At 51.4% G+C, this 142224-nt stretch overlaps 3 protein-coding genes across 3 annotated transcripts; all 3 read right to left on the bottom strand.

Annotated features, from left to right (window-relative positions):
* Positions 1–3093: 3093 nt before the first annotated feature.
* Positions 3094–63129, bottom strand: LOC130027164 (RNA polymerase II-associated protein 3-like). The gene is made up of 17 exons (XM_056117801.1): positions 63063–63129; positions 57861–58042; positions 55802–55942; positions 47692–47814; positions 46798–46925; positions 43069–43190; positions 41297–41367; positions 38421–38543; positions 33896–34023; positions 30576–30697; positions 28068–28138; positions 27861–27962; positions 19968–20206; positions 17083–17269; positions 7926–8023; positions 7161–7261; positions 3094–3430 (listed from the first exon to the last, which is right to left on the bottom strand). The coding sequence occupies exons 2-17, from the start codon at positions 58011–58013 to the stop codon at positions 3345–3347; spliced, it is 1995 nt and encodes a 664-aa protein (XP_055973776.1). The 5' UTR covers positions 58014–58042; positions 63063–63129; the 3' UTR covers positions 3094–3344.
* Positions 63130–74424: 11295 nt separating this feature from the next.
* On the bottom strand, positions 74425–93233 carry ENDOU (endonuclease, poly(U) specific). Its single transcript, XM_056117901.1, has 10 exons — positions 93179–93233; positions 87305–87427; positions 84509–84574; positions 83913–84047; positions 83099–83270; positions 82196–82395; positions 78975–79088; positions 78279–78385; positions 76543–76685; positions 74425–74569 (listed from the first exon to the last, which is right to left on the bottom strand). Exons 1-10 carry the CDS (start codon positions 93231–93233, stop codon positions 74449–74451), a joined length of 1236 nt encoding a protein of 411 aa, XP_055973876.1. The 3' UTR covers positions 74425–74448.
* Positions 93234–105488: 12255 nt separating this feature from the next.
* RAPGEF3 (Rap guanine nucleotide exchange factor 3) lies at positions 105489–127414 on the bottom strand. The gene is made up of 27 exons (XM_056117748.1): positions 127216–127414; positions 120624–120677; positions 120411–120517; positions 120163–120284; positions 119873–120041; positions 119097–119181; positions 118683–118743; positions 118502–118578; positions 118262–118408; positions 117438–117550; positions 117100–117188; positions 116830–116908; positions 116511–116661; positions 116325–116410; positions 115128–115167; positions 114685–114766; positions 114322–114468; positions 110892–110989; positions 110209–110334; positions 109954–110135; positions 109706–109796; positions 109558–109608; positions 107943–108030; positions 107646–107710; positions 107098–107152; positions 106934–107005; positions 105489–105774 (listed from the first exon to the last, which is right to left on the bottom strand). The coding sequence occupies exons 1-27, from the start codon at positions 127306–127308 to the stop codon at positions 105656–105658; spliced, it is 2649 nt and encodes an 882-aa protein (XP_055973723.1). The 5' UTR covers positions 127309–127414; the 3' UTR covers positions 105489–105655.
* Positions 127415–142224: the final 14810 nt, after the last annotated feature.

Consider the following 142224-nt stretch of genomic DNA (forward strand, 5'->3'; position numbering starts at 1 on the left):
AATCACCACAGGGTCAGACACTTTGTCCCCTTCACGCATAGGTGCAGTGGAAAGCACAGGACTTGTGACTCGCCAATCCTTCAGATTGAAACCACAGATCAACTTCTTTCTCAGCACTTTTACTGAGTCACGACGATGAACGATGTTGCTGCCAACCTGAATGCAAAAGTCCCTTGAATGGTGCTAGACTGAGAATCTGCTGGGTTGGTCTCCCCAGTCAGCAACTTCACAACACTCAGTCCCTTGCAGACCAACTCACCGTGGGTGAAGAGTTCATGAACTTCACAAGCTCTGGGAAGAACTGAGGGACCGGCGATATGCTGCTGTGGGAAGTGCTCGGGGTCCTGCATGGCCACAAGGCAGAATCCCTTCTGCTCGAGACACTTCATGTTCTATGCTGTGCTCCCTTGGGCTTGATGCAACGAAGGTGCGCTCTGCCTTGGCTCTGGTCTGAGGAGCTGGGGACGGGGAACATAGAAGTCCCCAGGTGAGGCAGGCGTAGGCTCTTACTCTCGTTTTAACTGAAGTAGAAATGGAGAGTCTAGGTTTCTGTGTTTGTTCTGTGGCCACGCCTAGGGGTGCTTACTCCCGGTACTGCACTCACAATCACTCGGGGCAGGGCTCGGGGGTCCGTCAGGGTTGCTGGAGACTGAACCTGGGTGAGCTGTGTGCAACACAAACGCCCGGCCTGCTGTACTAAGTCTCTCCCGTCTCCCAAACTGAGGTTTAAAGAGTTTACCTTGCGCAGTATTAGCATACGCCTCAGAGTCCTGGGCCCCCCGAAAACAGGACGAGAACGCTCTTCGGGTCTCCCAGTGAGGAATTGAAAGAGCTATGCTAGGAGTATCACACTTCACTCAAATGAGAGAAAGAATCCGGAGGTTTTTTTTTGCTTTTTGGGTCACACCTGGCGATGCACAGGGGTTACTCCTGGCGGTGCTCAGGGGACCATATGGGATGCAGGAAATCGAACCCAGGTCAGCCACATGCAAGGCAAACGCCCTACCCGCTGTGCTATCTCTCCAGCCCTAAATCCTGAGTTTTGACCTCCGTTGATGGTCAAGAATCAGGGACGCTCTCTTGTTTGCCAAGGCATCGAAAATCAGACGGGCTGGACACATAATGAGATTTGGAGATGACCGCTGGACTAGAGCCATTACCGACTGGATTCCATGGGACGTCAAAAGACCGCGTGGCCGCCCACCTACCAGATGGTCAGACTTCTTCGTCAAGACCCTGAACGATCGGTTTGAGGCTCTTCGTGTTCCTAGAACGAACAGAAGCCACTGGGCTACACTAGCACGTGACAGGGACAAATGGAGACGTTACTGGCGCCCGCTCGAGCAAATCGACGATTAACAGGAAGTCAAGTGATCAAGTGACCTTGCACAGTGAGTCAAAGGCATACACTTTTGGTCATGCAAACGAAAACTCAAAACAACTGTAAAATAAGATAACTACATCAGTGCTTCTTTGCAGTAAAGCAACAAATCATACTTTCTAAAGACTATACTTTATTTCAACTACTTTCAGAAAAATCACTGTAATAATAGTTTGCTATGTGCTTACTATGTGTCTAGTCCTGTTCCAAACACAAAATGTGCTTATTTCCTTTAATTCTGCAAACATGTACTGAGGTTGAAATGATCAAGTGACAAGGGAACTCAAAACACTGGTGACCCAAAGAGACATGCCGGATCCAGTCCCAGAAGCCAAACGGAAGATGAAGCCAGAATCCAGACCTGAGAGTCAGTGTCCAGAGCCTTTTGCCTTAACTACACCATGAAAGCGTTTCTGAAGGAAAAACAAGTTCACATAAATTTTTTCAGTTTTTTTTTAATTAATGCAAATTCTAAAAGGTAAAGGCCCTCCCGTTGATCATCGATTTGCTCGAGCGGGCCCAGTAACGTCTCAATTGGAGACTTTGTTGTTACTGTGTCTGGCATATCGAATACTCTCGGTAGCTTGCCGGGCTCTCCGAGAGGGGCGGAGGAATCGAACTCGGGTCGGACATGTTGGCCGCTTGTAAGGCGAACGCCCTACCCGCTGTGCTATCGCTCCAGCCAAAATTATGGGACTTCTACATCTTTGGTCCCTGATCCCTATGCTGGTAACACATATTAATATACAGTTTGGAGCAATTCAAGCAGCTACACACGAAGAGTTAGAAGACAGGGGCAGGAGAGACAGTCCTGCGGGCAGAGGGCATTTGCCTTACAAGCAGCCAGCCCCGGTCTGATCTCCTGCACTATATATGGTCTCCCAAGCCCTGCCAGGAACAAGCACTGAGTACAGCAGGGTGTGGCCCAAAATGAAAAACAAAACGAAGCAGAGAGAGAGAGAGAGAGAGAGAGAGAGAGAGAGAGGGGACAGCAATTTCTGAACCTTCTCTATACTTTCAAAGCTCTGTAATCCTAAGAAGATCACTTATTGCAGTTTTATATTAGAAATGGCAATAACTCTAACCTACCTTATACATATATCAAAAACATTAATAACCAAGATACCGTGTATTAAAGACTTGAAAAACTCTTCAAATCGTTCAAAAGTCAACACACAACCACTTGAATGCCAATTCTTCCTCAGGTTAACCAACGGTAGGAAACAAAGTCAGATATAAAACATTTGTAGACTAGTATGTTTACAGCAGCATCAGCTCACTGCTTGTGCCTATGTTGCCGATGGGTGTGGACTGTAAACTACTGAAAGCAAAAGTACTGGAGTTGAACGAAGACATCACTGGACTTTTTCAAACGAGCTGAAGTCAGTCTTCTTTCAACTTAATACTGAAAGCAAATACCCTGCAGCTAACAGATTTTACGTTAGTGAAGTGGTACAATATTAAAAAGTTTTATAAACGACCTGGTTACCTATTTAATTGCCTCTCAGTTCATACGCTAATAAACAGCTCTGCCCCATGGCTATAAAACTCATTAAAGTGCAGAAATAATGGAACATTTTGAGATACAGAAGAGTGTACCTAGATCTAGACTTAAAAAATTTATTTTTTTACAGTGCTAGGAATCAGATTCAGGCTTCACATAGGCAAGGCAAATGCTGTACCACTAGTAGCTCTATCTCCAGTCACAGATTTAAGATTTTTAAATGATACAAACTACTATCTTTACAAATACATTTTATTATTGAGTTTTGTTTCAGAATAAGACTTTTAAATATTTCACTTAAGTTCACTTCAATTTTCAATTACAATTCACTTTATAGTTCATTATATCCAGTCCTTTTCTGTATGATACCATTTCCTTAAAAAGCCACACATACTATTTTCAGTAGAGAAAATTTTACTTATTAAGATCAAAGGTAACTAATTTCAGTAAAAATGGAAGTCAACCACCATATCTTTTCTTGAGTTCTTCAAGAGACGTATTCTTCAATCCTGATTTATCTATGTGATTGAACAATACACGTGCAACTGGAAAAGGGAAAAAAATTCTCCATGTTAAATCACCATTTTATAAATCTAACTGGAACAAAAATTAAAAGGGATACTCTGAAATGTAAAACAAAAACTTTTTACATTTTAAAGCAATAATCATTAATAGTATTATAACTCTAATTCAAATATTTTAAAAAGGCAACCCAAGAATAAGAAATCATACAGCACTCCAATGAAATTCTTTTTTGCTAGAATAGTTCACTTTTTGTCTACATCTTTAATGACATAAATTAACTCAATGTAGAAATTTTTAAAAGTGTGCCTCATCTGAGTAACAAGAACACTTTTATATACTACTATGTCAATGAATTATTTTTCAAACTTATAATCATTATTTTACAATTTTTATACTACTATAACACAGCAGGTAGGGCGTTTGCCTTGCACGCAGCCAACCTGGCCAACCCGGGTTCAAGTCCTCCACTCCCCTCGGAGAGCCCGGCAAGCTACCTGTGACATATTCCCTATGCCAAACACAGTAACAAGTGTCACAATGGAGATGTTACGGGGCCTGCTTGAGCAAACTGATGAATAACGGGAGGACAGTGACAGTGACAGTGATACTCCTATAAATTGAGCATCAGCAGTGATCGCTATCAATCATGTTTGATGAGCTATTTACTTAAACAAGGCAAGTACCCCGCCGTTGTGGTAACTCTCCTGCACCTCACACTCAACACTTTAGAATAAACATGGTTATGCTTCAAGTTTTTCAGTTACTTATTGTCTTTCCATTATCTTTTAATGACAGTATTAATAGAGCGATAGCACAGTGGATAGGGCGTTTGCTTTGCACGCAGTCAACATGGCCGACCCGAGTTCGATTCCTCCGCCCCTCTCAGAGAGCCCGGCAAGCTACCGAGAGTATCTCGCCCACACGGCAGAGCCTGGCAAGCTCCCCGTGGCGTATTCGATATGCCAGACACAGTAACAACAAAGTCTCCAATGGAGACGTTACTGGGCCCGCTCGAGCAAATCGATGATCAACGGGAGGGCCTTTACTTTACTTTACTTTTAATAAAAGATAATAACCAAGAGAAATTGGATTCTTCGTTACATGCAAGGAACCACTGTAAGGGACCAAAATTGAATTTAGCTGACAGCAGTAACCCAAGCAAGACAGGGCAGGCCACTCTGAAAAGCACATCACATTCTTTGGGTACACCTGAACTTATACAAGTGGTCAGACTCTAGTATGTCCAACAAATGCATGCTGAGAGGCTGTTATAGACTAAGCACTGTTCTCTATTCCGAGGCCCAGAAAACAAGAAAGGCTCCTGCTCTGAGGGAGTTTCATTCTATTATGGGGAGATAATCACTGTCACGGTCACTGTCGTCCCGTTGTTCATCAATTTGCTTGAGCGGGCCCAGTAACGTCTCCATTTTGAGACTTGCTGTTACTGAGTTTGGCATATCGAATACGTCATGGGTAGCTTGCCAGGCTTTGCTGTGCGGGTGAGAGACTCTTGGTAGCTTGCCGGGCTCTCTGAGAGGGGCGGAAGAATCAAACCCAGCTCGGCCTAAGGCAAACGCCCTACCGCTGTGCTATCGCTCCAGCCCGGGGAGATAATAAATATACAAAATTCAGTATATTAGAATAAATACATTATCTGCATATACATTATAAGAAAATAATACAAATACATTATAAGAAAATAATAATTCTGTAAAAGGTATTTTGTATACTATAATAAATATACAACAATCTGTGTATTTATTATCCATTTACATACTAGGAAGAAAAATGAAACAGTAATAAGTAGTGATGAGGGAGAGGAAGTGGCAGTTCCTCCAAGTAGGCCTCTGAGGGGGTGATTGTGAGAGGGAAACTGAATGCGATGAGGAAGACAACAAGATGAAGAATGAGAGAAGATACTGCAAACTGGGGGAGAGGCAAACGCAAGGAATCTAAAATAAGTTTAGCAATTTTGTATATTGAAAGATGGCGTGGTTGGGCACCAGGACTGAACGGAAGCAGACCCGGTCAGAGGAGTGTTTAAAAAAAGGAATGGTTCTTAATGAAATTTTTAGGGGCTGTTCGCAATCTGAAAAACAGAAACTGCGATGTTTTAAGACCTTCTCTTTAAAACCTCTCTAAAGGGAGGGGAGATAGTTCAGAGGCTGGCACGCGTGTCTGCCAAAAAGGCCCCCAAGTCTGATTCCCAGCACCTGCACCCCCCACCCCAAGCACTGCTCATGAGGCACCAACCCCCAAATCTCTACAGTGCTCACACATCCACTTTCCCAAGTACAATCTAAAGCTTTATACTGTTATTTCTTGTTTGGTTTGGCGCCGTATCTAGTGGTGCTCAGGGCATTCCCAGAGGCCCAGGCGACCGTAGGTGGTGCTGGGCTCTGCGCAGGCGCCAACAGCAGGCAAGGCCAAGTGCCCTGCCCTGGCCTCTCTCTCTGGCCCCTGAAAAATATTTTTCCTAGTGACTCAGACTCACTCCACTTCACAGCTAGGAACTTAGCTTCTCAAGCTAAAAGTACCTGAATATAGTACAGTGAGTTTTTGTCATTTTAAAAAATAAAAGAATGCTAATCATTTTTCTCAAACCAAAGTATAAACCAAAATTCTCGGTAATAATCTTTCTGCATAGTTTGATTAAACTTGGTTTTCCAAAGCGACACTTTATGCTGCAAACAGATTTCAGGGATCTAATTATTTAGATGCTTATTTAGCGAATAAGGAATCAATTATTGAGGTTCCTCATCTGCCACTCATTGTGCCTCTACAATGGATTGTTTTCAATATTCTGAATTCAGTTTTTTCTTTCCTGCTGCAGTTCCTCTGTTCTATATCTTCCATCCAAGACTCTCCCTCACTCCTTTCCCCTGACTCTTGTACTTCTTTAGGGGTTGAGCTGACATCAAAGCTCTCATGCAATGGCTTATATTCCAGTGCACCCCCCCTCCTGCGCCTGCAGCCATCAGGAACTCTATACAGGTTCCCAACAATAAAAATGAAACCGTTACACCATCACTGCATTTTCAAATAGAGAGACCAGATTACAGAGACAGGTGGCCTATGTTTAAATCCAGGGTCCAGAGTCCTACCTATGGGACCTTGGTCAAATTCCTCGTCACATTCCTCCCTATGGCCTGGTTTCCCACTTTGCAACTGAAGAATCATAATCAATCCTACACGTCATAATAACGTTGTTGACAGGACTAAAAACCTTAAGTTTGGGGCCAGAGAGATGGGACTGTGGGTAGCATACTCCTTCCAAGCAGCTTCGGTCCCTGGCATTCCACATGGTCCCCCTAGTCCGCCAGAACGATCTCTGAGTGCAGAGCGGGGACTAAGCCCTGAGAACCTCAGGAGCTGGCCCTCCAAAACCAAAAAAAAAATGTTTTTAGGGGCCAGAGCGATAGCACAGCAGGTAGGGCGTTTGCCTTGGACGTGGCTGACCTGGGTTCAATCCCCAGCATCCCATATGGTCCCCCAAGCATCGCCAGGTGTAATTCCTGAGTGCAGAGCCAGGAGTAAACCCTGAGCATCGCTGGGTGTGACCCAAAAAGCAAAATAAATAAATAAATAGGTCTTGACTCTACTTAAAGTAACTGATTTGATTATAATTAAATTTGATTGTATGTACCTTGCACACAGTAAATACTAAATATTCACAGTCATTTGTTGAATAAAGAGACATGTACAAATATAAAAACAAAGAAAATATAAAGATTTCTTCAAAGAACTTACTTTTTTTCTCAGGTTCTGACATAAACATCACGGCCATATCAAATCGTCGTAATTCAGACAGCCTTTGCAAAATTTCAAAAATGAGTGATGGTTTTTCTTTCCTGAAATAAGCCAAATATAAAAAGCAATAAGCAACTTAAAGTAATTCACTGAATTCTGTTTACTAACACAATCTTTCCAGTAAATATATATGAAGTCTTCCCCTGTCTTTTTAAAAACAAAACAAAACAAAACTGGAGACTCTCTGTATTTTAAATGCCCAAACAGAAAGACTTACCAAGTCAACTGAAGAAAATTATAATATTCTTGTTTTTGGCCCACCTTGTCACCTTACTCCTGACTCTGGCCAGGGGTTATTCCTGACAGAGCATGGGAAACAGTGTGTGGTGCTAGGGACTGAATCTGGGTTGGCCCTGTGCAAGGCAGAGAAACGCCTTACTCCCGCTGGTACTATTGCTCAGGCCTAAGAAATAGTATTAATCTTAAATAGGAGGCTTGACACAGATATTCTGCTATACCTTGCCACTTCTATCACATTATTAGCCTTCCCATTAAAATAACTTTCAAGATCACTTTTCCCCAAAACAAATAATTTCCCTTTTTATGGCTAAAACACACCATCTCTTTACAATTCTGCAACAGTAAAACTAAATGGAGAGTTAGTTTGGCTATATAAGCAGTACTGTGATAGTAGAATTAATGTTCCAAATAACCAGAAAAAATATACATTACAATAGGAAGTTAACTTAAAAAAATCCTACTTACTCAATGTAAAAGTCATGCAGAATTTTAATGATCTGGTTGAATACATCTGGATCTAGATTTTTCTGGAACAACTTAGGATATAAGGATGGTTCAATTTGCTTGGGGAAAAAAATACAAAGGTAAAATTAATCAGCGTGCCACCGTGTCCCGCAGGTGGGTTGGAGGAGCTCCCACCGGTCCCCAGCAACCCCCCGCACACCACCCCCCCACCGCTTCGGAATCCCCTCTTCCCAGGAACCAGCAAGAGGCCTTCTCCTGCGGGCAGGTTGGCCTCCGAGCCAGGGGGCGTGGCCTCTGAGCTAGGGGCGTGGCTAGGAGCAGGGCCTCCTCTGAGGGCACCAGCCACTCTTATTTTCCCCTTCCTAGCTCTTTGGACTCAGGTCATTTGGGGGAGAATACCCTGGCCATCTCAAACACATTACGCCAATAATCCACTAGCTTACCCCAACTGCACCATAATACCCTTAGACACAAGAACCTGTACAAGTTCAATGTAAAAGAGTACATCCCCCGAAATGTCACTAGAGGTCTCACATAAGCCACAGAGAGCACATGAGAGGAAGCTGAAGGGGAAAAAGGCGACCCCCATAGACCGAGCTCACCTAGAATCCCGAATCGCACCAAGAGGGAAAACTGATAGTGAAGATAGAAAACTGATAGACTGGAAGATCCCACCTCCATACTACCACAAGAACATGAAGAAACAGCACAAATCCCCACCATGAGGGGAAGATGAAGAAAAAAGTCCAGAAGCCCCAAGAGAGGCCACTCACAAATATGGTCTCTCCCATAAGAAATGCAGAGTTGAAATGTTGAAGATGTTCAATGAACTCAAAGAAACAGTGGAAAAGACATCCAGGAAATTAAAAGAGGACTTGAATGAAACAGTGGAATGGGCAGTCAACAGAATCAGGAAGAAATGAGAGTAGAAATAGGAAAGCTACAAACAGAAATCATGAATAAAGGATTCAAGAGATGAAATAAAAAACAGTGGGTGCCCTCAACAGTAGAATGGCTACAGCCGAATCAGTGAGCTTGAAGATGAGCAGCAGAAAGTTGACAGACAACAAGAAACCACGGGAAAAGACCTCAAAATAGCGAATCGGGGATGAATCCAAGAGGAACAACAGGAGAATCATCAGAGTACCAGAAGGACAGGGAGGCAACTGCAATGAAAAAGTCACAGTTAAGATATCACTGCAGAAAAGTTCCCAGAGCTGGAGAATGCAGGCAACCAGATCCAAGGAGCCCAAAGGGTACCAACTAAAAGAGACCCTAAGAGAAACACTCCAAGACACATCATAGTCAGAATGATGGATGATACGGATAGAGACGCAATACTATAAGCAGCAAGGTCAAAGAAGGGAATCACATACAAAGAAGCGCTCCTATCAGAGGAAACCCTCCAAGCCCAAAGACAATGGGGGGATATAGTGAAAAAACGAAATGAAACGAATGCCTCATTAAGAATATTCTATCCAGAAGAGAAGGACCACATGGAGGGTGCGGGAACCACAGATCCCGGAGGGAAAAAAAAGGTTTCAAAAAGAGCCGAGATCACCGGCAAGTTCCAGATGGAGTAGGTGCCGCATCCCGCCTCCCCCAGATGGAACCCCGGTAACCAGAACCCTCTACAAACACAGCTCGAGTATGCGGGAACGAGGACTTTTTCTCAAAACCGCGCGGCCGCATAAGCCATCTATATATATACATCTCTCTATATACAAAGTGATCAATGAGAAGTAAACCACCCAATCTTTCTCCCTGAAAATCAGAGTTAAGTTTGGAGCACGGCCACAGCCCCAGAAACACAAGGACTTAATGCAGAACCCAGCAGCTTAGAGCAGAAAAGTGAACAGACGATGCGTTAACCCAGGCCATCATTTCTACCCAGAGAGGAAAGGGTGTTGCCCCATTCGCCCTCTCTTCTCTGGAAAGAAGGATGGCGGCCGCATGGGAGCCTTGTGGACAGCAGGTATGAGCCGGGGGTGTGGGGGCGACTAAAACCTCATGGGAAGGGGGGCGTTCCGGTCCGTCCTTCACGCCCTACCGAGGTCACCAGTTGCCCCCCACGAGCGGCTCTCCAGCACGGCCACAGCCCCAGAAGCACAAGGACTTAATGCAGAACCCAGCATCTTGGAGCAGAAAAGTGAAAGGACTATGGGTTAATCCAGGCAATCATTTCTGCCCAGAGGGGAAAGGGTGTTGCTCCCTTCCGCCCTCCTCCCTCTGGAAAGAAAGATGGCGGCCACATGGGAGCCTTGTGGACAGCAGGTATGAGCCGGGGGAGTGGGGGCGACTAAAACCTCATGGGTCGGGGGGCGTTCCGGTCCGTCCTTCACGCCCTACCGAGGTCACCAGTCGCCCCCCACGAGCGGCTCTCCAGCACGGCCATGGCCCCAGAAGCACAAGGACTTAATGCAGAACCCAGCAGCTTGGAGCAGAAAAGTGAACGGACTATGCGTTGATCCAGGTCATCAAGTCTGCCGGAGGGGAAAGGGTGTTGCCCCATTCGCCCTCTCCTCTCTGGAAAGAAAGATGGCGGCCACATGGGAGCCTTGTGGACAGCAGGTATGAGCCGGGAGTGTGGGGGCGACTAAAACCTCATGGGAAGGGGGGCGTTTCGCTCCGCCCTTCACGCCCTACCGAGGCCACCGGTTGCCCCCCGCGAGCGGCTCTCCAGCACGGCCACGACTCCAGAACACAGAAACCAATTTCTTAACTATCTGACTTTCAGTAGAAATACTTTCAGGGTCAATAGGTAAAATAGCAGAAATTCAAAACCAACATTTAATTCTTGAACCCAGCTGTAGAAAGCAAATCACTTCACAATGCTTTTTCAGCATGTCTGATTTGGGGGGGGGGGGGGAACTCTAAATAATAGTGGTGAATCTTTTACTGAAACAATGAATCTAATCAAAGCAGATAGAGTGTTAACTAGAATTCATCTGCCTCACAGGGACCGGGAGGGGTGGGGGGTGGGGTTTTATTGGGGTTCTTCATGGTAAAAAATAAGTATTGGTAAAGGGAAATGTGTTTGATATTTGCATGACTGAGACATAAACCTGAAAGCTTTGTAACCTTTCCCACAGTGATTCAATAAAAAAAAAAAAAAAATTAAAAAAAAAAAAAAGAATATTCTATCCAGCAAAACTCTCACTAAAACTCGAGGAACCATACACTATTTCACGGTGAAACAGCTCAGGAACTTCATAGGCTCAAAACTTAAAAGAAGGACTAGGGGGGCTTCCGTAAGAGAAGAAAACCCCCTACAAGCACAACAAACCCTTACAGAAAGATGGCACAAAACCCTGTGACAATAATCTCTCCCAACGACAATGGTCTAAATGCACCAATCAAGAGACACAGAGTGGTAAAATGGATCCAGAAACTGAAACCAACATTCTGCTGCCTGCAAGAAACTCATCTCAACAGTCAGCGCAAACACAGACTCAAAGTGAAAGGGTGGAAGACAATCCTGCAAACAAACAACTCCCTCAAAAAAGCTGGGGTGGCCAAACTAGTATCCGACAACATAGATTTCAGGTTAAAAAAGATTAGAAGGGACAGGGAAGGCCATTTTCTATTTATCAAGGGATATGTACAACAGCAAGAAATCACACTCTTAAATGTGTATGCACCTCACGAGGGACCAGCTAAATGCTTACAACAACTGCTAACAGATTTTAAGGAGGACACTGCTACCAATACAATAGTAGTCGGAGACTTCAACATCTCCTTATCACCTCTGAATAGATCAACAAGAACAAAACTCAGCAAGGAAACACTGGTTTTGAAGGAAGAAATAGAAGAGAGAAGGCTAACAGACCTACACAGGGCTTCACACCCCCAAAAGAAAGAATACACATTCTTTTCCAGTTGACACGGAACATTCTCCAGAACAGACCATGTGCTGGATCACAAAACATACCTCACCAGAATCAGGAAAACAGAAACTGTATCAACTATCTTCTCAGACAACAATGTGCTGGAAACAGAAGTTAACCATGCGAAAACGTGGAGAAGCAAACCCAACAAATTAAACAACTCAATGTTGAACAACGAGTGGGTCGGGAAGGAAATCAAGGAAGAAATCAAAAGATACCTGGAAACAAATGAGAATGAAGACACGACTTACCAAAAGCTATGGGACGCAGCTAAAAGCAGTATTAAGGGGAAAATTTATAGCCCCGCAAGCATTCCTCAGGAAAGAAGAGCCCACAGAGATAACTTGACTTCACAGCTCAAGATCTCAGAAAAGGACCAGCAAAAGGAGACCAAACCAGGAAGAAAGAAAGAAATAATAAAACGTAGAGCAGAAATTAACGACATGGAAACCCAAAAAACAATACAAAAGGTCAATGAAACCAAGAGCTGGTTCTTCGAGAAAATAAACAAAATTGATAAACCACTAGTGAGACTCACAAAGAAAGACAGAGAGAGAACTCTAATTAACTGAATCAGAAATGAAAAGGGGGACATCACAAGAGAAACCAAAGAAATTCAGAAGATCATCAGAGACTACTTTGAAAGTCTGTATGCCACGAAACAAGAGAACCTAGAAGAAATGGATAAATTCCTGGATTCCTATAATATCCCAAAGTTGAACCGAGAAAATCTGGAATACCTGAGTAGACCTAAAATATCAAGGAAATTGAAACTGCAATCAAAAGTCTTCCCAAAAACAAAAGCCCAGGTCCTGATGGATTCACTAGCAAATTCTTCCAAACATTCAAAGACTTACCAAAAGCTATTTCCAATTCTCCTCAAGCTTTCCCAAGAAATCAAAGACCAAGAAACCCTCCCAAACAGTTTCTATGAGGCACATATCTCCCTACTACCAAAAGCAAACAAAGATGCCACAAAAAAAAGAAAACTATAGGCCGATATCCCTGATGAACACAGATGCAAAGATCCTCAACAAAATATTAGCAAACGGAATCCAACAACTCATCAAAAAGATCATACACCACGACCAAGTGGAATTCATCCCAGGGATGCAAGGATGGTTTAACATTCGGAAATCAATCAACATAATCATCATATCAACAAAAGAGAAGATAAAAACCATATGATCATATCAATAGATGCAGAGAAAGCATTTGAAAAGATCCAGTACCCGTTTATGATGAAAACTCTCACCAAAATGGGTATAAAAGGGACGTTCCTCAAAATAGTCAAAGCCATCTATGACAAACCTATGGCAAGCATTATCCTCAGTGGGGAAAAACTAAGGGCCTTCCCTCTAAGATCAGGGACAAGACAAGGATGCCCACTCTCTCTACTTCTGTTTAATACAGTACTGGAAGTACTTGCAACAGCGGTTGGGCAAGAAAAAGACATTAGGGCATTCAGATAGGAAAGGAAGAAATCAAGCTCTCATTATTCACAGATGACATGATATTATACTTAGAGAACCCTAAAACCTCTACCAAGAAACTCCTAGAAACAATAGACTTGTATACTAAAGTTGCAGGCCGGAGTGATAGCATAGCGGGTAGGGCATTTGCCTTGCACTCAGCTAACCCAGGTTCTATTCCTCTGCCCTTCTCGGACAGCCCGGCAAGCTAATGAGAGTATTCCACCTGCATAGCAAAGCCTGGTATGCCAAAAAACAGTAATAAGTCTCATAATGGAGACATTACTGGTGCCCCCTTGAGTAAATCAATGAACAAAGGGGGGCAGTGCTACAGTGTTATAGTAAAGTTGCAGGCTATAAAATCAATACCCAAAAGTCCATGGCTTTCCTAGATGCAAATAATGTGAGGGAAGAAAATGACATGAAAAAAGCAATCCCGTTCACAATCGTGCCTCAGAAAATCAAGTACCCTGGAATCAGCTTAACTAAGGAGGTAAAAGACCTGTACAAAGAAAACTACAAAATGCTACTTCAGGAAATAAAAGAAGACACAAGGAAATGGAAAGATATCTCCTGCTCATGGATTGGGAGAATTAACATGGTCAAAATGGCAATACTCCCCAAAGCATTGTACAAATTCAATGCAATCCCTATAAGGATGCCCATGACATGCTTCAAAGAAATGGAGCAAACATTCCTGAAATTTATATGGAACAGTAAGCCCCCACGAGTAGCTAAAACAATTCTTGGGAAAAAGAAAATGGGAGGAATCAACCTCCCCAACCTCAAACTCTACTACAAAGCGGTAATAATTAAAACAGCATGGTACTGGAACAAAGGAAGAGCCACAGACCAATGGAACATGGTTGAATATACTGACACCCCTCCTCGCCCCAAATATATGACCATCTAATCTTTGATAAGGGAGCAAGAAATGTGAAGTGAAGCAAGGAAAGCCTCTTTAATAAATTCTGCTGGCAAAACGAGACAGCTACATGCAAAAAAATGGGCTCGGATCTCTACCTAACACCATGTACAAAAGTAAGATCAAAAAAGATGAAAGACCTCAACATCAGACCAGAATCCATAAGGTACACTGAAGACAAGGTTGGCAAAACCTTCCACGACATTGAAGCTATCGGTATCTTCAAACATGACATGCCACTGGTCAAGCAAGTGAAAACAGAGATAAACAAATGGGACTATATTAAACCAAGTTCTGCACCTCAAAAGAAACAGTGATCAAAATATAAAGACAGTCTACAGGATGAGAAAAGATATTCACCCAATACCCATCTGATAAGGGGTTGATATCAAGAATTTACAAAGCACTGGTTGAACTCCACAACAAGAAAACTTCCAACCTCATCAAAAAATGGGGTAATGAAATGGAACAGAAACTTTCTCAAAGAAGATATCTGAATGGCTAAAAGGCACATGAGAAAATGCTCTATATCACTAATCATCAGGGAGATGCAGCTCAAAACAACAGTGAGATATCGTCTCACACCACAGAGACTGGCCCACATCCAAAAGAACAAAAGCAACCAGTGTTGGTGCAGGATGTGGGGAGAAAGGGACCCTCCTTCACTGCTGGTGGGAATGCCGACTGGTTCAGCCCTTTTGGAAAACACTATGGACGATTCTCAAAAAATTAGAAATTGAGCTCCCATTTGACCCAGCAATACCACTCCTGGGAATATATCCCGGAGAGGCAAAAAAGTACAGTCGAAATGACATCTGCACTTTTATGTTCATTGCTGCACCGTTACAATAGCCAAAATCTGGAAAAAAACCAAGTGCCCGAGAACAGATGACGGGTTAAAGAAATTTTGGTACATCTACAGAAGGGAATATATGCAGCTGTTAGAAAAGATAAGTCATGAAATTTGCATACAAGTGGTTCCATGGAAAGTATCATGCTAAGTGAAATGAGTCAGAAAGAGAGGGACTGACATAGAAAGACTGCACTCATCTGGGGAATTATGAGGTAACAGAAAGGGAGACGAACACCCAAGAATAAGGACCAGGAGGTCTGCTTCACGGCTTGGAAGCCGGCAGCACATGCTGGGGGAAAAGACAGCTCAGACAGAGAAGGGAACACCAAATAAAGGGTCTTTGGAAGATTCGCTCGGGATAGAAGATGCATGCTGAGAGTAGACTATGGACCGAACAAGAGGGCAACTCAATACCTCTACTGCAAACCACAACACCCTAAAGGAAAGAGAGCAAATGGGAATGCCCTGCCACAGAGGCGGGACAGGGTGGGGGGATGGGGAGGGGGAGGGGGATGGGAGGGCTACCAGGATCACTGGTGGTGGAGAGTGGGCACTGGTGGAGGGATGGGGACTCCATCATTATATAACTGAAACCCAAGCACAAAAGTTTGTGAGTCTACTGCTGTACCTCATGGTGTTTCACTAATAAAAATCAAATTAAAAAAAGATAAAATTAAATTATGAAAACATTCAGGGACCACAAATTATATAACTGATTAGATGATAAGCAAATATAGCAAAGAATAACTACCATAAGCGCTATAAGCAAAAGCACTGAATGAATAATAAGGTTGACACTGAACGTAATTATGACAGAATAAAAGTAACTAAAGATACTTGGATCTCTGTTTAAGCCAGTTAAAAATTTCATAAACAGGGACTAGAGAGAGAGCATACCAAGTAGGGTACTCGCCATGCATGACATTGACCTAGATTCAATCCCATATGGTCCCCCAAGCCCACCAGGAGTAATTCCTGAGTGCAGAATCAGGAGTAACCCTTGAACACTGCCGGGTGTGATCAAAAAGAAAAAAATTCATTAGCAGAGAGACAGATATACTACCCTGAGACAGGAAATCTGAAAGTTCAAGAAGCAATAAAATAATTTAAGATATTAAAAAATAAAATTACATGAGAATATAGATTGGGAAGCAATGGCATACTTCGTAATTTCAAGAAATAATCTGAAATTATTTTCCTGAAAAATCCATTATTTAGCAAATTTCTTATGATTTATTTTTCTAGAAGCAACCAGAAGCTTGCTTTTAGGCCAAATATTGCAAGCATTGCTTAAAACATAGACGGTACACAATGTATTTTAGCATTTTTCCCCAGTTAAAAAGGTAATTTATAATACCAAAATTTATATTATTTTCCTGGAATTTCTATAGACTCTATTTCCAAAGATTTTCCTGGGTGCAAGTATTTACAATGGTCCTGTTAGGATAATATATCCTATCAGGCAACGGGTAAGAATGGTTTCTATATAAATATACAGAAAAAAAAAAACCCTACTACTACATCCGGCTGCACAGGGTGATGCAGCGTTTTATTTTGAGGAGGACGAAGAGAGCTGTGGAGAAGCATTTAACGAAGAAGTATGGAACATGTGCTGAAGTGCCACCTCTCCGGCCGACAGAAAGCTCCCTGTGAGGACGTCATCCTGCAGCCTGGGTGAGTCGGCCTGCTCCCGCTCCCTGCACCTGCCTTCCTTCCTTTTGTTTTTTAACCCTTTTTTGGGAGCGAGAGCACAGTGGGGAGGGCGTTTGCCTTGCACACAGCAGACTGGGGTTTGACTCCTCCGCCCCTCTCGGAGAGCCCGGCAAGCTACCGAGAGTGCCTGCCCGCGTGGCAAAGCCTGGCAAGATACCCCTGACCTATTCCATATGCCCCAAACAGGAACAAGTTTCACAACGGAGGCTTACTCTAGCAAACAGATGAACAACAACGGGAGGACACTTTGGTAACAAAAGGGGTCCCTGAACGTCTAGCTACAATGCAACTAAGAGCTGCTCCTTACCTTCAAATACTGATACAACATATCTGGAGAACTTTTCAACTGTCTGAAATCAGATTCAAGCTGGAATGAGTTTGCCGGAAGAGGCGGAAGAACAGCTGTGATAAACGGAGTCAAGCCTTTGTCTGCCTCTGTAGAAATCTTCTCACTGAATGCCGGACACACATTCGGTCTCAAACTAATTGGAGGTCTGAAATATTGCAGAAGCACCAGTCAACAATCACAAGAGAACCATATTAAAAGTTACGAGTTTACATAAGGAATGGATCATTTTAATTTCTACGACTATTAGTATTGTATATATTGTGTTGTTCTGGGACCACACCCAGTCACGTTCAGGGGTTACTACTAGCTCTGTGCTCAGGATCACTCCTGGTAGGTTCGGGGAACCATGTAGGATTCCAGGAGCCGAAACACAGAGGGCCACATGCAAGGCAAGAGCCCTACCTGCTGTACTATTTCTCTGACCCCAATATCGTATTCTTAAAAATGACTGGATTACTCTAGCTGAAGCATGCATATTTTTAGCAAGACAGATTAAGCCTCTGAAAATTCCCACATGCAGAGTAAATAATCTATTCTTGTATGTTCGGCCTTATTAAGCTGGAAGCCATTTAAACACATCATTTTTATACCCCTCATTACTACATTACATATACATAAAACTCAGCCCTTCAGAATCCTGAAGAGTTTTAGGAAAGATAATCCAAGAGGGAAAGAATGTTCTTCCTTCTTAAAAACAGAACAAAAACTATGTAAATGTTAACCCACAATCCATCAACTCATATGTATCGCTATAAACCAAAGAATGACTCTGTGGGGTGTTTGCCTTGCGTGAGGCTACCTGGGTTCAATCTCCAGCATCCCATATGGTTCCCGGGGCCCCTGCCAGGAGTGATCCATGAGACCAGAGCCAGGAGTAAGCCCTGAGCACCACCTGGTGTGGCTCAAAGCCCAAAACATAAAAAATAAATAGAAGTAGTATTAAAATTCAAAGTGAAAAAGAAACATCTAAGAGGATTGGGTAGGGCTGGAGTGACAGCACAGTGGTTAAGGCATTTGCTTTGCACATGGCAAACCTGGGTTTGATTCTTCCCTCCATCCCTCTCAGAAGAGTCCGGCAAGCTACCGAGCGTATCCCGCCCACACGGCAGAGCCTGGCAAGCTCCCCACGGCGTATTCGATATGCCAAAAACAGTAACAACAAGTCTCACAATGAAGACGTTACTGGTGCCCGCTCGAGCAAATCGATGACAATGAGAGGACAGTGTTACAGTGCTAAGAGGATTACCAAATGTCAATTCAAATATATTTAAAATGTCACTACACCAAACAAACAATCTGTATATTTTATATTCTTACCATCAAAAAAATACATGCATCTTTTAGAGTAGAACATTTGAAAGGAAACCCTGGGGCCACAGATGCAGGTCAGTGGTCTGCGCTGGCTGAAGGAAGCTCAGTTTCCTCGGCACCAGGGAGGATCCCCCAAGCACAGGGCAGATGCGAGTCCCTGAGCTCTGCTGGGTGTGGCCCCCAAACCAAACATTGTTCTTCAATTAGAAAAAATATGGTAATAAAAAGGCCTAGCAGAGAAAGTGAGGCAGTCTTTTTAAAAATTACATTGACAGGGGCCGGAGCGATAGCACAGCGGGTGGGGTGTTTGTCCTGCACGCGGCCGACCCGGGTTCAATCCCCGGCATCCCATAGGGTCCCCCTAGCACCACCAGGAGTGATTCCTGAGTGCAGAGCCAGGAGGAACCCGTGAGCGTTGTTGGGTGTGACTCCCCCCCACCCAAAAAAAAGCAAAAAAAAAAAAAAATTACATTTAGAAGACTGGAGCAATAGTATGGGGGTTAGGGCACTTCTGGCTACTAAATCAAATGTGACGACCTTGCACATGGCAGACCCGGGTTCGATCCCCAGAGCCCCATATGACCCCTGAGCTTCTTCAGGAGTGATTCCTGAGCACTGAACTAGGATTAAGCCCTGAACACTGCAAAGTGTACCCTCCTCCACCCCCCCCCCCCCCCCGCTAAACATAATTTACATTGACAAGGGCTGGAAAGATAGTACAGCAAGTAGGGCATTTGCCTTATATTACGTAAGGTCCCCAAGTCTGCCAAAAGTCAGAGCTGAACAGAGTCAGCTATGACCCAAACCCCCTCACCCAGAAAAAAAAAAACCTGAAAACAAATTACGCTGACAAACACAAATCTGACGTCTCATCAGGGCAAATAAACAGCCCAGTCCCACTTCTGGTCTTGGAGAGAGGCTGCAGCTGAGCTGGGCCAGGCAGGCCCAGTTTCCAGCCCAGATCTCTGGAGCCTTCTTCAGGTGGGGGGACCGAGTCCTCACCCTGTGGGAACACCCAAGCGCTCCATCCACACCCAACCTCCACCAGCATAAAAACAGCCCAGCTGAGACGCCACACTGCTCCTCAAAGCACATGGCAGTGTACACCTCCAAACTCCACAATACCAACAGCCCAGGAGGAGCACAGGAACTAGATGGGAAAGTTGCCCACTAAGCTCAGCAAGTGAAATCTGTAACACAGAAACCTCAACTAGCATCACCCAGCTCAGGAAATACTCAATGACTTCAGTAACACCATCACGAGACGTATGTTATGACGAGCAATATAAAGTAAGTATTTTACGCATGCTCAGGGGCAGGCGGGGGCAGGGGCACTGGAGCACTGGGGGTGGGAAGATCACACTGGCGGTGGGATTGGTGGTGGACCACTGCACACCTCAAGCAACTTTGTAAATCAGGATGTTAAAATAAAATTTCAGACGTTAAAAAAAAAGGAAGTCTCATCAGTAACATCAGTTTTCTAATGGAATTATTACCATATGCGTGACTATAAAAAAGAGATTTCTACTCACTGAACGGCTGAAGTCCCACTGATTTCTTCTATTTTTAATACTTTTGCTTTTGGAACATCGCTTGTGGGCAAAAGATCCTCTTGGCTTGAATTCTTCTTATTTGCAGTGCCTGTGGTTGCTATGACATTTGCTAGATTAATAGGATTACTCTCTGGACGAGGAGCAGCAGCGCTATCTGGCTCATCCACAGTCTGTATCAAATTACCAGTTTCTTCTATAATAATCTTCCTGAGTGGTTTCTAGAACAATTAAAATAATTTTTAAAATCAACATATAAAGGTTTTCTATTTATGGGTTAGAAACGAAAAGGCTCTAGTGTTCTGAAAGCCAGTATTTCAGTTCTAGCTATATTACATCCGATGGCTAGACAACTTAGATATCACACTCTAAGGACACAAAGACTATGGGCCAGGGGTAGAGTGAAGTAGCAGAGCACTGGCCTTGCATGCGTGAGGCCCTTAGTTTGGTCCCCAGCACTGGAAAGAAAAACAAAAAACACACCAAGAATCCAAAGATGCACAGCACTACCATATGTATGATGAAAGGAAGGTGTCTATAAAAAATACACACACGTATTCACCTTCCTTTAGTAGACTTCCTTTGTTGTATGCATTTGAGTGTACATACTTGTAAAGACAAATATATATATATATGTTATAGAATAAAAGACAATGTCTTTTACTATACTATAAACTACTACTATAGAAGAGAAAGCCCTAACACTAGCAAACGTGAAAAGGAATCAGCACGGGCATGAGCTGAGCCTCACAGGTGGGCAATGCAGCGGGTCCTACAGGTCATAAAAGGTGAGAAGGCCCATGCAGAGAAGTAACAAGCAAAGCCTACATGCCTTAAAACAGACTGCAAAGGCTCTTATGTGTCAGGTCACATTTGGACTTCTCCAAAGGGAACAAACTCATACACACCCAATCACTTAAGGACTGTTTGGCAGCATATAGCAGACCAGGTAAAACCAGTGGACTGTATTGCATACTTTTTTTTTCTTGTTGGGTCACAACTGGCAATGCATAGGGGTTACTCCGGGCTCTGCACTCAGGAATTACTCCTGGCGGTGCTCGGGGGACCATATGGGATGCTGGGAATCGAACCCAGGCTGGCAACGTGCAAGGCAAACGCCCTCCCCGCTGTGCTAGCGCTCCAGCCCCTGTATTGTATGAAATTAATACTAAAACTGAAGCACAGTCTCTAAATACGTAGCAGCTAAATAAAAACAAGTCAGGTTTTTAAAGCTGGCAAGACTTAGACATGGTGTGTTTTATTTTAATAACTAGCATTCACTCTTTCAATCATGAGGGGAATAAATATCTTCAGTTTCTTAATTCTACAGGATACTCTTTCACATTTAATAAATACTCATTTGGGGCCCAGAGAGACACCAAGGGGCTCAAGCCATCTTCTTGGCATCAGCTGACGCTGGTTGGACCCCAGGCACAGCATATGACTCCTGCGTGTCGGAGTATAGCTCTAAACATACGAGGCTGTTCATCTGTAGGCTCTTCTCTGTGCTCTCCCCAACCAGCTAATCACCTTTCTCCCTAATCAGATTCTGTTAACTTGTAGGATCAGATCCTTCTAGGACATTGAACTTGTATTGTAAGTGAAACGTTGCTTTTCTCCGTCTCTTGCATAGTTTACTTTAAAGCAATGTCCTTTTTGTATGGACACAGCAAGACAGTTAATATTATGCTTCTGTAACTTGGGAGTTAACTGACTCCGAATGATATTTACTCTTGGGCATCTGCCTTCTCAACTCAGTTGCCCTTAGTTCCTAGCCCCCCAAGAGTAGGGTCCCGACAAGGGACGAAAGGGACCCAGGGCAAGCTCTGAGCTACCCTGGCAACGAAATGGGCCAGGCCAAGTGCCATGATACTTAACCATAAGTTAAGAGCACAGTCAAGGACAAACTCTGTCATAACCCAAGAAGAAGTACCTGACTAAGGACCCTGCTGGGGTTAAGAAAGCCGAACCTGGCCTGAGGACTCTGGTCTGGAGGATACAATGAGATGTCCTCAGGAAGAACCAAACTTTAAGTTGATACATCTCTTACTGGGCTCATACAGAAGATATTGCTAGAAATAGGAGAAGCAGATTTACTACAACTATTCAAGTGGATTACTAGCTGAGGAAAGAAGAAAGCACACACCCTGGATGGGATCCCGCCCTTCAGCAATCTCCTAGTAATCCGGAGTCATCTCCTTGGATGAGATTTGTCCTTGAGTCGATCTCCTGGAGGAGTGGTCTTACCCCTCTCTGTTGACCTGTTAATGCTCAACCCACCTTTGTATCACCTCCCTGTGTGATTGCTTATAAACTAAGACTGTAAGATCAGAAGGGGGCGAGTGAGAATGAAGAGGGAGTGAGAAGCAGGGGGATCCAGAGAGAGAACCAGAGGAGAATGGAGAGGAGATGGGAATGAACCGCACTTGATCCCGACCAGCCTGACCCGCGTCCTTCCTTCGCCTGCCCAACGCCATTGACCTCCCTGGGGTCAGGGAAACCACGCAAGACCACCGAACACAAGCGGCAGGAGAGACAAGAGCGCTGCGGCCCTTCAGGAAATACACACTCGAGCACCACCAGGAATGGCCCCTGAGCACGGAGCTGGGAGTAAGCCCAGCGCAATGCCAGGTATAGACCAAAAACAAAACAAAAAATTCTCTTCCTTTGGACTCAAAAAGAAAAAATACTTTTTAAAAGGTAAGTTATTTTGGGAACTGAAGGAAGGGAAAGAACATTTCAGGGTCAGGAGAGAAGGTGAATTCCCAGGACAGAGAATATGCCCAGCACACATCTCAGGCGGACAGGGGCCACAGTCCCGGAAAGGGGAAACATACCCTGAAGTGCCGCGTGATATCTTATCATCTTGTTCTTACTCTGGAGAACCTGGCAGGCTACCAAAAGTACCCTGCCCACACGGCAGAGTCTGGCAAACTTCCCGTGGCGTATTCACCAGGCCCAAAACCAGTAACAATGACGGGTCTCATTCTCCTGACCCTGAAAGAGCCTTGAATGTGGCACTTCCTAAAATCTCAGGGCTAGGGCGAAGGAAACGTTACAATTGATGAACAACAGGATGACAGTGATACAGTGATACATGGAAGGAACGGAAGGCACTCCAAGTGTTCGTTCCGACCACACAGCTGGACTCGGTGGAAATGGAGGAGAACACGGCGCCTCCTGAGGAGAATGGGGTGCCATGTCTGGCAGTTCGTGGGTGGCAAAGCCATGTCAGGGGCTGCCCCCAGGGTGCTGTCCATGCCAGGCCCGTGCTCCAGCCCCTTTAGCTCTCTCCCCGGGACTAGACTGCCGAATTCAAATCAAGAGCTTAAGTAAACTAAGTTTTGACACATGTATTACTTCCATGCTAAAACCACTCTATCCCGTAACTAAGGCCTAATGGTAAGGACTGTTACTAGATAAACGCACAAAAATGCAAAAGATGATAGCAAATTTTCTGACAGAATCCTGTTAGCAGTCCTCTTTTAATCATGAATAATTGAGGTCTCTATTGAGAAATATCAGTAGCAGTAATTTTCTATCAAGACAGGTAGGACACTTTTCTCGCACACATAAGACCCAGGTCTGATCCCGGGCACCCCATGTGGTCCCCTTAGCACTGCCAGGAGTGAGCCCTGACCACCGAGCCAAGAGGAAGCCCTGAACGCTGCCGGGTATGGCCCAAACACAAGAACAAAAAGGACTGACCAAGAATGGATGTATGTTGCCATTTAAAGAAGAAAAACTAAAAAGCCTCATTTCTAACAGGCAATATTTATTTAAACCAAGGCAGTCTTGTTTAAAACTAATCCTTTCATTAACGACAGTTTCGTAAGCATATTTCTAACTTTCTAATAGATGGTCTCTAGTAAGTGGGTGCTGATGGCTAAGGGGACTGAGAGGAAGTCCAGATGCTGAAAGTAGTAATAATAAAACTCAAAAAATCCCACTATCGGGTCACAGAGCTTGTAGAGGCTTCAAGGTCAATCCCAGCATCACCTGATCCCTCTGAATATCACAGGGTGCAGCCCTTGAGATCCCCAAACACCACCAGGGTGGCCCAGGGAATGCCTAGCACTTAAAGAACCAAGTAACAGAGTACCCTCAGGCCCCTCACTCAACTCCTGGGGGCCGCAGGCCTCTTAACATGGCTTGGGAATACCCCCACCTCCAGCCCTCCTGAAAAAAAAAAGAAAAAAAGGAAACACGAAAGGCTTACTTCATCCCTTTTAATAAAATTTAGTGGCATACTTAAGCACGGAGCATTTCCAGTAACAATTCCTTAGTGCAGAGCCCGGAGTAACTACTGAGTCTCGCCAGGATCAAAAACAAAACAATAAAATAAATCAATAAAGCATTTTAGAAGCTGGAGAGATAATACAGCGGGTTGATACCTGAGCACTGATGGGCGTGGTCCCAAACCAAGAAACAGATACAGAACAGAGATCAAGGAAACGTCCATGTATCAGGGAACCCTCGGGCCCAGCGGGCCAACCTCACCGCTCTCCTTCCTTCTCGCGACAGACTTGCCAGATGCATTATGAGCTGCCAACCGCCGCAGCACACATCGCCCTGGCCTCGCCCCTCACTCCAGTCAAGTCCTTTCATAGGTCTCCACTCCCCGCCCCCAGCCCCCGAGGTTCTTTCCTTACCACTTTCCCCAGCAACAAGACGGTTTCCAAACTGCGTGACAGAAGCAGAAGTGAACACTCATTTCACCTCAACTGCCTCAACATCAATGGACAAAATTCCCTGCCATTTCAACTAACCTGTGAATCACTCTCAACTAATGCAGAAAAAGTAATTTGGAATTAGGCAACTAATTCAAGATTGGAAAGTTTATAAAGTGTGGCTCATTAAATCTCAAACTGCATCTCCTGCTTTTCAAAATGAGGTCCAGATTTTGACTACAGAGAACTGTTACCGGAGAGCTAGTACAGGGCTTACAAAGCTCACCTCCACCCAGCCAAACCCAGTTCAACCCCTGGGCACCACCAGGAGTCATCCCCGCGCTCACAGGCCGAAGTCAAGTGTGGCTCAAAACCGAAATAAATAAGTAAATAAGTAAATAAATATTTTCTTCCTTCCCAATGATTGTGTTGGATAATATGCAGAACAGTTCTCATTTCATAGAAATGTCTCATTTTGATAACCTGCCAGATTTAAATTTGTCATTTTCACAACAATTAACATAAACTGGCTTTTACAGTAGAGGAATAGAGGACCAGATCTATAACAGCTGCTGAAGGCACACTGGTAACAGAGCATTACATGCACAGGTATTTGCCAAACGGCAATGTCTTGGTAACTACGGACAGAAAAATCTAACAATTTGTTAGATTCCACAAAATGAAATGTTGTGAAGAAACACTTTAGAAATGTAAGTTTAAATCGGACTTAATATACAATCATCTTTAATTTTATAAAACACAAAGGAATCTACATAAAAACGAGTATCACTTGATCACGTGACTTCCCGTTAATCATTGATTTGCTCGAGCGAGCGCCAGTAACGTCTCCATTTGCCCCTGTCCCGAGCTAGTGTAGCCCAATGGCGTCTGTTTATTCTAGGAACACGAAGAGCCTCAAGCCGATCCTTCAGGGTCTTGATGAGTATAACTTATGATAAAAAACCAAATATTATCCTTTTTAAAAAGCCAAGAATTGGTGACCAGAAAGACAGTACAGTGGATAAGATGCTTGTCTTGAACGCAGCCAACCCACGTTCAATTTCTAGCATCTCATATGGTCCCCCACGTCTGCCAGAGCCATAAGCTCTGCTTGGGTGTAGCCCAAAAAAACACTGTAGCACGTCAGCACTGTTGTCCCGTTGTTCATCAATTTGCTCAAGCGGGCACCAGTAACGTCTCTATTGTGAGACTTGTTGTTACTGTGTTTGGCATTTCGAACACGCCATGGGTAGTCAGGCTCTATCGTGCAGGTGGGAGGCTCTCCACAGCTTGCTGGGCTCTCCAAGAGGGACAGAGAAACCGAACCCAGGTCGGTCACATGCAAGGCAAATGACCTACGCTGTGCTATTGCTCCTGGGTAGCCAAAAAAACAAACACACAAAAATTCAAGAATGAACAACAAAACCACTGAAAAGTGGTTGGAGTGAATAGTACAATGGGTAAGGTGTGACAATGGGCAAGCCACCTTACATGCGGCTGCCCTGGGTTAGATCCCCAGCATCCCATCTGGTCCCTCACGCACCGCCAGGAGTGATTCCTGAGTGCAGACCCAGGAATAAGCCCTGAGCACCACAGGGTGTGACCCCCTCACCCCCAGACCCAAAACAAGGGACACCGAAAGGTATCAAATTAAGGAAACTTCTACAATTATACTTTGTGAAAACACCTTCTTCCTTTGTAAGAGTTTGATGAGTCCATCTGCTCTGACTCTCTTCTAAAATTGAAATTCGTTAATCACCATCAATGCTTAAAACCTATCAGACCCCTCTGGGGCAGGACAGGATAGTAAGTTGTGAGGGGCACACAGATCTGACACGGTCATGGGTTGTGCAGGACACACACGTCTGGAGAGCTAACGCCATAAAAGTTTGGCCTGGATTAGTGATTTTTTAAATAATGGCTTCACAATTACTTGATTTGTTAGCTGTTGTTTTTCCCATGTGCTTTATAGTTCAAAATTCACATACGATACATAAAAGTTAGAAGTTAACAGTCACATACATATGTGCTTCGAATTACTACAACTTTAAAGTTCAGAACAAAACAAACCACTAAATTCATGCCCGCTCCTCTTTGCAGTTAAGCACCAAAAGAGAAAACAAAACAAAAAACACCAATTAATAAACAAACCTGCCTCTATTTATGCCATAAACAATAACCTATACTGCGTGTTTGTTTTTTGGGACACACCTGCCTGTACTCAGGGACGATTCCAGTTGCTGGGCTCAGGGAATCACCTGTGCCAGGGACTTAATCCAGAATACTTGCAAGTAAGGCATAAGCCTTAAGCCATCTCTCTCATCCCAGGCAAGGTAGAATTTCAAGAATAATTATGCCTACACTAGGTTTTTGCCTGCAGCACTAATTTAGATATAACCCTACACATGATAAATGGCTATAACACTAATTTCAAATAGTCACAAAATAAAAAACAATTATAGAAAGTACAATAACTTCAAATTCCTTTAAAATTAGAAAATCAGAAAATCACTGTCACTGTCACCCCATTGTTCATCGATTTGCTCGAGCGGGCCCAATAACATTGTGAGGCTTGTTACTGTGTTTGGCATATCGAATATGTCACGGGGAGCTTGCCAGGCTTTGCCATGCGGGCGAGATACTCTCGGTAGCTTGCCGGGCTCTCCGAGAGGGGCGGAGGAATCGAACCCGGGTCGGCTGGGTTGGCCACGTGCAAGGCAAACGCCCTACCCACTGTGCTATCTCTCCAGCCCAAAATTAGAAAATATGTATCAATATTTAAATTTAGTGCTAAAAGTCACTTAAGGCCCTCTATTATAACAATGGTGGCTGGACTGGTGTTGGAGTGTTGAATGCCTTAACAAATCACCACGAACAACTTTGTGAACCAGAGTTTAAATAAAGTGAAAAAGAAATGGAAAAAGGAAAACACACACACACACACACACACACACACACACGATGTTCTTCTGACCAGAATTTTTTTTGTTCTTAATGAGTTAAATTCTCAAAAAAACCCCAAAAAACCCTCTATTATAAACTTAATTTTCTTCCATTATCCTAAAATAATCAATAATCCTAAAAATTCTGAAGATTCTAAAAACGGTCCTAGAGCTTGCAACATTACGTTTAAGAGTTTGTTCATTCAGCAGTTTCCAACTTGAAATGAAAGCAAAATGAAACGAAAGAAAAGTTCTTTACTTACAGCCGATCCAAGATGAGATGGATTACCAATTGGCTTTATCACATTCTGCCTTTGTGTTGAATCAAGAAAGACATTGTCCCAGTGTCCTTTCTCAATTAATTCCTTAGAGAAAAATTTGCAGTCATGACTACCCATAATATGCAAGTCAATTATGTAAACAATAAGTGTGTTTCAGAAAATAAAACCAATCTGGGGGGAGTACCATACCTTTTTAATTTTGGAAAGTTCAGTTACAGCTTGCTTATTTCCAGGTTCCAAAAGTAAAACAGTTTCAAAATCTAAAGTAAATTTTTAAATATAATAATTAGAGAAGATATTTTCTGGAGAACATCATGTAAACTCCATGTTCACAGTCACACGTAACTTAAGCAGGAGGCTGTCCTGTGAAGTGCCTCACAGGGTGATTCTGGCATTGTGTGACCACAGATGCTGTCACTGTACCATCATTAGTGTCATCAACATAATTACGCAAACTAAATACAGTTTAAGACTATGTGACACAGCTTAAGAGCCACCGTTCCCTCGTCACTAAGATGCCATTAGGCAATACATGACACTATTTAATTAGTCACACCATGTTTATCTCGTAAAATATTCAGAATGCTCAGTATCAAAAATTAACATTTACTGAGTGCTAGTCCAGTGGCTATAGAGGGATTATGATGTGACCCTAATTCTAATTACACTTTACAGGTTAGCTAATTGAGGCATAGAGGTTATGACTTTATAAAACTCCCACAAATTACAAAGTAACTCACCAAGCGTAAGATAGAATCTATGAAAATTCTATATAATAGAATATTACTCAGTCTTAAAAAAAATTAAGTTCTGATCTATGGTTATATGAACGAACACTGAAGACACTATGCTTAGTACAGAAGCCAGGCAGGCACAAAAGAACAAATGTTGTATAATTTGCTCTCTCTCTCTCTCTCTCCATATACATATGATACCAAGAGCAGTCAAATTCCTAGAGACAGAAAACAGAATGATTTTCAGGGCTGAAAGGAGAAAAGAGAGAAGAATTACTGCTTACATTGGGTTTTATTTTTTTTAACTTTTTCCACTTGTGAACCCTTACCATCTGAGAAGTTTCTACATGACCACAGGTATATAAATCAAAAATTTACTGATAATAAAGCACAAGAAATTTGCTTTAAAATTTCGTTTTAAAAACTGCTTGCAACTCCTACAAGGGGTCACAACCAACAGTTTAAGAAGCGAGGGCTTAGATACAGGAATAGTCTTCAGACGGTGTGATGAAAACATTCTGGGTGTGGAGAGTTGTTACAGCTTCTCAATAATTAATCGCAATCACTGTCACTGTCACCCCATTGTTCATCGAGTTACTCGAGCAGGCGCCAGTAACGTCTCTATTGTTCCCAGCCCTGAGATTTTAGCCGCCTCTCCTTACTCGTCTTTCCCAACGTGCCATACTGGAGGAACTTTCAGGGTCAGGGCAATGAGACCCGTTATTGTTACTGTTTTTGGCATATCGAAGACGCCAGGGGTAGCTTGCCAGGCTCTGCCATGTGGGCGGGATTCTCTCGGTAGCTTGCTGGGCTGAGAGGGAAAAACTGCCTCAACAATCAATAATCTTTTTTTAGGGGGGGTCACACCCAGCAATGCACAGGGGTTACTCCTGGCTCTGCACTCCAATTACTCCTGGCGGTGCTCAGGGGACCATATGGGATGCTGGGAATTGAACCCGGGTTGGCTGCGTGCAAGGCAAATGCCCTACCCGCTGTGCTATCCCTCCAGCCCCGACAATCAATAATCTTAAAAATTTGCTCAATAGTGTAAATATACCTAATACCACTGAACTGTACACTTAGAAATGGCAAAAATGGTCTATTTTGTGTTAAGTAAAATTAACCACAATAAAAATACATGGGTCCCAACTGAATCCAGGCCTGGAGAGGACATGCCACATTTACTGGTGTACATCAGAAAAAAAGGCTAAAATTCACATATTTAGGTATTTATGTCAAGAACTTAGAAAGACAGCAAGTTCAACCTGAAGACAGATGAAACGAAGGAGCAGAAATAAAAAAGAAAACATAATTGACAAAAGCAAACTGAGTCTGACAGATATGGACAATCTGATTTCTTTCTTTCTTTCTTTCTTCTTTCTTTCTTTCTTTTTTTTTTTTTTTTTTTTTTTTTGGCTTTTGAGTCACACCCGGCGATGCACAGGGCTTACTCCTGGCTTTGCACTCAGGAATTACTCTTGGTGGTACTCAGGGGACCATATGAGATGCTAGGAATCGAACCCAGGTCCACCGCGTGCGAGGCAAACACCCTACCCGCTGTACTATTGCTCCATCCCCGACAATCTGATTTCTAAAAGTGGATCCTAACTATCTCTAACAATAAAAAAGAAACATTATTACTGATTCACATTATTTTCCATCTCTCACTACTATTTTTGTTCTTTTCATTCCTACCATTTACTTGATTTCTTTCTCTCCTAAAATCAGATTTTTTCACTAATTTTCATTTATATTAGTCAGACTCAACTGCATATTACTAGCTTCTTATGAAAGCTGTATTTTTTTAAATCTACAAACATAATCGTGTCCTAAGCTGAAAGAAAGGGCACTTTTCCAGGTTCAAGTTCTTCACCTTTGAACTGTGGAAAAGCTCTGTAAATGCCTTTTTTCCGTAACTTGGGGGCTCCCTGAGGATGAGTGACAATTGTTACAAAAGTCATACCTTCCTTGGCTTCAATTAACTTGCCCAAAAATGTCCTTGCAGTTCCTCTTCTGGCAAAAGCTTTAGAGTATGAGCCATCTAAAGAAATCGCTTGCGTGCAATCTTTCTCGGCTTCTTCATACCTATTAAAAATAACCAGCAGGGGAAACTGCTCATCAAATAAACACACCAACTGCAGCAAAGTAATAGAAAACATTTTCATGTGAAAATCATGCATATCATTTCAATGACCAAATTCCGAATCTGTGAATGAAGGAAAGACTACTTTTTAATCCTTTCGGGGTGGGGAGGGTGGGGAGTTGGACCACACAGGCCGATTTTAGTTTGACTCCAGGCCGACTGATGCTGCTGCTCAAGGGAACATTGATGGTGCCTGGGATCCAGCTGGGGTGCAGAGAAAGCAGCACCCTAACCCCTGTACCAAGATCTCCCTTCTCCAGCCCACGCTGTTCTCATTTTTCACTCGCCCAATCTTGAAAGGACACGGCCAGGGAAGAGGATGATGATGAAACGGGAAGGACAGAAGAATACCAAAGCCAGCAGTCTACTTACTGCCTTCCAATACTCAATGCAACATTTACGTACTGCACCTGCAATGGCTAATTGGCAACTGTTTTTTAATAAAACAGCTATTCACTTCTAGAATGCAACACCTAAGCAAAAGCAGTCTGTAAAACTTTTGAATTTGGGGTCAGAGATATTGTATAGTGGGTAAGGCGCTCGCCTTACACGTGGCCGACCCAGGTTCTATCCCTGGGATCCACAGGGTCCCTGAGAGGCACCTGGAGAATTCCCAAACGCAGAGCCAGAACTAAACCCTGAGCTTCACCGGGTGTGACACCCCCTCCAAATAAAAAACCCCACTCAGCAGTGTTCAGGGACTCCCAGTTCAGTGCTCAAGGGGCACTCCTGGTAGGGAACATCGTGCCGCCAGAGAGGTAGAGCGTGTTTCGCCCTCTGAGCCACCTCCCAGCCTCTTTCTTTCTTTCCTTTTTTCCCTTTCTTTTGGTTTCCAGGCCACACTCGGCAACACTTAGGGATTATCTGTGGCTCTGCACTCCGGAATTACTCCGGGCAGTGAGGACCAAACCCAGGTAAGCCGTCCCCAAGGCAAGGGTCCTCCCCGCTGTGCCATCGCTCTGGCCCCTCAACTCTTTATTCCTTACCCTTTCCTGAAACTCATAAATGAAAACAATTTCTTATCTAAGATATTATTCTTAGTATTAGTCAAAATTAAGATCTGAAAATTTCAAACCAATGCACGGTTCTTAAATAGCAAGTCAATATTTTCAGAAACTAGGATAGGAAGACATGCAATGATCTCTACCCTAATCAAAATAATGTCTATGGTTAAATATACAACCAAATTTACTTTTAGGACAGGCTAAGGATTCCCAACCTGACAGGTCATTTGAGAGATCTGAAAACTTGGGTGGGAAAAACTACAGCCTTAATTTTCACTAACCTTCACACAAACTTTGTTTCAATTGCAAATATAGACAACACCATAGTAGTAAATTAGGACTGTCCCTAATTAAAAAAATATTTTTAGACTACTTTACAATTGTGAAAGGTGACCGAGAATATTATTTCTGTACATCACCATTTCAGAATTCCCAAAGTCACTGAACCTGCTGTTGTATCTGACTGCAGAGTTCCCGCCTGGAGACACTCAGCCACACAGCTGGCCGACCCCGAGCAGCTCTGACCCGAGCAGACTCAGGTCCAAGAATGAGGTCAGAGCTTGTCACTATTTACACGATCACCTACCTCAGTTGCCTTTGGGCATTCATTCCCTATTGCCTCCATTAGTCAATGAACTGGAGAACATATGCTAACAATCACCCCAACATTTACGGTCCTGATTTTAAAGAGATTTTTAGCTTTATTTTAGCTGCAGCCTGCTTAGTTTCTCATTTCATAATATGGGAAGGGGGGGGCAAGGGGGAATAGTACACATCACTATACCAAAATCTTAATATTCTTTATAACTCTACTTCAGTGTAACTTGATTTTTTTTGTAATCCTAGATATATTGTTAGAAACGATGTATTACATACAATTTTATATAATAAAGAAAAATATTGTTCTGAGAAAGGTATGCCATGCGGCCAAGGGATAATAGCACAACAAATAGTTTAGAGTGCCTATTTATAATATATGGGGGTGGGGGCTGGAGAGAGAGGACAGCAGATAGGCCGTTTGCCAGATTCGATCCCTAGCACCCCAATGGTGCCCTGAACACCTCCAGGAGGAATTCCTGAGTCGGAATCAGTACTTTTCCCTGAGCACCACCAGGTTAACTTTTTTTGATTTCCTCCGTTTCATCCCCCCAGAAACCACACACTTTTTCTAATACTGGGAATGGAATGAAGGGCTTCATATATGCAAGGCAAGTGCTCTACCGGTGAGCTACATCCCGTTTCCTTTAGGTTATTGCTGTTGTTGTTAACTTAAACACCACGGCTCATGGCCCTTCAGTTTTTGGTCACTAGTATGTGAAGCGTCATTACAAGATACACAAAGACCTAGAAGACAGTTCCTGTGGAGACAGCTCAAAGGCTGGAGTACAAGCGGATGAAAGTCTCAGGTCCAGCCCCAGGCACTGCACATCCCCGAAGTAGCAGGAAGAGCAAGCCCTGGGCACCAGGCAAAGAGAAGTCCCTGTGGAGCACAGGGTTTGGCCCCCAAGCCAAAAGTCAAAACCAAAACAGATATTATGCTACCGTCTAGCTTGAAATTCCTGAGCAAACGCTGAAGCCACAGGGCCGAGCTTTCAATGCACACGTGACCAAGTGCATCAAGACAGCGATCAATGCCTCCAGCCAGACAAGTATGACCATGACACTTCTCCACTGACTACTTGCCCAAAGGTTCTGCTGCTAAAAACTATTTTAAAATCACCAATGTCCAAGACATACAAAACTACTGAAACTATTAAAATGGGGAGTGGGGGCGGACAAAGTTACAGTACAGCGGGCAGGTGTTTGGTTTGCAGGTGGTCAACTGGGTTTCAATCCCCAACATCCCATGTGGTCCCTGGAGCCTGCCAGCAGTGACTTCCGAGTACGGAACAGGAGAGCGCCCTAAGTACTGCTGGGTGTGGCCCCAAAACAAAACACAATTAAAATGTCTAGTACCAGACTACTAAAAGGGGGGACATGTTATAGAGAACTACCCTTCACTATGTACTAAGTCCTTAGTACAAACACACACTTACCTTTCTCCCTCTCAACCACAACAGGAGTAATTTATAGCTTTTTGGTTAGATAAAACTTGGTTTTCATTCTGAAAAGCAGCTAAGTGGAACCAATACTCACTTCTGAATCTTCAGATAGGCCATCGCTCTATTAGCAGGAAGAAGAGCATTGGCGCCATCTGCTGCTATTCCTTGAGTATAGCACTCAATTGCTCTTTCATATTTTCCCTCTTTGAAAAATATATTTCCCTGTAATTGTGGAGAAAAGAATAAAGGGAAAAAATGTGTTTATATGCAACAAAGAGTGTAGTCAAATCCAAATCTTAAAAAACACAAGGACACTCATTATTAATAAGTTCTACTGTGATTCCTAATAATTCAGTTCCTAACTAAATTTTTTTTGAAAGACTACTACTATATTAACGTGCAACATTAATCATTACATTGTTAGGAGAGATTGGAGCCAATATTGATGGGTATCAATACTCAGGAGACACTATTTTGGGGGGCTGATGGGGGCTTTTTTGGGGTCACACCTGGCAATGCTAAGGGGTTACTCCTGGCTCTGTACTCAGAAATTACTCCAGTGCTTGGGGACTATAGGGGATCACACCCTGGTCGGCCATATGCAAGGCAAACTCCCCACGCACTGTGGTATCCCTCTGGCCCCTTAGAGGACACTCCTGGTAGTGACTGGGAGACCAGTATTAGGGGACCAATGGCATACCAACCACGGATTAAACCAGCCAGCCACATACAAGGCAAGTGCCTCACCCTCCCCCCCAGACTATCCAGCCCCAACAATTATTTTTATTGTCTGTGACTTTAGTTTGGGGCTATAACTTGGCAGGTGCTCAGGGCTGACTCTTGGCTCTCTGCTCAGGGATCACTCCTGGTAAAGGTCAGGGGATCAAATGTGGCGCTAGGGATTGAACCACGAAACACCTTATCCCCTGCGGGATTTCTCCGGTGCCCCCAGGCATTCTTCCATCGGTGCAAATAACATTGTGAGAGACACTGTTAAAGTTAAACAAGAAGCTATCACAGTACTTCACAGCTCCAATAATCCATGTGAAAGCAACAGTTCCAGAATGGGCAGCATATGTTCCACCTCTGGGCTGTACACCCTGATCTGACTGTAATGTTTGGGGAAGGCGGGGACCCTCCCTGAGTTGCTCCACAAACTGGGCTGGGGGATTGATGTGAAGGCCTGAGACTGCTGCTGCTTGGGCCCTATGGTGCTGAGGACTACGCAGACCACCCAGGTGATGCTGGGGGTCCCCAGGGCCACACCCAGCAAGGCTTGAACCAGGTTATCACCAGAGACGGAACCAGGGATGACCACACACAAGCCATGTGCCTCAGTTCTTGTACTATCTCAGTGGCCTCAGTCACAGAGACATCACAACCAACAAACATTCCATAGAATGTATTAGGAATCCTCTGTGCATCCCTGAAAAGCTAAATTAAATCTCAACTCATTTTCAACTAATTTTTACTAAACTAAATCTCAACCCAGTTTTTCTAGATAGCTCAGGAGCGAAAAAAATTACAGGGCTAGAGAAAATACAGAGATGAAGGTGCTTATTTTGCATATGGTATGAGCCCCAGCACCACCTAAGAGTCCCCCGAGCACCTCCAGGAGTGAGACCTGAGCACCAGAGTCGGGCCCAATGCCCCCCCGAAAACTAAGAATCTTAATATAAGAACTGTGATTCACATTAGGCCCCAGGGAAGGGGGTTAGGCCTAAGTTTCCCAAGACACCCAGAGGGTGTCTGGGGCACCTGGAGCAGTGGCGAGGGCGTGAAGAGGCAGCAGCACAGCCTCGAAGCAGCCCTGCCCACCTTCCTTGCAGCAGGTCATAGGGGCAGTAGATGCCTTCATATCCTAGCTGGCCGAGGTACTGAAGCTCAGCTTGCAACGAGTGGTGAACCCAAATCCTCCAGCATACAAACAGCCCAGCTCCAGGACTAAGCTTAAGAGAGATACGGCTCAGTCATAGGCTCAGAGATAGGCTCTGTCTCCGGGCCGGGATCTCTGGAGCCTTACTGGGAGGGGGGCAGGCCGAGTCCCTGCCTTCGACCAAATCCCTCTGGCAAATCAATGGCCCAGCTCCACAGCAAACCCCAAAGAGATGGCAAGTTGCTAAATCACCCCAGTTTCACGGCCCCTGGAGACTCCAAACTTCACAGCACTGACAGACAGCCCAGTAGGAGCACAGCAAATTAGGTGGGAAAGTTGCACAGAAGCCCACTAAGTTCAGTGAGTGAAAACATTCATGCAGAAGGCTCAACTGGCACCGAACAGTTGAGTAAAGCCTTAGAAATGACTTTAGTAACACCACTGTGAGACAATGGTCGTAACAAGCAAAATAAATAATTTTGTATCTGCTAAGGGAACAGGGAGGGGGTGGTGGTGGATGGGACATTGGTGAAGGGAACGTCACACAGTGGTGGGACTAGTGTCGGAACATTGAATGCCTGAAGCAGACCCCACACCAGACAGAGTCTCATTCGGGGCACCCCGGAGGAGGGGCAGTTGAACCCACCACTTGCCCAAAAAGAGCCCCGGCAGCCAAAACACTCCAGAACCCAACTGCCTCCATGCTCACCACTGGACCCCACAGGCTCGGGACAAGCCTTGTCCAGGAATGAATCTGTTGAAAACTCAGGCATACGGGTTTTGTGAATAAAATCTCCAGGCTCTCATGGAGTGGGAATAGGCCACCTCCCCCATCTCTCTGTTCTTCCAGGCCCCTGGCAGTCACGCCCATGAACTATCTTTGGCGCCATCTAAGCTCACTAACTGACCACGATCCAAAGATGCATAAATAAATCTTGGAAGAGATCAACAAACTGCAGAGATTCTTCTGGACCCCAAAGTCGTCATCCAGCTAAAAATTCAACTCCAGCTGTACCAACCCATTCAAAATGTTAGAATTCCTGAGCGACATCTACTCTACACCACTGATATGTGGGCACACCACACTGGGTGGGATGGAAAGTAGAAGGCAGCCCATCTTGATTCAGAACATATCAGCACACAAGGCCCAACCTGTAACAACAGGTCAGTAATCACTTATGCGAGGACTTACTGGCTCCAGGCTGAGATACAATAATCTTCACATGCTTTCTTCTAAAGAAAATTTTCATAACAATCAACACAAAATAAATGATTTAAGGCCTGCTATTGAGGCAGGCTTGGGTGTTTGTTGGGAAAATTGGAAACAATAGTGGCTGGAAGGTGTAATAGTGGTGGGTAAGGTGTTGGAATCGTGAATGTAATCAACAAAATTACATTTAAAAAATGAATACCTGAAACAATTGTATTATGAACAACTTTGTCAATCACAGTTTTGTAAATTTAAATAAAGTTTCGAACATTAAAAGAATTACAACTGGGGCTGGAGCCGTGGTACAGAGGGTAGGGCGTCTGCCTTGTATGTGGCTGACCCGGGTTCGATTCCCAGCATCCTATATGGACCCCTGAGCACTGCCAGGAGTAATTCCTGAGTGCAGAGCCATGCGTAACTCCTGAGCATTGCTGGGTGTGACCCAAAAAGCAAAAAATAAAAATAAGTAAATAAAGAATTGCAAATTATTTTCATGCTAAATTCGTATATATGTTTAAAAACTCAAAAATAATTTCTTTCCTAAACTTACATCTCTTTAAATATGTATGGTCGGTGCTGGAGCAATAGCACAGCGGGTAGGGTGTTTGCCTTGCACGCAGCCAACGCAGATTCGATTCCCAGCATCCCATATGGTCCCCAAGCACCGCCAGGAGTAATTCCTGAGTGCATGAACCAGGAGTAACCCCTGTGCATTGCCGCATGTGACCCAAAAAACAAACAAAAAACCAAACTGTATGGTCATTTACTTATCAAGTCCTCCCATTTTTCATCGATTTGCTCGAGCGGGCCCAGTAACGTCTCCATCATGAGACTTGTTGTTACTGTGTTTGGTGTATCGAGTACGTCACGGGCAGCTTGCCAGGCTCTGCCGAGCGGGCGAAGGAATCGAACTCGGCCATGTTGGATGCTTGAAAGGCAAATGCCCTACCGCTGTGCTATCGCTCCAGGGCCATTTACTTAATTTTTCAATTACTCGAAATTTAAATTCGCAGACTCCAGGGGCTGGAGCAATAGCACAGCAGGTAGGGCATTTGCCTTGCACGCAGCCAACATGGCCGACACAGGTTCGATTCCCAGCACCCCATAGGGTCCCCTGAGCACCGCCAGGAGCAATTCCTGAGTGCATGAACCAGGAGTAACCCCTGAGCATCGCTGGGCGTGACCCAAAAAGCAAAAAAAAAAAAAAATCATGGACTCCAGAGGTATGGAAATGTTGAATTTACAGTTCTTATTGAAGAATTTTAAAATAGTGCTCGAAAAGACAGAAACCTGGTGGGGCTGGAATGGCAGAACAATGAGGAGGGCGCTCGCCTGGCATGCGGACAGCCCGGGCTGGAACCCCAGCACCACCTCTGGTCCCCAAACCCTAAGAGCACAGTCAGGAGGAAGCCCTGAGTACAGCAGGGTGGGGCCCAAAACTAAAAACCAAAAGCCAAACCAGAAACTTATCATACAAGAAACTAAGCCAACATTCAGCCAAATAAGCGCCAGGCGGGAATCCCTCTGTATTACCAGGTCTTTCTGTGACAGCGCCTGCTGCTTTTTCTGTTTCTCTTCCGCCTTTTTCTTCTCCTCAGTGGACTTAATGACAGGATCAACTTCCTTTGCATAAGGATTTTCTTGGGCTGTTAACGCCTAGGAAATAGAGCATCGACTCAAATAAAACAACACCTAACGCCATTTAAAAATGTCTAGTGACTCAAAGATACTAGAAATTCTATCACACTTCAAGTAAGTCAAGTAATATTTACCTCTGATTGCAAGTCTTTCTACTACTATGACCGGGGAAGTAGCTCGGTGGTAGAGGCCACGCCAAGCAAGGAATGAGGCCCTGGATCTGATGCCTGGCCCCCATCATCACTTAATCACTTAACTTCCCGTTAGTCGTCGATTTGCTCGAGCGGGCGCCAGTAACGTCTCCATTTGTCCCTGTCGCGTGCTAGTGTAGCCCAATGGCATCTCTTCGCTCCGGGAACATGGAGGGCCTCAAACCGATCGTTCATGACCTTGACAAAGAAGTCTGACCATCTGGTAGGTGGGCGGCCACGCGGTCTCTTGACATCCCGTGGAATCCAATCAGTAACAGCTCTAGTCCAACGGTCGTCTTTAAATCTCATTACGTGACCAGCCCATCTGATTTTCGACACCTTGGCAAATGAGACAGCGTCCCTGATCCTTGATCGTCGACGGATGTCAGAACTCCGGATTCGTTCTCTCATTTGAGTGAAACGTGATATTCCAAGCATAGCTCTTTCTATTCTTCTTTGGGAGACCTAAATGGCGTTCTCATCTTGTTTGCGTAGGGCCCAGGTCTCTGAGGCATATGTTAATGCAGGAAGAACAGTGGAATCAAAGAGATGTGCCCGGAGCCGGAGGTTCTTCGTCCTCTTAGCTATTTCTTCGACGTTCTTGAAGGCGTTCCAAGCCGCTCTCTTCCTCCTGCGCAGCTCGGGTGCCAGGTCATTTGTCATGTTGACCTCTCGACCTAGGTACACATAGCTGTTGCATTCGGAGATGGTCGTTCCATTGAGAGCGAATGGGGCGTCAGGAACGAGGCTGTTTCTCATAAACATTGTCTTCGTAAGATTCAGCTGTAGTCCTACCTTTCCACACTCACGGTCAAAGTCGGCCAGCATTTGTGCCGCTTGGCTGATGTTTGGTGTTATTAAAACAATGTCATCAGCAAAGCGGAGGTGGTGTAGTTGCCGACCATCTATCTTCACTCCCATTCCTTCCCATTCCAGTCGTCGCATGATGTTCTCGAGGGTGGCACTGAAGAGTTTTGGTGAAATGGTATCACCCTGCCGCACCCCTCTCTTGACATCAACGAAAAGGGAAAATACGTATAATAAATCTAATGTGCATCTTCCAATTAAAAGAAATGCACCTGTAGTGAATACTGTTTTTCTTTTGCCATGCCAAGGACTCACCCCATGCAACGCTTGCACTTTTACCACTGAGCCAGTACCTAGATGTTTATTTTTCAACACATATTTAGACTGAGGGCTGCAGCGATAGCACAGCGGGTAGGGCGTTTGCCTTGCACGCAGCCAACAAGGCCGACCCGAGTTCGATTCCTCCACCCCTCTCGGAGAGTCCGGCAAGCTACCGAGAGTATCTCACCCGCATGGCAGAGCCTGGCAAGCTACCCATGATGTATTTGATATGCCAAACACAGTAACAACAAAGTCTCCAATGGAGACGTTACTGGGCCCGCCTGAGCAAATTGATGAACAACGGGAGGACAGTGACAGTGATTTAGACTGAATTTCTATACTTATTGAATGAGCCAACGACCATTCTTGGAATGATTTTCAAAAGCAAAGTAGGTCATTAAAACACCACAAAATTCTCCAATTTAGTTATTACTGACCTAAGACAAAACACAAGATATACAACACAGTTTACGATCATAATCAAATTAAATGTTTTCTAACAGATTTTATGTGCAATAAGTAAGGGCAATATTACTTATTGGGGAAAAGCAGATTTTCCCCAATCATTGTTTTTTTCTCAAAGTTTTAACCAATAGCATACAATTTCAATTTAATGCAAAATGAAAGGAATATGGAACTAAATCATCTGACAAACAAATGTTATAGTTAAATAGTCACTATCTTCTTATTGTTAAGAAATTAGTATCATTCTTGCTAAGGTATAACATATAAAGATGGGGCAACTTAAAAATTGCAGAATCAAAGAGATATGCATAAGTTTACTATAGAAACCAATTTACAAGGCATTAAAGAAAAATCAGTGGAATACCCAAAATAATTCTGTCATCTACGGCAATAGATCTAAAAATCTCAGATTAAGTTTTTAAGATGATGAAAGATGGGCTGGACTGATAGTATAGTGGGCAGGGCATTTGCCTTGCATGCAGCCGACCCGGGTTCGATTCCCAGCATCCTATGTGGTCCCCCAAGCACCACCAGGAGCAATTCCTTAGTGCAAAGCCAGGAGTAACCCCTGTGCATCGCCGGGTGTGACAGCCCCCCCCCCAAAAAAAAGATGAAAGATGTTTAAAACCATTGAACTACCATGTTTCAAGATGATCAAAAATACCATTCTGGGGGGGCTGAAGAGATAGCACAGCGGGTAGAGCGTTTGCCTTGCATGCAGCCGATCCGGGTTCGATTCCCAGCATCCCATACAGTCCCCTGAGCACCGCCAGGTGTGAACCAAAAAAAGCAAAAAAAAAAAAAAACCCATTTTTTAAGATGATTAAAAGTACCATCATTCTATCTCTAAGTCTAAAACTCTATATAAAATGTATTAAAACTAGGGGGAAAGTCTTTACGAGGGATCTATGAAGTCTGTCAAAAGGCATCATCCAATAAAGTTAGTAAGAAATTCACTTGAATTATATAACAAGTTTTTAAAATTACCTGATTAATTTTCCTCAGTTCATTCGTTGCTTCAAAGTTATTTGGTTCCAGTTCTAAAACTTTTTCATAATCTTAGTAAAAAGAAGATGAACAATTTTTGAAAGACATAGGATATAAAAAAAAAAACACATCACTTGCTACATGTGACAAGAGGTCAAATGAACCATGATAAAATAAAAAGAAACTAGGGAACATTGACAGACCTACTGAACTTTCTACATTTTTCCCCCAAAACAGACCAAACCTACCTTCTCCCACCAGCCCCAGAAAGGATAGTGGCTTTTAAAAGTTGTATGATTTTCGATTCCCAGCCAATGCCTCTTTTGCAAACCACAACACCCAAAAGGAGAGAGAGAACAAAAGGGTATACCCTGCTACAGAGGCAGGGTGGGATGGGGGGATGGGGGTGAGAGAGATACTGGGACCCATGGTGGTGGAAAATGGGCACTGGTGGAGGGATGGGTGTTTGATCATTGTATAATCAAAATCCAAGCCCAAAAATTTGTAAATCTACAACTGAACCTCACGGTGTTTCACTAATAAAAATTTTTTTTAAAAAAGTCGTGGTTTTTTTTTTTGTTTCGTTTTTGGGTCACACCTGGAATGCACAGGGATTACTCCTGGCTCTGCACTCAGGAATCACCCCTGGCGGTGCTCAGGGGACCACATGGGATGCTGGGAATCGAACCCGGGTCCGCCGCGTGCAAGGCAAACGCCCTACCCTCTGTACCATGGCTCCAGCCCCTAAAAGTTGTATGTTATTGGGATGAGAAGCAGTAGTGGCTTAGAAGGCACTTGCTTTGCACAGAGCTGATCTGGGTTTGATTCCCAACATCCGATACGGCCCTCTGAGCATTGACGGGACTCCTGAGTGCAAAACAGAAGTAATCACTGAGCATCACCTGGAGTTCGGGGAGTTGTCCCCCTGAACCAAAAAAAAATGTATATATCAAAGCTGTATTTTATAAAAGCCAAGAAGCAGCAGAATCCTACCGGATAACAGCTTTACTTGGATTCTGTAGCATACATTAACACGACCCCATTTTACCTGTGAAAGGGTTCAGAATTTACAAATAAAAAAGCGTTAAGAGCTTTGTAGGTGGGGGCAGAGAATGTTCTACTACCTATTTTCACATGGGAAACTAAAAATCAGAGAAGAAATGTAACTTTCTCCTGGTCATACAGCTAATACACGGTAAAATGACTATTTGAAACAAATTCTGATTGGTGTCAAACAATGTGTCCTGTTCCCAAACATCAAAATCCCATTTAAATGACAAAAAATGGGCTGGAGCAATAGGACAGTAGGTAGTGTGCCTGCCCCAGGTCTGATCCCGGGCTCCCATGTGGTCCCCCGAGCATCACCAAAAGTGAGCTCTGAGCGCAGAGTCAGGAGTAAGCCCTGAGCACTGCGGAGTGCAGCCCCCAAACAAACAAACAACACAAATGGCAAAACAAGCATCTTTAGAACCCTAAGAGCACTTTAGATAGTGACTATGGGGCCAAAGGGATAGTACAGCAGGAAAGGTGCTGGCTTTGCACGTAGCAAAACCAGTTTCAATCTCCAGCACCCCACGTGGTTTCCCAATCCCTGCCCAGGAGTGACCCCAGAGCACTAGCTAGGAGTAGGCCCTGAGCACTGCTGGGGATGGCCCCAAAACAAACACAAATACAGTAACTATGGCTATCTAGTATTATTTGCATCTGTTAAATCAACCGATTTCATTGAAAGTTCGAAACTGTCAGATAATATGACCTGTAAAATATAATACCTGTTTTGGCATCCTCTAATTTTTGCAAAGCAAAGCGAGCAGCACCTCGTCTGGCATAAGCCTTTGTATAATCTCTATTCAAGGCAATTGCTAAATTACAATCAGACTCAGCAACAGCAAATCTGAAATTTAAAAAAAGAGGCGAATAGAAATATCATTAAACCAAGATTTTAAAATTTGCTTCAGAAATTCCTGTAAAGGGAATTAACTTCCCAAATGAAAGTTCCATTGAAAGTTTGTTTCCAACCTCCTTTTATTCAGTTAATCCTACTAAGAACAGTAAATCTTGATGGCTAAATTCTAGCAGCATTCTCTCTAAGAGAGGAATAAGAATGCTCATTAACATTGCTCTTAAGATACTAGAGGAGGTAGGGCTGGAGCGATAGCACAGCAGGTAGGGCGTTTGCCTTGCACGTGGCCAACCCAGGCTCGATTCCCAGCATCCCATAGGGTCCCCTGAGCACCACCAGGGGGAATTCCTGAGTGCAGAGCCAGGAGTATCCCCTGTGCATCACTGGGCGTGACCCAAAAAGCAAAAAAAAAAAAAAAAGATACTAGAGCAGGTAAGGTGGTTTTGCCTTGCACACGGCCAAACAGGTACGAGTCTGGATCCACATATGGTCCCAAAGATGGCCAGAATAATTCCCAAGTACAGAGGCAGAGTAAGTCCTGAGTACCACTGAGTTTGGCCCACAAGCCCCCAACTGAGGATGAAAACAGTGCCGGGGTTAAGGGGTTTGCCTGTATGCCCGGTTCAATCCGCACCTGCATGTGGTCCCCTGATTACCCTAGCAGTAACCCCCGGGCCTGATCCAATACCAAAAAACAAGCAAGCTTTAAAGGAAAATATATATGCTTAGGCTGCAAAACAGCACAAAAGAAACATGTCCAAAAATACTCATAGCACCACAGTTTCAAAACAGAAAGGAAACGTGGGTCTCAAGTATGCAGGGAGGAAGGGAAGGGTGGGGGGCAGGAGGCCAAGGAACTAAGGACCAATCCAGCCAACAGGAGGATGAACACACAACGGTATGCTTCTGAAAAGGAGTTATCTAGCGCTGAAGAGACAGCTCGAGAGGCAGGAAGTGCATCTGTGTGCAGCAGGCCCAGACTCAGTTCCCAGCAGCACAGAGCTAGGAACAGCCCCCAAACAGAAACAGACCACCAGCAGCAAAAGAAGACAGTGGAAGCAGCTCTGAAAATGAAAGACCTACCATACCACTGTATTTGAGACATATCTGTCTCTTAGAATTAACACTCAAATCGGCAAGTCACAGAAGATGACGTTCGTGACTTTTGGCAATACCCACAGCACTCAGGCTATGCAACGCTGGGGAATCAAACCCCTGCTGGCGTGAAAAAGCATGTGCTCAGGCTGCTGGGAGAAAGAGCAAAAGAAAGCAAAGCGATACAACACATTATTTAGAGAAACACACTTTTTCTTTAAACCAAAGAATGAAATATACAAACTGGCGGTTACCCGAGAGTGGGATGCAAGGATCAGAATAGGAAAGGGAATACTGAGGTGAACTTGGAAAATATGAATGTTCAGGGGTGAGAGAGAGAAAAGGCAGTAGGGCACCCACCTGCCTTATACACAGCCCTGAGCAACCAGGAGTGATCCCAGAGCACAGAGCCAGAGTGAGCCCTGAGTACAGAGCCAGGAGCGAGCCCTGAGCACCAGCAGAGGTGGCCCCAAAACAAACAAGATAAAAATGGCAGTAATGCTCAACAGAGAGCTGGTACGGGATTAAAGTGCTTGTCTTGTACGCAGCCAACTCCAATTCCATCCCTGACGTGGCCTGATCCCTTAGCACAGCTCAACGTTGCTCCCTACACCAATGGGTACGGTCCATAATGTTCAAACTCTTAAACTGCGTGATGGATTCAGACTTAAAATCATTCCTTGTAACTGTCTGCTACGTCACAGCTATCAAATGTTTTAAAAGGTAAGGATATCATAGATTTCAAAGACCTAGAAAAACATGATCCAAATAGTAAAAATTCTGATACCAACACGATTCATGTTTCCAGGTAAGAAATAAAATAGAGGGATTAGAGGTGAGAAATGATACAGGAGGGAAGGCATTTCTTTGCCTTGCATGCTGAGGATTCCAGTTCAGTCCCCAGCACCACATACAGTCCTACCCGCTGCCAGCAGTCCCTCCTGAGCACAGAGCCCCAACAGCCCAGCAGCAGTAGGTGTGGACCAACAGTAACGAAAATCTAACGTAGGGGCCGGAGAGCCAACTCGAAAGACTGAGCACATGTTTTTGCCCTGGGTAGATCCGAGGCATAGCATGAACTAGTGGGCATGCCTCCAAAAACAAAATAAAAAATAAGCAAGACTGTATTTTGTTGCTGTTCTTTTCCTTTCTTGTTTTTGGGGGATTGGGGTAGGTGTGGGGAAGGAGGTTCACGACCAGCAGTGCTCAGGGGCTATTTCTAGCTCTTTGCTCACTGACAACCCCCAGCAGTCGTCCAAGGTACCATTTCCCTCCAAGGGCTGAAGCCAGGTAGGCCATCCCCATGCAAGAAACGCACTCAGTCTATTCCGCTGTCTCTCTTGCCCCAAGAACATCAGTCTTTTTTTAAATGCCATCACAGTATCCCAATTATACTATCATGTTTTTCAACTTAGAGGTTTTTTTTATTCTTTAAAGTTGGAATGCCCCCATAACCATGCTACTGAACTCTGCGTGAGCCTGTTTTCACTTGGGGCATCCCAGAGGGGGCCAAATGAGAGCCCTCCCCGCCCCAAGGGACTCAGCCCCGGCAGCCGACCTCCACTACCCAACTGCCACCACGCGCCAGGCCGCTTTCCACACACTTGGGCTGAGCCTCACACATGAGTGAACATATTCGTGGACACATCCTAAGACACTGCCTACCCATTTTCCATAATGACCGCACAGTTGATGGGGTTCAGACAGTAGGCAACAAATCATAGAGGGAATTATACATATAGAGAGAGAGCCTGGCAAGCTACCGAGAGTATCCCACTTGCAAGAGTCTGGCAAGCTCCCCGTGGCATATTCAATATGCCAAAAACAGTAACAATGACATGTCTCATTCCCCTGACCCCGAAAGAGCCTCCAATACGTTGGGAAAAGACGAGTAAAGAGAGGCTGCTAAAATCTCAGGGCTGGGACAAATGGAGACATTACTGGCACCTGCTCGAGCAAACTGATGAACAACAGGATGACAGTGAGACAGTGAAGGTTGGGATATATTTTACTATATGAAAGTTAAATAGTAAAATGTAGGTTAAGTTGTGAAATGACTTTTCAAAATGGAAGGAAATAAACTGCTGAAAATTTTATCCACTAGCATTTCAGTGTGTGAATTACTCAACATAATGACTCAATTTTCAGAGGAAAACCTCAGTAAAGTGAATCACAGGGAGTGGTTTGAGCACATAAATGCTCCAAATGGCTTTCGAAGAATTTATAGAGTTAAAAAAAGTAATTTTCCGTCTCTCCCATAAAAATCACATAAAATTCTCTTCAAAAATGTACATACACACAAAACATTGAAGACAGAGTGATAGTTTAGCAGGTAGGGGGCTTGCCTTGCATATGACTGACCCAGGTTCGATCCCCAGCATCCCATATGGTCTCCTGAGCCCACCAGGACTGATTCTCGTGTGCAGAGCCAGGAGTAAGCCTACCACAAGGTGTGACAAAATATATATAAAAATACATTCACACAGTGTGGAAAGCTCCTTACTTTTTCAATCTACAGTATGCGGATGCTCTGTTTGTTGGTAACACAGGATTATAAGGATCCGCGTGCATGCCTTTGGTGTAGCATTCAATGGCATCATCATATTTTCCTTGTTTGAAGTATTTATTGCCCTATAAAAAGCACAAGTCAGTTACATAGCGGCACAAAATTCCAGGGTTCTTTTCTTCAGTGTCATGCTTCTCTAACTCACTGGCTGTCTGATCAAGGCTAACAAGAAAGAAAACTAAGCAAAATCATCATTTTACAAGAGCTTAAACTCTTTAGATAATCATTTCTTGGGTACAACCTAAAGGAGCCACTGGCCCAAAAATGAAATACTCAGCTTGATAAACTCGTCACTGACAGTAACAGCTTACTGTTTAGTCAAAGAAAGTTATAAAAGAAAGTTTAATCCAAGAGATTTCCACCATTTTGAAAGGCAAAATGACTAGTTTAATAAACAATCAGACATCCCTCAGGGAGACTCTTCCAAAACCCAACCGAAGATGAACTATAAAATAGGGGACTGAAACATAATATTCATGACAGAGCTCAAACGCCAATTTTAAGTTAACTTCAGTCCACTACTAATCGTCCTGAATAATTTTCTAAGTCCTAAGCACTTCATGCACTAATATTCACTTATGTATTTCTTAATGTTCACTTTAAGGTCATAATCCACTGAGATTTAATAATAAAATTGGGCTTATTTTACAACCGGAGAAAGAAAAGGCACAAGTGACCCAAAAGCCTTTTCCCATACCAGGTCCCATCCCCCAGCCACTGAGCCATCCTGCTGCCTACCAGACCCTGGATGGTTTTGAAGAAAGAAATCTTGGGATCCACGTTTTACACAGCTTTCGCCTCTGAAGGAAAACAAAGCAACCTAGAGAATACCTTTTCTTTTAAAGCAAGAGCCTTTTGTGAGTCTACGTGAATTCCATCTTCTTCTGACTCTGATTCTGGAGACACAGAATCACGAGTACTGTCTTCTTTGTCAAGCTCATCCAGAACACTGTCCTGCAATCACAAGAATCATGCCCATCATCAGACGACTTAAAAAATAAAGACAAACTCAAACAAAAAAGGAGAGATGGTCCTGGAATGTGTTAATTCAACAGAACACTAACGAATGAAAACACACAAAAAACTGAGGTCCAAAGGATGGTTCTGAGTGACTGAGTGCCAGTCTGGCAAGACCAGGCCACGTGTCCGGGCTGGTGCTGTCCTGGTGGCTCTGCGGTTTGGCGCCCACAGCCGCGCGAAACTGAAGCCTGCGAAGCACCCACAGCCAGGAGTGGCCCCCAGGAAGCCCGTCCATGCTCACCACCAAGAGTGTGCACAACTGAGGGAACTGACACCCAGCAAACCCCTCAGTCGAGTGTGTGAGGGCCACAGGGAGCGGTGCAGGCCACACAAGCACGGCAGCCAAGCATGAGGGTCGCGGCTAGCTGTGCAGCGCCCACCGCACCACAAACAACAGGACAAGCACCACACCCAAACGCGCGATTCCTGGTCGACATCATAACCAGAGGGAAGGGGAAAATGAAAACTGATTGCGGTCAGTGTGGAATGTTGGAGTTCCTCCCCACATCCGCCTGGGTTTCCTCTAGCCATTCTGGCTTCCGTCCATACCCTACCCATACGCAGTGGTCCCAACAAGAGCAGAGTATCAGAGCACCCAGCAACACGGGCATTTGGTGCAGGGCTGCTTTCCATCCTGTGCCTGAGTTGCTGGGATAGGCGCTAGTTACCGTGACCTTGGAACTACAATTGGTGGGCTGGATATGAACGATTACAAGGAACTGTCTAATACTAGAGGTGCTGAGTGATCAGCTGATACTGTGATTGATAAGAAAAAGTGGTTTTGGTCTTCGATTCCTTTCTTGTAGAGTTCCTAAAACCCTTGGAATTTCCTGATGAGAACAAAAGGTGTCTTTTGTTATATTGGAGAAAATGACCCTGAGACAGTACCTAAGACAGGCAGCTAGTTGTCAGAACTGGAACCTTAAGTCCCATCTCTCTAATCATCAGAATCAAATGCTTGAGTCAGTGATTTAATCAACTGCACCTATGGAAAGAGGTCTCCATATACCACTCAGCTCAGTGATTTTTTTTTTGAGGACACACCCAGCTTATACTCAGGACTAATCCTGGTTCTGTGCTCAGAGATCCATCCTGGCAGGCGTGGGGGACCATCTGTGACGCCGCAGATCAAACCCAGGTCAGTCGGGTGGAAGGCAAGCGCCCTCCCCGCTGGACTATGGCTCCAGTCCCAGGCCTCCATTACTTCTGGAAAGGGTAAGATTCAGGAAGCTTCCAGGTTGGCTCAGGAGAGGGGAGACTGGAGTGCTGAGACAGCATGGAAATCCCTTGACCTTTTTCCATGCCCTGCCCAGTGGCACGCCTCTAGCTGGCTTCTTATGAGTTATCCTCATAAAAGAAAGAAAGACCCTCTTAACTTAGGCACCGTGATTTACCTAGCTGTGATAACAGAGTCTAAGGCATCCAAAGTTCTAACCCAAAGCCATCACCTGGGCCAGTGCCCCTCCATCAACATCTCTCTCCCCACCCACCTCAAGCGATGCTCTTTGGAATAAACACAGAACTCAGTCCGTGAGCTGCTCTAGCAAATAACCTCAACTGAGAAGAAATCCTGACACTGACGGGCTGCAGGTGCCATTAGCAGATGCCCTGGGAAGGGCGCCCCAAGCTGCAGGCGCAATCAACATGGCACACGGAGGGAGATCTTTGGGCAGAGGCTTCAAACTCGGGAATCTGAGGCCACCTCTGGGTAGACAGGATCAGGACTGGGCTGAACTAGAGAACACCAAGTTTGATACTGTGGGAAGGAAACTCCCACACATTAGAATGTGGAGGAGAATCAAAACCTACCAAGAAATTAGCAACAGCAAACTCCTACATATGGGTCCCTAATTCACTATTCTGTTCCCTACAGTCTAAAGCTGAGGACAGTGTCCCTCATTTTGTCCTACTTTGTTTAGGCTTATAGATGTGATAAGAGAAATACCTGAGGGCTTATCGGAGGACCCTGACTGCCAGGACTCAAGGATGCCTAGACCTTGAGATGTGTGCCTCAAGCAGCCAGCCTACAAGAAATGCATTGTTCTAGAACCCACCTGTTTGCAACCCACCCTTTCTTTCTCCTTGCTCTTCTGCTATTAAAAATCCCTCTTGTGGGCTCGAAGAGATAGTACAGCAGGTAAGGTGCTTCCCTGGCATGTTCCAAACCAGGTTTGATCCCACATACGATGGCCCAAGTCTCTTCGGCAGTGATCCCTCAGTGCAGAGCCAGGGGTAAGCCCAAAAACTTAAATAACAATAATAATAAACTTGTATCATATTAAAATGGGCTGGAGCGATAGCACAGCGGGTAGGGCATTTGCCTTGCGCACAGCCGGCCCGGCTAAGCCGGGTTCGATTCCTCTGCCCCTCTTGGAGAGCCCGGCAAGCAACCGAGAGTATCTCACCCCGTGACGTATTCAGTATGCCAAACATAGTAACAAGTCTCACGATGGGAGACGTTACTGGGCCAACTCGAGCAAATCAATGAACAACGGGAGGACAGTGCTGCCATGCTACAGTGCTTTTATAAATGTGAAAAAAAAAAAAGATTTAGTTTCTGGGACACTCCCTGCGCTGCTCAGGGCTTCTTTTGGCTTGGTGATCTGGGATCATTCCTGGTCACACTTGCGGACGATATGCAATGGTGGGGCTCCAACCCAGGTCAGTCACATGCTAGGCAAGCACCAGACCCACTGTACTATCTCTCTAGCCACAAACATTATCCTTGATCTTACGTCTTCTTGAGGAACACAGCTCCTTATCTAAACAAAAACCCTGATCCTTATATAAACAATTGCTTGCATTTAATAACATCATTTTAATTACTTATTGTAAGTAAAAAAGGGTACAATAAAATCTGCTTGACTCACTGAATTAACATTAAAAGATGGACTGAAATTTAACTATGCGTTTAGGGGGACGACTATAAACATACCAACAGCCTACCACTTTAAATCCACATTTGTCCAACCCTACTGTGCTGACATATATGAAAACTCACGACCGTACGTCAATAAAGCAGTTGCTCAGATTTGAACATCTGAAGGAAATATCAGTATCTTAAAGGATAACGGAAATGACTTTAGCAACCACGGCAGCCATGACACTGGCCACACAACGTGTCATGATCACTATGTGTTGAATGAATTGACAGCTATAGAGAAAACATCTAAGAAATCATCTTAGATGATAATTTTCACTAAGGAGTATTATAAGAAGATACTAACCTCTGACAAGGAAAAGACACAAACACTGAAAGCAGACTAGATGATTCATACTAAAAATGGTATGTTCTGAATTGATTTCCAGAGAAATTCATTCAAAACCAAAAATTTACTTCTCTAATACTGGAATCATACTAAAGTAGATGGGGACTATTTAAATAACTGCCAACTCCCTCATACAGTTGATTGGTCTTGATTCAATAAGAAAAATACAACGGGGTCAGAGAGAATCCAGAGGGCAGGTACCCACTTTGCACAGGACCAACTAAGGGGTAATCCTGGCACTGCAGACTGGACTCACCTCGCACCCCAGCACTGCCTGGCATAATCCTGCGAACAGAGCCAGGAGGAAGCCCTCATCACAGCGAGGTAGCACTGTAGCACTGTCCTGTTGTTCATCGATTTGCTCGAGCAGGCCCAGTAACGTCCCCATTGTGAAACTTGTTGTTACTGTGTTTGGCATGTCGAATACGCCACGGGCAGCTTGCCAGGCTTTGCCCTGCGAGCGAGATACTCTCGGTAGCTTGCCGGGCTCTCTGAGAGGGGCGGAGGAATCGAACCTGGGTCAGCCGAGTGGGCCGCGTTCAACGCAAACGCCCTACTCGCTGTGCTATCGCTCAAGCCCCACAGCTAGGTATGGCCCAAAAACCAGTAAAAGAAAAATGAAAAATACCACTACCTTGGAAAACTGGCAGGATCTTACAGAGCTTCTGCATATATAAAATATGACTCTGAAAATCCCCTCCAGGTGCTTCCTTCATCAAAACACCATGTACGAAACTGTTTATTCCAACAGCCAAAAATTTAAAAATGGGTGCCAGGAGTAACATTATTGCCTCTGCCAATATGGACAAATCTCAATGTTAGAGTAGGAAACGTCAAATACGGAGGTACATAATAAATGATCCACTCATATGAAATTCCAAAACTGGTCCCAAAAGAGATATCTAATATTTGAGATTACAACAGTCATATCCTTGAGGTAGTTTACTGAAAAGGAAAACATCTAAGATCCTGCAAATGTTCTATATCTTGGTATGGATGGTGTTTCTCAGATGTGAAAGTGAAAATTCATGAAGCTGCAAGCTTAAGACTTTTTGACTTTATTATATGTATGCTGGGCCATTAAAAAAAGGGGGGGTTAAACAGAAACCAGGAAGGTGCAGAGAAGTAACAACATCAGCGTGCTCCACTCTGGAGGGCCACACCCCAACTCAAGGAGGGATTCTTTCTCCTGCACTCCCTCCTCTCCCTCACTCACGCCCTCTCTTTTCTGTCACATAGCCCATATAAGATGGTTTTATTTTATAAAAGAAAAATATCAATGAACGCAGAAATAAAAATGCAAGCAGCAATCAGCCCTGGGCGATGAGCAATGCAGACGGCGCCGAGTGTGAGCACAGGCGGTTCTCACGGCGGGGGACGAGAGACAGCAAATCTGCACGATCACTGTCCTAAGTCTTACTTGGCATATGATCCCCACGCATTTTTAGCTTGAGTCTGATATTACACAGCACCTTTGAAAAGATTCTGGGTCACATCCAGCAGTGCTCAGCGGCTCCTCCTGCTGCAGTGGATTGGGGGTCACTCCGAGCAGAGCTTGGGGGAACTATGCGGAGCCAAGGACTGAGTATAACTGCAGTATAACTGCGCCTTCAGCCTGCTGAGCAATCTCTAGTCCGCATGAAAAACACTGTTTTTAAAGATAAAGTTGCCCACATCTGACTTTGCTTTTAACTGGACAGGAGAGAATGAGACAGGGCAGTGTTTGGGTGTTACTTCTCCTCTGAGTTTAGGGGTCACCGCAGTGGTGCCTGGGGGCCAGGCAGTGTCAGGACTGAGCTGAAAGCGCATCGGCTGCATGAAGGCAAGCAACTTGCCCCCAAGCTCTTCGCTCCAGCCCACAATACTTTAAAAAGACTAAAAAGAAGCGTCCGTTCTAACTCAACTATTAATGTAGATCAGCCCCAAATAAAACTGCCCAAAGTTTCCCTTTCACAGGCAGACTGGCTAGTGGCTGCCTGGGGCAGTGAGGGCGGGGTGCTGGCAACAGTTCATCCTCCACTTCCAAGTGAGGGAAGGCTTGTACCTACCACATTTGCAACCCGTGATCTAGAAGCCCACCTTCCCAGGATCAAGACACAACTGCTTCTATTGTCGTACAGCCCTAGCCCAAAGAGAAAACAGAAACTTATTTTCTTCTCCAACAAACCGTTCCATTTATATATACAAAAAAGGGTACCAGCAGTCCTTTTCTTTGGCTTGGAGGGGTACAAGGGGATACACCCAGTGGTTTTAAGGAGCTACTCCTGGCTTTGTGCTTAGAAGGAATTCCTTGTGGTGCTCAGTGACCATAGATGGTGCCGAGGATTCAAACCACAGTAGTCAGGATGCAGAGAAAAAGCATTAACCTGTGTACTATTCTCTGGACCAATTCCTTCCTGGGAATATTACACTCTGAAAACACCCAGCTGTTAGTAGGTGGGAAGAAGAGGGTTCAATAACTAAAGTGTAGCACAAAGCAGAGATCTTTGCAGTGTGTTATTTCTGCATCTTAACCGCAAGGTGTGCAGTACCCGGGGCTGAGACCTCCAAGCCTGCTAGGATCGGGACAGGGTCACCTCCACAGATCCCCCATCTTCTAGTAGGTAGGCTTTACACCCACCAACTGCCCCCCAGTGCTGTGTAATCCCATCAATGGCCAAGACCCAGGGACTATAAAACCAAGCTCCCGGAAGTGCACGGCTGCATTTGTGGCCACACGACCTCTAGTCTAGTTCTCGCTCTCGGAGAACCAGGCAGGCTACTGAGAGTATCCTGCCCGCACGGCAGGGTCTAGCAAGGTCCCCATGGCATATTCGACATGCCAAAACCCAGTAATGTGGGTCTCATTCCCCTGACCCTGAAAGAGCCTCCAATGTGACACTTGCTAAAATCTCAGGGGTAGGACGAATGGAGACATTACTGGCTCCTGCTCGAGGAAATCAGTGAACAACGGGATGACAGTGACACAGTGTGAATCGCAAGGCTCATCCCGATCTATCCATGATAAAATGGTATAGAACTCTCGTACCCATGCAGGTTCCTAGGTTTGATATTGCACTGCAGTGAAGATAAAATAAACTATAGGAGGAAACTGAAAGGACAGGACCCTGAACCTCCATATACTATTATGGGTGGAAAGTGAGAAAAAAGTGAAAATCTTAACATTTTAGTCACTGTTAATCATGCCACTAAACCTTTACTCTTCATAAAATAGTCTGTGCTGGAAAAATTATTTACCCAACACTCATCGGATATAGGGTCGGTATCCAACATATATAAGGCACTGGTAGAGCTTTACAAGAAAAAGCACCTGACTCCATCAAAAAATGGGAAGAAGAGATGAACAAAGACCTCAAAAAAGAAAAATGGCCAAAAGGCACATGAAAAAATGGTCTACGTGACTAATTACCAGGCAGATGCAAATCAAAACAATGAGATATCACCCACACCACAGAGACTGGCACACACCAAAAAGAACAAGAACAACCAGTGATGCCGTAGATACAGGGAAAAAAGGCGCCCCCCCCAAAAAAATGCAGAAGTCACCTGCACTCCTATATTCACAATAGCCAGAATCTGGAAAGAACCCAAGTGTCTGAGAAGAGTTGAATGGATGAAGAAACTATGGTACGTCTACACAGTGGAATACTACACAGTCGTGAGGAGAAGACAAAGTCATGAAATTTACTTATACATGGATGGACATGGAGAGTATCATGCTGAGTGAAACAAGTCAGAGGGAAAAGGACAGATGGAGAATGACTGCACTCATTCGTGGAACATAACAGAGTATGAGAACAATGCCCAAAGACAACAGAAATGGCCAGGAGGACTGGTCCATGGTGAGAAGCTTTCCACAGGTTGGGGGTTAGGGGAAGAGCAGTTATGACAGAGGAGACAGAGGGGACATTCTCTGACAACGATAACTGGAAAGGATCACACAGGAAGTCAGTGCTGAAAGGAGACAAAGCAATACACAGGATACCCTTTCAATAACAGTATTTCTTGAAAACCACAGTGCCTAAAGGGAAAAAAGGGGGAGGGGTGGGGGGAGAGATACTGGGGAATGTCTGTCATAGAGGCAGGAGGAAAACTCGGGACACTGGTGGTGGGCAATGGACGTTGAGGGAGGGAGGGATTCTGAACACTGTTTGACTGAAACTCAATTATGAGCAACTTTTTTGATTTTTACAAAGTGAAAAAAAATAGTCTGGGCCGAAGAAAGAGCTTAACAGGTTGAACTAATCATTTGTGGGGGGTACAGATTGGCTCCAGGGTACCACAGGATCCCCTGAGCACTGCTAGGTGTAGCTCCAATTTTTTTTTAAATTTAAATAATCTAAAGAGGTCATTATGTTTCTTTCATGACTTAAGCCCAAAAAAGATCTTGCTCAGATGTTAAGAAGCATTTATGAGGTTGGGGAGACAGACCACGAGTGGAAAACATGCCTCCACGCACACACGAGGCCCCGAGTTCAATCCCGGGCACTAAATGTTCTCCCCTGGCACTGCCGATTGTGGCCATGAAGAACCCTGACCCCCAGCACAGAACAGAACCACTAGGAAAGTGGCCCCCTCAAGCCCCCAGCAGTGCTAGGGAAGCTCTCCCCTGACACCACCTCTCTCCAAAAGTAGCAGTTAGATGAACTTACCACATCGAATTTGGCCCAAGCCTCATAATCATAGGACTTTATTCTGTTTTTTGCGTTTTCATCTTTAGTTGTTTTAGAAGACTGTTTCGCTTTGCCTTTCTTCTTTTTCCTGAAATTCCCATTTCGAATAGGTGGTAATTTCTAAAGAGAAAAAAACTGGATTTACGCATCGCTTTTTTTTTGCACATTACTTTTTATGTAACTAATGTTACAAATCACATCAAATTATATATTCAAGTAAAGTAGATTTTAGATGCTTACAAGCACCAAATTATAATCTTCATTAATAATGTACACTGGAGAGATTTAACACTCCCTTTGATGAATGCTGAACATCATTCAGTCAAAAAAAATTAAACATACATTTAATTTGTAATCCTAAACACAATCTTCTGAAAAATCCCTTCTCAGAACCAGATGGTACAGCAGGTACAGCTCTTGCTTTGCATGGAGCCAAACTGGATTCAATCCCTGGCATCCTATCTGGTCCCCCGCGCCCTGCCAGGAGCTTTCCCTGAGCAGAGCCAGATCTGAGCACTGCAGGTTGTGGTCCTAAAGTGCACTTCCCCCCACCCCCAAGAAAGACCCCATGAATTATCAGTATTACTATCGAACTGGCTCTTATCATTAAGTACAGCAAGAAAATTTAGTCATTGAGGTGCTCTTTTTAAGAACCATTTCTACTTTACATATATATGAGATCCGTGATTCATAACGACGATGGCCTCCCATGAACATAATTCAACATTACACTCATCCCAGGATACGCCTCCCTCCCAAGCCCACGCTCCGTCACTCAACTGTGTAGGTCAGCTCCCCCTTGGCTACCTTCAGCCCTTGGTTGCTACCTCGCTTTTTCGCCCCCATTTTGAGCCACACCAGCAGCGCTGAGGTTTTACTCCTGGCTCTGCACTCAGGGGTGACTCCCAGCAGGTCCTGGGGACCATAACCCAGAGGAGTCGTGCGGTCCGCTCCCCCCTGCCATGTAGCTTTAAGCTCACCTATGAGAGAGATCATTCTGTATCTAACGTTCCTTTTTTTGTTTTGCTTTTTTCGTTTTTCTTGTTTCTCTTTAGGTTTTGGGGCCATACTCTGTGGTGCTCAGGGATCGCCTGTGGCGAGCTCGAGGGACCATATGTGGTGCCAGGTTGCTGAATCCATGCAAGGCACACTCCTCACTTCCGGTACCACCTTTCTGTCCCTCCCTCTTTCCTTCCGACTTCACGCAGCATCATGTCTTCTAGATCCACCCGGGTGCTGCAAATGGCATGACTCTGTTCTTTCTTAGAGTTAAATGCCCATCAGAATGACAGTAGGAGCTAGTTACATTTTTATACAATACAGTACATTAATGGCATTCAATATACATAATTATTTGATACATACTACTTATACAATCCATATTTTAAGCTATTTACCCCGTGAGAATTATCAGTCTATTAGCAACTTATGACTCCTAAAAAGTCTTAATACACTAAAACATTTGACACTTTTTAAAATTCAATCACCATGTTACAAAGTTACAAAGTTGTTCATGATTGGGTTTCGGTCAGACAAGGCCCCAATCAAGACCTGTCCCTTCACCAGTGTACAAATCCTGCCACCACTGTCCCAGTTTCCCTGCCCCCATGGGTGACTGTGTGAATGTGGATGTGAGAGTGCCTGTGTGTCTCTCCTCTTTTAGGCACTGTGGTCTGCAACGCTGTTGCTCAAAGGTTATGATATATAAACATTTTACCTCCTTTCAGCAATCAGTTCCCGTCCCAAGTGTCACTGTGGTCCCTTCTCTAGCCTAACTGCCCTCCCCCACGACTTATGGCAAAATTCTACCAGGGACCGGTCTTCCTGGCCCTTGTTCCTATATCTTTGGATATTATTCTCATACTACTTTTTTTAAATATCCCACAAATACACATTTAAAACTTTTTAAATAAAACTTCTGGAATGTTGACAAGGAAGCAAGTCACTTCAATCTTACTATTTTACAAAACCCTTTAAGAACCATGCTTTATTTAAAAACGAGCAGCTCTGCCGAATGCAACACAGGGACGTCATTTACCTCTTCAGGAACCCCATTCTGTCTTCTGAGTTCCATATCCTTTTGCTTAATGTCTTTTTCCCAATGTTCTAAATCTCTCATAAAATCTTGTAATTCTTCTGCATTTTGTTTCACTTGAAGTTGCAATTCAATTGCTTTACTTGTTGAAGTCATTGTGGCTTATAGAGCTTTGACCAACCAACCTACGATAAAAATGGAATAGTGAGAAGAGAGTACAGCAGGTTAGGAGCCTGTCTTACACCTGGCTGACCTATTTTGTTCCCTGGCACCCCGTAATGGTCTCCCAAGCCACCCAGGAGCCAGGAGTGATTCCTGAGCAAAGAGTTGGTAATAATCCCTAACTATAGCTGGACTGACCCAAAAAACAAAATAGGAGAGAGATAGAGAGGGGAAACAGAATTTGGTTTATTTTTCTAAACCTACCTAATAAATTCTTTACTGGGTCATAAATGGCCAAGGCAGATAAAAGAGGGCCTAAAATATGCTGAAAAAAACTTACACTACTAAATAAATCAATCAACATTTGCAAAAGGAAAAAAAAATTGTTTTAAACATTCGTACATCCCTGTGGGGCTGGAGCAATAGCACAGCGGGTAGGGAGTTTGCCTTGCACGTGGCCGACCCAGGTTCGATTCCCAACATCCCATAGGGTCCCCTGAGCACTGCCAGGAGTAATTCCTGAGTGTAGAGCCAGGAGTAACCCCTGTGCATCGCCGGGTGTGACGCAAAAAAAAAAAAAAAAACACCATTCGGACATCCCTACAATGTAACAGGAATGAAAGGTAATGAAGAAAACACTGAAATCAGCCAGCACACACTGGCTGCTCACCTCAAATTCAAAATCACATCCTAATAACCCATTACTCCTTTTTTTTTAACGCTGAACTCCTATGACTAGCTCTATATAAAGGGTCAAAGATGCAAAAGAAGTTGGACAAAGTCCCTTACTTGGTAATGAAAGCAAAATTTTAACAAAATCACACCAGGTATGGTTTCTCATTCTTGGGGTGAGATCTATCTCGGGCCAAATAAAGGACAGGCAAAAATTAGCTGGTTATGATGGCGACCTCAAAAATCCCCCGAGACACTGAAATGTTTGCCCAGGGTTAAAAAGTGATTGGACAAGTGGTTAACACGAAGTGACAGGCTGAGTGAGGAACTAGTTAGAGTGATGGGAGAGAAGACGCCAATGCCAACATCTTGAAATGCCAGTCTGCGACACCTTGCCTACAGCTTCAAAGCCACGAGAAAGCACCAAGATGTAAAATAAAAGGGAACTTTATTCTTCATATTGACAATGACAGAGGAGCTTGAGTGCTGGAGACATGTGGGTGTGTGATTGTCAGTAACATGGTATCAAAAGTTTGGTCGAGCTGAGTCTGGCATGAGGGAGGGGGTGTGGGGGAGGGGGTAGTTGTTAGGAATATGGTATCAAAAATTTGCTCTGGCTGAGCCGGGCTGGAACTTGAATTTTTCCTCTTAGAGTACACACTGGTCACCTGAGACCATCTGCCCATCTTGGCACACTTTGTCACTCTTGCCACTTTCGTCCAGTGAATACTACAGGCAGAACCAAGTGGAAACATGGAACTGATAATACTGAGTATCGCTTGTGTGCCAGGGGGCCAAGCTCTTGCCAGTGTATTTAGTGTGGTCAGAACAGAACCCCATCTCCGGGGAAATGACAGAAAGGGTGAACAACATTCCTGTAAATGCACAAACAAACTTAAGGGCCAGGGGTTTGGACTCACTTGGGGCTGGAGCAATAGGACACTGGGATGGGCACTTGCCTTGCACGTGCTGACCCAGGTTTGAGCCCCGCATCCCATATGGTCCCCTGAGTACTCGCAAGTGTGATTCCTGACTGCAGAGGAGTAAGCCCTGAACACAGCTAGGTGTGGCCCCCAAGACTAACTGAACTCGCTGGCTCTGTAGTCTTAGTCAATTCATTCCACTACCTTCATACCACCCCTCTCGAAGAGCCCAGCAGACTACCCAGAGTATCCAGCAGGGCCTGGCAAGCTCCCCAGGACATATTCAATATGCCAGAAACAGTAACAACAAGTCTCACAACTTGTTGAGACGTTACTGGTGCCCGCTTGAGCAAACTGATGAACAACAGGAGGGCAGTGCTACAGGGCCACAGAGCAGCTTGAGAACACAGAACTCAGTCTTTAGATGTTCTGGTTTGGGAGCCTGATGAGTCAGGAATCACAATTTTGGGAGGGGAGGGAAGCAGGGGGATGCTTCGTCCCACCCAATGTTGCTCAGGCGTGACCCCCAGCAGTCTGGAGAATCATGCGTGACGCTGAGAATTCTGTGTTCTGCAGCATGCCAGGCAGGTGCCTTAGCTACTGTACCATCTCTCTGGCCCAGGAATCATTAAAACAGGGTTTCACAACTTCAAACTGTACTGCAAAGTAGTAGTAAGGAAAACAGCATGGTACTGGAACAAAGGCAGATCCACAGATCAGCGGACGAGGGTTGAATGTCCTTAAACACACCCTCAAGTATATCATCATATAATCTTCGATAAGGGAGCAAGAAATGTGAAGTGGAGCAAGGAAAGCCTCTTTAACAAATGGTGTTGGCAAAACTGGATAACTACACGCAAAATAATAGGCTCAGACCTCTACCTAACACCATGCACAAAAATCAGATCAAATGTATTAAAAACCTAAACATCAGACCAGAATCCATCAGGTACATTGAAGAAAAGGTCGACAAAACCCTCCACGACACTGAAGGCAAAGGTATCTTTAAGAACGAAACACCACTGACCAAGCAACTGGAAACAGAGATAAACAAATGGGACTATCTTAAACTAACAAGCTTCTACACCAAGAGAAACAGTGACTAAAATACAAAGACAGTATACAGAATGGGAAAGGATACTCATCCAATACCCCTCAGACAAGGAGTTAGTATCAAGGATATACAAGCCACTGGTTGAACAGTAGAAATGACATGGGCACATGTATGCTTATTGCAGCACTATTTACAATAGCCAGAATCTGGAAAAAAAAAAAGTGACCAAGAACAGATGACCGGTTAAAGAAACTTTGGCATATCTACACACAATAGAGTACTATGTAGATGTTAGAAGAGATGAAACCATGAAATTTGCATATAAGTGGATCAACATGGAGAGCATCATGCTAAGCGAAATGAGTCAGAAAAAAAGGGACAGACACCGAATGACTGCACCCATTAGTGGGATGTATCACTGTTTCACTATCCTCCCACTGTTCATCGATTTGCTCAAGTGGGCACCAGTAACATCTCCATTGTGAGACTTGTTACTGTTTTTGGCATACTGAATATGCCACGGGGAGCTTGCCAGGATATCAAGTAACAAAATAAGAGAATAACACCTAAGGAGAGTAGAGATAAAGGCCAGGAGTGTGGTCCCACGGCTTGGAAGCTGATCGCATATGCTGGGGGAAAAGACAGGTAGGATGGAGAAGAGACCACTAAGCAAATGATGGTTGGAGGGATCACTCGGGATGGTAGATGCATGCTCAAAGTAGGCTATCGACCAAACATGATGGCTGCTTAGTGCCTATGTTGCAAACCACAACACCCAAAAGGAGAGAGTGAGTAAGGGGGAATGTGTCTGCCACAGAGGCAAGGGGGGTGGGAAGGGATGGGGGAGGCGGGAGGGACACTGGGAACATTGGTGGGGGAGAATGGACACTGGTGGAGGGATGGGTACTCGAACATTGTTTGACTGAAATGTAATCACGAAAATTTTTAAGTCTGTAACTGTATCTCACGAGGATTCATTAAAATAAAAAATAAACAGTAACTGGCCACATGCAAAAAATTCAAAAATAAAATCCATAATAAAGGAAAAAAATAAAACACAACAAAGTACAATAGGATTTCAAAACCGGAGAACAAATATAAGACAGATTATTTCAGCTGAAAGTGCACTGGCCTGGAGTATTCTCTTCAGGAGGCTACAGGCAGAGTGCTTCAGAAGGTTTGAGAGACACATTTAGGTCCACTTGCTTATGGAAGCTACAACCACAGTGTTTGGGGTGGGAGCAGGTGTTCTTTTGGCATTTTTAGGTTGTGTTAAGGGATCATACCTGCAGGGCTTGGGGGACCACACAAGGGTCAGCCACATGCAAGGTACATGCCTTACCCATTGTGCTAGCTCTCCCGTCCTACACCAAAAGTTTTGGTACACACAGTGAGTCTATCGGTGGTGAAAAGTTTGTTGAGGGTACACAGGAAGAGATGGCAACATAGGGAAAGCTGTTTCCCCAAGCAGCACAGCATGAATCGCCCAGCCCCAGCCATCAGGCGCCCCCCAACCCCGGCAAATCCAGCAGCGCTGGGAGGATCCCCGCCCCACTAGCAAACAATAAAAGGCAGGAGTTAGCAGCGTTACAAGCCGGAACCGTCATGTAGGGAAGAAGAAAGGGCATTACACAAGGGCATTACACGGAGTCACCCAAGAACTAGGCAAAGAATTTTAGCAAGAACGAAAAAGGATGAACACAGGGTAGGGCGTTTTTGCCGTGCACGCAGCCGACCCGGGTTCGATTCCCAGCATCCCATTTGGTCCCCCACGCACCGCCAGGAGTAACTCCTGAGTGCAGAGCCAGGAGGAACCCCTGAGCATTGCTGTGACCCAAAAAGCCTAAAAAGAAAAAGGATGAAAATAAAAAGACCTGAAGCTGGAATCGCCAGCATGAATGTCTCCTTGATAAGAAAGCCTGCTCCCTCGCAGAAAGTGGCAGAAGCGGGGACCAGCAGGAAAAGGATTCCTGGGGAGTGACCGCAGAACGGGAGAGCAGGAGGGGCGCGGCATTCGGGCACACCCGGCTCTGCTCGGGGCGGCCAGCGGTGCCGGGGCCCACCAGGAGCGCGGTGCGACCCCCGGGCGAGAGGAGCTAGAGCAGAGCCGCAGCGACCGCGGCGGACGCAGAGGCCGGCAGACTCCGGCCTCCCTCGGGACGCCGCCACGGACGAAGCTCCGCGGGCAGCCCCCGGCCCACGCACGCGCAGCCCAGCGCGCCGGAGAGCAACGGGACGAGGGCCCGCGCCTCCGCCGCGCCCAAGGAAACGGGGGCGGCGGGACGCCCGCGCGGGCGGGGAACGCACGGCCGAGCCGCGGACCCCCGCAGCCCCGCCGCGCCCGCGCTGCTGCCGCCGCCGCCGCCCGCCGCCCGTCGCGGGACCCCGGCTCACCTGCCGCCGCGCCAAGAACGCGCGCACGCAAGGCCGCGGCGCCGGGGCCTTCCCACACGCCCGCGCGCGCTCCCGCCCGCCCCGCCCCGGAGCCGTCCCACGCCCCTACGCGCTCCCGCCCGCCCCGCCGCTGCGGCCTTCCCACAAGCCCCCGCGCCCTCCCGCCCCGCCCCGCCGCCGAGACTTTCCCACAAGCCCCCGCGCCCTCCCGCCCCGCCCGCCGCCGAGACCTTCCCACAAGCCCCCGCGCCCTCCCGCCCCGCCCCGCCCCGCCGCCGAGACTCTCCCACAAGCCCCCGCGCCCTCCCGCCCCGCCCCGCCGCCGAGACCTTCCCACAAGCCCCCGCGCCCTCCCGCCCCGCCCGCCGCCGAGACCTTCCCACAAGCCCCCGCGCCCTCCCGCCCCGCCCCCGGAGCCCTCCCACAAGCCCCTACGCGCTCCCGCCCGCCCCGCCGCCGCGGCCTTCCCACAGGCCCCGCGCGCTCCCGCCCCGCCCCCAGGCTCTGCGCTCGCGCGTGCGCAGTCGGCCGGAGCCGGGCTTCTTCCTGCTCCGGGGCGCCCCGGGCAGGTCTCGGCCTGCGGCGTCCGCTGCGCCGGCGCTTCCGCGGAGGCTGCTGGCACGCTCGGGGTCGTCGTTTCTCCGGAGCGCGGCTAGCCAGCGTGTGGTCGGTCGTCCCGCGAACCGGCCCCCTCCCCCAGCGCCCAGCAGGAACGCTTCGTGGCGTCCAGAGCCAGCCGGGCCTGGGACGCGGGTCGGTTCTGTGTCCGCCCGCGCGCGGCTCCCTCTGAGCACTTGGGTCGGGCCGCCGCGTCTTGCGAGGAAGACGGGACCTCGTGCCTCGAGCTGCCGCTTCGGAAAGAAGCAGCCGCCGGACTCTGCCTCCGTTTAGCGTCCTTCCGTTTCGTGACGGATCCAAGATCGTAGAACGAAGAAAAATGTTCATGTCCCCCGAAACAACATAAATCTTCCCATTTTGAACATTTAGGGCCTCAGACGTTTGTCAGAAAATCCGGATCGTTGGCTTTCAAGGCCGGGGGAATTTCGCAATTACAGAAGGAGAGTTTGGGTTTTTTTTTTTAAGTACTAGCTTCGGGGAGCTGTCTCCTCGGATTTTTTTTTAATTAATATAGGCCAGGCATCGTGATTTTTTTTTAAGCTGTGGAGTTGCAGCCTGAGACCACTGATCCACTTGGGTCTTCTCAAGCTCTTTAACACGTCTTTACCATTCTCTTATTGTTTAATGTCTTTGTCCTCTCAAGTCAGGGGTCAAGTCATCAAACGTGTCATTAAAACATTTGAATTGAGGGGCCTGAGTGAGAGTAGAGTGGTTAGGGCATTTTCCTTGCACAAATGCAACTATGCCTGTGATGGAGACTTGTTTTCTAGAAGCTCAGACTTGCTGGCCACCTTGGGTTCTTTTTCAGAATTTTCCTCAGAAGACCTCACCACTTCTGTTGACAGCTGTTTTCAAACACTTTTAAGCAAGAATGAGAAAGTCTGACTCTTATGCCATTTCATTTCCAGTGAGAATGAAGTCCAGCCATCTCAGATACTGTTAATTTTTGGGTAGTCATTTTTTTTTTGGCTTTTGGGGTCACACCCAGCGATGATCAGGTTTCTCCTGGCTCTGTGCTCCTGAATTATTCCTGGTGGTGCTTGGGGGATCAGGGATGAACTGTGTTCAGCTGCATGCATGCAAAGCAAACATCATACCTGCTGTGCTGTCGCTCCAGCTCGCATTCCAAGAGACAATCCATGTGTCCTATTCATTGAAATCAGTAGTAAAGGAATAACTGGGTTTGTTTTTGTTTTTGCTTTTTGGGTCACACTTGGCGATGCACAGGGGTTACTCCTGGCTCATGCACTCAGGAATTAACCCTGGCGGTGCTCAGGGGACCATATGGGATGCTGGGAATCAAACCCGGGTCAGCCACATGCATGGCAAATGCCCTACGCACTGTGCTATCGCTCCAGCCCGGGATGACTTTTTAATTGCAAGACTAAAGTGCTACAGTTAATGATTGTGATTCGTGTTGATTTTATGTACAAAACAATTATTGAGCTGCTTCAAAAGTTAAGTAAGATAAAAATTTTAAACATTAGGACCAGGGAAATAAATAGCTTGACTGGGATGGAGAGATAGGCAACAGGTAGGGTACTTGTCTTGCATGTAGCTAGTCTGGGTTCAGTCCCTGGCACTACATATGGTCCAATCTGTATTACCCGGAGTCATCCCAGAGCCAGGAGTAAGCCCTGAGCACAGCTGGATAATGCCCCTAAAACAAAACCCAAAAAAAAGAGAACTGTAGCACATGCTTTGATGAGAAGGCCCTGAGTTCAGATCCCTGTGTGAAATGGCCACTGAGCACTGCCAGAATTAGTCCTGGTGGTGCTCAGGGGACTGTATGGGATGCTGAGAATCGAACCCGGGTTGGCCACGCACAAGGCAAATGCCCTACCCTCTGTACTATATCTCCAGTCTCTAGAGATCATTTCTAATAAAGGCAGGAGGGAGGGGAAGATGAGGGGCTGGAGAATACAGAGGGAAGGATGCTTTTCTTGCACACAGCCAATTCAGGTTTGATCCCCATCATCCCATCTGGCTACCTAAGCACCGCCAAGAGCAATTCCTGAGCATGTCCGGTGTGGCTCAAAAGCAAAAAGAGATTGAAAATCAGTCTAGGCTTGGTATGATACTCCTAGAATCAGCTCCATCTACCTTGCCACTTTTGATCGTCACCTCTTCTTTTGGAGAGTACAAGCGTTAATTCTCTTGCCTTGCATATGGTCAATCCAGGTTGGATCTCTGACGCTACATATGGTTGCCTGGGCACCACTGCGGTCACTTCTGAGCACAGAGTCAGAAATAGCTCCTGCGCACTACAGGGTACAGCCAAACAAACCAAGAGACAGAGGGAGGCTTCTCAGGGCTCAGAACACTCCTTTCACAGCTCCAGGGAGCAGGACAGGACAAGAGTCTTGGGCTCAGAACACTCCTTTCCCGTGCCATAGACCAAGTGCCGCTCCTGGTTGTAAGGCTGTTGGGCCGTTTTTTTACTCTTGGCAGTCAATCATTTTAAAACGAGTAATTCAGGGTCCAGAGAGATGAAACAGTGGAGAGAGCACTTGCCTGGCACACAGCCGACTCAGAGCTCTGTAGCACTGTCCTCCTGTTGTTCATCGATTTGCTCAAGCAGGCACCAGTAACGTCTCCATTGTGAATCTTTTTGTTACTGTTTTTGGGATATCGAATACATCAAGGGGAGCTTGCCAGGCTCTGCCGTGTGGGCGGGATACTCTCGGTAGCTTGTGAGCTCTCCAAGAGGGACGGAGGAATCCAACCTGGAGGAATCCAACCCGAGTTGGCCGCATGCAAGGCAAACACCCTACCCACTATGCTATTGCTCCAGCCCAGGTTTAATCCCCACACCACACGTATCACCACGTGAGGAGTGATCCTTAAGTACAGAACTCAAAATAATCCCTGAGCACTGCAGGGTGTGGGGCGGGGGGTGGGGGGGGAGAGGAGAGGCCTCAGGGCAAAGGTGGAGCCATCATCAGGTATGAAGAGAACAAAGTAGAGGAAGGTGTGGTCACGTAGGTGAAGGAGAACCTGGGTGCTTGTCTGCTGAGTTCTGACTCTCCGCTGCAGAAAGGAAAACCCCCTCTCTGTGTCTGGAAGAAAGTAACTGCAGAGCTTTGAAATACTTGTTTAGTATCACTGTATATCACTGTCATCCCGTTATCCATCTATTTGCTCGAGCGGGCACCAGTAACGACTGCATTCATCCTAGCCCTGAGATTATAGCAGCCTCTCCTTACTCCTCTTTCCCAACGGTGACGAATTGGAGGCTCTTTCAGGGTCAGGGGAATGAGACACATCATTGTTACTGTTCTTGGCATATTGAATATGCCAGGGGAGCTTGCCAGGCTCTGAAGTGCGGGCAGGTTACTCTCAGTAGCTTGCCGGGTACTCCGAGAAGGAGACCTAGACTATGAAAGGTCATGGCCGTGCTCTTCTGGGAGGTTTGTTTTATAGTCTCTGGGTCTTTATTGTTGATGGGATTTCATGACCGGAGGGGGTGGGGGAAAGGGGCAGTTTGTGGGTGTAACTGCCTAGCTACTGGCAAATGGGGGATCTGGGTGGAGGAGGCCCAGTCCTGGTCCAAGCAGATTTGGAGATCTCAGCCCCAGGACCCACGGACCTGGGTTCTTCTGCCAGTTCCTTCATGCGTGAAGCTCGTACAAGCATGTGGAGAGTGGCCTTGAGCATGACTGTGGCTGGGTATCGGAGGTCTACAGCTGCCGGGGCTCTGTTCAGGGTGGGGAGGGAAACTCAACCCGCCCCCCTCCGAGGGGCCCCGGTGAAGACAGCCAGGCATGAGGGCAAGAGACTCTGTGTCTCTCTCTTCCAGGAGCTTTGTTTAATATAAAGAAACAATGTCAGACACTAGATCAAGATTCAAAGGAAGAAAAGGATATGGGGCTGTTTACACTGAAAGATAAAATCAACAAAGGATTTTCTCTGGTTATTAAAATAGAGAAGCCAGAATAAGAAAGGGATGCTGCATCAGTGGGATCTATTTATCCACTGCATGGAATAGTGGAGAAAATAGCTGAGCTTTGTTTCTGAAAAAAAAAAAAATTAATAAAGGACTGGGAGCATAATAAATGTCTTGAGAATCATTCTAAAGCAAAAAAAAGGGGGGGTCTCAATGATAAGGGAGAAAAAGGAGCACACATAATAAAGGGCAACCAGAACTTCTGTGACAGGCCTGAATATTTTTGAAAGAATAATGATTGATGAAATGATCCTGCTGGAAATCCAAACTTAATCTGGACAAAAAGTTGACTTTTGTAATTCTACTTCTGCTACTTACGATGAGGCTCAATCTAAGCCTCAGTAGGCTAGGTAAAGTTAAAATGATGAAGATAAAAATAATTACTGGGGGGCTGGAGTGATAGCACAGCGGTTAGGGCATTTGCCTGGCACCTGGCTCAACCCGGGTTCTATTCCCAGCATCCCATATGGTCCTCCAAGCACGGCCAGGAGTAATTCCTGAGTGCATGAACCAGGAGTAAGCCCTGTGCATTGCCGGGTGTGACCCAAAAAGCAAAAAAAAATAAAAATTTTAAAAAATAACTACTGGAGTTGAGATGTTTGGATATGAAAGGTCCCTTGGGACATGGGAAAGCTTATAGGACATTAGTTCCTGTCCCTCTCTCCTGAGGTCCAGTATTATCTAGCTGTGGTCAGAGTTTACATCTCTGCCTTTGTCTTCCACAACACCATCTGGAAGACAAAGTTTAGGAGCGTGAATTGTAGACGCCAGAGAGTGAAGGTTAAGCTTGATAGCTAGGAAGGCAAACATCCTCTTCTACTGCAGAGTAAGATCTGCATAATAAATGACACAGGTAAGAACTATTCTCTAAGCAACAAAGGCTTTATTTTACAGTTCATAAAATAATATGCCTGTGCTCCTTTTACCAATGAGGAAACTGGTACGGATCCAGACGTCTGTCACAGCGAGCAGCAAGTGACCTAAGCAGTGTGACTTGAGTCAGTCCCGCGATCCCAGGGTTCCCTTTGACTCTGCCTCAGTCGTCGTCCTACGCACCACTGATGAGGTCCTGTTTCACCCACCCTCACTCTGGTTTATCTGGGGCCTCAATAATCTGTTGATGAGTTAGAAATCGCTCTGTACTTTGTAGACCCTCTTCCTGCCTCAATCTCTCCCACCACAGCTGCAGCCAGAGCCTTTGTCAGAGGGAGCTAGATTACCACTAGTCCTACCAAAATGAATCCCCATAAACATGTGCACTGTTCCTTTCATCCTTTTCATGCAGCCCTTGTTTGGTATTCTTTTTCTTTTTGGGTTACACCTGGCGATGCACAGGGGCCATGCCTGGCAGTGCTCAGGGGACCATATGGGATGCTGGGAATTGAACCCGGATCGGCCGCGTGCAAGGCAAACGCCCTACCAGCTGTGCTATTGCTCCACCCCTGGTATTTTAAGTTTACAATAAAATCGTTAGAGATATATAGAAACTTCCTATCTACCTCTTGCCATGGATAACCATTACCCATGCCTCATCAACAAACACTCAACCAGAATGGCATATTTCCTTTACCAAGGGTGATCACTGACACATCATCACCCCGGATTCATAGTTTTACTAAGACCTCACTATGGGTGTGGTACAGCAGGTCTAGACTTAAAGTATATAACAACAGTACCCAGTATCCTTCGTATATAAGACCACACCTCTGTGCTCTCCTAGTTATCGCTTCCCCTTGCCCTCTCCTGGCAATCGCCAATCTTTTATTTGGGGGGGTGGGGAGGGATGACCGGCAGTACTCAGGGCTTATTGCTGGCTCTGTGCTCAGGGAGCACTCGAGGTTGGGCTCAGGGAACCAAACATGGTGCTGGGGACCAAATCAAACCGAATCGGCCTCATGCAAGGCAAACCCCCTGCCCTCTATACCATATATTGCTCCAACCCCCACTAATCTTTTTTGATTTTTAATTGTGGTTTTGTTGTTGTTGTTGTTTTTCCGCACATGTCACTTCTGGCTCTGCATTCAGGACTAGTTTCTGTCAGGGCTCAGGGCTCATATGGGGTGCCTGGGATCTAAACCGTGAGCCACATGCAAGGCAAATGCTACATGCTCACAGCACTACGGCTCCACACCCCGCTCCAACCATTTTCGTTGTCTCCATAGTTTTACTTTATCCAGAATATTATGTAGTTGAGATGATAGTACGTAGGCTTCTGCATTTTTTTTTTTTTGCTTTTTGGGTCACACCCAGCGATGCTCAGGGGTTATTCCTGGCTCTGCACTCAGAAATTATTCCTGGCGGTGCTTGGGGGACCATATGGGATGCCGGGGATTGAACCCAGGTCGGCTGCATGCAAGGCAAACGCCCTACCAGCTGTTCTATCACTCTGGCCCCAGGCTTCTGCATTTGGCATCTTTCACTTCTTTCACAGCCACGGTCCTCCCGTTGTTCATCGATTTGCTCGAGCGGGCCCAGTAACGTCTCCATCGTGAGACTTGTTACTGTGTTTGGCATGTTGAATATGCCACGGGGAGCTTGCTAGGCTTTGCCGTGCGGGCGAGATGTTCTCGGTAGCTTGCCGGGCTCTCCAAGAGGGGCAGAGGAATTGAACCCGGCTCAGCCGGGCCGACTGCGCGCAAGGCAAACGCCCTACCGCTGTTCTATCGCTCCAGCCGCTTAAATATAAATGCAAGGTTCTTCTTTCATGGCTTAGTGACTCTTTTTGAGATTCCTATTCTCTTGTCTACATGTGCAACATTTGCTAGTTGACAGATAACTTGGTTGCTTCACAGCTTTGGCAATTAAGAATGAAGCTGCTCTGGAGCTGGAGCGATAGCACAGCGGGTAGGGCGTTTGCCTTGCACGCAGCTGACCCGGGTTCGATGCCCAGCTTCCCATATAGTCCCGTGAGCTCCGCCAGGAGTAATTCCTGAGTGCATGAGCCAGGAGTAACCCCTGTGTATCGCTGGGTGTGACCCAAAAAGCAAAAAAAGAAAAAAGAAGAATGAAGCTGCTCTCTTCGGGCGGAGTGATAGCAAAGCAGTAGGGCATTTGCCTTGCACGCAGCCGGCCCAGCCAAGCCAGGTTCGATTCCTCCGCCCCTCTCGGAGAGCCTGGCAAGCTACCGAGAGTATCGCACCCACACGGCAAAGCCTGGCAAGCTCCCCGCGACGAATTCGATATGCCAAACACAGGAACAAGTCTGACAATGTTACTGAACCCACTTGAGCAAATTGATCAACAATGGGAGGACAGTGACAGTCACAGTGAAGCTGCTCTCAAGTTTCTGTTTGCTTCCTTTGTGTGTGGATATGTTTCCAACTGCTTGGAGTAATGTCATTGGGCTTAATTACTGGATCACATGGTCTGATATGTTTAATTTTGTTATGAAACTGCCAAACTCATTCAAAGTACCATATCACTTTAAATTCCTACCAGCAGTGAATGAGCACAAAGTATGTTGCTCCACATTTTCACCAGCATTTAATGGTATCACGGTGCTAGACTTTGGACCTGTAGCCATGTCTTGTTTTAATTTGATTTTCCCTGATGAAATATGATGTGAATTTTTTTTGTTATGCTAACTTGCTGTCTGTATATCTTTAGTAATATAAACACTGTCTGTCCTCCCGTTGTTCATCGATTTGCTCGAGTGGGCCCAGTAACGTCTCCATTGTGAGACTTGATAGCACAGCGGCAGGGCGTTTGCCTTGCGCGCAGCCAGCCCGACCGAGCCGGGTTCAATTCCTCCACCCCTCTCAGAGAGCCTGGTAAGCTACGAGAGTATTCAATATGCCAAACTTTAGTAATACGGCATTTTTAATTTATTTAAGTTTGGGGGCTGCACCTGGTGTTGCTCAAAGTTTACTCCTGGCTCTGTGCGTAGGGGTCACTTCTGAGGATGTGGTGCTGGGGTTTGAAATTGGTCCTGGAGGGCAAAAGCCTTAATGCCTATCCCAGCTCCCCAGCCCTCCCCTTCACTTCACTTGTAAAAAGTACTTTCTCAGGTAAAATAATTCTGAGCTTTGGGTTTTTTTATTCTCTTAGCAGTTGTGGTGTGGGAATGTAAATCATCTGAGCCATACCCATAGTGCTTAGGGGATTATTCCTTACTTTATGCTCAGAGGTCATTCCAAGAGGTGTTCGAGAGAGACCATATACAGTGCTGGAAATCTACCACATCCCTTAGCCTCTGTACTCTCTCTCTCTCTCTCTCTGGCCCATGTATTTTTTTCTTTCTTTTTTTTTTATATAGTCTTCCATTTTTATTAATTTGGGCATTTTCGTGACTATGCCTGATGGTGCTCAGGGATCACTCCTGATGGCTATCAGGGGACCATATCCATGTGGGGGACCAAATCTGGGCAGCGATGTGCAAGGCAAGTGGCCTACCAGTCACAAGTACAAGCTCTCCAGTCACACACACATAAGTTTTTCCTTTGATTTTTTTGTAGCACTGTAGCACCAAATCTCACAATGGAGACGTTACTGGTACCCGCTCAAGCAAATTAATGAACAACGGGAGGACAGTGCTACAGTGATCTTTTGTAATTTGAAAATAATATACAAAAGTATAGTTGTTATTGGGTGATTTTTGTTTGTTTCTGTGTTTGTTTGGCATTTTTTCTGTCCTTTGTTTTCTGAGTTTGCTGGATCTATAGTTTCATGTTTGACAATGATTTGGGGAAATGCTCAGTCATGTTCTGTTTCAAATGTTTCTCAGGTTCTTTTTCTTGGTCTTCTCTAGGTATTCCCTTAACACATATTTTATACCTTCCATCCTTAGTTGTTCTTAGATATTCTGGTTGTTTGGTTTTTTTTTTCTTTCATTCTTTGTCCTATGGTTGTTTTTGGTTTTGAGAATTCTACTGAGAAACTCACAGCCATCCACTGTACTAAAAAATCTTCAATATCATGTTTCATTGCTGTCACAGGTTTTTTATCTCTAGTATTTTTTTTTTTTGGTTCTTAGGATTTATATCTCTCTACTTATACTAGCCATCTATTCTTGCATGCAGTTTACTTTCTCCATTAGAGTCCATATATATATATGACACACAGGCCAACCCTGAGGCCTACGCTTGGCCTGTGTCCTCTCCTCTCTTCTAGATCTAAGAGGAGTTATCGATTGCTCAGCCTAATCAGAGGTGACTGCCAAGCTCCTTACATGCTAAACTAGAAACTTGAAATCGCTTCTTCTCCACTATATGACTCCCAGGGAGAATTCTCTCCCATCTTGATGAATGTTTACAGACTTCACTGAGAGGCCGCATTCTTCAAGTCATCCTGAAATGACACTAAAACCAGATATGTCACTCATAGCCCTGCTTTGGGAAAGCTAGGAGACAAAACGTTGACAGGGCTAAGACACAAAGAAGAGACACATTTCAAGTTTTCTTAAACGACTTTAATTAGAAATTCCATCCCTCTATACAGTGTTTTCCAAGATATTACAAGGAGGAACTACAGGTGAAAATCATGTAAATGGGCACTACTGCGTAAGACTGTTGGACCAACTGACAGGACCAGGAGGCAACAGAAAGAAAACAAGGGAGTTGTGGTTGGAAAGTTGGAAAAATGCTCCTCTAACCATGGTCCTGACTCTGGAACAGCGTGCAATTCCTAATGGAACCAGGGGAGAAATGCATAACTGAAATTGAGGAAGGGTGGCCCTGGTCTCTCAATTTTCCATTCTAGTGTATGCAAATCATAGTTGTTGGCTAGGCCTTGGGATAATTATGTTCTTGACACTAAACCAGAGGTCTCTTTCTTCTTCTGATGCAAAACCTTCTACCTCCTTACAGGGGACCTCTTCAAAAACCCTTTGGAAATGTGCGTATTTCATATAGAAAAGGGCTGTTGCTGGTGGTGCCTGAGCATGCAGAACCAGGAATCAGACTCAGCACCCTCACAGGCTAGTTACATACTCTGCCACTTGAGATGGGAGCCATATCCACAGCTTCCAACATTCTTTATTCTTCTTTCTTTTTGTGGGGGAGTCACAGAGGGGTTGCTGGGTGTTTGAAGCAACACATGTATCGGCACGCTCTCTGCTACTGCGCTCCATCCCCAACCTCGTCACAGTCAATTGGAGGGACAGTTCTGTATTGACGCAAACATCTACACGTAGGACGCTTCTTGATGCAGTTACTGAGCTGGCTAAAGACCACTCAGGTCCAGAGAATTCCTGTCCTGCAGCCAACTCACTGTGTCAGTTGCTGCCCTTCACTATCTAGAGCGGGAGTTCATTAGCTCTGTTCTAGTAGGACTTGACCCTAGATAAAATCCAATTCCCACCGACTGATGTCTACTGTAGCCTCTTTCCGTTGAGGCCCCAACGTAGGGCTTAATAGCAGTTTGCAAAGCTGTATACAATAACAGCCACGGTCGTCATCTTGATTTCTATTAGCCGTTCTTCCTAAGAACAATTGAAGACACCTTCACAGTAATAATTTTAGGCAAATTTGCCTTTTCACCACCCCACCCCACCCCTCCCCCCAAAGAAAGGAAAGGGAGCAAATCCCATCTTTGACATTAAAAGGAAACACGAGCCCTGGAGAAGTCAGGGACCTGTTCCTGGTTCCACATCACATCTGGGCAAGGCGCTTTGGAGGCCTCTCACCCCCGACTCTGTTTCTCGGTCGACAGCGGCATAAGGCCAAAGGACAAAAATCTGACTCTTCCCCTCAGTTTCCCCATGAGATCTCTTCTCACTTTCTCACGTGGGCATTTCTCAGTGCCTTCCCGTCTCCTCCAGCCCTGCCCAGCCCAGAGCGCCAGCACCCCAGAGCTCTGCCCTCCTGCTCCTGTCTGGCTGGAAGCTTATTGGGTAGAAGACACCACATAGGCTGTGGCAATGTACTTCTTGCCATTTCCATAGGTGGTCTTGTCCCAGGCGTAGGTCTGGATGGCCAAGGGGTATCCACCGAGGCTCAGCTGGCACCTGTGGAGAAAGAGGGTCAAATCGCTGGAGCCGCTTCTCTCCAGCTGTGTCCTCTGGCTGCAAGGGTGCAACCCAGGCGTGCAAAATAGCTCCAGAGAACCATGGCCACTGCCTCTGGTGGTGTTCCAGGGACTGTATGTGATGCTGGGGATCGAACCCAGGTCAGCCACATGCACCGCAAGTGCCATAAGTTTCTGACTCTCTGACCACCCCCAAACAACCCTTTATCTTCTGTCTTCTGAAGGAACACTGCCCCTCATCTTCTTCAGGGCACTATTCTAAAATCCCAGGGCCTAAGAGATAGTACAGCGGGTAGGCACTGCCTGTGCACGTGGCCAATCCGGGTTTGATCCCTGGCATTCCATATGGCCTTTGGGCACCACCAGGAGAAATTCCTAAGCACAGAGGGAGGAGTAAGTCCTGAGCACTGACGGTGTGACCCCCAAAACCAAACCAAATCAAATCCCAGATTCTGGAAGGGTTGTGGGCACTCTAGTGACAGCACGATGGATTAACTTTGTACATCAGTGCCACATAGTTTAACACTACTCGAGCCACCTTGGCAAAGCGAAACTAAAGCCAAACAGCAAATTAATAAATAGCTAAAAATAAAAATATGGGGCCAGAGAGATAATACAAGCGTTAAGGTGCTTGTCTTGCATGTGGCCAACCGCGTTTCGATCCCCAGTAACACATGTGGTTCCCAGAGCACCACCAGGAATAATCCCTGAGTAAAGAGTCAGGAAGTAAGCTTCAAGCATAGCCAGGTGTGACCTAAAATCAAAATCAAAAAATTTTTTTTTCTTTTTGGATCACACCCGGCAATGCACAGGGGTTAACTCCTGGCTCTGCACTCAGGAATTACCCCTGGCAGTGCTCAGGGGACCATAAGGGATGTTGGGAATCGAACCTGGGTCGGCCACGTGCAAGGCAAACGCCCTACCGCTATGTTTTTTGCTCCAGCCCCAAAATCAAAACTTTAATAAATAAATAAGCCATAAAAAATACTAAAATCTCAATGTTGCAATTTTAGACATGTTCACAGGTACTCTAAAAGAGAATATTTCTAACTTCACTTGCTGCCAAAGATGGGGGAAAAATAAAAGGTGTTAGAGAACTTTTGTACTCAAAATAATTGAGTTAGGTGCTATGTTAAAAAATATTAGTTATATAACAAGTTTATTTATGTATACATGTATTATATATATTCACGTGTATTAGATATATTTATATATATTATATGTATGCATATTTCTATTAAATTCCTATAAAGATTCAGATTACTTTTAAAAGATCCTCATTTGGGGCTGGAGTGATAGCACAGCGGGTAGGGCGTTTGCCTTGCACGCGGCCAGCCCGGGTTCGATTCCCAGCATCCCATATGGTCCCCTGAGCACCGCCAGGGGTAATTCCTGAGTGCAGAGCCAGGAGTAACCCCTGAGCATCACCGCGTGTGACCCAAAAATTTAAAAAAGAAAACTTAAAAAAAAATAAAAATAAAAAGATCCTCATTTAAGACAATTTTAAATTAAAAAAAAATCTAATCCCAGCTTCTAGATCCCCCAGCCATGAATGATCTGCTCAAGGGTTTCAGAAGTACCAAGGACCTAGAGTTTTCAAATATTAGAGAATTGTTTCCAAATGTCCTCACTGGGACCTTTGGGTTCCCCAAGCAGCATCGGGAGCAAGCAGAGCGGCCTGACCCCTCCAAGGGCAGCTCCTCTTCGAACTTTTACATACCGTGGTCCTGTCTAACAGCACTTGGGAGGGGGGAGTTCTGCTGCTAAAATGAAGACTGGCTCCCCCCAGTTAATCTCACTTCACTTTGCCAAAGGAGAACACTTGGAGCCAGAAGGTGGATTTCCCCAAGGCCCCTAACCCCCCCCCCAGACGCAGAATGGGGGTCTCCTGGCTACTGACTGTATCTGGAGGGTCCCAGCCTGCTCCCCGGGCCCTGGCTGGCCCTTACTCACATTCTGCCTGGTCTGGCAATGAAGCACAGGGAGTAGAGAGCAAACTCAAACTCGGGGCTGCTGCCGATGAAAGCAGAGCCCACCTCCTTGTAGTAGCCATCCCAGTTGAACTGCATGGCCAGGACGTCGGGGTAAGAATCCCACTGCGGAGAGAAGAGTGGCAGAGTGGGACAGCGGCGGGGCAGATGGGAACAATCGGTCAAAATTGGTTGAGGGACCACTGGGGACTTGTGTCAGCTTTCCTGGGAACTTGGATTTCTGGGGGCGGGGGCGGGGGAGGCGTTTCTTTGTTGTTTTCTGTGATGAGCATCAAACCCAAGGCCTCATACACAACAGGCAAAAGCTTCAGTGCTAAGCTACATCCTGGGCCCTGCAGCTGAGTTGCTTGGAATGGACGGAGGAAATGGCCTTCCCTTGCTAAGGTGTCTGGCCCCGCCTGGGCCCCTGGAGCTGCAGATGCACCGACTCCTGGGAGGCCAGAGTCAGTGTGTCCCTCGGTCCTCACAGGTAGGTGAGAAGGGCAGATATTGCCTGGCCCACGATGACAAAGAATTTGGTTATTGTGTACTTTTTTAATGAAATGTCATGAGTATGAGGCTGGAAAGACTTATACTCCTGGTTAATATAGCACTGTAGCACTGTCCTCCCGTTGTTCATCGTTTTGTTCGAGCGGGTCTCCATTGTGAGACTTGTTGTTACTTTGTTTGGCATATCGAATACGTCGCAGGGAACTTGCCAGGCTTTGCCATGTGGGCGATATTGGTTAATATATATACTTATATTTATATATATAACATATATAATGTCCTTGGGAGGTGGGAGGGATACTGGGATCAGTGGTGGTGGAGAATGGGCACTGGTGGAGGGATGGGTACTCGATCATTGTATAATTGAAACCCAAGCACAAAAATTTGTAAGTCTACAACTGTACTTCGTGGTGTTTCACTAATAAAAATTAAAAATATATATATTTATATATAATGCCCTGTCACTGTCATCCTGTTGTTCATCGAGTTGCTCGAGTGGGTCCAGTAACGTCTCCATTGTGAGACTTGTTGTTACTGTGTTTGGCATACCGAGTACGTCACGGGGAGCTTGCCAGGCTCTGCCGTGCGGGCGATATTGGTTAATATATATACTTATATGTATAACATGTATAATGTAATATATAATGTCCTGTCATTGTCCTCCCGTTGCTCATCGATTTGCTCGAGCAGGCACCAGTATCGTCTCCATTGTCTCCATTGTGAGACGGTTATGTATTATAATGTATAACATAAATATATAATATATATAACATATAATATAATACTTGTACTCTTGGTGAAAGCTCTTGCCTTGCACATAGCCAACCCTGGTTCTATCCCTGGCACCACGTGAGCACAGTCATCACTTCCATTCTGCCTGGCCTGGCAATGAAGCATAGAGGCTAGCGGGCACTAATGTCAGGAGTTTAACTCAGACTAGCCAGGCGGAAACTTCCAACCAGGGCTTGTTCTGAGGAGGCGTACCCGGGAGAGAGGTGCTGGCCCGTTGCTTTTCCCTCGAGGGCTCCCCTTCCCCTGCAGCGGCTCCCGTCCAGAGAGGGGCCCTCTGCCGCCCGAACTCCCTGAAGTACTAGAAGCTTCTCTGTCTGGAGGGACACGTCAGTGAACTCCCTGGCAGAACTTGCCCTTCAGCAATCAGGGAGCGCAGATACTAACCAGCCTTTCCACCCAGGTTCACTGGGAACTCACCGGCCCGTCGTAGATGTGGCTGTAGTAGTCGACCAGACCCTCCTTCTCCTGCATGTAGAAGCGGATCCAGTTGTGGAAGCCAGTGACCTTGCCTTTCTTGATTTCACCTACAGCAAAGGATGGGGGGTTGGCCTTCCCTCCAGTCCCCACCCCCACCCCTTCCCATGCTCAGGTCCGCTTCCTTCTCCAGCCTCTGGACCCCAGGATGCCATGTTGCCCTGCCTTCCCAGAGTGCCTTGTGCCCCTCTCCGCCCTGCATTTAACTGGAGCCCTTGTCAGGGTTCCCCTCCCAGCTAACGATGGTCAGGGATACTCGTCCGTCATTTCTCCTAGAGCACTTCGTGGTGGTGGCGGTGGAGGTGTTTGGTGGGGGAGGAGGAGGGGGGATAGTTAATCAAAAGGAAGAAGGACCTTGGTCCTTTGGGCAAGTAGGTAATGATGCTCGGAGGGCAGAGCACCGCCCAGAGGTAGACAATGGATAACGGCATCCCCAAGCCGTTCACCTTCCTGCATGTGGCCCCTGGTAGCCCCAGTTTCTGATCTTCCTCTCCCTTAGAAGGAAGACACTGTTCTTCATAGGTGGCTCCTCCGACCCTCTCCTAGGCCCCACCCCTGGCTCTCTAGTGTGGCTGCTCCCAAGAAAGCCCTTTCTCCTCATCCCCCCAGCTCTTTCTTTCCAAAGCAGAGGGCCCCCACCTGAGAAAACGTGTTCAAAGCCGCTGGAGTCTCCTTCTTCACTGCCTCTTGAGTAGAGTCCAAACCACATGTTCTTCAAGTCATCGACAAACTCTTGTTCTGAGTTGTAGCGGTCTGGAGGGTATCACAAAGGACTCAGGAAAGAGCGAGGTAGGGCCAGATTCTGGGCATCAAAGAAGGGCCCCGACAGCCCAGGAACAACGTAAATAATAACGGGCGGGGCCAGAGCAGAACAGAGGGTGGGACACAACCAAATTGGGTTTGATCTCCTGGTCGTTCATATGGCTCCTAGAGTCCTCCAGGAGTAATTCCTGAGTACAGAGTCAGGAGTAACTCCTGAGCACCACTGCATGTGACCCCAACACTCCCCTCAAAAAACACCCAAACGATAACTGGCCGAGGGTCATACCACTAGTAAGTCACAGAGCTAGCTAAGAAACACACCAAGTCTCTAAACTCTTGACCACTGAAAAGACTAAATGCCTCTTGTGAGCCGGGCGTGCAGCTGCCCAGATTTGGTGGGCTGTGAGCTGGAATTTAAGCACGAGGGGGATTTGGACAGAGAAATAAGCAAAGACAGGGTCAGTCTGAAAAATGCCGCCTCAGCATCCAGGCCCAGAGTTCTGGCCCCGGATTTGCTTACAACTTCCAGGGCAATTTTTGTTGTTATTTTTCTTTGGGGCTTACTCCTAACACCGTGCTCAGAGGTCATTCCTAACAGTGCTCAGGGCAACCTAACGGGTCGGCCGCATGCCAGGCAAGTGCTCTGACCACGGTGCTACCTCTCAGGTCCTCTTTCCTGGTGATTTTTTTTCTTTTTTGGGTCACACCCGGCCATGCACAGGGGTCACTCCTGGCTCATGCACTCAGGAATTACTCCTGGCGGTGCTCGGGGGACCCTATGGGATGCTGGGAATCGAACCAGAGTCAACCATGCACAAGGGAAACGCCCTGCCCCCTGTGCTACTGTCCCAGCCCCTCCTGGTGAGTTTTATTTTATTTTATTTTTAATTTTTATTAGTGAAACACCACGGGGTACAGTTGTAGACTTACAAATTTTTGTGCTTGGGTTTCAGTTATACAATGATCGAGTACCCATCCCTCCACCAGTGTCCATTCTCTACCACCAATGAACCCAGTAGCCCTCCCACCCTCCATCCCCCCATCCCACCTTGCCTCTGTGGCAGGGCATTCCCTTTTGTTATCTCTCTCCTTTTGGGTGCTGTGGTTTGCAAAAAGGAATTGAGTGGCAATCATGTTTGGTCCATAGTCTACTCTCAGCACGCATCTCCCATCCTGGGAGGATTCTCCCAGTACCCTTTATTTGGTGCTCCCTACTCTATCTGAGCTCTCTTTTCCCCTAGCGTGTGTGGCTGGCCTCCAAGCCATGGAGCAAAACTCCTGGTACTTATCTCAGCCATTCTTGGGTGTCAGTCTCCTATTTTGTTACTTTATGTTCCCCAGATGTATGCAATCTTTCTATGCCTGTCTCTCTTTCTGACTCTTTTCATTTAGCGCGATACTTTCCATGTAGAACCACTTGTATGTAAATGTCATTACTTCATCTTTTCTAACAGCTGCATAGTACTCCATTGTGTAGATGTACTCCTGGTGAGTTTTAAACCTGCTGTTTGGCCCCCTCTTCCTCCCATGGGAAAAGCAGCGGAGCCCGCAAGTCAGCCGGACGCCTTCGCGTGCGCGAGCGGCCGCCAGGGGGCAGTGCAGGCACGCCCTCCCCGGCCACGCTGGACCGAGTGCGGAGCATCAGGACCGGACCTGCCGCTCGCCCCTTCCCAGCAGGCTCCCCCCCGCCCCCCAGGGCCGCCCCAGTCCGCACCCTCAAGGCCGGCCGAGCTCTCCTGTCGGGGCCTTTGGGAGCCGCTGCCACTGCCAGCCTAGCGTCGTGTGAAGGGGCTGAGCGGGAGGCGGAGCCAAGCCCACCCCCCTGGCCCAGAGCTCTGAGCATCCGAGGACCAGGCGGGGTCGGGGACAGCCGACCACAAGCCCAAGACGGATGCTCTCCACCCGACAGAGCTGTTCAGCTGCTCCTGGGGCCGTGAGGGGCGGAGGGGGCACACCCAGCAGTGCTCAGGGTTATTCCTGGTTCTGTGCTCAGAAATTACTCCGGGCACTCCTCAGGGAACTCTCTGGAATGCCTGCAATTGAACCCTGAACAGCTGCATGCAAGGCCAATGCCTTATCCACTGTGCGGTCACTCCAATCCCTCTAGCACTGCAGCACTGTCCTCCTGTTGTTCATCGATTTGCTCAAGTGGACACCAGTAATGTCTCCACCGTGAGACTTGTTACTGTTTTTGGCATATTGACTACGCCACGGGGAGCTTTGCCAGGCTCTGCCGTGCGGGTGGGATACTCTCCGTAGCTTTCCGGACTCTCTGAGAGGGACAGAGGAATCGAACCTGGGTCGACCACGTGCAAGGCAAATGCCCTACCCACTGTGCTATTGCTCCAGCTCCTCTGGTCCCTAAATGTAAAATATCTTTAAAAAAATTTTTTTTTGGTTTTTGGGTCACACCTGGCAATGCACAGGGGTTACTCCTGGCTCTGCACTCAGGAATTACTCCTGGCCATGCTTGGGGGACCATATGGGATGCTGGGAATTGAACGCGGGTCACCGGACTGCAAAGCAAACTCCCTACCCGCTGTGCTATCACTCCAACCCCCTTCTCCAGTGAATTTAGTTGTTGTTTTTTTCCTTTTTTTAAGTCACACCCAGCGATGCACAGGGGTTACTCCTGGCTCTGCACTCAGGAATTACACCTGGCTGTGCTCAAGGGACCATATGGGATGCTGGGAATTGAACCCGGGTCGGCCGCGTGCAAGGCAAACACCCTACCCGCTGTACTATCGCTCCAGCCCATCATGAGAAATCTTCTTGTTTTTTTTTTTTTTGTTGTTGTTGTTGTTGGGGTCACCCTGGCTCCCCACTCAGAAATTACTCTTGGCAGTGCTCAGGGACCATACAGGATGCTGAGGATCAGACCCAGGCTGGCCACATGCAGGACAAATATCCTCCCCGCTGTAGTGTCACCCCCCCACCATGATCTCTTCTGAGCTGCCGCTCTCAGATGGACACTGGCTTCCACTCCTCCCACCTTTTGTCACCTGCCCTCTGGAGCTCTGGCTGTGCAGAGCCCTGGGGGCACTTGGCTGCCCAGCACAAAGACCTGAGTCCTCGGGCAATTCCCAGGGCTCACTCACTCTTGTGATGGAGGAAGCCGTAGAGCTCCTTCATGCTGGCCGTCTTCATGACCTCTGCAAGGAAGGCATCCTGCTCGGCCAGCTGCTGGGCGCTGAAGTGCTCCCCCTGGCCCGTCCTCCGCTCGTAGTTGTTGAGGAGGTTGATGAAGGCTGCGTAGGTCGGCTTGGAGAACAGCTTCTCATTGACATAGGTGAAAAGCCTGGGAGAGGCAGAGGAGAGGCACTGAGAGGCCTGAACACGGAACGACTGGACAGCCGGGGGGTGGGGGTGGGGGTGGGGGTGGGGGTGGGGGGCACGGGCGGGCTGGCTCCAGGGCAGAGCGGGCGCTTCAGAGCCTCATGAAGACTGTGTGTGAGGTCGCTCTTTTCTTTCTCTCCAGCCCTACCTAGAAAGGACCTCCACAGAAGCCTCCCTACCCCACTCAAGAAGGCCCTCAGAGAGAGAAGGGAGCACCAAGTAAAGGGTGTTGCGAGGATCCTCCCAGGGTGGGAGAAGCATGCTGAAAGTAGACTATAGACCAAACATGATTGCCACCCATTGCCTCTTTTGCAAACCACAGGACCCAAAAGGAGAGAGAGAGAACAAAAGGGAATGCCCTGCCACAGAGGCAGGGTGGGATGGGGGGAATGGGGGGGACAGGGGTTGGGAGGGATACTGGGATCCGTGGTGGTGGGAAATGGGCACTGGTGGAGGGATGAGTATTTGATCATTGTATAATTGAAACCCAAGCACAAAAGTTCATAAGTCTACAACTATACCTCATGATGTCTCACTAATAAAAATTTTTTTAAAAAGGCGGCCCTGGAGACCCTTTCATTCCTTTGCACCTTTGCTCTAACTAAGCCCTCAGAAGAAGCCAAGCGGAGGAGAGATGTTGTAGGGGAGCGGGGAGGGAGGCTCACGGCTCTGGGGAGCGGTCCACCTGCTCCCCTGTCTGCGAGGGGGAGATGCGGTTCTGGCTGTTGAGAATGATGTCTTGCTTCTGCGCCTTGTTGGTGTCTGCCGCGTAGATCTTCTCTGAGATGCTCTGCAGTTCCTCCTGGGTCACAGCATTGCTGCTGTGGGAGAAACCCTCTGGGAGGGGCCCGGGGGGCAGGCAGTGTCAGAGCCAGGGAGGCCCATGCACACCCACTCCCTACTCGGGCACCTTTGAGAAGCCAGCAGTGAGAGAAAAGGGGGTTCATCAGGTTGGAGTCATAGCATGGTGGGTCGCGCCAGCCAACGGGGCTCAGTCCCCAGCATCCCACATGCCAGGAGAAATTCCTGATTTCAGAACCAGGAGTAACCCTGGAGCATTGCCAGGTGCACAGACCCCCCCTCCAGAAAAAAAAGAGAAGGAGGAGGAGGAGGAAGAGGAGGAAGAAGAAGAAGAGGAAGAAGAAGAGAAGGAAGAAGGAAGAAGGAAGAAGGAAGAAGGAAGAAGAAGAAGAAGAAGAAGAAGAAGAAGAAGAAGAAGAAGAAGAAGAAGAAGAAGAAGAAGAAGAAGAAGAAGCAGACACTGGACCTGACGGACTTAACGGCCAGTGCCTGGCCTCCCCCACAGATGTCCACCTTGCCTTCCCCGAGGCATGCAGCCCATCCCCTGCCCAGTAGGCTCAGCCCAGACCCTCTGCAGACTCTGCAGAGTGTGCACAAAGTCGCCAGCGCTGCAGAGCCAGGCAGTACCCTGGAGGACAGTTGTGACTATCGGGGCTACGAAAGGGGCCGGGAACTAACCGTGGCCACACAGGCTCTCAAAATCCTCACAGCAGTCCCCAAACTCGTGGCAGCGGGCGTTGCAGTGGCACGCATGGTGCCTGTCGAAGGCCTCGTGGCAGCGGTCCCGGCAGGAAGTGGGCGCCGTGTACAGGTCTGCAAGGACGGTGCCGTGTCCCCTCAGGCCCCTAGAGGGCGCGGCCAGTGGCCGGTCCCCTAGACCCAGCCCCCTTTGCTCTGCCCTCCTGCTGAAGATCTCAGGCAAGGGAAACCAACAGGCTGATCCCTGCACACACCCTTCTGGGCCAGGAAGTCCATTCTGAAGCTGAACTTGACTTTTCTGGCCTGTTGTTTTCATAATCTTCCCACTCTAAAAATAAAGGCTCTTCCACTTCCTTCTCGGCCTCTCCACAGGCCTCAGACACTTTCCGGCTTGCACACCCACTGCCCAAGTCCTTTCCGCCCCAGGGCACCGCCCCCACCTCTCACCGCCTCCAGGTTCTGGCTTCGGGGTTCTGGCTGAGGCCTGGGCCCTTGGTGAGAGGTACCGCTCCCCCCTCCCCGGCACTCTGGGGTTTCCCTTCTCCCAAAGTCTCTCTCCGGGGAGGAAAACTCACTGCTCGCCCGGGCCCCCTCCGACGCTTCCTCCAAGTCTGGGGACGGTGCTGGCGTTTTGAGATCTGCTCCATCTGAAGGTCAGAGAAGAAAAGCACCAGCCACTTACAAGGCTCCCTTTCTCCTCTCAACCCTCCACTCCCCTTGCCCCCCCCCCCTTTTTTCAGCTCTCCCGGCATCATTGTGTTTGGTGAAAAGGCAGAATGGTCTGGAGAGATGGCTCAGGGGGCTGGCACAGACTCTGCGTTCAGGAAAGGTCTCCCGGAGCACTGCCAGGAGTGACCCCTGAGCACCGAGCCAGGAGGAGTCCCTGAGCACCACAAGGTGTGGCCCCAAACCAACTAAAAAAAAGACAGAACAGGAGCTAGAATGTGAACGGGTTAACAGGAGATGGAGGAGGGGAAATACTGAAAATAAAAGAAAGAAGGCCGTCGAAACCTGTCACAGAAAGTGAGAAGAATGCCACCCATGTGACAGCCCTTCGTACGCCTCCTTGTGCATTCCGAGCCGGGTGACTCATCTGCGAGAAGGGGAGAGGGCAGGAGGTCGTCCCTTCTAGAGAGAAAACTCTGGCTTGGGTTGTGGCTTCTCTCGCGTGGAAGTCGACGAATGGCTGGGCTTGACATTCTCCATCTGACACAATCCTCACTTAGAAACCTCCCTTACCTTAAAGGACTTCCTGTCGGAGTCAAGGGTGAATTCCTCCCCAGGTCTCCCAGGAGCAGGGGCTGTTTCCTGAGATACCAGCAACTCCTCTTTCCCACAACACTTGGCACAGGCCACACATTGTGTTAGAGGGAGGGAGTGTCCAGAAAAGCACATTCCTCCTGCTGTCCCGTCCCCTCCGCCCGCATCCTCCGCTCTGGCACAGAAGGGTGGGGTGGGGTGGGGAAGAGGAGAAGGAACGTTTCTGGGTTTCCTGACCTCCTCTCGTGACAGTGGAATCATGTCCCACAGAGAAACACTATTCCGAGACTAACACCCGAGAATAGATCAGTACCAGGAGGTTCACTCCATGGCTCGGAGGCCAGCCGCACATGCCAGGGGAAAAGGCAGCTCAGATAGAGAAGGGAGCACCAAATAAAGGTGTTGGGAGGATCCTCCCAGGATGGGAGATGCATGCTGAGAGTAGACTATAGACCGAACAAGATTGCCACTCAATGCAAACCACAGCACCCAAAAGGAGATAGAGAACAAAGGGGAATGCCGTGCCACAGAGGGTGGGATGGGGGGATAGGAGGTGGGAGGGATACTGGGATCCGTGGTGGTGGGAAATGGGCACTGGTGGAAGGGTGGCTACTTGATCATTGTATAATTGAAACCCAAGCACTTTGAAAAATTTGTAAGTCTACAACTGTACCTCATGGGGTTTCACTAATAAAAAAGAAAAGAAAAAGAAACACTATTCCACAGTCATCCCCAGTCTAGCCATGTGTTCGCCGGATGGCTCTGTTATTCCACCAGAACCTTGGACCTAGTTACTGGTTCAGTGATCTGATGCCCAATGCTGAGCCAGGCTGTGTGTAAGCGTTACAATCCACAGAGTTCTCTATTTCACCACATTTTGCTCCAGACAGACTCTGATGGGTTGGTCAGGAATCTCTCCCATCACGGACTTTAGTTTCTGTCAGAAAATCATTTTGGGCTGTGAATCAGAGGCATAGAGAGGAACAGGCTGACTATTATCTCTCTCGACCTGCCAGCCTAATGCTGCCAAGTGACCAGGCTCCCCCTGTGTCATAGAAGGGGTCCAGGATGCAGAATATGGGAAGGTTCTGATCAGAGCTGGTGCTGGGCTCTGGGCCTGGTCAGCAGAACCTCCGCGATGGAGATGGTGCTTGTGTATCCATTGAATAAAGGCCCTTCTGGGTGGAAGTAGCTCTGTGGACATGTGGCCGACTCGGATACCTGTGGAGAAACTCCTTTCTTGGAGCGGACAGAGCTCTTCTTCAAAGGAAATGGTTTTGCAAGGAAAGTGCAGATGCCGTTGGCCAATGCAGCCAGCCTGGGTCTCGATGCCTATCAGAGCCTCGGCGACCCATGTGGCTTGACAGTGAACTTGGTGAGGTGCTGGGTCACCAAACAGAGATGAGGCTTCTGGGAGTCCATGACACTGGAACAAGGGGATGATTCAAAACGATGTTTTTAAATGATTCCTTTTTAAACTGGTGACATCAGAGCAGGGGAGGAGGAATCATTGGCTTCTGAGGAAGCTTGCGTCCATCTTGTGATTGCCGGACTTGGAATGACAGGTTGGAGGCATGGTGACCTCCTGCTCCACACGTTCCAGAAAAAAGAAAAAGCAATTTGTGACAGTCATTGCGACACGAGGTGCCATTTTAGTGGCACCCAAGTCGGGGGGCATTCGCTGCCCGTGTTCATGCTTCCGGAGCAGAAAAAAGGTCAGGCAACAATCGTTAATGTCATACATGCTCAGTAACACTTTGATCTGTTTTGAGTCATTGCTTACACTTTGGAACTTATTATTCATTCCGATAGTACAGACAGATGTTCAGACAGATATTCTGGGTAAATGACATCTATCGTTTTCAAGTTGGAGTTTTAGGTGGGGAACATTCTAGGAAACCTAAGACCAGCAGTGGCCGAATGCCTGCTCTGCTCTCAGCATCCTTTTGTCGGCCCTTTGAACCCATAACCTACCCCAAACCCTGCTCTCCCTCCTGCGGGAGTCAGGCTGGGGGCTGGGGGTCACCTGCCAGCTGCCAATCACACTAGCTAAGTGTGGCCATGGCCTGGCCTTCTGAGCTCCCAGACCCTTTACCCCACAAGCACCTCACCAATACACAGACTCTCGAAGTCTTCACAGCAGTCGCCATGCCGGGGACACCGGGGGTCACACTGGCAGGGAGCATCCTGGTTAAATTTCTCACTGCAGCGAGATGCACACGACTCCATTTTCCCTAAGGACAAGAAAGGTCACAAGCTCCAATCCATGAGGACCCTAGTTCCGACCAAGGTACCAAGGTCTGCAGGAGGGTCACTCTCGGGGCAGGGCCCTCACCCTGGCAGGAAAGCTCCTTGCGTCTGTCAAGTCAGATGCGTCAGCCGTCTGCTTGCTCTGCCTGGTTGTGCACCCAGACTCCAGCCACCCACCAGCCACCAGTATTGGGAGGCTCCCACCTGCTGGGACGAACCTCTCATAGATAACGGCGCAGCGCAGCAGTAGGAAGGGGCAGGGACAGTGTCCTGCGTGGAACTGGCAGCAGTTTGTTTTGGGTCAAACCCAGAGATGCCCAAGGGTTCCTCCTGGCTCTGCACTCGGGAATTACTCCTGGCGGTGCTCTGGGGATCGAACCTGGGTTGGCTGCATGCAAGGCAAGTACCCTCCCTGCTGGACCATCGCTCCAGCCCCAAGACACCCTGTTTTCTATGTAGCCCCCTCCTGATTTTTCACAATGCTGGGATCCAACCCACAGTCTCACACACAAGAAGCAGAGGCTACAGCCTCTGTCCCTGGGCCCATCTCAACCCCTTTCCAACTTTTAAAAGATCCAGGCTGCGCCAGAGAGGAAAGCCACTTGCCTTGCCTGTGATAGACCTGGGTCTAACCCCCAGCACCCCATGAGGTGCCCTGAACCTCACAGGAGTGACCCCTGAATGAAGAGCCAGAAGGAAGCCCTAGGCACCAGCAGTTTAGGGTGGTATTTAAAGAAAAGTGTTCCGCTGGATCCTAGAAAGATCTGTGGGCCGCGTGTTAGTGACCAGCACCTGTCACGTGGATGAAGGTGTCCCTACTGCCCTCTGGTGCCTGCACCCCGCCGACCCATCTGCTCACCCGTCCCTCTGCCATCCTCACTTTCTCTGCTCCCCTCCCCCACCCCATCAGGTGATACCCTCTGCACTGCTTCCCAGTCTCATCTTCCCATTGCAAACAGTCGCTGGGATGCAGCTGGATTCATTTCTGCACAGGGTGGGGAATGAGGCAGGTGTGGGTGAGAACTAGGCTCTGGAAGAGGATTCTGTTACGTAACCACAGACCACATCCAGGACTGCAGCCAACTGCTCGCAGAAATAAGCCTGTGGGTCCCAAGGAGAGTTTTAAGACAAGAAATGTCAAAGGAAACGGTACAAACCCACACTACAAACAAGCCCCAGCGTGCCCCCACTGCCCTGGCAGCAGCGGGTGCGAATGACCGGCCTGCCTGAGTTAGGGGTCATTTCCTTGCCACCTGGGCTCCAAGGGTGATGACAGAGTCTTTGTTTCCTTTTGAGGGTCCTGAGGTTTGGAGTTAGCCATTGTTGGGGTTAGGGGCCAGGCTGTGTGTGTCAAGAGCAGAGTCAGAATTACTCTTAGCTTCAGAATTTGTCAGAATGAGGAAACGAAAACCTCACTGGGGCCAGTTAGGGTTAGTTGGGTTAGTTAGGTTTAAATTAAGAGCTACGGGGGGAATCCTGTTTTAGGAAGCCACCCCATAATCTGGGAGGTCCTGTGTTCTTTTCCCTTCCCTTACAATCTTTCCTGAATTTGAAGGGATTAATCGGTTGATTGACTAAGAGCTAGTTAGGATCTGGGCTTGCAGTAAATTCATACATAAAATTACTAGTTTGTGCCGCCATTGGTTTAAGGCATGGGGTAAGTTTTAGACCACAGTCAGAGTTGAGGAACGTGTCAAGGTTAGGAGGGAAGAAATAATCCTAGATCTGCCTTGGATTAGACTGGGGGCTTGATTCTGGAGGGTGATTCCCTGGAGCTGCATTTAAACCCAGCCGGAGTGGGGTGGACGTCGACACTGGGCTTAGTTATGGGTTAGGAGTCTGTGACCGGGGCTTGTATGATGCTAATGAAAGTCGCAGAGGAGACAGCCCGAAGTCCTGGTCGCAGGTGCCAGACTGAGGCTCAGAATTCTGGTTCAGCTGCTTTGCAGGGCTGCAACCCGGGCAAGGTCTTTGACCTCTGTGCCTCGGTTTCTTCATCTGTACAGGGGTGACAAGAGTGGATTGATCCCATCTCCTAGGGTTGTGGTTTGTTTGGGGACCACTCCCACCAATGCTCAGGAACTACTCCGCTCTGCGCTTCCTTCCAGCAGTGTTCAGGGGGAGCTGTAGTACCAGGGATCCAACCAACTTAGGCCTCCTACATCATGCAAAGCAGGTGCTCCAGCCCACTGCGACAGCTCTCTGGGTCCCTTAAGAATTAAACACATGGGGATGGAGCAATAGCACAGCAGGGAGGGCGTTTTCCTTGCACACAGCCGACCCGGGTTCGATTCTCAGCATCCCATATGGTTCCCCGAGCACCGCCAGGAGTGATTCCTGAGTGCATGAACCAGGAGTAACCAGGAGTAACCCCTGTGCATTGCCGGGTGTGACCCAAAAAGCAAAAAAAAAAAAAAAAGAATTAAACATATCCTGGTTGGGTTTTTTTTTTCTTTTTGGGTCACACCCAGCGATGCGCAGGGGTTCCTCCTGGTTCATTCACTCAGGAATCACTCCTGGCAGGGCTCAGGGGACCATATGGGATGTTGGGAATCGAACCCAGGTCAGCCATGTGCAAGGCAAATGCCCTACCCGCTGTGTTGCCGCTCTAGCCCCAAACACATCCTGGGTTTAAAGCCCTTGAAGTGTGGGCCTGACAGCAGCGGCACGTGTGTGTTTGTCCACCCAGGGCCAGGGCCACCATCAGGGCGGTGGGTGTCCAGACCGGCTGGAGCAGTCTTTCCTGCTGCGTTTCGGCTCACTGATGCCCTTCCTGCATTTCGGGGAACCATCCCTTGGGCTGGGATGTCTGTGTGTTTACGCTGCTAACAGTTTCCTAGCTGACATCATCCCTATGGTCAGTATTCTTTACCTCAAAGGCGGATCAGGTCGGGGTAAGCCCAGGTCCATTGCGTGTGGCGCCTCCAGACGGATGAGGGAGGCACATCTCTCACCCACCATGAGGGGTCCCCCAAAATACCAGGTCCAAGGCCACTTGTCCCTTCCAGCCCAGGGCAATGCCTCTTGAATCTTAAGTGACGTTCCCTTGAATCGCAAATGTCAAGATCCTAAGGAGAATTTTCAGCCCAGGAGGAAGCCTCTGCCAGCCGCCTGCTCCGTCTGCCTGGCAGTACACCCAGAATCCAAAGTGGGGGAGGATTCAGACAAACCAGGGCAGTGTTTCTAACGGGCCAGGTCAGCAGAGTTCAGGGAAGAATTCAGCCCATTCCAGCAGAAAAGGCTGCGAGAACAGTCAGCTCCAGGCGCTCAGGGGAGCCAACGTTGGCCCTTGCTGAGGGACCTTGTCATTCCCAGTTAAGAACTTTGTCCCCGGCCAGAACCCGTTCCAGGGGTTCTTCACCTGTGCCTGTAACTGATCCTCAGGCTTCGTGACAACCTGAGGATTTGGGCATAAAGGGGCTTTTCCTCACCTGACTGAACTGTTCTGAGGACACTCAGAGGACTGGTCACCCCAACTCCTCTAAGCCATCCTGCGTCCACCTCCTGTTCACACAAAGCAAGTGCCTGGGCACAGCAACCGTCTGCCCTTGCCTCTCTGCCTCACGTCTCGCAGTGTCTCCTTCTGTCTTCCTCCATTTCTATCCAAAGAATCAGGCCTTACCGACCTCCAGGTCCTCCTCCACTTCCCGTGAGAAGCATAAGGCCTCCCTTCTTGCATGAAATACTTTCTCCACTTCTTCAAAGTCTTCATTCTGCAAGAACCCCCACTCCTTATCTGTCCTGCTCTGCCCCGCACCTGTGTGTCCCTCTCTTCCGGCACTCGGATCTCCAGATGGTTGGGCCATCCTCCACCCATGCCTCTCCATGGGTTCTAGATGATATTTCCACGGACGCCCAGTCACTCGAGGAGATTCACTTCCAGTACCAGCTGTCTGCCTGAGTTCACCTGAAGCCACTGAAGATCTCCAGAGGGCAACATCTCTCCCTTAGGGAGCTAAGTTCTACTGCTTGTTTATTTGGGGGCCACACCCAGCTGTTCTTGGGGCTTATTACTCCTGGCTCTGCACTCAGGAATCAGTCCTGGGGGGCTTGGGGGACCATATGGAATGCTGGGGATTGAGCCCTAGCTGGCCACATGCAAGGCAGACACCCTTCCCACTGTACTATCTTCTGACCCAGATATTGCGGCTGTTTTTGCCGTTGTTGCTTTTGGGCTACACTCAGCTATGCTCAAGGGTACTCCTAAATCTGCCCTTGGCAATTGCTCTTGGCAGTGTTCTGGGAACCATGTGGGATGCCGGGGATTGACCCCAAGTCGGTTGTGCGCAAGGCAAGCCCCCTAGCTGCCATACCGTAGCTTTGGCATGCAGCTAAGTTTCTTGTTGTTTTTATTTTTTTTGGTCTTTGTTGTTGTTGTTTTGGTTTGAGGGCTACATTCAGTGATGCTGGGGTTACTCCTGTCTCTGTGCTCAGGGATCGTTCCTAGCAGGCTCAGGGGAGCATACGGGATGCTGGGATTGAACCTGGGTCTGCCCTGTGCAAGGCAAGTGCCCTCCCGCTTGCACCACATCTAAGTTCTGAGACATTGAAGTAAGAGACACAGGACCAAAGCCTTTACCCTTGCCTCTTAGGGTGGAAGGAGGCGTCGGCCCCTCGGCCCTCAGTGCCCATCAATCCTTGAGCCACAGCAGGTCTTGGCTCTGCCAGGGGAGGGGGAGGCCTTCCAACAGCGAATGAGGAGCCTTTTCATCCACAAGCTGCAAATGATAGTAAGAGTCAGCTGCTCCCAGGAGCACTGATCACTCAAACCATAATCGAATCCCCAGCCCGTTCGTACCAGGTGCTGCTCCAACTTGGTCTTCTCTAACCAAGACCAAGTTAGAGTCCTACAACCATCTTCCTTAGGACCTCCCCTGTGCTGGGTGGGTTGGGCACAAAGCTCTGACTCTTGCTCCTCTGCCCCCACACCCTTCAGCTTGGCCCCCTCCCTTGGCACTGCTCCTGCTTCCCCATAAACCCGTAATTAGCACATCAGCACGGGGATTTGCATCGTCACTAAACAGCAGAGTGTTGGTTTTCCTTCCCTGGTCCCAGCCCCGTACCGCTAGTGGATCAAACTTCTTTCACTTTGGTTCGAACACTGGACAGAGACACTGGGAACACATGTTGCACCCCAGATTGCCCGTGGCCTACCTCCTGATCAGAGGCTATTCCGGTTCCCCCCGCACCTGCCTGCTTCCTAAAACTTCACCCAGACAATGTTCTCATTCCACACTTCACCCATCACCAGACAACAGGGGTGATCAAGAGTCTCCAGACTGACGGAGTGATAGCACAGGGGGTAGGGCGTTTGCCTTGCACGTGACTGAGCCAGGTTCGATTCCCAGCATCCCATATGGTCCCCTGAGTTCCGCCAGGAGTGGTTCCTGAGTGCAGAGCCAGGAGGAACCCCTGTGCATCGCTGGGTGTGACCCAAAAAGCAAAAAAAAAAAAGTCTCCAGACCACTCAAATCCACCCAGTTGTGTTCTACTAGATAGAGTCAGAATTTTACACCGCACAGGGGCGAGGGGCCAAGGGACCTCCATGACATTAGCCCAACAGCCCACTTCATCCTGCCACTGTCCGCTCTACTCCAGAGGTAACTCCCACCTCACGGAGGAGGACGGGTTCTACATACTCTGTGGCTTAAAGGCAGGGCTGAGATCTCTCCCAGGGCCCCGTGCTCTGCTTCTCCGCACACCACTCCTCCCACCCCCATTATGTAATGACTTACCAGCCCAGGCCAGGCTGCAGAGCAGGGTCAGCATCAGGGGTCCACAGAGCCTCATGGTTGGAGCCCAGCTGGAGACCAAGCTGGGACTGACGGTGGGACTTTCACTGGAGCCGAGCTGAACGTCACAGCTCCCAAATGAGCCTTATTTCCCAGGCGCTCTTTTAAAGACATCAGAACTTGTGAATCTGGTACCTCCAGATCCTTCCAGAAGGAAAATGGGGAGGGTGGGGCAGGGATGGATAAGCGGCGGAGAGGAGGTGGGGCCTCCCAGCTGTTTGAAGCCAAGGGGAAGATGACTGAGCAGACAGGTAAAGCCAGATGTTCTGAAAAGGGAATGCTGGTTGTTTGCTGCCAGAAACTAGGTTATGCGAGCAGGCACGGCAGGGTGAGTCTCTGCAGTCTGGAGTGTTCTCTGCCCAAATTAGGGGCACCCACAGACTTATTCACAAGGTGAAGTTCCCCTAATGCCCATCTCATCCACAGGCCGGCCCTACCAGAGACTACAAGAGGCTTCATATCTGCAGACCCAGCATGAGGAGTGTACCAAGAAGGGCATTAGGAGCAAGACACACAGAGAGTGCTGGAGCAAGAGACAGGTTGCTCAGAGCAGATAAAGAAGGCACAGGCCAAAAGTCAAGGCCGCTCAGGGCAGAGGAATAGTACAGGAGTAAGCCTTGGACATTGCTGGGTGAGAAGGAAAGAAGGAAAGAGAGAGAGAGAGAGAGAGAGAGAGAGAGGAGGAAGGAAGGAAGAAAGGAAGAAAGGGAGGGAGGGAGGAAGGAGAGAAGAGAGAAGGAAGGAGAGAAAGAATGAAAGAAAGAAAGAGAGAGAGAGAAAGAAAGAAAGAAAGAAAGAAAGAGAGAGAGAGAGAGAGGGAGGGAGGGAGGGAGGGAGGGAGGGAGGGAAGGAAGGAAGGAAGGAAGGAAGGAAGGAAGGAAGGAAGGAAGGAAGGAAGGAGAAAGAAAGAATCTGGGGCTGCTGTTGCTGTGAGGTCACCCAGAGCTGCATCACCTCAGAAGAATTATGCAAATAGACCTCTGACTCCTCTTGAGTCAGCACCTCAGGGTTTACAGTGTCCAGCTTCTCACAGGCTCCAGGGTTATGAGGCGAGGGAAGGGTCAGAGGCCTCTTAAAGGACCCACCCAGCCTCTCTTCAAGGGCCCAGACCTCCTGTCTTCTCCCCTGCTGCCACACCTCTCACCAACGGCCTCTTGGCAGAGAGATGAGGCTCCAGTGAGAGCAGAGCTACAGCGACTCGAGGCTGCCAAGTGACCTTCTCAGAGAGGCGAGCTCTGCTGTGTAAGGTGCCCTTTCCAGAAAGATCTCTGCCTGGGATTCGCAGTCTTCTCTGACTTCAGACGGTCTCCTACCGAAAAGCAAACATTGAGGAACCACCGAAAGCCTGCCAGAATGATGGGGAGAGGGCACATCCCGGACCCGATTCCTTTAAAAGAGGGTCATTAGAGAGACTCCAGTTTTCTCCTCTTTGAAATGACAGGGTTGGGACCAACTCCCCTTTCAAGTTCCCAGACTTTAAATTCGAGGCTTCCAGTCCCGCCCAAGGTAGGACAGTTGCCTGGGGGATCAAGAGAAGTCACAGCGCCTTGTTGGGTGAAAAAGAACCTGTGGGTGGGGACGCGGCTCCCAGAATCTCACCATGGAGTGGGACCCCGAACAGAACAACCCAAGAAAACGGCCAGCCCGGATGGGAAGCTTCCTGGGGGGAGGGACAGGCTGTGTCACCGGGGACTCCCTGAGGAAGTCCAAGTCAGACAAGGGACACAGTCCCTGTTAACGTACGTTTCCTCTGCACACCCTGAAAACAGGTCACCAAGCCACTGCCAGCCGCATTCCCAACGGCCACGCACTGGCGACATGTGGACCAACCTCTGATGCCAGTTGGGTTTGCAGAGCTAAGAATCTATCGTCTATTGGGAAGCAGTGATACCTGTGATTGGAGAGCAGGGGGTCTGTCTCTTCCCAGTACCCAGCAGTGTGGACCTTGGCGAGTTTAAGCCTTGTGGGGGGGGGGGCCCGGCCTGAGGGACCCTGTTAACCTGTGGAGCAGACTGTGGGTGCTCCTCCCCCCCCTCAGGAGGACCGTAGAGCAGAAGCCTGCAGGGAGAGGGAGAATGAGCCCATAACGCCGATGGGTCATGTGTAGCCCCGCCCTTCACAGCACACACCAACGCTGAGTGAGCCCTGAGCACATGTCCCACACGCAGGACGTCCCGAGTGCTTCATTCTCACAAGAGGACTGTTGTCATCCTCTCCTTACAGAGGAGGAAGCGGAAGTGTGGAGAAGTCGGCAGGTGTGCCCAGGAAGCACTCAATTATTGTTGCCACAGAGCACAACCCACGTCTCTCTAACCAGAGACCGTCCTTGTGGGCACTGATGCCACAGGATCATACCAATATCACACCTTTGGGCATCATCAACAACTTCTGTCTGGGTCACTATGCAAAGCGGTCTAGAATCAGACTCGGGATCAATGGAACCTCGTGGCCACTTAGTCCCACTTCTGGATGCTGCATGCCCTAAACAATTCTGTCCCCCCCGAAAGTCTCTGGTGCCGAGGGACCCCACCCCCTCGGGGTACTTCCATCCCCTCCCTTCCTAGATCTGATTCCCAATCCCCAGTTCCCAATTCCCAATCCAACATGCCGACAGGGATCAGGCTGAGTTGGAAACATTCTAATAGGCCAGCAACTCAACATGGGTCTATACAATCGCATGCAGATCCCTCACAAAGAAAATGACGTGCGTACGCATGCATCCACGGACACAGATGGACGCGTTAACGAACTCCGGCAGCGTCCTCTTCCCAGCTGCCCTGGCCAGGCAGAGAACTTGGCTGCTCCTCCTCCGAGATCGCCCCCACATGGGTTTGCCTCCCCACAACTCTTCCTGAGGCACTACCATGAAGGCCAGCCAGCAAGAGGGAAGGCCCAGAAGCCTGGCTCCCTCAACCAGCACCAGCGAGAAGTGTCTGGGGACAGCGAGAGCACGGCAGAGATGCCACCTCTGTGTCAGGAGGAGAGGGGAGTGCGCCGCTGGGGCCTCGGTGGGGGCCGGGGGGCTGTGCAAGAGCCTGGCGACTCATAGATGGGTCGCAGGAGGCCGTCGGCAGCTGTGGGCATGGGATCCCCATCAGCAAATATTTCCTGAGCACTCAGTGCGTGCCAGCTGCCCGCTGGGACTGGGCCGGCAGAGCATCGAAGCTGTCCGTGCAAGTGGTCAGTTTCTGCCAGGACAGTGGAACAGAGAAGCCCCAGCACCAGGCCGCTGCCTGAAGGAAATGCCAAGCCACTGCAGGCGACCGAGCTCATCTGTTCGCACCCGTAGAGGACACAGACCGAGACAGCTACAAAAGGGAGCATCTGTCCACCAGTCCCATCGTCCCCGTCCTCTGTGGAATCAAGGCCCAGCGAGGGTGACAAGGCCTAGGCAGCCAACAGGTGAGGCCTGGAGTCACCTCGCCAGGATGGCAGGAGCTGCTGACACTCCAGCTCGCTGTGACCCAGGAGCGAGGTCAGGTCATCCTCATTTCGAACCCCAGAGAGCCTCCGACCACCAGGACACCCCGGGTCGAGCCACCCGGCCACCACGAGTTGCCAGGCTCTGGCTGAGCGGGTCTCTGGGTGGCTCCACCCGTGTCTCCCACCTTCGCCTCTGTGCTAAGTGTGTCTGTTTCACTGCAAGTTGGGGGCAGCCCTGACAATCGGCATCGCAGCCGCCACCTGCTGCAGGCAGGTTAGTCAGAACTGCCGCCCAGCCCACTCATCGGCTCCGCCCAGGCCGTCCTTCCGGTTCTGCTGGTCACGCCCCACACCGGCTGACCCTCTGCCTGCAGCGCCCACCCCCTAGCTGGCCGGCTGCTGTTCTTCCTCCAGCTGCAGGGCGAATGGCTCTCTCTTCCGTAGATGGCTCCTGGCCCACTTTTTGATGTTTGTCCTGTGCCTCTGAATCACAGCCACCTGGGATCCACTGCCAGCAGGGTGTCAGTTAACCCTTGCCCTGCCACTCACCCTTCCCATCCATTCAAGCCCGCCTCTGAAGTTCTTTAAGGACCTTGCCTCTGGGTCTCCACGTGTCAGTGTGCACCAGGGACCAACCTTGAGTAGGCGAACGAGGGCATGCACAAACTGAGTGGTCAGCAAGACAGTCAACAGATCCTCCTGGAGGTCTGAGGCCACCCCCGCCCCCCCAAAGGCACCCCCCGCCTCCGGATTCTGTCCACGTAAGGGTTTGTGGCTAGTGGATGGAAGGATCGTTCGTCTCGTGATCGCATCACTGTAGGAAACACATTATTTGGGTGATGCTCCGTGTTGATGGGGGCTTGACTGGAAGCTTGGTGGATCTGAACTCCACCGCTGCTAAGAGGCCACCACAGGAATCAGACCAGACGGAGGACGCCAACGACTTCTGAACGCACAAAGTGACCAATAGCTCACCCGTGCCCGGCTTTTGCAGGATCCACCTGCCTGCACTTTTCGCCAGCTGTGTTAGTGTTTGTTTTATGGCGCCTAATAATGATTACTAAATAAACAAGTAACATAGTGACCATAAAATAACTCTTTTATCTCATGTCCTCAGACCCCAGCGGCTTGGGAGAGGGTCTGGAGACACAAACAGGAACAAGGAGAAGTAGACGGGACCACAGACAGCAATGGCCACAAGGCTCAGAGCGAGAGTGAGGAGGGGTGAGGGTTGATCAGCACAGAGGGCAGAGCAAGGCCAGTCTGGCACGTGGCCCCGCATCAGCCTCTCACCCCAGGTGCCTTGGCACAGCTGGGACGTTCTTCCTCGCAGAGGTCACCAGACTGGCAGGAGCAGTTCCTGACCCAGGGGCTGATGATCTGCAATCAGCCAGAATCACTGTCATTATTGTGCTGAGTAACTGGATGATGGCGATTTCCGCCTTTCTTGTCCATTTGTTCCTTTATTACACTGTGCTAAGCAGAAAGCAGCACTGAGGTGATGGGCTTTTGATTCATTCACTCATTTTTTTTTCGGAGGGGTCACACCCGACGATGTTCAGGGGTTCCTCCTGGCTCTGCACTCAGGAATTACTCTGGCGGTGCTCAGGAGACCCTATGGGATGCTGGGAATCGAACCAGGTCGGCCACGTGCGAGGCAAACGCCCTACCCACTGTACTATCACTCCAGCCCCTCACTCATTCATTCTTGCTTGGAGATCACACCTGGTGGTACATAGGAGCTACTCCCAACAACGTGTTTGGCTGTACACGAGTGACCACGTGGTGTCAGCAATCAAATCTGGGTTCCAGCACGCAAAACCTGTTCCAGCCCTTTGACGTATCTCCCCAGATCACAGGCCCTAAAGCCAGACTGCCCGGGTTTGAATCCTAGCTCCACCACTGTCCAACACTGGGCAAGTGTCCTAACCTCTCTGTGCCCTAATTTCCTCTAAGTGTAAAACAGAGCAAGTCAGAATACCTTACATGTAGGGCTCTTGTCATGAATGAGCCAATACTTGCAAAGCTCTTAGAAAAATGCCTGGCAGAAAGCAAGACCGGGTAGGGGCTAGAGAGATTGTATGGTGGGTAGGACATTTCACAGCCGACCCAGGTTCAAGTCCCAGCACTCCATCTGGTACCCCAAACATCACCAGGAGTAATTCCTGAGTGTAGAGTCAGGAGTAACCCCTGAATCCTATGGGTGTGTCTCCCCCCCCCAAACAAGACCAGATAAATGTGTGACCAAAATAAATAAGGCCATAAACAAAAAAAAACAAACACCATCTTCCCGTTGTTCATCGATTTGCTCGAGCAGGCCCAGTAACATCTCCATTGTGAGACTTGTTGTTACTGTGTTTGGCATGTCGAATACGTCACGGGGAGCTTGCCAGGCTTTGCCGTGCGGGCAAGATATCTTCGGTAGCTTGCCGGACTCTCTGAGAGGGGGTGAGGAATCAAACCCGGCTTGGCTGGGCTAGCTGGAGCGATAGCACAGCAGGTAGGGCATTTGCCTGGCACGCAGCCAACCCGGGTTCGATTTCTCCTCCCCTCTCAGAGAACCTGGCAAGCTACTGAGAGTAATGCGCCCACACGGTTTCAAAACCTGGCAAGCTACCAGTGGCGTATTTGATATGCCAAAAACAGTAACAAGTCTCACAATGGACCTGTTACTGGTGCCTGCTCGAGCAAATCCATAAATAAGACCACAAAGGGCTTAATTTAGACTTGAGCATTATGGAAGACATCCCTGAAACAAACTGACATTTAACACAGAGAGACAGAGACAAACAAGGAGTGCATGCTTTGTATGAGGGATGCCCGGGTTAGACCCTGGGCACCACATGGTTCCCCAAGTACTGCCAGGAAGACCCCCAAACATGGAGCTGAGAGCAGCCCCTGAGCACTCAGTGCGACTCCAAAAGAAACACACAAATCCATAAAACAGAAACACAAAGCATGAGGAAGTGGCGGCTTTTCTGATCCAGATTCTCCATGATGTGACTTAAAGATAAAGAACTCTAAAAGAGATTTACATTTCAGAAACGTATCCCTTTTGCACCTCCGAGTCCTGGGGATGACTCCTGTTGGATTCGCCTGGTTTACTGCCAAAGGGGACCCCCCTGTTTTCTGGGGTCCAGCTGCATGCAGGTGAACTGAGTTTCACTCTGGGGGAGGCTGAATCCGTCTGTGGGAGCTAATGCCTGGCCCCAGCCTCCTGATGAAATGACCTGTGGCTGCCTGGTGCAGGAAGCCAGAGACAAGAAGGACAACAGAAAAGGCCGGTGGCTTCCGCAGGCCACTTAAGGATCCAGCCCAGAACTACCAGCCCAGCTGGGTAGAAATGGGGCGGGGGTGGGGAGAGAGGGGCAGCGGGAACCAGGCAGGCACCTGCATCTCCGTCTGATGCTGACCTGGGCTGCTGTCCTGCCCCCAGCACTAAGCCACGCTCTGAATCTTGCCTCCCGCTCTTATTCCCAACCTGAAACCCTACTTGTCTCCTACGTGAAACTCTTTTCTGTGAAGGTGGGTTATGGGCCAAGGAGAGAAGGGAGCTATTTTTCCTTTTCTGACTCTGTGTGATTCCTTGCCCCGACCTGAATTACAAGGCTCCTCAAGAAATCGGGTGGTGGGCTGGGGCGATAGCACAGCGGGGAGGGCGTTTGCCTTGCATGCAGCCAACATGGCCGACCCGGGTTCAAACCCCAGCATCCCATGTGGTCCCCTGAGCACCGCCAGAAGCAATTCCTGAGTGCATGAGCCAGGAGTAACCCCTGTGCATTGCTGGGTGTGACCCAAAAAGAAAACAAAAAAGAAAGAAAAGAAAAGAAAAGATGGGGCTGGAGTGATAGCACAGTGGGTAGGGCCTTGCACGCAGCTGACCTGGGTTCGATCCCCGGCATCCCATATGGTCCCCCAAGCACCGCCAGGAGTAATTCCTGAGTGCATGAGCCAGGAGTAACCCTTGAGCATCGCTGGGTGTGACCCAAAAGGAAAGGAAAGGAAAGAAAGGAAAAGAAAAGAAAAGAAAAGAAAAGAAAAAAGAAAATCAAGTGGCAGGGGTCAATTCCCAGGCCGTGAGGATCAATTCCCAGCGGAGCTCTGCTTGAGGACCGTGGTGCGGGGCTGTTGAGAGGGGAGGTCTGAAGCTTGTTGATGCTCGGGATCTACCCGTCCTACCCACCACCCCAAGCCAGGCAGAGGAGGGCGCAGAGGGCAACAGTCGCCTCCGCTCTTAGGGCTGCCACTTCGTCCCTCCCTGCTCCAAGCAAGTCACTCGCAGCATAATTGGACAGTGTCACTGGCTCCCGCAGGCCCTTCTTCGGCATCCCTCCCCCTCCAGTGGCCACTGTGAATTCTCATCCGACTGTTAGAATCTTCCAGTCAAACCTACCTGGCGTGCTTCGCTTCCATCACCTGCAGAGGCGAGTCAATTCACCTGTTCGAACAGGCTGGAAAGCGAAGGTGTCTCACACATCAGGGACCCTCACACACCCCGAGCCCTGGGGCAGCAGCCACGGTCCTGGGTGCTGCTCACCGAGTCTGCCCCCACTGCCCACGTCACAGTCACAACAAAGAGCAGGGGAACACCCGCAGCGCTGTGGGCCACAATATGGAAGGGGCACCCAGCAGCATGCGGCCAATGTGTCAAGCCCTGGCTCACCGGGCCCTTGGGGCCCTGGGCCGGCAGGGACTGTCCTGCTGCCCTTGTCCAGCCGAGGGTCACCCTGTCCCTGCCTCTCTGCTGCCAGAGTCCCCGATGCCAGGGGACTCTGCACCCTCCTCCTGGGGGACCCAGGGCCCAGAGCACAGTCCAGGGGCAAACACCGGGCAGAGGTGAGACCCACACTGGCCACCCGGATCCCATCCGTCCTCACAGCAGTGGGACTGAGCGGTGTGTCCCGGTAGGCGTCAGGGCTGCAACAAGGGGCAGCCTTGGAGAGCCCAGCATGTCCCAGAGCTGTGTCCAGCACAGCAGTGGGCGGGCCTGCGTGGCCACTCAGAGCAGGCCTTCAAGAGGCCCCGAACGCCAGGGTCAGGAGTGGGCTCCATCTGGGAGGTGCCTTTGCTTTCCGGGCCACAGACCACAGAACAGAGTGGAGGCGAGGAGTGTGGCCAGTGAGAGACTGACTGATCCAGGCTGTGCCAGGGGGTAGGAACGGCCCCTCTCTGAAAGGCAGAGGGGCTAGATGAGGGTGTCACCTGCACTGCCCTGGGGCACGGTCCCTCCTGGGGGCCCTGTGCAGCCTGTCTTGACAGCCAGCTCTCTGCAGCTCACCTGGAGCCCCTCAAGCCCAAGCCTGCACCTCCGAGGGAGGGGAGGGATCTGGGGGGAAGGGAGGAAGGGGAGGCAGGTGGGAGGAGAGGAGGGAGGAGGGGGAGGAGGAGGGCCCTGTGGCTCAGGCTTGGCTGACCAGTCCAGCCCTTCAGCTTGCTCTGTTATTAACGCAGTAGGTAACTTTGGGCAGTCTTTCTGTGCCTCAGTTTCTCTGAATGTACACACCAGTCAGGATGCTTGGGCTGAGGCTGTAAGTCAAGAGGAAAGCACTTGCTCTGCATGTGTGAGGTTCTGAGTTAGATCCTGACACTGTGAGCGCGCGCGCACACACACACACACACACACACTACTCCCCCAAAAGTCTATTTTCTCATCAGACAAAAATAATAGATGTGACTGTGCCGGGGAGCACGAGAACGCTGCATTCGCCCAGAAGCCTGTCAGCACTGCCGCCGCCGCAGATAACAGCAGCAACAGCAGCGCGAGGCAGAACGTCCCGTCCCGGGGCTGCGAGCTCCACAGAAGCAGCGTGAGAGGAGCGGAGGCCCCGAGCCTTCACTGGGAGCAAGGACACAGGAGAAGGGCGCGTCCGAGAGGGGGACCAGCCCCCTTCTGGGTGCCCCAGGGACACACACACTTTCCCTTCCGTTAGTTGCTTTTTAGTTTAAAAGATGTCTTGGGGGGGCTGGAGGATAGCACAGCGGGCAGGGCCTTTGCCTTGCACGCGGTCAACCCAGGCTCGATTCCCAGCATCCCATATGGTCCCCTGAGCACCGCCAGGAGATTCCTCAGTGCATGAGCCAGGAGTAACCCCTGTGCAAAGCCAGATGTGACCCAAAAAGCAAAAAAAAAAAAAAAAAAAAATTTCTTAGGGGGCTGAGACCATGGTAGAGCGGGCGGGGCACTGGCCTTACATGCTGCCGACCCCTGTTCGTCCCCGGCATCCCACAGGGTCCCCCAAGCCCTGCCAGGAGTCAGCCCTGACCATGCCAGAGGTGACACTGAACAACAACGCGACCCCTCATGCTGCCCTCACACTTCCTTCACTCGGGCCATGCTTCCTCCAGCCATCACAGCTGGCCTGAAGCCGGGGACCTCCCCCCCAGCAAGTGTGACATCCGCTCAGCCTCTCTGTCCTCTTTGGGGACCAGCTCGGTCACCCAGGCTCTGTCTGTGTCCCCCTGCCTGCCCTGTGCCCTATGCTCCAAGGAAGTTCTGAATGTCCGCGCCCCCTCCCTGGACTCCAGATGGTCCCCGGCTCCCACCAAGAGGAGGCAGGAGTAAACCCTGAGCACTGCTGGGAGTGCCCATCCTCAACCCACACCAAACAAACACTGTCCTCCCGTTGTTCATCAATTTGTTCGAGCGGGCCCAGTAACGTCTCCATTTTTGAGACTTGTTACTGTGTTTGGCATATCGAATACGCCACGGTAGCTTGCCAGGCTCTGCCATGCGGGCGAGATACTCTCAATAGCTTGCCGAGCCGGGTTCGATTCCTCTGCCTCTCTCGGAGAGCCCAACCCACACCACCAAATGAAAATAAAAACCTAACTCGTGGCCCCAGAGATGGACAGAGGCCGCAGGGAGGATGTAGGACAGGCCTGGACCCAGGCCCCAGGGCAACGCAAGCCTCCACAGGGACCTGAGTGCCCCCTCGGGCGGGAATGCCCATTACGGGCGCCTGGACTGTGTAGTCCCTCCAGCCAGGGGTCCGCCTGACTCAGCGAGGTCTCTGGGCCCTCATCTCCACGTCCCCTGCCACAGGAACTGGCTGGCCACCCCCGCCACACGGCCCCCCGGGGCTGCCCCGTCCGTGGCCAGAGGCCAAGGGAGCCAAGATCCTGGGGGCAAAGTGGAGGCATTTGGGTGTCTGCGGACTCACAGGGACCCACCTGCTGCCTCGCTAAAAGCTCTGCCTTGCTCCGCCCGAAGCAAGCTGCACGTGTGTGCCTGGCTGCAGGGGTGCAGGCGGGAGGGGCTCTGCTCCTGACCTGTGCCCCCAAACACTTCTGCTGACAGATTCAGCGCCGCGCTGGGCCCCCCACCTCCTCGCTCTGCGTGCCCCACACCCACCTGTAAGGCCTCTCGGGCCAAGCACCCTCGCGCCCGCAGACGGGGCGTCTCCCTCGGAGCAGCCGGGGCTCTGTGCCACAAAGGTCCGAGGGGACAGAGCAGCCGCTGGGACTTCCTCAGGCAAGGCAGGGGCCCTGCCCGAGGGAGCTCCCCGGGCCAAGAGCGCTCCACGCCAACGGGCCTCCCGGGACCCTCTGCTCCCAGGAGAGCAACCCCGACTTCCTGAGTCTTCGGTCAGAGCCAGGGGGATCCTCTCAGAAGCCTCCACCTCCACGCCCTCTCCCTCTTTGAGGCCTCATTCTACTGAGAACCACCTGCAGGGCAGAGCTGAGGACGACGTAGGCAGGTAGACAGAGAAGGCCCCTCCCAAGGCAATGGCCAAAGCCAGCCCTGCAGGAAATAGGAAAACAGGAACTAAGGCCTGATAAGACCCTCCCCTGGCTCCAGCAACAGACCCTGGGAAGCTCCCGCAGGAACAAAAGGCCAGGAAAGGAATTTCAAAGAAGACACTCACCACTCCCAACCCCCCTGGTAACCTCCTTTGCAACAGGCCCACCTGGGGCAGGTTGGGGAAACCCTATAAAGGCCACCTTGAACAAGGGAAGCGCGCACATATGCTGCCTGAGCCCTTGTGCTGCTTGTGCCACGTGTGGGCTGAGCACATGTGTCGCCCGCATCTCCCCTCTTGAGATGTGGACTTTCTTGCTTTTCTGTCTAATGCTAGGATGTGTGTAGGGGCTCTCTCTCCGCCCTTGGAGAAGCCTGTGTTCTCTCTTGAGTACGTTACTCTCTCACTCTCTTTCTCTCCAAAACCTCCAAATAAAATCTGTTTATTTCACTGCTGGTCTACTCCTGAAATTCCTTTCTGCGAGGCGAGACAAGGACCCAGTAACCCTGGGTCCCGGGTGACAGAGGCAGTTGGGGAGAAAGTGACCGTCTTTCTCCTCCCCGTGTCACATAAGTCACCCCCGTGGGGCCCTCCGACATCAAGGAGAGCTGCTGGGTGCACGCAGGCTGTGACCACCTCTCAGATCTCGGCGAGGAGCAGGCCAGGCCCGCCAGCCACCGACTGGGGTCCCAGCAGCAGGGGCCAGGAGTCTGCCTGGGCCTCGGACGCTGCGTGGGGGGGGGACATCGGAGGGGGGAGAACCCTCCCCCTCGGCTCCTGTCCCACGCCACGGAGGGCCTCGACACCATTCTGCACCGCTCTGTCACCCACGGGGACCACCCAGCTGTTTGCCTCATGTTCTGGAAAAAAAGCCCTCCTCCCAACCGCCCCTCCGTCCTCGACACACACACACACACACACACACACACACACACACACACACACACACGCCGACCCTCTCGCAGGCCTCTGGAGACAAACCAAGGCAGAGTTCAGAACCCGCTGTGGGAGCTTCTCTATTGCCGAGTGCCTGCCCCACGCCCCCTCCCACAGCCTCGCTGTCCCCGTTCCGTGGCCGTGGGCCCGGCTCCGTCCACTCCGAGGTCTTCCTTCTCTGCCAGTCGTCACGGGGACCCCTGCCTCCGCTCGGCCCGCCCCAGGGCCTGCGTCCACGCTGCGGAGCCCTGCCCAGCTGCGGCCGGCCTGGGCCCTGGGCCCGGGCGCACCCTGGTTTTCCCGGCGGGAAGGGCCTGCTTCCTCAAGGTTCCAGCTCCCGGGAGAGGCGGGACAGTTCCCGCTGGTTGTCGATGACCTTCAGCTGCTGGACATACGCCCAGGTGCTGGCCGGACTCCTGGTGCCCAGGGATTGCTCCGAGCCTGGAGGGGGCGGGGCAGGGCCGAGGAGAGAGTGGTCAGGTGGGGCACAGACGGGCGGGCGCACTTTGCAAACCACATTCCTTCTCCCTGGAAGGAGGGAGGGGACCTTCCTGCCCTCCATCCACCCCCACCCTGAGCTGGTAGGGGGTGGAGTCATGCGTGATTAGGATCGCAGGCTGAAGAAAGGAGAGCCCTAGGTGATTAACAGCATGATTCCGCTTTGGCTGAGTTTAAAGGTAACCAAAACGAGAGAAAACTTCATTGTAGGCTGCATTTTATATGAGACAGCCAGAAGGGGTGTGTGTTTGTGTGTGTGTGTGTGTGTGTGTGTTCGAGTGCACACGACTATTTCATCTTGGGTGTGATAGAACTTATCTGGGGAAAAAAAAAAAGGAACCAAAACAACAAGAAACTGAGTAAGCCAGCACTCAGGTCAGTAGTTACTCCGGTGGGGGCAGCCGAGAGGGAGCCAGATAGGGAGATGTCAGTCATGGTCAGTGTCCTCACACTCGGGGGTCTACAGCCCGTAGGACTAAGGGCCAGTGCTGGCAGCATGGCCTGTGAGTCCATGGACCACGGGGTGTGCTTGGTTCCATGACGGGCGGCCAAGGGCCAGTCTAAAAAACGAATGCCCAGACGAGGCCCAGTGGGTTCCAGCCCCACCACGTGACGCCTCCTGCAAATCGCTTCAGAGCTCACGCCTGCCTATGCCTCTTCCGGTTAGGGAGACGTTCTACCTGCTGTGGCACCCCCAAACATACACACACGCGCATACACACACATATACATGCAAATACACATACACACATGCACGCACACACATGCGCGTACACACGTACACACATGCGTGCACACATACACACGTGCACACACGTGTATATACACATGCACATGTGCATACACACATACACATATACACACATGCACACACACATGCCCGTACACACATGTACACGTGCACACATAAACACGTGCACACACATGTATACACATGTGCGTGCGCACATATGCATACGCACGTACACGCATGTACACATGCGCACACGTACGCATGTGCACACGTGTGTATATAAACATGCACACCGGCATACACACATACACACATGCACACATGCGCATACACATACATGCGCGCGCACATACACACACACACACTCACATGTGGAGATCCTCGCCGCCTGGTTGTCCTCGTGCAGGTGGGAGACGCGGCTTCTGAGCGGCGAGAGGGGCGCTGCAAGGAGAGGCGGGAGTCAGGCCGGCCGCGAGGGAGCACACCGGCCCGCGGCCCAGCTGGAGGACGAGGCACTCGCGGCGCTCACTCACCGTTGCCGTGGCTCCGACAGTGGTGCAGCATCCGCACGGCCCTGGCCATCATTCTCTGCGGGCAGCACAGGGGTGGGTGTGAGCGGGCCGCGGGAGGGGCGGGAACACGGGGCCCCTCCCAGGGGGCACTGCTGGGCACTAGGGCACAGTCGGTGTCGGCTTCTCCCCAGACACCGGAGCCCGGCCGCCTGTTGCCCGGGTACAGCCAGGGCCGCAGAGGTGGGGAGATGCTTGAGGCCGGGACCCCGATCCCCCAAGAGCCCCAGCCTTGTCTGCCAACAGCTGGGGCCAGCTCCTGTTTCTAGCTTGGCCATGACTGCTGCTGCTGCTGTTGTTGTTATTATTATTATTATTATTATTACTATCCGGCCTGGGGCCATCTCCAGGGACTGGGGAGCCGCTGCTGGTCGCGCTCGAGAGACGTGCGTTGCCTCCTGCATCCTCCCGCATCCTCCGCGCACGCCCCAGACCTGGAGCTCCCTCTCTAGAGAAGCCCCTCCCCGCCCCCGCCCACGGCCAGCCAGCCTGGCCCGCAGCCGAGGACGCACCATCTTCTCAAAGTTGATGAGATTCTCCACCAGGGTGTGGTTCCCCTCGTGGATGAAGGTCATGTCTGCAGAGAAACAGACCTTGCTCAGAGGACCCGACGGCGCCCCTCCCTGCAGTCCAGCCCCCCCCCTTCCTCTGAGCCCCTCAGGCTCCCGGGACAGTTTCCTGGTGTCTCTCCTCCGCCTGTCCCAGGCCACGGCGTGCCACCATCTGAGTGCGGGGTCTGACTCTGCTCTGGGCCACCCACACGGCAGACACGGGCCCAGGGACTTGAATGGAGACGGAAGGGGTGTTACCTTTGAGAAGGAGGGGCATGAAGGGGATGATGGGGGGCGAGAGCTTGGTGAGCGCCAGCCGATACACCCGGTGGTTCCACGAAGGGTCCTGAGAAGCGAGAAGCCACCCGTGGTGAGAGGGAGACACCCCACGGCCCCCCTGCCAGCAGGGCTCAGCTTCTCAGCCTGGATCTCATGCAGGCCCCGTGGCAGGTGGGGTGCGGGAAGAGGGGTCCTGCAACTGCAACTCTTCATTCTTTTTTTACTTTTTACTTTTTGGGTCACACCCGGCGATGCTCCAGGGTTACTCCTGGCTCTGCATATGGCATGCCGGGGATCGAACCCGGGCCGGCCGTGTGAAGGCAAGTGCCCTCCCCACTGAACTATCACTCTGGCCTCTGCAGTGGCTATTCTGACAGGTGCAGGTTCCTGGTCTGGATTAAACCCCAGGAAATGAGCCAGTCATTAGTCACCAGAACCAGATGTTTCATGGAAAACTCCATCTCTTCTCTCCCTCCATCCACCTCTCTCTCCCAAATTCCTCTGAACTTCTTGACTCGATGAGGCAAACTATTTTCCTCAAGAGCTCCCAGAAGCCTACTAATATGGGCACCTCTGTGTCAGTTCCCTCCTGAACCTCCCAATTCACATTTCCTGCCAACCCCTTAGAAATGGAAGTTTCAGAGGCACAATTCTTTTTTTCTTTTTGGGTCACACCCGGCGATGCACAGGGGTTACTCCTGACTCTGCACTCAGGAATCACTCCTGACGGTGCTCGGGGGACCATATGGGAAGCTGGGAATCGAACCCGGGTCGGCCGCATGCAAGGCAAACACCCTACCCGCTGTGCTATTGCTCCAGCCCCCAGATGCACAATTCTTTTAAAAAATATTTTGGGGCTGGAGGATAGCACAGCAGGTAGGGCATTTACCTTGCACGCGGCCGACCTGGGTTCAATTCCCAGCATCCCATATGGTCCCCCGAGCACCGCCAGGGGCGATTCCTGGGTGCAGAGTCAGGAGTAACCCCTGAGCATTGCCGGGTGTGACCCAAAAAGAAAAAAAAATTTGGGAGATGCCACACCGCAAGGGTTGCTTCCTCCTGGCTCCGTGCTCAGGGATCGGAGGACCCTATAGGTGTGGAGGACAGAACCCAGGTTGGCCGTGTGCAAGACAACCGCCCTACCTGCTGTTCTATTATGGCTTTGGACCCCCAGACGCACATTTCTTTCATTCTGTCTTTCATCTGCACGCTCTGGAGTTTCCTGAGTCCAAGGCACGTCACCTGGAGGCCAGGCCCTCTCCCCGACAAGAGGCAGGATGTAGGACACCACAGACCCCAAATGTGCCTGTCCTGGTCTCTCACGGAACCTCACAGCACAGTGAGGCCCCTTCCACCACACACACACACACACACACACACACACACACACACACACTCCAAGACGCTCCACACCCCTCCGTAACGCTACTTGTCCACCTCTCAGTCATCTCCCTGGACTCACAGGCAGAGGAGAAAATCAAGCTCAGCCTGACGGAAGCCTGGAAGTGACGGAGAGCAGGTAGGGGGCTCGCTGGGACGCCAAGAAGGAAACCCTGGGGGTGTCCAGAGGGGGACGCCAACAGCTAGAACTCACCAGCAGCCTCTCAAGGGCCGAGTAGAGCTTCCGGACTTTGTGGGGCAGCCGCTGAGGGGAGGCAGATGGAGCTGGTCGCTGCTCTGGGACGAGCCCCAGGGCCAACCAGGACTCCCCAGGACCCAGGTGCTCCCAAAGCCCCGCCTACCTCCCAGGTGTGGGCCAGGCGGCTGATGGCAGAGTTGCTGAGACCGAACATGACAGCAAAGAAGGAGTTGAGATTTTTCTGCTCCTTGAGACTGCAAGACACCCAGAGGTTCTCAGGACAAACCAGCCGAGGAGAGCAGAGGAGAGGCCGGCAGCGGGGAAGGGTGGGGGGGGCAGAGAGACCCAGGGGCCTCCGGGGAAAGCCAGGGCCCGGGGAGGGAACAGGCCTCTCTCCGCCCAGGCACTCACTGCGCCGCCAGTTTGATGAACTTCCTGAGCAGCTGGGCCCTGGGGCCGGGCACCGGGCAGAGACACAGTTCCGTGGCCACCCAGTACTGCAGCTCGTTGAAGCGGCGCAGGAAGCGCTCCAGGTTGGCCGTGGTGACGTCCCGCAGGTGCTGGGGGCCCAGCACATAGTGGATCAGCTCCACCTGGGCAGGCGGGGGGGCCTGAGGTCAGCCGGGGACGGGTGGTCTGCAGGGCCCCTCCCGCTCCCCCACGCACCTGGTGGATGCTGTTGAAGAGGCTCCAGTCGTGTTCTGTCAGCTGACCCGCCAGGTCCTTGGCGCTCACCAGGTCCAGCCCTTCGGCCGAGCCCACGGTGGGCCCCAGCTGCTCGGGGTGTGGGGTCTACGGGGGGACAAAACTCGGGGTGTCTGAGGGTCCCCAGGAGCAGGGTCGGAAGGCAGGAAGAAGTCTGAGGCAAAGACCGTGCCCAGAGATGGGGCGGGGGCTGGGAGAACAGCCGCCAAGGAGTGTCCTCATGACAGTCCCAGGACGGGGCCTCCTCTGTGTGGGGTGCAGGCTCCTGAGTCTCCGTCCTTGAGGCCTCCCAACCAGCCCCTACGTCTGAAGCCCCCTTAGCTCAGGCCAGCTCCTTCCTCTCCCCACTTCCATTCTTGTTTTTGGTTTTTGCTTTTTGGGCCACACCCGGCGATGCTCAGGGGTTCCTCTTGCCCCTGCACTCAGGAATCACTCCTGGCGGGGCTCGGGGGACCCTATGGGATGCTGGGGATCGAACCCGGGTCGGCCACGTGCAAGGCAAATGCCCTCCCCACTGTGCTTTCGCTCGACACCACCCCCCACTTCCATTCTGCAAGCAGAGCCACCCCCATCTCCGTGAGACCTGCCCCCACACCCCCAAGCACAGCTCCACCCTGCACCCTGGCACCCGTGCCTGCCCCTACCAGTTCATGCATGTCCTGGGGATCGACAACGAAGAGCCGCTCGTTGAGACCCAGGGAGGTGGCCACACCGCGGGCGTCCAACTGCAGGCCAATGGCATCTGCAAGGGGAGCGCAGGCTGTGTGGGAGCGAGGCGGGGCTGGCGTCCTGACAGGTGCCCGTGCCCACACTCCACCGCCGCTGCACCCCAAGGCAGGTGAGCGGGATTCCTGGGGACACCGGCTGCTCTTGGGCGACACCGCGACTCCCCGAGCTTCAGTGCTCCCTTGTCAAATGCACACAGTGAGACCCGCCCGAGGACTCCCACGGGAGCAGAAGAGCTGATGGGGACAGTGTCCACAGGCATGCGGGCAGAGCCAGGGCCTCCCCAGCAATCGGGACGTGCCTGCCACACGTCTGGGTGCTGGTTCTCATCACGTCCACGTGGACAGGAAATCTGTTGCCACCTCCAAAGGCCACACGATCATGCCAAGACTATGTTTCCTTGCCAGGAGGACCTAACAAGTGTTTTGACTCAGTCTTTTTCTCATCGGTCTTAGTTAGGTTTTAATTATTTCATTTTATTCTTTTTGAACTTTGGTACCACACCAGAGGATGCTCAGGCTTTTCCTCTGGCTCTGTGCTCTGTCTGGGCTGGCTCCTGGTAGTGCTCAGGGGACCAGATGTGTTGCCAGGGTGTGGTCGCATGCAAAGAAAAGGAGCGATAGCACAGCGGTAGGGCGTCTGCCTTGCACGCAGCCAACATGGCCGACCCGAGTTCGATTCCTCCGCCCCTCTCGGAGAGCCCGGCAAGCTGCCGAGAGGATCTCGCCCGCACGGCAGAGCCTGGCAAGCTCCCTGTGATGTATTCGATATGCCAAACACAGTAACAAGAAGTCTCATGATGGAGACGTTACTGGGCCCGCTCGAGAAAACCGATGAACAACGGGAGGACAGTGTTCAGTGTTCAGTACAGTGACATTAGTAGCAGAGGATGGCAAAGGCTTATAAACACACATACACAAAGTAGGAAATAATAAAGTCTGGTCTAGACTGGCTAAAGAAACTGGTACATCTATACAATGGAATACTATGCAGCTGTTAGGAAAGATGAAGTCATGAAACTTGCATATAAGTGAATCAACATGGAGATTATCATGCTTAGTGAAATCAGTCAGAAAGAGAGGGACAGACATAGAAGGACTGCACTCATTTGTGGAGTATAAAATATCATAATATGAGACTAACACCCATGGACAGTAGAGACAAGGGCCAGGAGGATTGCCCTGCAGTTGGAAGCCTGTCTCATGAGCTCGAGGAGAAGAAGCTGGGATAGAGAAGGGATCACTAAGTCAATGATGGTTGGAGGGATCGCTCAGGATGGGAGATGTGTGCTGAAAGTAGAAAAAAGGACCAAACATGACGGCCTCTTAGTATCCGTATTGCAAACCATAATGTCCAAAAGTAGAGAGAGAGTAAGAAGGAACGTGCCTGCTACAGAGGAAGGAGGGGGGGTCGGAGGAATTCTGGGGCCATTGGTGGTGGAAAATGTACACTGGTAGAGGGATGGGTGTTCGATCATTGTATGACTGAAACTCAAACATGAAAGCGTTGTAACTGTGTCTCACAGTGATTCAAGAAAAAAATAAAATAAAAATTTAAAAAATGTCTGGTCTAGTAATCAGACTAGTTCGATGTGAGTGAAAAGACTGGAGATCAGTATTCTATGCGCTGGACACACAATCAAGAAACCACAATCAAGATTTTGGCCACTACTGGGGGCGACTGCAATTCTCCAGGTAACCACCAGAGGGCAGGGCTTTGCAGAGCCGCGCCAGACACAGGTGACCTCATCCTCGCCCCATTTTCTGGGCTTGATTACGGGTGCCCATAATTCTTGTCTATGTCAGACCTTGACGACAGTCTTCATGGGCAGACGGTAGTGGTATCTTTTTTTTGTTGGTGTTTGTTTCGGAGTCACACCTGGCAATGCTCAGGGGTTCCTCCTGGCTCTGCACTCAGGAATTACTCCTGGCGGCGCTTGGGGGACCCTATGGGATGCCGGGGATCGAACCCGAGTTGCCTAGGTGCAAGGCAAGCGCCCTCCCCGCTGTGCTATCTCTCCAGCTCCAGTAGTGGTTTTCATCTTCCAAAGACCTAAGAGGAAACGGAGGCTCCAAGCCACGCAGCATCAGCCATCTCGGAAGGGGTGAGTGGGTGGGTCTGGGTGCCCAACAAACGCTCCTCCCCGTCAGCCAGCTGCTCTTTCCCTGCTAGGACCTGTCTCGAGCAACAGAGTGCTGGCCCACATACGATCCTCAGAAATGTTGCCTGGCAACATGAACCTCCACTTAAAGGTCATTTAATCCCTCTTAACCTTCAGTTTCCTTTTCTGAAAGCAAAATAAACATTCATGCTTCAGAGTTTTATTAAAATTAAATGAGTATACATGGGCTGGAGCGATAGCACAGCAGTAGGGCGTTTGCCTTGCGCGCAGCCAGCCGAGCCGAGCCGGGTTCGATTCCTCCGCCCCTCTCTGGGAGTCCGGCAAGCTACCGAGAGTATCCCGCCTGCATGGCAAAGCCTGGCAAGCTACTGAGAGTATTCAATATGCCAAACACAGCAGCAAGAAGTCTCACAATGGAGACGTTACTGGGCCCACTCAAGCAAATTGACAGACAACGGGAGGACACTGACAGTGTTTGTCGTGAGTCTCCATGCCCAGTGGAAATAGTAGCTGTATGGTGTGGCTCAGTGGTTGAGCACTGGCACCACAAATAACAATGACAACAGTATCTACTGTCATGCTGACCATGTGCCGAACTAAACACCTTAATTTGGGGGCCACCTCTGGTAGTGCTCAGGGGTTATCTCCCGCTCTGTGCTCAGGGGCAACTCCTGGTGGTGCTCAAAGGAGCGTGTGGTGCAGAGGCTCGAACCCAGGGCTCCCGCATGCAAAACTGTGCCAGCCAATCGAGCTCTCTCCCCGCTCACTACTCGGAGTGGTTTCGGTAGATTCGCTCTCGCCTAACCCGCACAATTCCTCTCCAAAGCCGACGACCTCTGCACTCTTCAAGGACAGAACAGAGGCTAGCCCCTACCCCGGGCACCCCAACTGTGCTGGCGGGAGCTCGAGCTCTTCCAGACCACCTGCCAACGCCTCCATGAGACCCACCATGCAGGGACCATAGGGCAGTGGGGAGGGCGCTGGCCTTGCACGCAGATCACCCGGGTGCGATCCCTGGCACCCCATGTGCTCCCCCAAGCTCTCTAGGAGTAATCCCTGAGCATCACCAGGTGTGCCCCCCCAACCAAAAATAAATATGTGATAAATAAACCTCCCAGCATGGCGAACCTTCATCCACATTGACGAAGAAGGTCTTAACGGGGGAAAGATCCCCGGCACCGATCAGAGCGTGTGCCCCCCCCCCCCGGAAACTGCAGACGACTTACCCCCTGCCGAGTTGACCTTCACCAGCACCTGCCCCTTGGTCCAGCCGTCCCGCTGGGCCAGGGCAGCCATCACCTCCCTCACAGAGGCCGTTACCGGCAGCTGCAGGCTCAGCACCGAGTGGTCCCGCCGGCAGATGTCATAAGAGACTGTGGGGATGGTGAGAGGCTGCTAGGGAGGGGTCCCGGGGAGGGGCAGCGATGCAGCAGAGGGAGTGACCACGGCGGCAGAAAGGGCGGGCACAGAATGCAGGGGGAGCTGACACGGAGACCCCCTCCCCGGGGGATGCAGCCGGTCTCCCCCGACCCATCTCCCACGGGGCTGCAGCCTGTCCCTGACCAGGTTCCAGGGGGTCAACCACCAACCTTTGTCCCCAACTCGGATGGCACAGTTACTGCTGGGGACCCGCTCGTCCTGGCTGGGAAGCCAAACGGGCATGTTCCGGGCCTGAGGAGGAGGGAAAGTGAAGTGGGGTGGGGACCCACACCTGAGCCCAGGGAATGCGCTTCTGGGGCCCCGGGGAGAGGGCTCGTGCATTCACAGCAGCTCTGGCAGAGCGACTGCCACCACCCGCTGAGGCTCGGAGAGGTTAGCAGACTTGGCCTGGGCAACGCTGGGGGCTGGGGTCCGAGCCTGCTTCTCCCTGGGTGTGCACCTGTCCCAGGTTGTGTGCGTCTGGGGGTGGGTGGGTGTGCACCTGTCCCAGGCTCTGTGTGTCTGGGGACAGGGCTCCAGCACAGAGCCCCCGGGGAGGGCTGAAGGAGGCACTGCAAGAAGCCCAGGCAGGATCGAGGGTCTGAACACACACCTTCACTTGAGGAGATGCGTTCCCACAACCATTCTCCAACCTGTGGAGCAAGGGAGGCGGGGGGTGAAGTTAGGGAGGTGGGGTCCAGCGGGAGGACATCACGGGGCACAGTGAGTTTGGGAGACAGGGTGACTATCATCTGAGTGAGGACCCAGACCTGGCCCTGGAAACCAGGACTTGGATTCTGGACGTTCCAAAACCAGCAGGGAGGGAGACTACTGAGAGCTGCAGGGCTCAAGGGGGCAGGCCCAGGGGGCCCTCGCCGAGCCGCGGCTGTCCCCCGCGGAGGTCTGGGAAGACCAGGGTCACTTTGAGGACCCCTTCTGGGTGGGGGCCCAGAAACCGGCTCAGTAAAGAAGTGAGCGTGGGAGAAAGTGGGACGAGCAGGTGCACCGGGGCCTCAGAATGCATCCGGCAGCCCGTGCCCAATGCATGCCCACGGAGGACGGGCAAGGGGCAAGGAGAGGGAAGCGAGGCCGGCCTGTTCTCAGGCAGCTTCTCCCACTTCAGACAGAAAACTAATTATTAATCTCTTAAAATTCCTGGGCCACTCTTGGCTGTGCTCAGGACTTGCTCCTGGTCTGCGCTCAGGGATCACTCCCGGGGGAAACATGGGGACAACATGGGACTGAACCCCAGGGGTCCCAGGCCAGGCCCCCCCCCTCTGACCCAAGCTGCCCCCAAGGGGACACAGGCCCGCCCTGCCAACGGCCCCGCCCCGGGCCCTGTCTCGCCCGCCCACGGCCCCGCCCCACCCTCACCCACCTGCACATGGCCCCGCCCCATCCCGCCCCCGGCCCCGCCCCGTGGCCCACCCCGCTTGCTCTCGGCCCCACCCCGCCTGCGGCCCCGCCCATGCCTGCCCTCGGCCCCGCCCCGCCTCCGCTGCCCCGCCCCCGCCTGCGGCCCCGCCCCTTCCCACCCGCCCACAGCCCCGCCCTCGCCTATCCTCGGCCCCGCCCCCGCCTAGCCTCTGCCCCCACCCACAGCCCATGGCCCCACCCCGCCCCCGGCCACGCCCCTTCCCACCCGCCCACAGCCCCGCCCCCGCCTATCCTCGGCCCCGCCCCCGGCCCCACCCCTTCCCTCCCGACACGGCCCCGCCCCGCCTCGGCCCCGCCCCGCCCTCAGCCCCGCCCCCGCCCAGCCTCGGCCCCGCCCCGGCCCGGCCCCGCCCCGCCCCGCCCTCCCGCACACCTGTGGTGGCGGCGCCGGTCCGGCCACAGCGGCTCCTGCAGCAGGTGGCTGAGCCGGGCGTCCCTGCTCACCAGCTCCGAGAGTTTCTGGGCGGAGCCAAGATTCACGGACATGGTGGCGGGGCGGCCCTGCGCACCCGACGGCCCCGCCCGCCCGGCCCCGTCCACCCCGCCCCACCCGCAGTACCTGCAGGAAGCCGCTGGCCACGGCGTCCGCGTGCAGCATGGGGCCGTACAGCGCTGCCCAGCGGCTGACCAGCCGCAGGATCTGCTGCCTCTTGTTGCAGATGTAGGCGCCGCGCTCCTGCTCGCTGCCGCCCGCCGGCTCCGCGTGGAAAGTGGCCACCAGTCAAGGGAACCACAGGCGGGTCCACCCTGCCCCCCACCGCCACGCTCGGGCCGCCGGCTGGCGAGCGAGGACCGCGGCGGGGCGGCCAGGCCGGGCCGGGCCGGGCCAAGGGCTCCCCACCCCCACCCGGCGTTGCCCATCCGGGACGGGAGGATATTGGTGCAGGAGGGCAGGGCAGAGCTGGGCGCTGGGCATGAAGACGCTGTGGGTCAGGAGGAAGTCGCTGAGGAACGTCTCTGCCCGGGGTGGGAGCGGGGTGGGGTCAGAGGTCAGCTACCCGCGCCCCCAGGGCCTGCCTTCCTCCAACCCCACCACGGGCCAGTGTCCGGCACTGCCCGCTGCTGCCGCCCAGACCAGCACGCAGGCCAGCCCCGGGGCCTGGCCTTGGCGGAGAGTCCAAGGGCAGCGAGGCGTCTCCCGCCCCTACCTGTTGGGTCATGAGCGTTGGAATCGGGCCTCATGGCCTCCAACAGCAGTTCCAGGATCTTCTCCGGGGTGCCGGACATCACCGTGTACCTAGCAGAAGCGGCCACTGGTCCGTGACTCAGCATGCCCCGCCCCCACAGCCGGGAAAGCCAGAAGCCTCGACCACACGACCCTTCCCCGAGTGCCAGCCCTGCTCTGGGGCGGGCGAGGCTGGCTGGGGGGGGGGGGGCAGCTCAGCCCGAGGACGTCCCTCCTGCCGCCAGCAAGTCAGCAGACAGGAGCGGGATGGGCAGGAGGAGGGTGGCGGAGGGGGAGGCAGGCGGAGGTGCGGGCTGGTACCGGGTCCTGCCTGGAGTTGGGGGGCAAGAAGACGCGGGGCCCTGAGACGCCTTCTCCAGCACCAGCACCACCTTGCCGTGCTCCTCCAGCCTCATGGTCTTGGCTTCCACGTCCTGGAGAACCGCCACAGCCAGAGCTCAGCACACGCACATGCATAAGCACGCATGCACCCGTCCACACACGAACACACAAACATGAGCTTCACACGCCTCTGTGCACACGCTTCTGTGTTCACAGACATACACACACGTGCACACAGGTGCCCATAAGGACACACATACACAGGTGCACACACATGCATACACATGCATGCAGTTGCACATGCACACAGACTCATACACGTACGCCCACTCACACAGGTGTGTGCTGATATGCTCACACAGATGCACAAACATGCACACACATACACACAAACAAATGCACACATGTGCACACACTTGTACAGTGCACATACTCACAGGTGCGCACACACACACACACACACACACACACACACACACTCCACGCCCTCGGGTCCACACCAGACACCCGCAGGCACCCACAGGCTTCCCACCGGACCCTAAGCCTCCGCACCCCCTCTTCACTCTCAACCTGGGTCTCCTGCTCTCCTGCCCCACACACACTTAGCCAAGCCTTCTGTCACCTCCTGCGTGGGCCCCCTCCGTGGCGCTGCCTCTCCCCCACCCGCCACAGCTCGCAGCCATGCAGCCCCTCACACGGCAGCACGAGACGCACCTGTCCCTCCCTGGCCCCCCATCTCCCACCCTGGTTCTGCGCCTAGCACCCCACCGTGTCCCTGGGCTCCGTACTCCCAGCCACAGCACCTTGATGATGCGGTCGAAGTCCTGCTTGTCCACGCGCAGAAAGTGACAGTTGTCTTCCCGCAGGATGATGGTGGCTGCCCGGGGCGCGTCGTTCACCAGTGCCAGCTGTCCGAAGTCCTCCCCCTCGTGCAGCGTGGTCACCAGCCCCTGCGGTCAGGCCTCAGTCACAGCCCAACTTGGGTGCCCCCCAACACTACCCAGGGGAGCGGCACCCCCAAGGGTGGGCGGGAGCTGGCTCACCTTGCCGTGGGTGACCACATTGACAGATCCCTTCCAGATGATGTACCACGAGGTGCCCTTGTCGCCCTGGCTGAACACTGTGAGGGGCACAGGCGTCACCCCTCGCGGAGGACACCCCTTTCTCTATGGCCTCTGTCCCAGCTGCCTCCTCCCCCGGCTGCCCGTCCCCCAGGGGACTTACACACGGTCCCTGCCTTGCTGTGTGGTTCAAAGAGCAGAACTGCAGCTAATTCCCGCTTTACCTGTGGTGGGGGGAGAGGCTGGTGACCGGGGAACCCAGGACAGGATGCGGAGAGGGCCCAGGGCACAGAGACGGCAGGACACAGGCCCAGGACACAGAGGCATCATGGCTAGCTCAGGGCATAGGAGGGCACATGGGGAGGCAAGAGCCGGGAGAGGCAGACACGAGTGTGGTGGGCAGGACGCTGGCAGCAGGCTCCTGAGGGGTTGGGTGCTGGGAATCTGTCTTCCAGCCAGGATGGACTTTGGGATCAGAGGGAAGGGGGCCCGGGAGCGGACCCAGGTGGCTTGACCGAGTTGGAGAGGTGGGCACAGCCTCGGACACTGGGGTCAGAGGGAGGGGGGCCCGACTGACCGAGTTGGAGAGGTGGGCCACAGCCTTGATGTGTAGCAGCTCCTCGAAGATCAGGTCCAGCTCCTCGTCCGTGCGCTGCCCTGGGCTGGGACAAGGAGGGCAGGGAGCACGTGAGCCCAGAGCCGGGCACAGGCAGCTGCTGTGTGCACTGGGCCGGCCCGGCACACGGCCACAGACAGCTCTGGTCAGAGCCGGGTCTCAGCACCCCTCAACCCCCGCCCCGAACCGTCCTGGTACCCGCAGGTCAGCCTGTACCAGGGGCAGAGATACAGTCCTCAAGTGACTGAGGAAGAGGCCCAGCCAGGGAAAAGACCCCCAGTCACCCAGCACACATGTTCCCACCCTCTCTTGGGTGCACCTCAGGATGTTCAGGGCTTTGGGGGCCCTGAACCCCATCATTTGTTTTTGTTTTTTTTTCTTTCTGCTTTTTGGGTCATACCCGGCAATGCACAGGGGTTGCTCCTGGTTCTGCACTCAGGAATTACCCCTGGCGGTGCTCAGGGGATCATATGGGATGCTGGGATTCGAACCTGGGTCGGCCGCGTGCAAGGCAAATGCCCTACCCGCTGTGCTATGGCTCCAGCCCCCTGAACCCCATCTTCTGCCCAGGAAGAGGAGACCCGGGTTCAGACCCGGGGGAACAACAAGGAGGCCCAAGGTCCCTCAGGGAGTCTGGGGCTGACGCAGCCCACAGCCCCCACAGGTGAGGGCTCCCTGCAAACACGCTCCTCCTCGGGGAGGCACTCGGGGGCCCGCGGGCAGGGTTCCAGACTCACGGCTTCCGGAGCGCCACGGTGAGCAGGGCGTCGGGCCCCCGCTGGGAGAGCAGAGCCACCGCCTCCACCAGCTCCTCCTCCAGCTCCCGAGGCCCCACGAGCTCCGGCTCGGGCCCCCGGAAGCGGTAGAACTGGGTGTCTCGGTCCTGGAAGGTCCAGTCGTGTTTCACTGCGGGCAGAGGCCCATGGGGAAAGAAGGCGAAGTCGAGTCAAGTGGGCATGGGGCCCCCCGGGTCATGCCCACCCCCAGGTCATCTAGCCTGCACACCCCCCCGGGGGGCTGGCCTTACCGTGGCAGAGGGCACCCTCATCCAACAGCACCTGGCAGATTCCCACAGCTTGGCTCCGGGAGTGGACCCCAAACCCAAGGGCCAAGAGCCCCTCCACCAGCTCCCGGCCGGAGCAGCACTGCCTAGGGGACCGGAAGCAAAAGCGGACAGAGAGTCAAGCGATGGAGGTGGGGGGGAGGTGCAGGCCTGGGCCCACCCAGCTCTGTGGGTACCGACGCGGGAGGAGGTGGAGGCAGGTGCCCGCTCACCGGTACAGCCTCAGGTGGTGCTTCCTGTCGCGGATGAGGTTGGGGCAGGTGGCCAGGAGATGCCGATGCAGCTGCTTCCCGGCTCTGAGCACCCGCTCCGGGCACACCTGGTGGACAGCAGCCCAGGGGCTCAGACCCCGCCTCCCCTATAGCCTCCACCACCAGCAGCCCAGCTGTGCAGGTTGCTCCCGGCACCCCCTGCCAGGCTGGTACCTGCTGCAGGCTTCCGCTGAAATCCAGGGACTCCTCGCTGTCAGTAAGGGGAGTCTGCGGGCAGGAGGGAGGGTCTGCTGTTAGCTGGGAGCCCTGCAGGCCTTCCATGCCAGCTCTGCTGTGCCCTGCCCCGAGGGACGCCCCTGCCCTGCCTGGGACTCCGAGGGCTTCCGTTAAGATACTCACTGGATCAAGCTAAGCGAAATGAGTCAGAAAGAGAGGGACAGACATATAGATGGCATTCATCTAGGGAACATAAAGTAAGAAAGTAGGAGACTAACACCCAAGAGTGGCTGAGATTAGTACCAGGAGTTTTGCTCCATGGCTTGGAGGCCAGCCACACGTGCTAGGGGAAAAGGCAGCTCAGATAGAGAAAGGAGCACCAAGTAAAGGGTGTTGGGAGGATCCTCCCAGGATGGGAGAAGCATGCTGAAAGTAGACTATAGACCAAACATGTTTGTCACCCATTGCCTCTTTTGCAAACCACAACACCCAATAAGAGAGAGAGAACAAAAGGGAATGCCCTGCCACAGAGGCAGGGTGGGATGGGGGGATGGGGGTGGGAGTGATACTGGGATCGGTGGAGAGAGTGGTGGTGGAGAATGAGCACTGGTGGACGGATGGGTACTCGATCATTGTATAACTGAAGCCCAAGCACCAAAATTTGTAAGACTGCAACTGTGCCTTGTGGTGTTTCACTAATAAAAATTAAAAAAAAAAAACACTCACGGAACAGTCAACAGATACTGTGTGGCCCCAATACTGTGGCCCCTCTGCCTCCCCGACCCCACACCCCTCTGCCACCCACTGGCCCGTTCTCTGCCACACCCAAGCAGCGCAGCTACACGGAGGAGAAGCCCAGAGCTCTGCTCTGTGCCGTGGGAGGTGCAAGGGGCAGGGAGCAGAGTGTGGGCTGTAAGGGCAGGAGAAACCGTGAGCAACTGGGAGGAAGGCTGGAGCATCTGCTCTCCAGCAGGGTCACCAGCCTGATCCCAGCCAGGGCCCTTGGCCAACAACAGGACCCCCCAGCAAACCTCCTGCCCCTGAGGACATCCACAGAGGTCTCTAAAAACACAGACTGTTGGGGCCAGAATAATAGCACAGCAAGGAAGATTTCCCCTTGGATGCCCCTGATCCCCCCAGCCCACCAGGAGTGATGCCTGAGCACAGAGGCAGGAGTAAAGCCTGAGCTCAGCTGGGTATGGCCCAAAGTACCATAATAACAATAATAATAATAATAATAATAATAATAATAATAATAATAGCAGCACTGTAGCACTGTCCTCCCGTTGTTCATTGATTTGCTCGAGCGGGCACCAGTAACTTCTCCATTGTGAGACTTGTTACTATGTTTGGCATATTGAAGACGCCACAGGAAGCTTGCCAGGCTCTGTCATGGGGGCGAGATACTCTCGGTAGCTTGCCGGGCTCTCCGAGAGGGGCGGAGGAATTGAACCCGGCTCGGCCGGGTCGGCCACATGCAAGGCAAACACCCTACCGCTGTAAAGTAAATAATAATAATAATAGAAAAAACTACAAACTCTAAAGTACAATGTTGCTGTCAATCAGTGTCCAAATAAAAATAAATAGACATATATACACTGTAGTGCTGGAGCACTGTCCTCCCCTTGTTCATTAATTTGCTCGATCAGGCATCAGTAACGTCTCCATTGTGAGACTTCTTGTTCCTGTGTTTGGCATATCGAATACGTCACAGGGAGCTTGCCAGGCTTAATAAATAAAAATACAAAACTTAGGGGCTGGAGCAATAGCACAGCGGGTAGGGCATTTGCCTTGCATGCGGCCGACCCAGGTTCGATTCCCAGCATCCCATATGTCCCCCTGAGCACTGCCAGGAGTAATTCACTCAGGTATATGAGCCAGGAGTAACCCCTGTGCAATGCCGGTTGTGACCCAAAAGTAAAAATACAAAACTTGGAGCCATACTTGGGTTCCAACGCCTGCTCCTCTGTTTGCTGGCTGCGTGCTTCTTCCTATGGGACCAAACCACTGCCTGCCTCAGTTTCCTTCTCTGTAAAACCTCTACATGCTCATAACACAAAAGCCGACTTCGGGAAGAGCCAAGGGACTAGGGACCGGATGTCTCAAGTACCGCCCGGCCTGGCTGCGGCTCCACGTCGGTTCTTATTACTCATCTGAGGCGGAGGGTGCTCTGCCGGAGGCACCTTCCTCTAGGGAGACGCAGGGGAATAAGGGCTGGCTGGGACACGCAGGCTGGCACTGGAGCCCTGGCCTCCTCGCTTCCCTGCCCCGGGCACCAGCAGCGCCCCTGCAACCCAGCCTGGCCGCCTCGGGGCAGCTCCCAGTGCTTCTCTTCCTGCCGCCCTGGGGCCGGACTCAGCAGGCTGTCCTGGGTGCCCTGCCCACCGCGGGCCCGCCCCGTGGCAGGCGCCTTCAGAACCCCAAAGCACGGCCACCTGTGGCCTCCTCCAGACTCCAGAGAGCAGAAGCAGCCTTGGCTGTCTGCAGGGCTTGCAGGGAGGGCGAGAGGCTTTGAGGCCCAGTGCTGCGTCAGACTTGGCCTCACACTCTCACGGCGGCCACTGGGTGGGCTGCCCGTGCCCGCCTCCCCTCCCCCAGCAGTCTGTCCCTCGCCCCCCATCCCCCACCGACACTCGGGCCCCTGCAGAAGGGAGCAGGATCCTGCCGAGCTGCAGGACGCCCCTGGCTTGCACTTCCCTCACGCCCCACCCGCCGGGCAGTGGCCCAGGCTCGGGCGGAAGCCTGGAGGTGTCCCTAGGGAATCCCTGCCCGGGTGAGGGGCCAGCCCTGTGCCGACACGGAGCCCTGGAGACTTAGCCACAGGAAATGAGGAGGAGGAGCCGGCCGAGCAGGGAGGGAGGAAGAACAGGAATGCTCCCAGCCAGCCCGTGTCAGAACAAACAGTGCTGAGGACTGACCCCTCATTGTTCAAGTCCCAATGCCCGGGTTGCCCTGGTCACTGGCCCATCTGCCCTGGCGCTCACGACTCAGGCTCCAGCTTCGGCTCTCTCGGGGTTCTTATTCTGAGGGAAGGTGCCAGGGCACGGGCCAGGGCACGGGTCATGCCCCAGATCAGAGGTCTGCAGACCTTTCCGGTCCCACTGAGGGCCCCGGCCAGCGGCCGAAGGGGCCAGAAGGTATGTTTACCCAAGGAGCGTGGGAGCCCAGGGAGAAGTAATGTCCCTGGCGTCACACAACCGCTGAGATATTTCAGCTCCCACTCGAATAGCTCTCCTAGCAGTGGGTGACCCCCGAGGGTGGTATTTGTCTCCTAGTTCATGGCTGGACGTTATGTAACCAGCCCTGAGGGGTGGTGAATAGGAGCACCAGAACTCTCCGTGTCTGACTGCAAAGTCCATACTTTGGACTTTGCAGGGCATTTGCCTTACTCTCTCAGGCCCTTTGACCGCTCTCTGCCGCCGGCTTCCACCTGCTGTTTCACGGAAACCCAGAGAGTAGAGGGATCCTGCCTTCGGGAAAGTTCCCCAGCAGAGTTTGGAAACTGGCCAGCTAAGCCCAGCTCGCCAGGGTTTCGGATCTAGTTCCTCCGGGTCCTGCACATGCTGGTGTGTATCGGGAGACTCTGAAGCCTGGGGCGAAGGGGCTGATTTAGGGGCTCCGGGACTGGACATCAGCTCCGAAGCCTGGTGCCTCGTTACAGCTGCTGCGTGACCTTGGTGGCTTATCAAGCGCCCCGAGCTTCCGTTTCCTCGTTTGTGGAAAGGGATGACAGCACGGCAGTGCCACTGACCGACCCACAAGTGCCACGTTGGGAACTGAAACAGTAAACAGTGCCACGAACTCGGAACGGGGCTGGCTGCTGCCAACCTCGCAGTAGCTGTGTGAAGCGACCAGATTTTAACATTACCTCCTGACAGACACCTGTGAAGGAACAGGAAATGTACTTTGGCCCCACGATCTTCAGGGGTTCTCGACTGGAAGGGAGAGACTGTAGGACTGGAGCGATAGCACAGCGGGGAGGGCGTTTGCCTCGTACACGGCTGCCCCAGGTTCAATTCCCAGCATCCCATAGGGTCCCCCGAGCACCGCCAGGAGTGATTCCTGAGTGCAGAGCCAGAAGGAACCCCTGTGTAACGCCAGGCATGACCCAAAAAGAAAAAAAAAAAAGAACTGGAAGGGGTGGCTTCAGGTAAAATTCTCACTCACTGCCCCCTCGCAAACACAGACAGGAAGGCCTCAGGATCTGGCCTGCTTGGTGGCGAGTGTCAGAGCCCACTGAGGGGCACGCCCAGGGCCAGACCGCTGTCCCAGGACCCATCAGACTGGTCAGGGTCTCCGGTGGGGATGCTCCGTGGGGTCAGTGTACCTGCCTGAACTTGACAGTCAGGTTTCCCTGAGGTGGTTTGTTTGGGACCAAAGCCCAGCTCTATCCCTAGACAGCCAAGTTGCCCCACACCAGCCCCCCAGGCTCCCTGTGCCTCTATTTTCTCATTTCATTTAGGAGAAACGAAATCCTGACATTTGTGTCTAGTTCTCGGTCCTTAGGCTACGCAGGCTATGAACGCTGTCTTACAGGATGCCGCGACTTGGTCATTACTGGGGCAGACTGGAAGCATGGGCTGGAGCGGTAGCACAGCAGTAGGCCATTTGCCTTGCACGCAGCCAGCCCGGCCAAGCCGGGTTCGATTCCTCCGCCCCTCTCGGGGAGCCCGGCAAGCTACTGAGGGTATCTCGCCCGCACGGCAAAGCCTGGCAAGCTCCCCGTGACGTATTCGATATGCCAGACACAGTAACAAGTCTCACAATGTTACTGGGCCCGCTCGAGCAAATTGTTGAACAACGGGAGGACAGTGACAGTGACTGGAAGCATGCTTCCTGGGGCAAAGAACTGAGCCACCTGCATTCAACAAGACGCAGCGTTTCTCTGAGCTCTCGGGCCCGCCACAGGCCTTTCTGGCCCTGATCTTGCCCTCTGCTGGCCCCAGACCCGACAGGCACTCAGGCCCCTGTGGAGCTCATGCAGCCCAGCGGCACTTCCGCCCTGCTTACGAAGGCCCGTGCGCCTGACCCCGGGCCCTGCTTTCCTCGGGCGCCAACAGAGCATCTCCTCTGCACCTGTGCCTGCTGGCCTCTCCCCATGGCCACGCTGCCCAGAGAGCAGGCAGCCGTGTGGGCCAGAGCCAGAGCCTCTTCATCAGAGGCTGCCACTAGCCTGCCACTCTCCAGGGACACGCTCAGGTCAGGAGGGTCCCTGCCCTGGTCCTAAAATCCCATTTTCCCTCTAATTCCCAAAGCGGGGGCTGGGGGTGGGGGGCATCACCACCTGGTGTGGGGAAGGGCTTATTCCTGTGCCTTTGACCCCAATTATACTACCGCCCCTCCCCCCTCCCCCCTTCCGGCTTCTTCAGACACGGCCCTTCAATTGGGCGGGGGGAGGGATGGGCAGGAGACAGGCTGGCGGCCTCCGGGCCCCCTTCGTCCCCCCAGAGTTCAGGTCCCAGGGGACTCTCCAGGGACCTCACTCACTGTCCTAGTACCTGACCTTCCCCCTTCTCCACTTTACAAACTGAGAAGGGGACAGGAAATAAATACACAGTAATTACAGTCTGGGAGGGAAGCGGGAGGGAGATTTCCAGCCCACTGGCTCCAGGCAGTAGCTCCTGCTGGGAGGGCGGAACCCAGAAGGCACAGCCCCCCCCCCCCCCAGCTCCCAGCGTCCGAGCCCACCTTGAGCATGCCCCTGATCAGGAGATCCAAGGGGGAAGGGGGAGGAGAGGGGTGGGGTGAGCAGGGAGAACCAGTATCTAGCTCCTAGCTCTGGGGAGGGCCCCCCACCTCCACAAGCCCCGGTTTTCCCAGCCCCAACTCATGTGGGCAGAGAGGGAAGGTGGTGAGAGCCGAGAGCAAAGGTAGAAGTGGTGGCCTTGAGGGCCTGTCCCTGTTCCTGCCCACCCCAGGACCCGGGCACCCACCCACCATGCCCACACGCTCACACACCCGGGCACCCAGCCCACCACACACACGCGCTCACACACTATGTACAAGGGCCTCTGGTGAACTCACCCTGGAGGTTGGGGGGAGGTACTTCTCTGCCCCTTACGGTCCCATGACCGTCTCCTACCCCGACACGCCATCACCATCCTGCCACTCCTTTGTACCTGAGCCACCAAACTTCTGCAACTCCTCTGAACCCCTGAAGCTAGGCACCAAGCAGCATTCACATGGGACGCCCCCCGGCACCCCAAGATTCCAAAGCAGAATCGGCGCGGAGGCTCCCGAAAGCACCCTGCCACAGCACTGGCTGAGGCCATATCCGCCGTGTCCCCCAGCCCACGCTGACATCCTTCCAAGCCACTGAAACTCAATGCACGCAGGATGGTGAAGGGACAGAGCTCTCTCCTCTCCTGCGCCAACGGGTGCGCGCGCACACGCGCAGGCACAAACACACACACACACACACGCATACACCCCATCCAGCTGCGTGAGCTAATCCTGCTCCTCCCCCCTGTGCCCACCGCAGTAGCCCCCAAACGCGGGGCTACTGACAATGCCGTGCCTAGTGCAGCCCCCCTCAGCCCCCTGTCCTGGTGGCCCGCCGGGCCCCCCACCCGCAGGCACCAGCACTCACCCAGCGAAGCCCTTGGATGCGACTGGGACGCTGGGGCTCAAGCAGCAGCTGGTAGGAACAGCTTCGAGGCCGATGCATCCTCCGCAGCACCATGCTGAGCGCCGTCCCCTCGGACACCACCACGTCCACGTCGGGGAGGCCTCCCACCGGGCCGGCCTCGGGGTGCGGGCCCACCTGCCAGCGGCTCTCACCTGGCCAGCCCACCTGTGTGGAAGGGAGGCAGGCGGCGGCCCTGGGCAGGCGGCGGACTGCAAATGCCCCGGGCAGAGGCGCCTCCCGGCTCCGGGCTGCGCGCAGGCGAGCGGAGGTGCTGCAGCCTGCCAGGAACCGGGAGGGGCAGGAAGACCTCGCCGGGGCCTGCCGGTCAGGGCGCGGGCGTGGGGGTCTCCAGCGCGCTAGGACACGGGCCCTTCTTCCCAGACTTCTCGGGAATCCTGCCCCGCCCCGCCGGCCGCTGGGCCCCTGCGGGCCCGGGCACTTCCCTGCCGAGCCTCTGGGCGCCCGGTCCTCGGACACTCGCCTCCAGCCTCCTCGCCTCTCCGCCTGCCCCGCGCCCACCCATCTTCCTCCCACCCGAACTGCCCAGTCGTGCCAGGCGTCCGGGGCCCCCGACCCACCTTCATGCTCTCTTCAAGTTCACGCGTCCTGCAGGGTCTAGCAGAAGGCGGGGCAGGGGGCCCAGCGGGGACCCCCCCCCCCACCCCGAGAGGGGTACCCTGGCGCTGTGCGCGCCCGAGTGGGCGCAAGGGCTGGGAGTGCGGCGGGAGGGGGAAGCCCCCCCACCCAGCACCCGTGACCCCCAGCCTCCGCCTCCGTGCCAGGCGAGAAAGCCAGCTGGCACCGGGCGCTGGAGCGGAGCCGCAGCTGGCACCGGTCCGGCGCGAGCGGTCACACCCCCTCGCCCTCCCCCGGGCGGCACAGGGCCGGGCGGGGCGGGACCCGGGGGTCGGGCTGGGCTGGCGGGGGTCCCCGGATCGGGCTGAGCAGGGGTCCCGGGGTCGGGCTGGATGGGGGCGAGGGTCCCGGGGGTCGGTCTGGGCTGGCGGGGGTCCCGGGGTCGGGCTGGGCGGGGGCGGGGGTCCCGGGGGTCGGTCTGGGCTGGCGGGGTCCCGGGATCGGGCTGAGCGGGGGTCCAAGGGTCGGTCTGGGCTGGCGGGGGTCTCGGGGATCGGGCTGAGCTGGGGTCCCGGGGTCGGGCTGGGCGGGGGCGGGGGTCCCGGGGGTCGGTCTGGGCTGGCGGGGGTCCCGGGATCGGGCTGAGCGGTGGTCCAAGGGTCGGTCTGGGCTGGCGGGGGTCTCGGGGATCGGGCTGAGCGGGGGTCCCGGGGTCGGGCTGGGCGGGGGCGGGGGTCCCGGGGGTCGGTCTGGGCTGGCGGGGGTCCCGGGATCGGGCTGAGCGGTGGTCCAAGGGTCGGGCTGGGCGGGGCGGGGGTCCCGGGGGTCGGTCTGGGCTGGCGGGGGTCTCGGGGATCGGGCTGAGCGGGGGCCCCGGGGTCGGGCTGGGCGGGGGCGGGGGTCCCAGGGGTCGGTCTGGGCTGGGGTCTTGGGGGTCGGGCTGGGTGGGGGTCCCGGGGTCGGGCTGGGCTGGCGGGGGTCCCAGGATTGGGCTGAGCGGGGGTCCAGGGGTTGGGCTGGACGGGAGTCTCGGGTTCGGGCTGAGCGGGGGTGGGGGGGGGTCGGGCTGGGCGGAGGTCCAAGGGGTCGGGTTCGGCTGGCTGGGGCGGGGGTCCCGGGGGTCGGGCTGGGCTGGCGGGGGTCCCGGGATCGGGCTGGGCGGAGGTCCCGGGGGTCGTTTTCGGCTAGGCGGGTGCTGGGGTCTCGCGGGTCTGACTGGGCGGGGTCCGGGGTCGGGCTGGGCTTGCGGGGGTCCCGGGATCTGGCTGAGCGGGGTCCCTGGATCGGGCTGTCTGGGGTCCCGGGGGCGGGCTGGGCGGGAGCGGGGGTTCCGGGGGTTGGGCTGGGCTGACGGGGTCCCCGGATCTGGCTGGGCGGGGTCCCGGGGGCGGGATGGGCGGGGACGGGGGTCCCGGGGTCGGGCTGGACTGGCGGGGGTCCCGGGATCTGGCTGGTCTGGGGTCCCCGGGCGGGCTGGGGGAGGCGGGTCCCCTGGCAGCCACGTGGCCGAGGAGGAAGGCAAACACGGAAGCCTGCGGGGGGAGGCTGAGTCACCGCGGCCCCACCCGGGAGGGAAATCCGGGCGCGGGCCGCTTCCCGCCGGGGCTGGGGGTCGGGCTGCCAGGTGCCCGCCCCGCGCGGGCGCGTGGGGAAACTGAGGCGGCGCCCTACTCCGGGCCGGGTCAGGGTCCGACTGCACGGAGCCGGCCAAGGCCTCCCGCCTGTCCGACTGCTCCCGAGGGGGCGGAGGGACAGCGGCGGCGGGCAGCGACCCCCGGGGCCCGGGAATCGCTGGGGAATTAGACGAGGGTCTTGGGAAGAGGCGCACAGCCCGCAGCTCTCTGGGATTCCTGGGGGTCTTCCCCTTCCCCCCTTCCTTCAGGGGACGCACCGGTGGGGCTGGGGGACCACGCTGGGTGCCGGATGGAGCCCGACCGGCCCGCCGTGCTAGCGCGGTGCTTGCTGCCTTTGTGTTTGGCGGGGTCGCTCCGCGATGCTCGGGGGTGGGGGTGGGGGTGGGGGGGTTGAGGGGGTGTCCCTGTGGCGGTGCCTAGGCACCGTAGGGGGTGCCCGACCCCACTGCTAGGGGAGACACCTGCCCAGGACCCGGCCACTGTTTCATCTCCCGCCACTGTTGTCTTCTGAGGCAGGAGGAAAGAACTCATTATGATTAAATCTCAATTTTAACAGTTATCAAGAAAAAAAAAATCTTGCCAGGTCAGGGAGGAATTGGGCTGCTTTCTTTCAGGGAAATAACAAGCCAGCCTAACCCTGCCCCGGGAAATCTGAGCTCTGAACGCCTAGACCAACCCTCCGGTTCATCGCTCACGTGCACAGTTTTAAGAAAGGATGGTGAAGTTCTTAAAGCCCCTCCAAGGATTTGAGGACCCCAAGAATAAATCTGGCCCCACACAACCCACCCAGCTTCTGGGAGGCAAAGAACAGCTTGGATATAGGCACGGAGAGTCGAGGGGATGTGAGGGGCTGGGGGAGTGAGTGGGAGTCCCGGGGTGCTGGGCCCTAGGACCCAGTCTGGAAGCTCTCACGGGTGAGTTTCACGGGCAGCATCCACAGCCAAGATGCCCTCGGAGCCCCGTGCTAGTCCCCGGCTTCACAAGTATTTCATCTCTGCCGCTACCCTGTGAGCGGGACTAGTGATCCCACTTCACAGATGGAGAAACAGAAGCGCAGAAGTATTCCAGATCACTTGTCAAGATGACACAGTAGGGAACCACTTGCCTTGCAGGCCTCTAACTTGGGTTTCATCCCCAGCACCCCATTTCGTCCCCCTCAAACACCTCTAGGAGTGATTCCTGAGTGCTGAGTCAGCTGGTGTGATTAGCACTGTGGAACTGTCCTCCCGCTGTTCATCGATTTGCTCGAGCGGGCCCAGTATCGTCTCCATTTTGAGACTTGTTGTTACTGTGTTTGACATATTGAATATGTCACGGGGAGCTTGCCAGGCTCTGCCGTGCGGGCGAGATACTCTTGGTAGCTTGCCGGGCTCTCCGAGAGGGCGGAGGAATCGAACCCGGGTTGGCCGGGCCGGTTGTGTACAAGGCAAATGCCCTACCGCTGTGATATTGCTTGTGATTTAAAAAAAAAATGCAGCTAGTGATGGGGCTGAGTGGGCCTGAGACCGGGGCTGCCTGCCTTCACTAAAACCCCATGCCATAGAGAGTCGCACAGATGGTCACTCCAGCCTTCGCTGGACCGGGCATCTGAGAGGGGAGGTTGCGAGAAGAGAGGTGACATGTGTCTATGGGTCGAGGGCCGCGAGTACCCAGAGTCACTCAAAGCTGTGAAAATGTGACTTTCCCAAACTTTGCCCCTCGTTGTGTTCTCCTCAAAGCTCTTCTTTCTCGCCTTCCTTTCTTCTTCGTAGTGCCTCCTCATTCCCCCCTCTCCTGGGAGACCAAGACGACTTGGGGCGATCACTGTTCACTGGTTGCCAGGGGAGACATCAATGGGACCTTCCGCTTGTCTGCTCTCAGTGCTGGCAGAGCCACTTGTCTCCTGCCAAGGCAGACAACGGAGTGATCTCTTCCTTCTCAGATTTATCGGGGGAAATGCCAGGAAAATGGCCTGTCAGTCAGTGTATGATCCAACGCGATCCAGGCTGAGGCTCAGAACGGGGCAGGGAGCTAGGGCCGTGTGCCTGAAGAAGACTCCCAAGCCAGACGGTGAGTCATCTCGGGGACACCCATGCCAGCCAGACACAGCCTCCGCCCGCCCCGGCCTGGCAGGTGTGTCGGGATGGACACAGAGCAGCCAGCAGTAGCAGAGCCGGCTCTTGGTACTTCACAAAGATCCATGGGTTTCCTCATCACAGTTCTGTGAAGCTGGCATTGCTCTCCCGCGTCCCAGCACAGGAGCTGAGTCACAAATAGGTTAAGCGACATGACAGGGATTAAGTGATTCTGCCGAAGAGGTCAGGCGTCTGTTCTCAAGTGTGCGGACATCCCCCGCCTTATGAGGGAAGCCCAGGCCCAGTCACTTCCCTCACTCCCATGGCACGGGTCCTGAGACAGAGGCTCCCGGAGGCCTTCATCATTGGGCGCATGGGGACCCAGACCTTCCTAGGTGCCTGGGTGCACTTTAAGTGGTATATCTCCTACCCAGGCCTCTTTGCTCTACACCTGCAGCACAGCTTCTTAGCTCTGTCCCCAGCGGAAAGGCCCTGTCCCCAGTCTGCCCCTGTCCTCACTCAGTAACCTGCTCCAGGTGCTCCACACCCCCCCCTTGGCAAAAACAAGAGCCCTGGGTGTCTCCTCCCAGACCCAGCCAGCCTCCAAATCTGGCTGATATAGCCAAGGGGTGAGCCCTCGACTCTCCCTGGGGCATCTGCTTCAGCCCTAGTGTGGTCTCTTGGGTCACTGACTGAGCACAAGGTGTTGTTTGTCATTTGAGAGATATCTTGAATCTTCAGAACCATTCCTGTTTGCAAATGAAGAAACCGAGGCACAGAGAAGGAAGGTCATGAATCCGATATGCCCAGGCAGCTTCACTACAATAGCCACTCTTTTTTTTTAACACTTTTTCTTTTTTTGCTTTTTGGGTCACACCCGGCGATGCACAGGGGTTCCTCCTGGCTCTGCACTCAGGAGTTACTCCTGGCGGTGCTCAGGGGACCATATGGGACGCTGGGAATCGAACCCGGGTTGGCCGCGTGCAAGGCAGACGCCCTCCCTGCTGTGCTATTGCTCCAGCACTCCCTCTTTTTTAATGCAGGGCCGGGGGGCACACCCAGTGATGTTCAGAGGTTATTCCTGGCTGACTCTGCACTCAGGAATTACTCCTGGCAGTGCTCTGGAGGCCATATGGGATGTGGGGATCAGACCCAGTCAGCCGTGTGCAAGGCAAATGCCTCACCTGCTGTACTGTTGCTGTGGCCCCATCAGCCACGCTTTTCTATTTATTTATTTTGCTTTTGGGGTCACACCCGGCGATGCACAGGGGTTCCTCCTGGCTCTGCACTCAGGAATCACCCCTGGCGGTGCTCAGGGGACTCTATGGGATGCTGGGAATCAATCCAGGTCGGCCGCGTGCAAGGCCAACGCCCTCCCCGCTGTGCTGTCGCTCCAGCCCCTCAGCCTCGCTTTTAACCACCGACACGCACTGCCTCTCTGCTCGCTCCTCTCCACTTTGCCTTCTCCCTCCTACGCAACGCTGCAAGGGTCTAACTCGTTAGCCACATGGATTGTGCAGTGCTGGGACTCTGCTGAAAGCTAGATATCAGGATGTGAGCAGATCCGCGGTCTCCGCAGCACTCGACTAGTGACATTTTTTCCTGTCTCCCACTATACTAATCCAGTTGGGTCTGCCTGCCTCCTCCTGGCAGCAAGGAGGCACTTAATGATTGTGGGTACAAAGGAAGCGAACAGAAACAGTGAGAAGTCAGCCCAGCCTGCTTTTCAGTCCATTTCTGGCTGTGTCCTTCCGACTTCCTCCCTTTTTAGCTGCCTCCTGTCTTTTTCTATTTTCTCCTTTCCTGTGCTGCGAATTTCGCTCAGAAGGCTTTTTTTTCTCTTTTTGGGTCACACATGGTGGATGCTCCTGGCTCTGCACTCAGGAATGACTCCTGGTGGTGCTTGGGGGACCCTATGGGATGCTGGGGATCGAACCCGGGTCGGCCGCATGCAAGGCAAACGCCCTCCCTGCTGTGCTATCGCTCCAGCCCTTCAGAAGACTTTTACAGTTTGAGGTTGGTGGGATGGAAAGTGGGAGGTTGCAGGAAGCACCGAGAGGCCTCCAGTGGGCAGTAGAATGAGGACAGCGAGCTCGGCCGCTGTGTCCCTTGCTGCTGTGGCCATGCACACGCAGCCCCACGCCCTGGCATCCCTGGGACTCGGTCCTGGCAGGGAGCAGAGCCCAGGAGCCCTTGTCGGGCTGCGTCTCCTAGTCTGGAGGGTTTGCGATCCTCTGACTCTTGCCCGGGCTCCTTCGTCAAGGCCGGTTCCAGCTCAGTTCCCCTCCTCTGCCCCTGCCCATTCCTGAGGTGGGGGCAGAGGGTGGGAGCTGGACCGTGGACGGGCCCCGAGCCAACCCTTCCTTGGACTGGCAGGTCAGAGCCAGTCGTGAAGGAGCCACCTGTGTTGCGGTGGAGGGGGCCGGGGCACCTCTGCCTTCTTCCCATGAGGGAGGTGGGCCAGGCTGGGGGTGGGGACAGAGCTGCGGACTTGCAGGGGCCCCACCTGTTCCTGGAAGCACCGTCTCGCAGGGGATGGACAGGGAAGTGACCAGCACAGGTCAGAGTGGTGAGGCAGCAGCTGGGAGGTGGGGAAGGAGGGGCCCAGGAAGCAAGGAGAAGCCTCATAAGGTGCATAAATTAGCAGCTGCTTTCTCGATGAGGCAGTGTGAGTGTGTGTGTGTGTGTGTGTGTGAGAGAGAGAGAGAGAGAGAGAGAGAGAGAGAGGGAGAGAGAGAGAGGGAGAGAGAGAGAGAGAGGGAGAGAGAGAGAGAGGCGCTGCGCGTGACCTTGAGCGAGCTGCTTCTGGAAGGGCTACTTTTCCCTCCTTCTTCCTCCTGTGCCCCACCCGGGACCTTCAGGCTGGGCCGCCTCTTCCCGCTCCCCCTCCCCTGCCTCAGCAGACCCCTGTTCCTGAGGAGCCTGGTTCCGGCTGCATCCAGCACCCAGGCAGGGAAGGCGGCGAGGATGTGGGCCGGCCCACCAGGGCCTCAGACAGATCACCCCCCCCAGCCCTGCCCCCAAGTCCCACTCGGGAAGTACCGGGGCCAGAGAGGAAGCTGGACAGTGCAAGGACTTCCCGCCAGGCACCGAGTGCCCGGAGAGGATGTGGAAAAGCCCAGGGAAGTCCACAGAGGGGTCCCGAGGGGAACTGCAGAGAAGGGGTCTAGCGAGGGCAGTTCTGGAAGAAAGCAGGGGCTCTCCCCTCGCTCCTGGACACAGGCAGTCATGAGGGCGCCCAACCCCCACTCCGCTCCACACACACACCTCATGAGGGCGCCCAACCCCCACTCCGCTCCACACACACACCTCATGAGGGCGCCCAACCCCCACTCCGCTCCACACACACACCTCATGAGGGCGCCCAACACCCACTCCGCTCCACACACACACCCCACACTCAGTCCTTTGGTTGGGGCCCAGACCTCAGCGCCCCTCCTCCTCCCAGAGTCGAGGCTAATGCCTCGCTCTGTGAGGGCCCCCAACTGCCCCTGAACCCCAGCTCTGGCCTTTGGCAGTCTCTCCCCTGTGGCCCCGGGCCCAGCCTGCTTCAGAGCCCCCTCCCAGGGCCCTGCCACAGGCTTGAGACATAGCCCTGCTCTGACTGGGCAGTGATTTGGCCCTCCAGAAAGCGTGAGTGCCAGCACCAAGGCCCAGCCCCCTGCGCTCCAGGCCTGTGCAGTCGGAGGCTGAGAGCAGGAACCCGCTCAGCACAGGCCCAGAGCCCAGTAGATGAGTTCCCTCTCCCCAGCCTCGGGTCCTTCCCCATTGTCTTCCCGCAGCCTTTCACCCGCTCTTGCCTCATCCCCAGCCTCTGTCCTACCTTAGCTCAGCTCAGCCCACCTGCCTCCTCCAAGAAACACGGTCAACTGTGGCAGGTCTGGCCCCTGTAGGGGACCCTCGTGTCTCCTCGGTTTGATGAAGCCCAGGTGGCTGCTTTAATTCTTTTCTTTCCTTTTTTTCCTTTTTGGGTCACACCCAGCGATGCACAGGGGTGACTCCTGGCTCTGCACTCAGGAGTTACTCCCGGCAGTGCTCGGGGGACCCTATGGGATGCTGGGGATGAAACCACGGTCGGCCGCGTGCGAGGCAAACACCCTCCCCGCTGTGCAGCGCTCCAGCCCCCTGGCCGCTTCCATTTCTAGTCCCTTTAGTTGTCAGGCGGAGGGGACCTACGCCACTCACTAAGTGCCACCTGCACAGATTCCCCCTTCGCGCAAGCCAACCGCCAAGCACAGATCTGCGAGATAATCGTCCGCCCGACCCTGTACTGAGTCCTCTTTGCCCTCCCCAACACCCCCCCCCCCCCGCTCCAGGCTGTCTTCTCTCACACCTGCAACACCAGGCTCAAGCCCGCAGAGAGGTTAACTGCAGACTGACCTGTGTGTGCGTGTGCGTGCGTGTGTGTGTGTGTGTGTGTGTGTGTGTGAGAGTGTGTGTGTCTTTCCTAACCCCCACTGTCGCAAGGAAAGGAGAACGGGAGTTCAGTACCTGCGACCGGAGTTCCGCTCAGGCGATGGAGGCTCAGATGCTGCTTCCCCAGTGCCTCTGCCTGTGGCCTCACCTTGAGTGGGTTTGTCTTGTGGCCGCTTCCCCGCCGCGGGCTCTTCTGCTCCGGTGCTCTTCGCACCTCGACTCACAGGTCTGTGGCTTCCGCTGTTTCCTTTCGCAAGCTCCTCAGGGTGTCTGCTCAGAGAGAAGACAGACTAAGCGGCGTTGTCCCAGCCCTAAGAAGTGGGACAGTCCCATCCCCGGGGACAGAGGCCATCCCGACGGGGGGCCACGGGGACCCCAGGACCTGATTCCACTTGGGGTGGTGGCAGGCTCCCACTGGGGTCAGCCCCTCCCAGCGTGAGCCACCCACTCCGTCTCGCTAGGACAGTCTTTTGCGAGCTGCGGTCTGTGAGCGTGACCTAGGAGAGCAAGCCGCGGGCGTGCAGGAGCTGCAGAGGGCAGGAGATGGGAGGCAAGAGCAGCCCACAAGGTCTGGGGAACATTTAGACCCAGCCGGTCTACAAAGCTGGTCTCCAGGCACAAGTTGGGGAAGGCCGCCCCCTAGAGCCAGGATCCAAGAACTCTTTGTGGACCTTGCACCCGTTATTCACTGAACACATCCTCAACTATGCAGTTTCCCCCTTATGCACCTGGCATTACACCAGGTAGCACTTGTAGCACTGTCATCTCGTTAATCATCGATTTGCTCGAGCGGGCGCCAGTAGCATCTCCATTTGTCCCAGCCCTGAGATCTTAGCATCGTAAACTTTATGCCCTCTCTCCGTGGATGCGGCACGCCAGCTGGATGTCCTTGGGCATGATGGTGACGCGCTTGGCGTAGATGGTGCAAATGTTGGTATCCTCGAAGATCCCCACCAGAGAGGCCTCACACACCTCCTGCAGCGCCATGACTACTGACTTCTACCAGGTACCAGATACAAAAAATGAGGGCAAGCGTTGGGATGACCCAAGTGAAGGGTTTATTGGACGCAGGACCTTAAGTAAAAAATAAGGCTGGAGCGATAGCACAGCAGGTAAGGCATTTGCCTGGCAAGCATCCGACCCAGGTTCGATCCCCAGCATCCCATAGGGTCCCCCGAGCACTGCCAGGAGTAATTCCTGAGTGTAGAGCCAGGGGTAACCCTTTGTGCATCACCAGATGTGACCCAAAAAGCAAAAATAATAATAATAATAATAATAAAATAAGGCCGGGGGGTGGAGCAATAGCACAGCGGGGAGGGCGTTTGCCTTGCACACGGTCCACCCAGGTTCGATTCCCGGCATCCCTTATGGTCTCCGAGCACCGCCAGGGGTGATTCCTGAGTGCAAAGCCAGAAGTAACTCCTGCTCACCGGGTGTGACCCAAAAAGCAAAAAAAAAAAGGCCGGCCTCGGGCTAATTGAGGGGAGTTGGTTCATGAAGCTTCTGGTCTCCTAAAGTCCTTGGGAGGGCGGGGTGGGGGGTAAGGGAGGAAAGGCTGAACAGGAGCACACGGCAAGGCCACAGCCGTGTGCTGTGACGAGAGGTAGGCAGGAAACGGAAGAGAGTGGGAGATCGCCTTTGAGGCAGGAGGCAGGTCTGCTCCCCGGAGGAGGAAATATTGGAGCAGAGATTGGAATGACCACAGAGCACCCTCAGGGGCACTCAGTTTCCAGCCACAGAGACCCCCCCGTCAGGAATAAGCTTGGCACTTTGCAGAGAAGGGGAAAGAAGCCCGTGCGCGTGGGTGAGAACGAGTGGCGTCGCCAAGGCCACCAGCAGTTCACCCTGAGCTCCTCCCTCCTGCTTAAATCTGGAGGGATTTAAGCAGGGAGGATGGCACTCTGCCTAGTGCCTGTCGTTCCTCCGAAGGCCACACCAGCTGCTGGGGGAGGAGGGCTGGGCGGAACAGCAGAGGAAGGCGCACGTGCAGGGAGCGAGCCGTGCCGTGGAGCTGGGCACGGGCTGGGGGGGGAGCGAGGGAAAGGAGGGGCGTGGGGAGCAGCGAGGTCCGAGCCCTGCGAACGAGGACGCGTCCCAGAGGACATGGGCGGCGCGTGGGGGACGCCCTGGCAGAGCGAGTGAACTCCAGCAACTGGGAGTGCAGCTCCGTGGCAGCATCTTTGACTCGCGTCGTGGGAGGAGATGAACGAACGGACGTGCCTGCCTTGGGGGAGTGAGGAAGAAACGTCTGAGGAGAGAGGTTCCCGGGTGGGAGTGAGGAGTCTCTCTTAATTCGGGTGGGGTCCGATTAACCAGGAACTTCAGAGGAATTGATAGTTCAAACAGGCGATCCCTCTCTGTCCAGATGACCCGAAATGGAAGGCGGGAGGCGGCTCTGCTGGACTAAGGGTCCAGACGCTTTCCTCCAGGTGGTGCTGCCGTCTCCTCGGTCTGTGGCTCCTGAAATCATCGCCCACTGAGAGGAAGGAAAGGTGGTTTTAGAGGCCCGGATTTGAAATGGCTTTCATGGATTTCATCCCACCGCTCAGAACTCGATTCCGAGGCACACACGCGAACCTCGGACCTGAGCAACTGGCTGCAGAGATGGCCCTGGACTTTGCAATGGGCCGTTTCCGCTCGGCTGCTCCAGACGGGGGCAGGTGCTGTCCCTCCGCCCGCCCTCCAGGAGATCCGGAGGCTGTCATTTTCTAGACATCAGCGATAAGCTCCAGGGCCGAGTGGTGGTGGTGGTGCCAAACGCCAGGCCTCGTGGGACAGGGGAGGAGTGGACCCTTCTCCTGCCCCCTCCGTCCCGATGGGACTCTGAGATGATGCCACATCCAGCCACCGTCGACTTAAGCTCCCACACGGCCAGGATCCAGAGACACACAAAGGAATCTCGGACCTGAGCAACTTGCTGCAGCGATCTCTTCAGACCCTAATTACTAAAATTTTAGAGTTCCTAGAGCACATGACCACTCTCCCGGCCACGTGACATTATATTGCCTCCATAACGAGCAATACAAAACACATTGTCTAGCGTTGCCTTTTCGGCGGGTATGAGTGGTGGTGGGTCTGCTCTCGAAATAGCGAAGGTCACTAAAGCAGAGAAAGAGAGTATTGTGCAAATTGTCTGCCACACAGGCAGGGGGAGGTGTGGGGGAGGGGAGATACTGGGGATTTGGGTGGTGGGAAATGTGCACTGGTGAAGGAATGGGTGTTGGAGGACTGTATGATTGAAACTCAAACATGAAAGCTTTGTTAACTGTACTTCACGGTGAATCAATTAATAGATATATATATAATATATATGTAAACTCGATTCCATACCATTTGTTCTGCTGCAAAGAAACTGGGAAGTGTACAGAGTTGACATTTAGTAGATCCTGAGTCAGCAGAGACCATGATGGGGAGCACAGGAGGCTTGAGGCAGGAGGGCCTGGGCAGGTCACTGCTGAAGTTTCCAGGATACTTCCATAAGCCCCCCCATTCTCCTGGCCTTCCCCCAGATAGGCCCTTAACTCTCCTACCCTTCACCTCTGCAATGGCCTCGTGAATACTTTCTCCTCTAACCTTCTTCTCCCGTCATATCACACGTGGGTCTCCCCATCTAGCTGAGTTTCCCAACACACAGGTCTGTGGAAGGATGACAATTTCGACAACAGCAAGTGGAGTTTGTCAAATGACTGTGTTGAGTGATTTAACTGCCTTATCTCAATCTCAATTGTTGTAACAAGCCAACAAGCTGGGGGGGGGGGCTTCATCATTCTGCCCGTTGTAGAGATGAAGTGACCACAAACTCCCATGCTGTCTCCAACGGTAGCCACTGACCATGTGAGGCTCGGGACACCGAAATGGAAAACCATGGAAAAAAATCAGTTTCTCAGTCACATTAACCCCACACCAAACGCTTAACAACCACACGCGAGTGGCTGTCATTTTGGAGAGCACAGATGCAGAGTGTTTACTTCGTGGCTGAAGTTACCTTGGGTTAGGAAAGCCCGCTCAGGGTCACGTCGCAGGCGGGGCCTCGCAGCCAGCGGCCTGTGAGTGCAGAACCCTTATGTGACTCCTCCTGGCTTCTAGAAGGAAAGAAGTTTCCGCCTGCCCTTAATCATAACCTGTGCCCAAGTGCTCCCCTTCCGGAAAGAAGTTTCCGGAAGGAAAGGAGAATCGTGGCCTGTGCTCAAGTGCTCCCCTCCTCACACCGTGCCAGCCTCGTCCTGCAGATCAGATTTCATGTCTCCTGAAGCAACTCCCCGGACACCCTCGCTGGCTCTGCCCACAGAGCTCCTCTGAGAGCCCTCACCTTCTCTCGCTTTGGCTGCCACTCTGCTGCTCTGGGCTGGCATTCACTAAGCGTTCCTAAGTGCTTCACACTCAGGTGCACCAACTCCTCCTCCCCACATTCCGACTGCAGGTACTACTGCTGTCAGCAGTCCACCCACAGGATAAACTGAACCCGTTGGGAATCGAAGAACTTGTCTGAACCGTCTCTCTGCACTTTGGTCTTTCCAGAGGACTTTGTCTTCCCATTATTACATGTTTGCTTCTTCGATGGTGCTCAAGGGCTACTCCCGAGCTCAGAGCTTGGGGACTGCTCCTGGCCGTGCTGGGGGACTGGTGGGTCCTGAACCCAGGCCTCCCACATACCAAGCATGCTCCCCGGGCCCTTGAGGACTGCTCTCCCCGCTCCTGTGATTACATTTCTGAAGAGCAGGTCTTTTTCTTCCCAGCTCCACAGAAAGAGGACAAACCCCCCTTTTTTTTTCACTGCTTGGTAGATATATTTCTGTCTTTGCAAAATCTCCATAAAAAAATCATGGTTAGGGCTGGAGCAACAGCACAGCGGGTAGGGCGTTTGCCTTGCACGCAGCCAACCCGGGTTCGATTCCCAGCATCCCATATGGTCCCCTGAGCACCGCCAGGAGTAATTCCTGAGTGCATGAGCCAGGAGGAACCTCTGTGCACTGCTGGGTGTGACCCAAAATGCAAAAAAAAAAATCATGGTTGATTTAAACTCTCAGCAGCCCGCTCCTGAGCTCTGAGGAAACTTGCTTTCTTCTGGGCTACCCGATCTTTCTTCTGGGCAAGAGACATACAAAAACTCTTCTTAACAGCCCATAAGGCCTTCCATGTTCAGAATATTCCAACCTCTTTTTCTTCAGTTTTGGGGTGTTTGGTTTATTTATTTATCTTTTTTTTTTTTTTTGCTTTTTGTGTCACACCCGGCAATGCACAGGGATTACTCCTGGCTCATGCACTCAGGAATTGCTCCTGGCAGTGCTCGGGGGACCATATGGGATGCTGGGAATCGAACCCAGGTCGGCCATGTGCAAGGCAAACGCCCTCCCCGCTGTGCTATTGCTTCAGCCCCCCTTTTTTTGTTGTTCGGTTTATTTTGAGGTCATACCCAGCAGTGCTCAGCACTAACTCCTGGATCTGTGCGCAAGGACCATTCCTGGCAGTCCTTAAGGTGCTGATCCAAACAGAAAAAAATATGGGGTGCTCAATATGCATGGTGTCGACTGAAGAGAATACGCAACGGAACTGAATATGCGGTGCTCGGGATGGAATCCGAGTTGGCCCAATGCAAGGCGAGCACCTCAACCTTGTACTCAAAATGCACACCTTGGGCTGGAGCAATGGCACAGCGGGTAGGACGTTTGCCTTACACGTGGCCAGCCCGGGTTCCGTTCCCAGCATCAGTGCAGAGCCAGAAGTAACCCCTGAGTATCACTGGGTGTGACCCAAAAAGAAAAAAAAACATCCCAACCAACCAACCAACCAACCAACCAACCAACCAAACAAACAAAAAACCGCACACCTCAGCCCAGACCACAGCCTTCTGAGTTCCCCAGACCTGCTGCATATTGTTCCTCGTGGCTTGACTTGCGTGCTTTGCTCCCTGTGGGAGCGTCATCCCAGCTGATCAGAGCCGATCTGTGGCAGTGAGTACGGCACTGGGACATGGGCCCCCACGGAGCATCCTGCGACTCCCGGGGCAAGAGCGGAAGCTCAGCACCCCCCTTCACAGTCATCTCCCTTGAACACTACCCAGGGGTGGGGGTAGGAGAGGGAGCCTGGGAACACCAGTGGAGAGAAGTTGGCACTGGTGTTGGGACTGGTGATGGAACACTGTATGTCAAAAACGCACTGTCACTGTCACTGTCCTCCCGTTGTTTGTCGATTTGCTCGAGCGGGCCCAGTAACGTCTCCATTTTGAGACTTGTTGTTACTGTGTTTGGCATATCGAATACATCACGGGGAGCTTGCCAGGCTTTGCCGTG

This window comes from Sorex fumeus, unplaced genomic scaffold (genome assembly GCF_029834395.1).
Source record: "Sorex fumeus unplaced genomic scaffold, SorFum_2.1 ptg000036l, whole genome shotgun sequence".
In the NCBI taxonomy this organism is placed as follows: Eukaryota; Metazoa; Chordata; class Mammalia; order Eulipotyphla; family Soricidae; genus Sorex; species Sorex fumeus.

Coding starts and splice junctions, on each gene's coding strand:
- LOC130027164 (XM_056117801.1), bottom strand. CDS start 58,013: ATGACTTCAACAAGTAAAGCAATTGAATTGCAACTTCAAGTGAAACAA. Junction 41,368..43,068: donor ATTAGAGGATGCCAAAACAG/GTATTATATTTT, acceptor CTTTTTACTAAG/ATTATGAAAAAGTTTTAGAA. Junction 8,024..17,082: donor TGTTGTATCAGTATTTGAAG/GTAAGGAGCAGC, acceptor TTTTTCCCCAAG/CAAATTGAACCATCCTTATA.
- ENDOU (XM_056117901.1), bottom strand. CDS start 93,233: ATGAGGCTCTGTGGACCCCTGATGCTGACCCTGCTCTGCAGCCTGGCC. Junction 84,048..84,508: donor GGAGGGGGCCCGGGCGAGCA/GTGAGTTTTCCT, acceptor CCGTCCTTGCAG/ACCTGTACACGGCGCCCACT. Junction 82,396..83,098: donor GTGGACCGCTCCCCAGAGCC/GTGAGCCTCCCT, acceptor TGCCTCTCCCAG/GCTTTTCACCTATGTCAATG.
- RAPGEF3 (XM_056117748.1), bottom strand. CDS start 127,308: ATGGTGCTGCGGAGGATGCATCGGCCTCGAAGCTGTTCCTACCAGCTG. Junction 109,797..109,953: donor TTCATCAAACTGGCGGCGCA/GTGAGTGCCTGG, acceptor GGTGTCTTGCAG/TCTCAAGGAGCAGAAAAATC. Junction 107,006..107,097: donor CTGTCGGAGCCACGGCAACG/GTGAGTGAGCGC, acceptor CTCTCCTTGCAG/CGCCCCTCTCGCCGCTCAGA.